The sequence below is a fragment of the Herpailurus yagouaroundi genome, unplaced genomic scaffold, assembly GCF_014898765.1.
Source record: "Herpailurus yagouaroundi ecotype Mexico unplaced genomic scaffold, PumYag 29, whole genome shotgun sequence".
In the NCBI taxonomy this organism is placed as follows: domain Eukaryota; kingdom Metazoa; phylum Chordata; class Mammalia; order Carnivora; family Felidae; genus Herpailurus; species Herpailurus yagouaroundi.
In genome coordinates, this window is record NW_024412377.1 from 111,449,899 (window position 1) to 111,578,075 (window position 128,177).

General features: G+C 39.6%; 2 protein-coding genes across 5 annotated transcripts in view; both read left to right on the forward strand.

Annotated features, from left to right (window-relative positions):
* The first annotated feature begins 1,931 nt into the window (after positions 1–1,931).
* On the forward strand, positions 1,932–77,850 carry ELOVL7 (ELOVL fatty acid elongase 7). Of its 3 annotated transcripts, none has more exons than XM_040452485.1 (8): positions 1,932–2,037; positions 48,602–48,699; positions 58,177–58,367; positions 62,389–62,469; positions 63,327–63,383; positions 65,900–66,005; positions 73,178–73,314; positions 75,139–77,847. In XM_040452485.1, the coding sequence occupies exons 2-8, from the start codon at positions 48,636–48,638 to the stop codon at positions 75,346–75,348; spliced, it is 846 nt and encodes a 281-aa protein (XP_040308419.1). In that variant the 5' UTR covers positions 1,932–2,037; positions 48,602–48,635; the 3' UTR covers positions 75,349–77,847. The 3 variants fall into 3 exon arrangements, with proteins under 3 accessions (XP_040308419.1, XP_040308412.1, XP_040308426.1); XM_040452478.1 differs by lacking the exon at positions 1,932–2,037 and adding an exon at positions 29,575–29,705 and having other exon boundaries at positions 75,139–77,850; XM_040452492.1 differs by lacking the exon at positions 1,932–2,037 and having other exon boundaries at positions 48,583–48,699; positions 75,139–77,850.
* A 31,052-nt stretch (positions 77,851–108,902) lies between these two features.
* DEPDC1B (DEP domain containing 1B) overlaps positions 108,903–128,177 on the forward strand; it is an 86,242-nt gene continuing 66,967 nt past the window's right edge. The window contains exons 1-3 of one of the 2 annotated variants that reach the window (XM_040452514.1): positions 108,912–109,016; positions 109,781–109,921; positions 117,244–117,509. In XM_040452514.1, coding sequence (XP_040308448.1) covers positions 117,277–117,509 — 233 coding nt within the window. In that variant the 5' untranslated portion in view covers positions 108,912–109,016; positions 109,781–109,921; positions 117,244–117,276. Of the gene's footprint in view, positions 109,017–109,780; positions 109,922–117,243; positions 117,510–128,177 lie in introns of both variants that reach the window. The other variant, XM_040452505.1, reaches the window with a different exon arrangement.

Consider the following 128,177-nt stretch of genomic DNA (forward strand, 5'->3'; position numbering starts at 1 on the left):
AAATAAAATAAAATAAAATAAAATAAAATAAAATAAAATAAAATAAATAAAATAAAATAAAATAAAATTTCAGTCAGGGGATGTCACTTCTTTACTCAAAAATGCTTCCCTTAACTCTTTGACCTCATTTATTACTAATGTCCTCACTTATCCCATTTCAACCACTCTGGCCTCCTTCCTATTCTGTGAACATGAATATCTCAGGCACCCTCATGCCTCAGGGCCTTTAGCCTTGCTGTTCCACTGACTAGAATGCTGTTACCAAGGTAAACACACAGGCTGGTCACCTCACCTCCTTAAAATTTGGACTCAAATGCCTCCTTCCATTGAAGCCTTCCCTAACTGCTTTATCTTCAAATCCCCTCGTCTTTCCCTCTTAATTTTTCTTCATCACAGTTATCATAACATGAACACTACATATTTTATTTATCATCTACAGTCTCCAATTAGAATGAATGTACATTCTACAAGAAGAGAGGATATTTTTCCGTGTGTTATCCTGTGTGTTGAATCTTCAGGGCGTGGAATGTAGCAGTACTCAATAAACATCTGTTAAATGAAAGAATCTGTTTGACATTCTACATATTTGAAGTTTCATAAATATATACAGATATTTAGAGAAAGACTATCTAGAAAGATAGACTCAAAGGGAAATACAATTAAGCAACTGTCTCCAATTCACAAAGGAATTTTACAAATCTACTAAACTATATTTATTCATGTTTTTATTATGAAAGCAGAGTTTTTCTACAAAGAGGGAGAAATCTTCAGTTCCCTTGACTTTAACATTCTCATTTTGCGTTCCTTTCAACGGTTACTATGTGGGTTCTCAACATTTTACATAAAACATTCAAAACCTCTTGTTCAATGCAAGATTAGGGTTAGTCATGGAAGGCAAACTTGCTATGTAAGGAAAATATGCTTCTGGCCCACTGAATGTTCTCCTTACCCAATATACCTGGTGGTCTGTATCCTTTGTCGATTCAATTCTTGAAACTTACAGCACAAACAGACCAGCTTGGCTCAGGACTGCAACCTGTCAGGCTATGTTTCAGGTTTCTAGAAGACAACTCAATTCCGGCTCATGGTTTTGCCTAACTTCTTCCCACTCCTATTTTGCCTCCCACCTCCCAGCTACCGATGCCCCGATCCCAAAACTCAACAAAGGTTAAGAAGATCGTAACTAGACACAAGGCCAGACAAGTTAAAAAATAATTGAGCGCGCATACACACGCCCTGCATTCTCCTCATCTCACTCCCCAAGCCCACAGCGGCGGATAAGGAGAAACCAGTTTGCTAGACTTTGTTCTTTGCAGTGACTAATCAGGAAAAAAGTTAATTTAGATTTTATATTTGCTCCCCACTGCTCTAAAACCCCCCTCAACTCCCCAATATTTGCAGCAATTTTTGCCAGTTTCTTACTAAGCAGGGATGGAGTTGACCCAAATTGGGCTTCTCGCCGTGGTGGCCTCCATTTTAAATAGGAGTTGACCCTCCCAATAGCTTTTTCAGGAGCGGGGATTCCTTCTTTTCTCCCTCTCTCCACTCCAGCCTGACCGGGACCAGGTTTCCTCTTTCACATTTTTCTACAACTCATTCCTGAGTCATGCATGACGACAACTTTCACACTATTTATGTGACGCCTCGAGATGACCTCAAGGGATGGCATCGGTGCTCAAAAAGAAACATAACAGTCCAAAGGCCAGAACCCGTACTCCAAAGTGGCCCGCGGGGCTCCGAGGGTCTGGGCGCTGAGGCGGGCGGAGGCGGGGCGCTCGTTCCCGGATGGCGGCTGGCTCCTCCTTCCCGCCCCTCGCGGGTACCTGGCGGCGGCGGGCGGGGGCGGTGCTGCGCGGCGTCACGCGGCGGGGTGGGAGAGCGGGCAGGTGACATCCCGGCGGCCTCCTCCCCTTTTCCAGCTCTGTCGGCGGCCGGAGCAGCAGGGGCCGCTGTGAGGAGCTCTGCGCTCGCGCCGCCGCCCGCCGCCGCCCTCTGCTCCCGCGCGCGCCTTGCCGCTTCGGCTCCGCTCTCCGTGGGGTGAGTGCCGGACTCCCAGCCCCTGCGCTGGGACCAAACTTTTCCGGGGTGCGGAGAAGAGATGGGGGAAGGGAGAGAGACCCCGCCGGTAGGAGTCCGGAGCAGCCGGATGGAGGAACCTGGGCGCAGCGCGCGGCGGCGGGATCCGGGTGCGGGAAACCCGGGAGCGTGGCCAGGCCCTCCCCGGGCTGTGTGCAGGCGCTTCGGAAGTTCTCGAACCGCGGCCTGTGGGCGCAGAGAGAGAAGGCCCTTCCCGCGGGAGGGCGGGGCCGCCGCGCTCACCTGCGCGCTCCATGGGAGCCCCCCGCCGCCCCGGCATCCCAGAGGGCCGGTGCTCCCGGGCCGCCCCAGGGCTCTGAGCCTCCCCGAGCGCTCCCTGCGGGCGGGGACCCTGGTACTCCGGGCGGGAGGGCAAAGGTGCTCGCCCCTGGGACCGGAGGGACCTCCTCGACCTTGGCCACCGAGGTCACTTTCCCAGCTCCGGGCTCTGACTTCCCTAGCCGCAGCCCCCCCATTACCGGAATTCCCGAGCCCCTTTCTTACTGGTTCCTTCCCGTCTGGGGCGCTTTTGTGTCCTTGAGGTCGGAATGAACTTGGGGGGGGGGGGTGCTGCTCTCGCAGCGGGGAGCTGCCTCTTTGGCTCTCTGAGCTGCACGGTGTCCCAGCGACTGCTGCTGGTTGAGGAGGGTGATGTCTACTGAGCCATAGAACAGGTCGTGCTGGAGATGGAGATGGGAAAGCCTGTTGTTTCATCTTCCAGGGTATCGTTGGTTGGGAAATTGCCCGCCCCCCCTCCCCCCCATCAGCCAGCGCTGATTCAAAGTTACCGGATGCCGAGCGAGCGCTCCTTCGAGCTCCTGGGGAGCCGGGACAGGAAGGGTCCGGTCTTACACCTGTCCACCTCCCTGTGTGGTAGGAGAAACAAGTCCCACTCCCACTCAAGAATAGTTTTGGCGAGCCAAACCTTTCCCCTCTTGCTGAGCTATCCCCCCAGAAAGCATTTTAACTTAACCCTATGCTCACAGGTTACTTTTTGTTTCACAGCTCGATTTTTTTGTTTAACCGCCGTGGAAGAATCATCCATACTTTGTGATTGCCTTTGCCTTCTTACTGCTGACTTGCTTATTAATTCCCTTACTTTGTAATTCCTGCTCCTACTGCTGGCCAGAAATTGTTGTCCCCGAGGTCGCTGAGGACTAGAAAAAAATCTTTTCCCCTCAACGGCAGACATTTATCGAGTGTTTTTGTGCCAGGCACTGTTTAAAACTTTCATTAACTCGTAATCCTCACCACAATCCTGTGAGGTAAAATTATTGTGTTATCTCACTTTATGGATGAGGGAATGAATATTTGGTATCTTGCTCAAGGACTCTCAAGTAGCAGGAGAGGATTCCAACTCCGGGGCTCAGGACCAGCACTGGGGTAACCATTGTGCATACTGCCTCGCCTAGAATTCCTTTCTTCCTCCTTATTTCCTGAAGTCCTGAGCTCCTTGAAGCATCACTGATCAGGTTCTCAGTCTCACATTCCCTCTTGCATGACTTTGGACTAGTTTAGTTTCTTTTTTATTTTATTTATCATTATTATCATTATTTTTTTAGAGATTTCACAGAGCCTTGTTACTTTAGTTATCGCCTCTAGTTAGCTGCCTTAAGATTCTGTGCTTTCCATGTATCTTACTCAGTTTTAGAGTAGCATCTGTCAGTTTATATTGTAATATTCCTTGTGGACTTGCCCTGTTTTGCCTCAAAGCATTTCTAGTTAACATCATTTATGTCACGGGCCCCATCATTATCCTAGTCACTCAGGTGCAAAATTCAGCAGTCCTGTCTCATATCACCTCTCTCCCAATCATGATGTATCTCGTCAACTTCTACAATGTCTCTTCCTTCTAGCTTTCATCGAACCTTACCCCCTCCCCAGCCCTTCTTCCCTAGTCTCCTCCTTCACGACCTCTGAACACTCATTCATCACTTATCATATGTCACTTTCTCCAGTTGGGTATCTTCTCTTATAAATGTTCCACATCCACAAAAAATATTGTAAGCAGCTTAGGACGTTAAATATTCAGGCCTTACAATTAGTAGTTACTTGCTAAATGTTTGCCACATATGATGCAATGTGAATTACGGTAGCACACAGGTGGACCAGGTTTTACAGGGTGTGAAGAAGCTTACATTGGTAGACATGGAGGAACTGGCAAGCATCCTGGAGTGGGAGAACAGCTTCTGGTGACTTAGTTGCTGCAGCTAGGAGGAACCCAGTTATCCTGAGTAAGCACTACAGTTAGAAGTGTGGAAGTAGGAGCATATCCGCAGAGAATGATGAATCCTATTCTTAGCAAAACAAGACCGGAACCAACCACAGTAAATTACAAAAAAAAAAAAAAAAGTCATCTTTATTGTAAAATATAACACATACCTAAAAATGCACAAAACATAAATGAGATTACCACAGTAGACATATTTAGTAGTAGAATAACTGTCTTATTCTGGTAGGAGATATGATGGTAGTGGGATGAGACTGCAGACATGCCTAATAGGAACCTGTTCCCAAAACTTCTGTATAAGGTAATGTGAGCCTGAACTAGTCCCAAGAGGAACTGTTTGGAAAGAGTTGGCTGTGCCTACATAGGTTTGAGGTGAGAACACAAAACCAAGAAGGTACCTAAATGGTAAGAAAAGGGAACCAATGAGAGTTTTGAGCCACTGAGCATAATTCTACCAAAATGGATATTTTGTGATTTTTGCCTTTGTTTCTCTCCATTTTTTCTATGCATGTTTTCCTACATCATAGTACATGTAGAATTTTAGTATTCTTTGATTTCAATGTAATACCTAGTAAGCATTTTTCATCTTATGCGATTTCCCAAATTCCTATTGTTTGTGTCATATTCTAGCAACTATAATGTGATTTCATAAATTAATCCTCTATTGTTAAACAGGTGCACTAAACAACACTTTTAAATCTAAGTTGTAGCAATACTTACTTTGGCAGATATGTCACTTTATAAACTGGAGTTTGTTTGTTTATGTCAGACATTGGAATGTATGTAAAAGAAAACCCATGTCCTCAGATAATTTGTAGTTGAATGGAAGAAATAGGACTTTCCCAAGTATGTTAACTGGTTATTCTTCTTGGTGTCCTATGTGTGCAAACATCAGTTTTAGGATATGTTAGAATGTTGTTTACCAAACAAGTAACTTTGGAGACTCTGTATATGTATTAGGGTATTAAATTGAGAACTAACCTTGAATTTCAGTACAACACGTCATAGAGCATGCAAAGAAGCATGCCATGAATACATTTTGAGAGCAGACTGTATCTCACATGTGTTTCTGAGATACTCATCCAATTTGGACCACTCACAAGTTATGAAAAAGTTGAAAACTAATGCAAATTTGGCACTTTATAAGACTGGTCTTCTAAAAAAAAGTTGAGATTTCTAATTATTCCTAATTTACTGAAATATATTAAAAGCGCACATGTTATTACATTGGGAAGTAAAACTATCCATTTAGTTAATGATAGAAGTAGCCACACCATCATAAATATTTCTAAACAGGCTATTATTCAGATGCACTAAGTTACTGTATAACGTATAACATAAGTCTGCCAGGTGAAAGGCAGATTTTCATCTCTCTTGAGAAGCAGCATCACAGCCCTCAAACAACAGCTACCTACCTTCTTTGTCCTCTCTAATACAAGGTAATAGAGATAAATCTGGCCCAAAGTAGGGAGTTTCAGAAGTTGTGTGTTCAGTAAACATTTAAATGAGTGTCAGTTTTGTGTCAGGCAAGGTGAGCAGCAGAATGCTAAAGCCAGGCCAGGTCTGTGTGAGATGCAGAGAGGCAAACAGTTCCAGTACAGTGTGAAAAACTGTGAGAAACACAGAGTGTTGGAGAAGTCACATGGAGGAAGGCAGACAAAATCATGCTCCTGAGCTAAAAGAAGGAAGAGTGTTAGGGCAGCAGAGAAATGAGATGAAGGCAGGAAATCACATTCAGGCTGAGAGAATGCAGATGCTGTGCTGACATTGGAAATACTATAAAACAACTGCAGAGGAGTGTATGAGGTGAGGTGAGGTTGCTAAGAGCCTTGTTGGACCTGAAGGATTTGGAGTTTATCCTAAAATCAGTGGGGAGCCATTGAAAATGTTCAAGGAAGTGAGGGACCTGTTCACATTTGAATTTTAAAAGCATCCCTCTGGCATTTGCAACTTCACCTTTCTGAAAGCTCCCCTCCTCCCCCTGTTGGAGGCTTTATCTCTCTTCTCTACCTGATTGCTATCTCGTAGCTCATTTCTCTTTGGAAAGGACAGCCACCAACATTGTTTCCGCTTGATATCTTGCTTATGTTCTGTTTGCATAACAATTTTGGAACAGAAAGTAAGCTTTCATCGGTGTCCTTGTGCTGCATGTTTATAAAATACCCAATCTTGCAGTTCAGTTTTAAATCTTTTATTGACAGTTACGAGATGAAACGTTTTGGCATCTTTTAGGTATCAGTAATAGTTGCATCAAAGCACTTTTCATGCATTTGCTCATGAATCCTCTGAAGCTGGCAAGATCTGCACCATAATTCTCATAGTATACATGAGTGCAGGAGAGTGAAGAAAGGTACTCAGTATACACTGTTGGAAGTATGCAGCCAGGATTTGAACCCAAGTAAAATTACAATGCTTAGCTTCTTCCCACTTTGCATATTGACTCTGTGGATTCCTATTTTAGAGGGTACATGAGACAGTAGAGTTCTGATATCATATGGTTACTTTGGTGAGGGCATAAGTGCAATCACAAAGAAAAACCTGATTTAGACTTTCTGGGTCAGTGGTAGAAGAGAAAACTAGAAAAAGAGGGTTGACTAGTAGCTCCTCATTTAAATACAGCCTGTCCTCCTTCCTGTCCCAGCTTTCTGGGTTTTGTCTTAATAACACCTTTGTGATTTTTTTGTTTATTATAATCAAATGACAGAACAGGGACAGTGAAGGCTGCTCATATTTATTATTATTATTATATTATTATTATTATTATATTATTATTATATTATTATTATTATTATTATTATTTTATTTTTAGAGAGAGTGTGTACATAAGCAGGGAAGAGGGGCAGAGAAAGAGAGACAATCTTAAGCAGGCTCCATGCTCAGCATTGAGGCTGATGTGGGGCTTGATCCCATGACACTGGGATCATGACCTGAGCCAAAAGCAAGAGTCCGACATTCAACCAACTGAACCACCCAGGAGCCCCTAAAGGGTGCTCATATTTAAGGATGACTTAACCCTAGGTCTGTCCAAGGGCTTCTCTGCCCAATCCCCTTCTTGCTTGTCTTTTTCTTGCCTTCTCTCGGCAGGTAGTGCTGTGTTGGATTCTGTGGGTTAAAAAGATTTGTATCTCAGAAACAAATAAACTAATGCTGATCTCACATTTTAATCCCTCTGATGTTTTTCATTCACTTATCTACAAGGCACATGCTTATGCCTTCAGTCTCTGAAATTCTAACAGGTGTGTCTTTAACTTGAAGCAAGGTGGGAGGCAGAAGTAACATTCCTAGGAAACCAGAGTCCAGATACTGATTATTCAGTAGCTTAGGGTGAGTTCCTGAGTAAATGTAGAGTGGAAGTTGAAAAATAAAGCTGCAGGAACTTTTAATCATTGTTTAAAGGGAGGGAAAAAAATGTCTAGTAGATATATTTAACATTAAGTATAGCTAATATTTCTTTAAAAATACTAGGTTGAACGTGGGCACTTGCCATTGCTCTAGGTAAAAGAGTTAGATGTTGGCAATTGCATATAGTTTATCCTAATACAAAGACAATCCTCTTAACATCTAACCATTTGAGCCAATCAGCCAAGCCTACACTCTTCATTTTCCCAGAAAGTAGGTTGAGTGCAGCGTGTTCATTTTTACAACTGCTGGGTTACTGTCTCAACAGTATTTATCATAAGCCTGTTGGTGGCAGTTACACGTGTTATTATGATTAGATCATTTAAATATCAGTAATAGTTGTGTAAATCTATGAAACATGAGTGCAAAAGAAGAGTATTGGTTTCTGTGAAAGGAATGTTGAATTGTTTAAAAAAAATTTTTTTTTTTAATGTTTATTTTAGAGAGAGACAGAGTGTGAGCAGAGGGAGGGGCAGAGAGAGGGAGACACAGAATCTGAAGCGGGCTCCAGGCTCGGAGGTGTCGGCACAGAGCCTGATGTGGAGCTTGAACTCACGAACTGTGAGATCATGACCTGAGCCGAAGTTGGAGGCTTAATGGACTGAGCCACCCAGGTGCCCGGGAATGTTGAATTCTTTAGAAAGAGTCCATAAAAGTGAGAGACTAAAAAGTGGGCAGAAAAACTATTAAAAAATTGGAGAGAAAATTATGAAAATTTGGAAGAAAATATCCTGACCTTGCTTTACAAGTTTGTTTTGCTGTTTTGTCTTTGTTTTTTAGTTCTCAATCTACTTAGGAAATTAAAACTAGAAATTGTAGAAAATAAATTCTGAGTGTAGTTAATATAATAAAAATATTGGGGAGGAATTCTTCAAGGAAAATTTGGAATTACTTTGGGAAATTGGGGAATTAATGCATATTTTTATGTGTTAAGGTAAAGTTAATATGGTGTGTATATAATTGTTTGATTCTTGAAACAACTTTTTTTTATTAACTAACCAGAACCAGTCAAAACTGCTGATGCTGTTAGTCAAACTGTAATAGTTTATGCTGTAGGATAGTGAGTAGTCAGAAGTTTTGCCTCTGTAGATGTTCTTTGGGCCTACTACATTACCAAAGTAAAACTTTGCCATTGGGAATGTAAAACGCAGGGCACATATAGATTTTTTTCTTTGCTTACCATATTATGAGAATGGCATATAACTCATACTATTTTGAGTTAGGCTTTTAGCAGCCCTATAGCATTTGTTTGTATTAGTAATGTGAACCAATATATAGAACCTAGAGTTGATTTCCACCTCCCTTAAGTGACTGCCATAAAAATTGAAAGCAAAAACTGAAAAAAAAGAAAAAAAACCATAGTATAGGATTAGCTAGTTTGTTAAACTTAATAAATTTCGTAGTGCTGCTAATCTGAAAGTTGGATTAGGTGAGGTGTAACTTATTCTAGATTCAAATACCAGTTATGGCAGTATAGTAATTAATTTCTTCTGAAGTATTACAAGTTAGTGAAAAAAGACCAAACTTAAATGCAAAAAAATAAAAGTATGGCATTTATTGACTATTTGGTATATGCCAGGCATTGTAAAACATTTTCTATATGCCTTATCTCATGTAATCTGCACAGCAGCCCTACCAGGAAGGTCATTTTGTTCTCATTTTCTAGACGAGGAGACTCATGCCATATCAGAGTTATGCAATGTGTCCAGAGTCATGTGGTTAGTAACAGAACTGGGAATCCAATCCCCTTTAGTCTGAACTCTAGCACTCATATGCCTCTGCTCTTACCACTTCATAAGGTAGTACTTTTCATCTGAATTTCTAATATAGGGGTTTTGTTGTTTTGTGGTTTTGGTAAGCCCTTTATTGAAGGGGTGATTCTAGACATGATCAACAGAGAGAGGGGGAGGAGGTAGCTAGGATAGGATGTGTTGGTCAAGATGCTGCTCCTGCCACTGTGGGCAGCTGGGCTTCCCTCAGTGCAGGATACACCTCAGAGTTGTCTTGGCACCTATGAGGAGGAGGTGGAACCTTTATTGGCACATGAGCATGGAGATAATTTCTTAATGACATGTTGAAGTGTTTTAACCTGGAAAGGACCTTAGAGATCATTTAGGCTTCCTCTTTGATAGACGAAGAAACTGGGGCCCATTGAAGCCAAGTTGTTTCGCCAAGGCCACTAGCTGATTTATCATCCTGGAAGTGGAAACACCTTCTCCTGATCAGAGTCCAGGTGCTTTTATAGCTTAGTAGTTATTTTTCTTTGTTAGCCCTAACTCTGATTGGCAATTGCATATAGTTTATCCTAATACAAAGACAGTCCTCATGACATCTAACCTTTTGAGCCAATCAGCTGAGTCGACACTCTTATTTCCCCAGAAAGCAGGCTGCCTTTACTACTGAATTTTGAAGTTCTTAAGTTGCCCCACTCCATCTTTGTCTGCAAGTAACAACACTGATTATTCCCTACACTTTACTGTAGAATATGAACAGGGCCAGTATTATGTTTCCCCTGTGTTACATGAGGGAGACCTGAAACTCAAACAATATAATGTTGTCCTCAGGCCTGTGTATGTTAAAACCTGACCCTGAACTATGACTGAAGATGTAAAAGAAGAAAAATACATTATCTTAGCAAAGATGACTAAACCTTCCTGGCCAAGCCCTGTTGTCTTATCTAACAATCCCTTCCTGTCCTCATTCTCTTTCCTTAGCCCAAGTCCACGCCCTTTAGGTGGCTGCCTGACAGTCTCAGGGAAGTAGGCATCTGTGGGGCTGGGTAGGGGTGGAATGAGTTGTGCCCATTGCTTTGCTGGGCACCCCCTGAAAAATATGCCGAGTCCCAACCTTTGGACTTTCATCAGCAGACAGAGGAAGGGCTGTTGTTAGTCATCTTCTTATTAACAGGCAAGCATGGACTACAGCAGCTGCTGTTCCTCCTCCTCCTGCCTCTTTGCTTTCATATGTCATGAAAAACTTTTCGCATGCATCATCTCAGTCCTTATTGCAACCCTATGTGATGTGGGCTTTTAACTGAATTTTAGAAACCAGAAATCTGAGGCTCTGAGAAATTCAAGTGATTTTTGCCAAGGTCACTTGGGTGGCAAGTGGTAAACCTGGATCTGTAATACAGATAATCTAACTATACATCCTGCCACTTGGCTGTATTTGGCTTTCGAGTCTATTTTCTCGTGTTTAGAAAAATAGCATGGAAGAGAGCAGGAAATAGGACACTTGCAAAGTTTGCATGAGATGATGTATAATTTACATTCCACTTTTTTCCAAAAAAGATTTGAAGTTTTCACAATAAGTACCTGAAGACCCAAGCCTACAAGGGGAAAATGTAGGTAATGTAGTTGTGATAAACAGAACACTAAATTTTAACTGTTAGCTGGGAGCTTATATTGAAAAAATAAGAAAATGTTTCCACGACTCTAATGGTTTAGTTTTTTTGAAACAATAAAACAAAAATGTTGTAAGGTAATATTTTTCCCAGAAATGAATTGTAGAAGGCATTTATCACATTGGTGTTATAAAGAGGATCTTGAATAACTCCATTTATAATACTTGCAATAACAGTTTTGCTAAAGATGCAAAGATATTTTTACATTAGTACTGGCTCTTGATAACTCATTTATTATGGATGTTAATGAAGGTAAACTGTTCGAAAGTATTTCTTCAAAGTCTTGAGGGCTGGACTAATAAGGTCTAGATTCTCATAGTGATAGACAATAGCAACTCACTCAAGGTAGAGCAGGGCATCTTAGCCTGCTGGTCCATGGATGGAATTCAGAAGGTCCATAACTCTCCCAAACATCAAACTTGTTTGTGCATATGTAATCTTCAGGAACATGGCCCATAGCACTGTAGTCTCACGGGATAAAAGGTACTGATTTAGGAAAGACATGAAGTAATACATGTAAAATGCTTGTTAAAATTTAACTGTGTGCATGGAAAAGTATTAGCCTTTAATGTTAATGTTGGAATTAAGCATATAATGTTGGCATGAACCAACTGTGTAGACTTTATCCGTGTTACAAGGATGCAATTAGTACAGACCGAAAAAAGATATCATCTCCTGCATGTATGGTAGTTTTCATTTCTCTTGTCCTAGTTCTCTAGGAAAAAAAGGCTTCTATTTATTTATGAATTGAATGTTACCTATTTGCTTGGGCTAGACGCTGGAGATGTAAAAATCTAGAAGTCATCTCCTTTCCTCATTTCTGTCTTTATCTTATGCCCACATCCAAATTAGCAGCAATTGTGTCAGCTATGTGCACAAAATGTATCCTCAATCTATCTACTTCAATAAACTCCTAATCCTACTGTCTCACTACAATCAATTTTTTACCAGGCAACCAAGTTAATTTTTAAAAACATAAGTCAGATCATGTCACTGCTTTGCTTAAAAGCCTCTGATGAGAGTTTTCAGTTTTGCAAGATGTGGAATTCTAGAGGTAGTTGGTGGCTGTGGTTGCAGAACAATAGGAATGTACTAAATACTGCTGAGCAATACGCCTAAAAAAGGCTAGGATGGTAAAGCTTCTGTTATGTGTATTTTACCATAATTTTAAAAAAGGAAAAGAAATAGTTTACTGCAACAACAACAAATAAGCCTCTGATGGTTTCCCTAGATGGACCTAGAATAAAACCCCTAATCTTTAATTTATGCCTCAAGACCTTATGTATCCACTTCCCCAAGGCATCCAGCATCTCTCTCCTCCTTGTGCTCTGCTTTCTGTTCCTCTGACTTAAACTAAGTTTGTTCCTGCCTCTAGGCCTTTGCCTTTGTTGTCCCCTCCAGGACCACTTTCCCTTCATATCTACTCAGGTGTTCTAGATCTTTCTAACTACCCTTGTACTGTTAACAGCCCTCTGTCCTCGGTGACCTTGTCATATCACTCTGTTTCGTTTCATTTTCTTCAGAACTTTTGTCACTATTTGTCTTATTTATGTTTGTGTCTGTCTTTGTTTACTTGTGTGTCTTCCCATACAAGTTAACTGCATGAGAATAGAGATCTTGGTGTATCTTTGGTGTGGAGAAGTGTGCTTGGCACATAGTAGGTGCTCAAATATTTATTGAGTAAAGAATGGAGACATGAGCCCTTCCTCCAGTGACCTTGTAGTTTCTGATACTGACTCTCAGTCTGAGTTACAGAACTGTGAGCAAGGTCTTTGAGAGCCTCTCAGCTAGGTCTCACATAGAGAATGGGCAACTAGTTCTGCACCAAATAAAGTGATGTGCGGATGGAAGAGGAGAGAATGATGTCGGGGGCAAAAAAGTCAAAACCACATAAACTGTTTTCTCTCATTCACGGATAAAGAGAAACTTTCCCTCTCTTCTATCTCCATCTTCACCTAAAAAACAAAAACAAAAACCAACACCAGCAAAAGAGGAGAAAACAAAACAAAAATACAGCTATGTATCAGTATCCAGGCAAGAACCCTACCCAAGCCAAGCTTAAAATGAAAATTGTGTACAATATTGTATATCACATTCCCAGAAATGCCCAGTTCCTCTGGACCGTTTGCTCTTAGAGTGTCCATTATGAGCACTCAGTTGTAGGAGTCAATAAGATGGTCTTGCCAAAAAATGAGTCCATAATCTTACCAGTCTACCATTCCAGAATTATCTTCTTTAGGATGCACTTCCCAAGTGGCCATAAAAATGTTGCCTTGCCATCGTACTGTCAAACTACAGGATATTTTATAGATAACTGGAGTTTCATGTTCATGTTTTTGATTCATATTTTTCATGGTAAACATAGACTATAGAGATTTATGATATAGACAGATTTTCAGTGCCCGATGTGAAAAATAATACTTTCATATAATCAGAAAAATCAGATTATTTTCTGACTATGTAAAAGTGTATGCAGATTTTAGAAGTTGGGAAATGAAACAAAAACTTGTAACAGAAAACCCATCACCTGTAATACCACCAAGCAGAAATTATTCTTGTGAACATTTTAATAAATTGCTTTGCGGCTTCTTAAAGGCCATTTTTAAAATGTGGTTGAAATTTTTCCTGAGGAAAAAAGTTGAGAACTGTTTAGATGAAGAACAAGAATCATCTAGCATACTTTTAATAAAAACCTTTACAAGCATTTGCAACATGGAAATTTTATTTCTTCCTTTAAAAAAAACCTCATTTATAAAAGGAAAGAACAATATAATGAACTGGATGTACACAACACCCAGGCTCATGGCTAATCTTACTTCATTTGTGAATATTTCAGTTTATCTTCAAAAGATAAGAACTTAACAATGACTACAGTACAATTATCACACCATTGTAATAAAATAAACAATTGTTATCCTCTTAAAGGTGCAAAACTTTTAAAGAAAAGGCAAAATCTTGAGTGTCTCTGAATAATTTATTCCTGTTTCAGTTATTGGGAAGGTGTGTCAGAGAGAATTCAGGGAACAGCAAGAAAATCGTCTTGACTAAGAGAGAGTAGTTGATCAGGAATCAGAGTATGAGGGGAGAGTAAAGGGTAAATGAAGTCCAGTTAAACAAGTCCATAAGTACGAATTACAGCTTGGTTCAACACGACATTATAAATTACTGGAGGGTTCTGAAAAGAGAAAAGACCTGGTCACAGTGCTTTGAGCTGGGCAGTTCAGGTCGCTGGCTTGTGACACTGTCAGATGTGAAATAGAAGAAGTTGGCCTGTCAAGCAGGACAGAGCCTAGATGGGCATGTGCCTGTATGAATGGAAAGGACTGAGAAGGGCAGAGGAATGAAGGAAAAGCGGAGAAGAAGGCCTGGATGAGCGAAAGATAGAGGACAAGGTTTGAAGCCTGGAAGCATGGGTGGATTGTGGTGCCAAAATTTGTCTTGGAGAAACTGGGTTGGGAAATGCTTTGTTTGAAATTCTGGACATTTCTTTATTTCTTTTCATTGGTAATCATTGCAGGTGAGATGAACAAACTACATGATCATTTACTTTGAGGCTTTTAACCAAGGTGGCCTCTTCTAGGTAATTACTTTATGAAGGGGCAGTTAGAATTTGTACTTGTGAAGTATTTCAAAGATCAGGTGGTTAAAACTCATAATGGTAGATAAAGCCGGAAGAACTAGAATTTCTCCCTTGCCTCTCTCCTCCCCCACCAGAAGGAGACTCCATGGAAATTATTTAAGTATCTTGTGTATAACTAATTAGAAAGAAAAGTCTTTCTTTGTTTACCTAGAAATATGTTTGTAAATATTCACCAAGACCACTATTATAGGAAAGGCATTGTTTTAATCTTGTATTATCTGTAATTTCTGTTTGCTGATGCTGAACTATTGTTCGAAAAGGCCTTAGAGAGGCCCACACCATGACAAGATTGAACTAAGCTATATTTTTCTATCCAGATAAATAGTGGGGGGAAATGTTCGTGTAAGTTGTTGCTTCCAGAATCTTTCATATCAAAATTATTTAACTTAAACATTAAGTAATGGTATTTAGCAACGCTATTCTTTACTACAAATATACTTTACATATATTTTGCATTAAATCAATATGTCTACTAGCCTAGAAATGTAACTTCATTTTCCTTGGGAAAATCTTTTATTTGATTAAAATAACCAAATTATAGATTTCATTTTCAATTGGAAATAATCTTTTGCAGACCCAAGATAAATACAAATCCTGTCCTAAATCTGTGTTAGTTTTTAATTTGTTAAACAAGACTGAGACCTTAATAATAATCATTTTCTTAGAATTGAATGAAGAAGGTCACGTAAATACAGGAACAGTATGCTAACCCAGAAGGCATTTATCAGGAAGTTTTGATCCTAAAATGTGATTGAAACCAGTAAGAAAGCAGAGCAATCATACCTGAGCAGAGAAAACAGTGTCCTGAAGTCCATTGAGTAAACTTCTGTTTGATCTTTAGAGAGAGCCTCTGGTGTTTAATCATATTCTTTTTTGCATTATTTTACATAGCCCAACATTATTGGTTGTTTTATTTCCCCTCCCATAGCAGATTAGGGACAGTAAATTAGAATAAGTAGGATCTTATAGCAATGGGAATGCTGGTGACAAGCTAAGTGTGATGGCTAACAAGGGAGGGGACAGGAAATCTATTAAAAGCAGATGCAGGTATTTGAAATGCCTGGAAGTTTGGAACTTTTTACTGTAGGCAAAGGTCATATCTTCAGCCCCAGTAGTCACAGAGGGTACTGTTGTGATACCCCTGCTCTCAGTAATATCCTTGAATTATCCAGGAAAGTTCAGTATATAAGATGATTGAAATCTTTCAAAAAATGTTTTACTTTTTTTTTTTTCCGTAAGTACTTTTTAAAGTGGTTGCATCTGGGGTTAGCCTTTCTGTTATATAAAATATATACTTCTGTGGAACACTCATTCCAGTGGGTAAGGTTGCATAAATGAATTGTACCCATAAATAGAAAGTGAGGATGAATTAATTTAATCTTACTATTAGTTACATTTCTTATCCACAATTTTCTTTGAGGGCCACTTATTTTTCTTCCTCTTATGGGCCTATCTGTATATTTTATGGATGTGTATTATTATATATTTTATAATACTTTCCCTGTGTTCAAATATATAATGGAAAAGACTAGTATGATTATTGTGTTCTCTAGGATTCATCAATCCACATGACCTAACCACCCACCTCTGGATACCATCTCCCTCCACTTTTGGGGCTCCTGTCATATTTCTCTTCCCACCCGGGCTGAATCTGTTATTGCAAATTCTGGTTTGTCTCAAAGGCAAGGTATTTGAGACCAGTTGATTCCCACTCTTCCTCTCTTCCTTGTAATTATTGCTTACTGCTTAAAAGAGAAACCCCTTTACTGGGTATTACAGCCTTTCTATTGTTTCCTACTGTCAACCACACTTTCATCTCTGTCTTTTATCTTTTAAACTGTGTTCCATCGTGTTCACAAATGCTTTTCTGTCCTCAGTCCCATCACCTTCCAAACATGACTGAATGTGGCTCTTTCCTCCCACCCCTTTCTGTACACTACTTATGAGAAGGTTCATCCATTCATCCACTGAACAATATTTGAGTGTCTGCCACATCTCAGGTACTGTTTTGGTGCTAGAGAGGCAGCAATGCACAAAATGGATAAAGATCCCTGCCTTTGAAGAACTTATATTCTAGGGTGTTATGGAGGGTGTGGGGAATGATACAGAAAGCAAATAAATATAAAATATTGGTGGAATGGGGCGCCTGGGTGGCGCAGTCGGTTAGGCGTCCGACTTCAGCCAGGTCACGATCTCGCGGTCCATGAGTTCGAGCCCTGTGTCGGGCTCTGGGCTGATGGCTCGGAGCCTGGAGCCTGTTTCTGATTCTGTGTCTCCCTCTCTCTCTGCCCCTCCCCCGTTCATGCTCTGTCTCTCTCTGTCCCAAAAATAAATAAACGTTGAAAAAAAAATTAAAAAAAAATATTGGTGGAATATATAAAAATAATGTTAAGTGCTGTGGAGAAAAATAAAGCAATAAAGATAGGGACATATGTGTTAGTGCGGTGCTGAAGGTGACATTTTAGCAGAGAGCTGAATGAAGTGAAGCCACAGCCATGGCAGATTATCTTCAGGAAGAGAATTCCAGGGACACCTGGGTGACTCAGGCGGTTTAGCGTCCAACTTTGGTTCAGGTCACCATCTCATGATTTGTGAGTTGGATCCCCACATCGGGCTCCCTGCTTTTAGCACACAGCCTGCTTTGGATCCTCTCTCCCTCTCTCTCTCTCTCTGTACCTCCCCTGCTTACGCTCTCTCTCTCTCAAAAATAAAAATAAACGTTAAAAAAACACAAGAGAGAGAGAGAGAATTCCAGGTGGTGGGGATAACGGTTTCAAATGCTTTGAGGCAAGAGCATTCTTGATGTGTGCAAGGAATGCTAAGGAGCCACACCCAATGTGGCTAAAGCTAAGAGAAGTGGGAAGGAGGAAAAGTTAGAGAGGTAGTCAGGGCCCAGATTATGGAGGGCCTTATAGCCCGTTGTAAGAATTTGGACTTTTACTGGCATGAAGTAGAAAGACATTGCCATGTTTTAGGCAGAGAAGTGATATGAGTTGGGTATTTTTTATTTTGTTTTTTTCTCCAGTGTGAAGAATACATTGACCGAGGACAAAGGTGAAATCAGGAAGATCAGTTAGGAGGCTATTGCAGTAAATCAGATAAGAATGACAGTGGTTTGGGCCACTACTGGAGTGAAAAGTGGTTGGATTCTAGAATATATTTAGAACATAGAATTGTCAGGATCTGCCGACGGGTTTGATGTAGAGGTGAGAGAAATGGAGGCTTTCTATCATGTTGAAAGGTACATGTCTAAGGTGGACTGGCTAGAATTCCCCTGTCTTCTCCTTGCCACGTTTGAATGAAACTGTTACTTTTACACTTCCATGATAAAATAAAACAAAACTCTCCTTTTCTGAATGTCTCCCTCTCAGGCTTTGTGCTCTCTGCCTTTGCTAAGGCTCTTTGTTCATAGTTTTCCTCTTCAGTTCTACAATGCATTGTGGACTTTGGCATCTGATTAGTCTACTTTTCTATCCCCACACCTACTCTTGCTCTGGGAAGCTGCAAAATCCTTTTTGATGCCAGTGTGTGAGTATGTCAAAGTTCCTTGTCTGACCCAACTGTGATAACCTCTTCAACACTGTTACCACCTGCTTTCATTACCATTCTCTGAGCCGTATCACATGAACACGTGGTGAGAAGAAATTACAATCCCGTCTTCCAACCGCATTGTCACTCTCTTCAGCTCTTTTTATTTTTTCAATATGAAATTTACTGTCAAGTTGGTTTCCATACAACACCCAGTGCTTAGCCCAACAGGTGCCCTCCTCAACACCCATCACCCACCCTCCCCTCCCTCTCACCCCCCATCAGCCCTCAATTTATTCTCAGTTTTTAGGAGTCTCTTATGGTTTGCCTCCCTCCCTTTTTTTCCTTCCCCTCCTCCATTGTCTTCTGTTAATTTCCTCTTCAGGTCTTTTACACCGCCCTCTCTTCACACTCAGAAGGACCTTAGTTTTTCCTCAGTTTGTCAGCAATATACTTGTTTCACTTTCATTTGTATCTGGCAAAGCACCAACTTCAAATTAAATCTCCAGTGGTCCTCCGCACATATACTCAGGTAGCTGAACAGTATTGCAGAAAATTGGGTGAAATGGTGACTCTGCCAATTCATGATTTCCAGTCTCAGCTTCACTCAGACCAACATTATTTAATCCTTCCACTCAGTGACTCTCAACCTTGACTGCATAACAGAATCCTTTGGGAACTTTAAAAAAAGCCAATGCCTTGGCTGCCAAGGCTTATGAAATTGGAAATTTTGGAGTGGAACTCAAACATCAGTATTTCTTTTTCTTTTTTTTTTTTTAATGTTTATTTATTTTTGAGAGACAGAGACAGACAGACCATGAGCAGGGGAGGGGCAGAGAGAGAGAGGGAGACACAGAATCCAAAGTAGACTCGAGGCTCTGAACTGTCAGCACAGAGTCCAATGTAGAACTGTGAGTTCATGACTGGAGGCGAAGTCAGATTATTAACTGACTGAGCCACCCAGGTGCCCTACCAATTATCAGTATTTCTTAATGTTCAGGTGATTCCATTGTGCAACTACGATTGAGAAGAGCTGCTTGAAATTTGCCCTTGAAGGATTTTCATTTTTCCATTCCTCTCAAAAGGTATTCTGATCTTCCCATACTCTCCAAAACTATTCCACCAAACCCTATTTTCTAAATTCTTGGCCTCACCTCCTACTTTGCTAGAAAAATTGAAGCTTTTGTTGCTGAATCTCTTTTAATTTTTTGGCCCCATTTAGTCGAGTTAACATTTAATTAGGTCCTAGTTTGTGCCAGGCATTATGCTAGACATTGAGTATAGAGTGGTGAACAGGACAAATACAGCCCATACCTTCCTGGAGTTTACAGTTTAGTGCTGCGTATAGATAAATTAGGCAGTTACAGTACATGGTAAATGCTATGGTGTGGCAATAAGGTATTATTGGAACTCATAGGTATGGCCCTAATCCAGACGCAGGCCCTGAGAAAGACTTTCTTCTGTCTTATTAAACTCCTCAACATCTTGCCCTCCTTTTTCTTTCCCCTTCTTGGAGAATGAGGTGGCACCCTGCTCCATTAGAGGAAGAGCACCATCTCATATCTGTCTCCATTCTCTCTATTTCTCCTCCAGGCCTTCATTGGTTGTTCTTCCTTGTTTCTCTCTGTTGTTTCTTCCTCTCACTCTAAACATTCTTAAGGTTTTACCAAAATGATACAGCTGGATTTTATATCTTCTTGTCTCTTTTTTTCTTTTTTTTTCAAACAGGCCTCTTGAGAGTGGCCTATCCAGTGTCTTCTGTTACTCACCAGCTTTTGTATTTTGGTTTCTCCCTCATCAGTCAGCTTTATCGTAAAGTCACAGGGGCTTTCAGTTTGACTTAAGTTGGTGGAGACCATTCAGCTCTGTCATACTGGACTTCTCTATGCATATGGCTATTTGTCACCATTTCTTCTTCAGAATTTTCTTCACATTTCTTTCTGTGATTCTGCATGTACTAATTTCTTGTGATGTCTTCTTCCTTGTAAGATTCCTTCCCTCAGCCTACCACTTATAAAGGATGGTATTCTCCTTTGGTTTGTCTTTACACCACTGTTTTTCTTCATTCATCCATTACTGTGGTTTTAATCACCGTCTAGATGTGAAAGCTTTCAGAATCTGTATCTTCCACCTTGAAATTTCTCCCAAATGCCTTTTGGGCATCTCTACCTGAATATTCCATAGGTTTGTCACATTGAAATTTACCAATCCTTTGCCCTTTAAACCTGTTCCTCTTTCTGTGCTCCTAATCTCATCTGGTGTTGCAACCATAGACGTTCGTCACTCAAACCAAACCAGAAACTTTAGTCATGTTACCTTGTCCCTTAATCCTGTGTAATCACTTAACCCTTCCTGTGTTGCCTCATAAATATTTCTTGACTTCATGTCTACGACACTGCACATCACCCAACTGTCTTTACCCTTGTTGAAGCCTTTAAGCATTTCTCATTGGGATGATTGTAATTAAATCCTAGTTGGTGTCCCTACACTTATGCTCACCCCCTTACATTCATCATTTATACAGCTAGGCCACTATACTGGTTTGAAACCCATCAGGGGCTCCCTCTGCCTATAGGTGAGGCTAGGACACTGCAGTAAGGGGTTGCTTTTGGGATAAGCTTTAGGGGATCAGGGTGGTAAGACATTGGCAGAACTGCCTGGTTGAATTCCCTTACATAATTAGGCTTCTGCATAATATTTCACTTTTGAAAGTTTTCTTTTGCCTATGCAACATCTTTTCTCACTATTCCTCATCAGCACTTCTTTCTCAGTGCATTTTCCCATTCTGGTACCTCAAAGTGCTCAATTCCTCCCCATATTAAAAGCAACTTAGGTATCATGTCTTTCAGGAGGTCTTCTTATCATTCATGTCTCTATTTATTCACTGATGTTTATCAGACATCTGCATTTTTAGGCAGCCAATAGCATATCAGAAGGTGAGAGATGAGAACATGCCTGAGTGCATTAGAGCAGTGCTTTTCATACTGTCTGTGGTGGTGGACAATTGGGTTTTTTGTTTTTTTCACTCTCTCATGAACCAATAAGTGGTCTTGTTGCATGTGATTAAAATGCAATCTGTACCACATGTGACTCACCGCACAAACTCAACAACACCCAAACTGGTCTATATCTTGTTTAACCAGTGTCACATACTTGCATGTCACAGCAATGTCCAATTGCCATAAAAATTTTTAAATGCTTATACTTGATTTCTGAACTTAACTTGATCCAGACAGGTAATACACCATTTGTTCATTAGCACCAGTCCACAGGCTACCTTTGAGTAGCATTGCTCTTGAGGGTTGCTGTAGATGTCATGGTGGAAGAGGGGACAGCTTACAACAGGGGTACAGAAGAGACTAGACACTTTCCCTGAATGGTTGAGCTGTAAGGGAGGAGAGATCCTATTAGAGGAGGGCAAAATCTTAAAAAATGAGATCTGCTTACCAGCTAGATGAACATGGCTTTTTAGCCATGAGGAAAAATTGGGGCATAGAGAGAGGGCAGCTGGAGCAGCCTGGTTCTGGTAAGTCTAGAGTAGTAGGCACATAGTGCAAAGAGGCTGCTATAAGGTAAGAGATGAGACTGGAGTCAGGGATTGATTTGGTTACTTCAGCAAATACTTTCGAAGGATCTTCATAGCAGATCCTTCCTAGGCCCTGGAATTAGAAGCCAAGGAGAGACTTTTTGCCGTAGTAGGGCTTAAAAAGGTTGCTAAGGATAACCAAGGAGTTAGACTGATACTTGCAACGCATCTCGAAGGATTTTTGAGCTGGCACACAGTATGATCAATTTAATCCTTAGAGGGTTGGCTCATGTGGATGGTGGGAAATGGATGGCTACTGAATCAGGAGAGTTAGTTAGGAGGTAAGTGATCCAGGTAAGATATAAGTATCAGGAAGGTGCAATCAGGGGTTGAAGGAGGTAGTTGGGGTGAGGAAAAGAGACAGGACTTTTATGGAAAATATTATTAGGGTGGTATATATCACAGATCTTGAGGGGTCAGTGGAGGTTAGGATGGCTTGCAATTTCTGACTTGTTATGAGGTTGTTAGTGTAATTCATTGGGGAAGGGCTTTTTGGATGGTGAAGGGATTACAGAAGTGGTAAGTAAACTGTCTGAGGCCAGTTAGAGGCCTGCTCTCTGTATTCCTGTAGTGTGTTGTGCTAACCTCTATCATTGTGTAGGTCAGTGGGTTTCTGTATTTGTGAGCTCTTTGAGAACCTGTACCCACTTTTCTATCCTAAACACGTGGCACAGGGCCTAACATGTAGAAGAGGCTCAACAAATCATTCTTAAACTGAAAAGAAAGGTAGTGTATTAGTATCCTATTGCTGCCATAACAAATCACACACTTAGTGGATTAAAATAACACAAATTAAAACTCATGTTGTTTATTTATTCTTTTGGTCAGATGTCCCGGTTGGCAAGGTTGATTGCTCTACTTTGTGTTTTATAAGGTGCTGGCCATCTGGACTTTATTCAGAAGGCTCTAGAATGAATCTATTTCCAGACTCATTCAGGTTGCTGCAGAATGCAGTTCTTTGTGGTTGTAGGACTGAGGTCCCTATGTCCTTGCTGGCCGTCAGCTAGAGGATGCCCTTAGGGGCATCTCTCCAGTCCTCGAACATGGGCCTCTACATCTCAGAGCCAGCAATAGTGCATTGAATTCTCATGTTTCGAATCTCTTTACCTTCCTCTTCTGCCATGTCTCTTGACTTTCTCTTCTTGCAGCCAGAGACAGTTCTCTAGTTGTAAGGGCTCCTGTAATTACATTGGGCCTACCTGGATAATCCAGGATAATCTTCCTACTTTAAGGTCTGTGACCTTAATTCTATCTGTAGAGTCCCTTTTGCAATGTAACACAGTCACACATTCCAAGGATTAAGCCATGAACGTTTCATGGGGTTGGGGGTGAGCATTGTTTTGCTGACCACATAAGTAATTATCCAGCAAATCATGTAGGGATCTTGATCATGGTTCTTAAATACTGATGCATTCTGACACCTCTTATTTTACAGGGAAGCACAAGGCGAGTAAGACTTGCTTAATGACAGAAGGAAATAGGAGCAGAGGTAGATCACAGCCTACAGCTTCTATTTTTTTATTCTAACCACTTTATCTATCTATCTATCTATCTATCTATCTATCTATCTATCTATCTATCTATCCCATCCATTCATCCTTTCATTCATTCATTTATTCATTCTTTCATTCGTAAACATTTGAGTATGTGCTTTATTTCAAGGGTCTATACTAATTTGGGACATGAGGAAGAAAGTGAGCTACCGATGACTTTGGCTTGTATTGATGATGTTACTGTCCCTATTTAGTGAATAATCTCTTTTTAGTATGATGTAGCTTCAGGCTTGTACCAAGGACTCAGCAAATGTGTATACTTATGATCATTACTGCTTAGTTTATTCCCTTCTATGTGTGGCCATAAAATTTAGGAAGCAATACATATATATTATTAGTATTTTAATTTTTAACTTTATTCAAATAAGTAACCAGTGTTATCAGTTTCTTACCGATTTTTCCAGAAATATTCTACGCATATAATAAAGAAATGTTTATCTTGTACTTGGCATTTATTATATATTCTAGTAACTATTTCATGACAGATAGGTTAAGGTACTTAATTCTTTTTTTATAACTGTATATTATTCCCTGGTATGAAACCAGCTTGTTACAAGTCTCACGTTGGTGGACATTTGGATAGTTTCTACTTCTTTTGCTATTAAAAAATTCTTGTAAAAAATCTTATACATGCACTTTTCACACAGATGCATACATGCAGAACTTATGCTTTGCAGCAGTTATTGTCTAATGACAGAGATTGTACCAGTTCCCATTCCCCCCATCAATGTATGCAAGTAACTACTGTTTCTGTACACCTTGGCTAAAAAATATGTCGTCGAACTTTATGGTCTTTACCAATCTTATCAGTAAAAAGTGATGTTTCTGTTTCTCTAGCTTAAATGTGCATTTGTCCCATGACTAAGGTTGGTCATCTTTTTTTGTATGTATTTTAAGGCTATTTCTATTTCATTTTCTATAAACTGTTCATATCTTTTATCCATTTCTCTATTGGATTGTTGGCTTTTTTATTAATTTATCGGCAGTGCATATATTAAGGAAATTAGCTTATAAGATGCATGTATTTCAGGATATGAAATAGGATATAAGGTGTACATATTTTTTCTTTGATTTTTCTTTTGATTTTGTATGCTTAGGGTTTTGACGTGCATAAACAGTTAATTGTAGGTGAGCATGTTTAATTAATCTTAACATCTTTGTCTTCTGTGCTTTGTGTCATCATGGTAAAGGCCTTCTTTATTTCAGTATTACAAAGTAATTAGCTCAGGTTTCTGCAAGTATTTTTTTTAGCTTTTTATTTTGAAATAATTATAGATGCACAGGAACCTATAACGTTAGTACAGAGAGATTCTGTGTATTCTCTTTATTCAGATCCCCCAACCAGCAGGTATTTTCATGGTTTTATTTTTTATATTTAAATTGTTAATGATTCTGAAATTTATTTTGGTATAGGATTATATATGATTATAAGATTAGATATGAATTCCACTTTCTTTTCCGCTTGGTTACCTGTTTGCTCTAACATTATTTATTGAATAATCTATATTGTGTCCAGTAATTTAAAATTAATATGTATCAACCATGTGCTAAATTCCTAAGTGTACTGGTTAGGTTTTGAAACATTAAAGTATTCACAACTTGCAGAGAAGCTGAAATGTCATTGTATATTTTCCTAAGAGCTACGTGTTGAGACACCTGGGGCCAGCCCTCTTTCAAAATCCTATTATGGTGTCTGGAATTGTGTTTGTGGTGTCGTGGGTTGTACTAGGGTACAGGTAAAAAAACCTTCAGGTTTGCATCTTAGTTTACTGTTCCCAGTCTGTAAAGGTAAAGCCTTTACCCAATGTAGTGCCTAAGGTTAACCATGCCATTGCTTAATACTTACAAAACCTTTAATTCTTTATTATTTTTAATTAAAAAAAAAAATATTTCTGAGATAGAGAAACACAGAATCTAAAGCAGGCTCCAGGCCCCAAGCTGTCAGCACTGAGCCCAACGCGGGGCTTGAACCCATGAACTGTGAGATCATGACTTGAGCCAAAGTCAGACGCTCAACCGACTGAGCTACCCAGGCACCCCATTACTTACAAAACCTTTTAGATGGACTATATTGTCCTCATTTAGTAAATAGGAAATGGAGATTCAGAAAGATTAAAAACCGCCCCAGACCTCAGGTCTTAGATAAGGTTGGCAGAGCTCAGACAGGTTCTCACCTTGCGATTGGTATTATTACACAGTATTCCAGGACATGCCTCAGATCTGCTCGAGATACCTCTTCACTCCATTGATCTGAGATAAAAACTACTGTAACTTCTGGGCTAGGACATAACTCTCCTATTCCATCTCTGCTTTAGCAAACCTGAAGGCTTTCCGCATTTTTAGGTCCTGTTTTTCAGTGCAAAGTTTAGGCAAAAACATGATTTTTCCAAGGTTTTTCTGACTTCAGTCTGAAGAATGCTAATGGAAAAATACAATACTCATTTGCCTATATAGTTTTCTGAATTTAAAGAGTAGATTTAGATAATTCTTAAATTCTTTCCCAGTTCTATGATTCTAGATACATGTTCTTTATCTTGCTAGTATTTTTCATAGTTTTATGTTCTCGTATAGTGGGGAGTAAACAAAGCATTTAAAGAATGACAAGTATTTTCTGTGGGTTATTTAGAGGGGAAACATGTTAGAATTCTTTAATCCAATTAGAAATCACGTTCTTTTAGGAGAAGTCATATAGGCTGGTTATTGTATTATATAAAAGTTCTCTTAATTTTAGTTCATTACATTAGCTTGCTGACATATATTTATTTTTTAAAAATATTTTAATGTTTATTTATTTTTGAGAGTGGGGGGAGGGGCCGAGAGAGAAGGGGACAGAGGATCTGAAGTGGGGTGTGCTCAGTCAGCAGCAAGCCTTATGCAGAGCTTGAACTCAAACTGTGAGATCAAGACCTGATTCAACGGAGATGAAGTCGGGCACTTAACCAACTGAGCCATCCAGGTGTCTGCCTCAGTAGGATATATTTAAAGGCCACCACTTAAATTCTGTATGTGCTTTGGGTCTAAGGCTACCACTTCACACAGGTCCTCTCATTTCCTTTTAGCTGCAGTGTTGTCTGTGTGGTGCTCTTCACGAGATCGGAGTTTTAGGAGAAGTAAAGCTTCCGGCTCTGAACTTTCCACTTACTGTTAAGAAATATTGCTATGGCAAAGTAAATTCTTCCAGATAATTTTGCCCACTTCTCTTTGAAGCTGTGTCTGGGGTCTCCATGAACAGCCCTCAAACTGGCCACCTTGGAGATCTAGATTCATAAGTCATTTGGTGTGTTTGGAGGGGAGAAATACATTCTTAGGGCCTAAGTGAGTTAATGGAAGGCCAGCCACACTCAGGAAACTGATTCATAAACTAGAATCCCCCCAGTCATTCATTTATAATTGGTTATATCTGTAGACAAAGCAAAGACTGAGCAAAGTTGCATGCAGGTAATTCTGCTTAGCAGATCCAGGTCTAGGTGAGAAAATTGGTTAAAATGAAAGCAAAAAGAGCTTGACTAATCCTGTTCTCCTCTCTAGAGATCGATCATTCTGTCTTTTAAAACCTTCATTTACAACACCTTTCTGTGCAGTGCTAGAAAATTCTGGTGACTAACTTTGTTTTTGAGATTTTATTTAAAAAAAAATTTTTTTTTAACGTTTATTTATTTTTGAGACAGAGAGAGACAGAGCATGAACGGGGGAGGGGCAGAGAGAGAGGGAGACACAGAATATGAAACAGGCTCCAGGCTCTGAGAAGTCAGCACAGAGCCCGACGTGGGGCTCGAACTCACGAACTGTGAGATCATGACCTGAGCCGAAGTCGGACGCTTAACCGACTGAGCCACCCAGGCGCCCCTGTTTTTGAGATTTTAAAGGGACTTCTTCCTCAGTTTGCATTCAGTTTCATATCACCTTCTGTAATTTTAACAGAACTATCACAGTCTACTAAAGTTTACTCACCACATAAATTTTAAATGGTTTCTTTTATATGAAGGGTAGCATCTAATTGTTAACAATAGACAGGCTGGCTTTGTTTCCTCATCTATCGGTGGACAGACCTCTTCATGCAAAGACTTTCAGCTCTGTGTTAACCTATCTGTGAGGGTGGGTGGTTGACACTTCTAGATTTTGTTACTGAATTTGGAAATTTGTCCCAGTGGGGGACTTAAACTTTTTTTCCTTGAGTTTACCTTTATCCTTTTTGACACTTTTCCATATGGTGGACTGGGGAGATTAGCAGTAAGGAGAACTACAAGCCTTCTCAGGTGTAAAAGTCTCAGCTTGATTAGATTGTGTTAACTTTCTCTTATTAGAAATCCCCAAGTTACATTTCTGCAGGATATATCAGCCTTGCTCCTACTTACCCTTTCAGTGATCAGCTCAGACATGACTTCCTCCAGGAAGACTTTCTTCATCTCTATCCATGATTCAAGCTCTAGACTGGAGTAAGTGCCCTCTCCTAAAAGCACTCTAGGCTCATTGCTCTTGTAAAGCATATGTTATATAACTGTGTACTTGTATATGAACTCCAAGAGGGCAAGAACTCTGTCTAGTCAACATTTTAAAAATAGCTTCATTGAGATATAATTCATGTACCGCACAATCCACGCATTCAAAGTATACAATTTAGTTGTTGTCTGGTCCACTCTTGAATCTCCAGCATAGGACCAACTTTGGGGTAAACAAATGTTGGTTGATTGGCTAAGTCTTTTTTGCCATCTTGCCTCTCTTACCACCCTCCACACTAGAAGGCTACATGCTCTAGTAGATGAACACAGGCTAGAGTCCTGTTGAATTTTGAACAGCTGCCCTGCAGCATAATAACTGTGTGCTAAGGAACAAGTTATTTAACTTCTCTGGGCTTCAGTTTACTTCTCTGTGACATAGAAGATAATGATATGTCTTTCATAGTGTTGCAATGAGGATTAACTAGATCATATGAATGAAACACCTAGAGTAATACTTGACACAGAGCCCTGGATGGTTGGGCACTCTTGTTATTCCCTTGGGTAACTTGGGTAGGAACTGGCTGTCCCTTGCCTCAGGAAATAGAGGCAGCATCTGATTTCAGATCTGCCTGGTTGTGCTGCCTGTGTTAAGTTAGATCAGCTCCTTTTGTTTCTTCAAGAAACCTCCCTCCACACAAGATCTGTTAATACCTCTTCACTTTTTGAGCAATAATCCAAGACTTCTGAGGTTTGATAAGAAAGCTGATTGTCATCTGTGGTTCTGTTTCTTACTCATGAATTCCTACTTTTTTTTTTTTAAGTTTATTTCTTTATTTTGAGAGAGCACAAGTGAGCAGGAGAGGGGCAGAGAGAGAGAAGGGGGTGGGGGAAAGAAAATCCCAAGCAGGCTCCATGCTGTGTTGTCAGTGCAGAACCCATTGTGCATTTTGATTCCATGAACTATGGAAACATGACCTGAAGCAAAATCAAGAGTTGGACACTTAACCTACTGAGCCACCCAGGTGCCGCCTCATGAATTCCTACTTAAGCTTTAACCACCTGTTTCACATATTTGCTTGCATCTATTAACTCATTATTAAAATGGTATTCTTTCCAGGAGTCCCACCTTAAAACTTAAATCAAGATAGCTTTTGGGAGTGCCTGGGTGGCCCAGTAGGTTGAGTGTCCAACTCTTGATTTCGGCTCAGGTCATCATCCCATGGTCATGGGATTGAGCTTCACGTCAGGCTGCTTAAGATTCTCTCTCTCACTCACTCACTCTCACCCCCCTCTTCTGCCCCTCTCCCCTAAGTGCACTCTCTGTCTAAAATAAAAATTAAAAAAAAAAAAAGATTTTTAATTGCAAAATCTGTGTCTCCCTCAATCTCTGCTCCAGGTTGGGCCGGGTTGATTTGGGCAAGGGAGAAAAGTCTTTCTGACCTTTGTCCGAGAGAAGGTCTGCTTTGCTTAGTGCAGCCTGTTGCTGCCTTGCTTTTGAACCTCTTGGCTAATTTATGAAAGCAGAGGAACTGCTTTCATCTGAGGCACACAGTGGCAAAGTTCCCATGGCAGGAAGTGTTCATACAAATCTCATCCATAGTGATTACAAGAGAAATCGTATTTTGTTTTACTTGTTGGTGCTTTCTTGTGATACCGTGATTGAGTCAGTGTTTTTATTTGAGAGCTAATGCTCTAAGACAAATGTGACACACTCGCTCTTAGGGATCCTTATTATTCAGCTGCAATCTGCCTGTCCAGTTGAGCTGCTGCTTCCCCTTCTTATAAATCCTCATGTGCTACAACTGGGTCTGTGAACAAGCACCGCTTGAAGTTTGCAAGTCCCCAGTTTATGTAAGTAGAAAAAGTGTGATAGGAAGAAAACCAAACAGTTGGTGACTTTGGGTGTGGGGAGGGGTGGGGAGGGACAGGTGGGAGATGAAAGAAAAAAATGGGGAAAAAAAAGAGGTTTTTAATATCAAAGAGTAGAAGAGAGTGGTGGGAAGTAAAGTTGAAAGGGGAGAATGGAGTCAGATAATGGAGCTAAGAACTTGGGCCTTAAGTGATTTATAATAGGGCATCCTGGGGGAGAAGAAGGTAAAAGTGATATGTTAGGGTGATTTTTTTTCTGGTAATAATATTAGCCATAAGCAGGAATTTAAAGGAAATAAGAGTGTAGGCAGGAGTTTTCCAGGCTTAGTTGCAGTAATATAGGTGTGCAGTGGGGTTCTAGTTGTTAGTAGTGAGAATGATGGAGAAAGTTTTCATCTAAGAAAACTCAGAGAATTTGTAACAGCTCACAGGTTAGAGGCAAAAAGGCAGAGTCAAAGATGATTGTAATGTTTTGGATCAGAAGAAAAGTCAAGCCACTAACATCGGTGTTGGGTAAAGAAGCCAGTTGGTGGAAGGAGTTGGGCAAGTTAAGTTCCTTTTGAGATTAGTTAGGTTTTGTGTGGCAGTGGAGTGTCCAAGTTACAGTGTTTATTGGCAGTTGGGAATGGTCGAGTCTGGCATAGGTACAAGACTGGGGTTCAGAGTATAGATCTGGGAGTTGTTACTATAATAGTAGGAGCAAGTAGATGCAAAGACAAAAAAAATTACTGGTACATATTGAGGGAGAAACCCCCAGTGCGGGAGTATGAAAAAGAAACCCAGCAGAATAAAACGATTAAGAGCTTACAGATGGAAAGAGATGAGGCCAGTTAGAAGAATGCTATGTTCTGAAAGCCAAAGTCAGGGCTTCACCAACAAGTCTTTTTTAAAGGGCTTCTCTATTCCTGTATTTTTTGATTCATCTCTATATTGACTTGATTTTGTCATCATAAAGTTTTTTCAAGAAAGCTGATGGATGTTATATACCCTGTGTTCTTCCATTCTTGAGGAGGTATTTATGCTGCCTTTGTACTTGAGCAAGATCTTAGTTAGGTATAATATTCCTGGGTTATACTTTGTTTCTTTAAAAATGTTGTGTTAATTCACTTACCATTGAATTTTGCTTTAGAAAAGTGTGATTCAGCCCAAGTTTCTTCTCTCTTATATGTAATTTACTTTTGGAGGGATTTTAAAATCTTTTAAATTTATATTCAGTAAATTAACTCTTTTTACATTCAGTAAATTCACTGTGTTTTGCTTCATAGTTCTACAAGTTTTGACTCATAGAATCATGTAACCACCATCAGAGTTAAGATACAGGTATTTCCATCACCCTAAAACATTTCTTTGTACGGTGCTTTGTAATCAACCCTTCTTCCGAACTCCATACCCTGGTAACCACTGATATGGTCTGTATTTATAGCGTTGCTTTATTCAGAATGTTGTAAGTGGAATCATATAGTATATAGTTTTTTGAGTCTGGCATACTTCACTTAGCATAAACATATTTGAGATTCGTCTATGTTGTAAATATCACTAGTCCCTTTGCTTTTTTTGCTGAATAGCATTTCATTGAAAGGATATACCACAGTTTGTTTATCCATGTATTAATTGAGGAACTTGGGTTGTTTACAGTTTGGGGTGATTATGAATAAAGTCACTATAGATATTTGTATATAGGTTTTCGTGTGAATATTTTCTAGATATATTTAATTTACCTTCTGTAAAGATTCTTCCTCCACATAAGATCATATTCAGATGTACTAGGTGTTTGCACTTCAGCATATGAATTTTGAGGGGATACAATTCAATGCATAACACTTGAGTATTTTCTCAAACCACAAATTTTGTCTGCTACATGCCAGACATTAGTCTAGGCACTGGGAATACAAAGATAATGAAGCTCAGTTTCTTCCTTTATGATTAATGGAAAGATAAGAATTAATAACAGGCATCTGCAATACTATGCAATAAGTACTGTCAAAGATGAGACAGATTATTATGAGAACATCTCCGTGAGACCTAACCCTGACTGATTAAATCAGGGATTACATCAGAGGAAATAATGGTTATGCTGGATCCTTCCCAATAGGATACACTAGTTGCCTAATTGTTCTTCCTACTTCCAAACCACACCCTCAGTTACCCAGCCCTGGACTCTACCACCCAGTTAATCTTTCCAAGCACCACTTTGTTTAGGACATTCCCTGGTTGAGAAACCTCTAATGATTCTCCATTGTCAACAGAACTAACTACTCAAGAATTCTTTATCCTGACTTTTGGTGCCTTCACAATCAATACCACCATTGGAATCTACCTTTCCTGTTTTGGTATTTATTTTGTTAACTTCCTTAATTCTATGCATTAACAAAAAAGACTAACAAACGTTTTTAAAACACACGAGGAGCTTTTCTATAATTTCATACAAAGGCAGGATTTGTTTTGTTTTCTACTATATCACTGGCACCTAAAATGGTGAATATTGGTTGATATGTATGCACCCAACATATGAGCACCAAAATATATACAGCAAATATTAACGGACCAAAAGGGAGAAAATGACAGCAATACAATAATAGTAGGGGATTTTAACATCCCACTTCATCAATGGATACATTAGACAGAAAATTATTAAGGAAATATCAGCTTTAAATGACACATTAGACCAGGTGGACTTAATAGATATATGCGGAGCATTCCATCCAAAAGCAGCAGAATTTACATTCTTCTCATGTATATATGGAATATTTCCAGGATATATCATATGGTAGGCCACAAAATAAGTCTCAGTAAATTCTAGAAGATTGAAATCATATCAAGCATCTTTTCTGACCACAATGGTATGAAACTTGAAGTCAGTTATTAGAAGAAAACAGGAAAACTACAAATACACAGAGATTAAACAACATGTTACTGAACAATTACTAAGTGATAGAAGAAATCAAAGAAATTAAAAAAAAAAAAACAAAACAAAACACCTAGAATGAAAACAAAAACACAACCTACCGAAATCTATGGGACACAGCCAAAGCACTTCTATGATGGAAGTCTATAGTGATACAGGCACACCTCAGGAAACCAGAAAATCTCAAACAACTTAACTTTATACTGAAAGGAAATAGAAAAAGAACAGATGAACTCCAGAGTTAGTAGAAGGAAGAAAATGATAAAGATCAGAGTGGAAATAAATGAAACAGAGACTAAAAAGGCAAAAAAGGTCAATGGAACTAAGAGTTGGTTCTTTGAAAAGATAAACAAAATTGGCAAACTTTTAACTAGATTCACCAAGAAGAGATTGTGCAAATTGGTCAGAAATGAAAAAGAAGTCACAACTCATACCATAGAAATACAAAGGACCATAAGAGACTATTATGAATGATATATACCAGCAAATCGGACAGCCTAGAAGAGATAAGTTCCTAGACATTTACAAGCTTCCAAGACTGAATCAGGGAGAAACAGAAAATCTTAATAGACTAATTGCTAGTAAGGATATTGAATCAATAACCAGAAACCTTGAAATAGACAAAAGTCCAGGACCAGCACCTTCGCTGGTGAATTCTACCAAACATTCAAAGAAGACTTAGTACCTATCCTTCTCTAACTCTTCCAGAAAATTGAAAAGGAGGGAAAGCTTCCAACCTTATTTCACAAAGCCAGCATTACCCTGATACCCAAGCCAGACAAGGATATTATAGGTTAATATCCCTTATAAACCTAGATGCAAAAATTGTCGGTAAAATATTAGCAAACTAAATTCAACAATACATTAAAATAATCATACACTATAATCAAGTGGAATTTATTACAAGGATGAAAAGATGGTTCAACATCCACAAGTCAATCAATGCAATACACCATATTAACAAAATGAAAAGTAAAAATTATATGATCATTTCCATAGATAGACAAAAAGCATTTGACAAAATTCAACATCCATTTATGATAAAAACTCTTTTAAAAAAATTTTTTTTAACTTTTTTTAAAATTTATTTTTGGGACAGAGAGAGACAAGGCATGAACGGGGGAGGGGCAGAGAGAGAGGGAGACACAGAATCGGAAGCAGGCTCAAGGCTTTGAGCCATCAGCCCCAGAGCCCGACGCAGGGCTCGAACTCACGGACCGTGAGATTGTGACCTGAGCTGAAGTCAGATGCTTAACCGACTGAGCCACCCAGGCACCCCTATGATAAAAATTCTTAATGAAGTGAGTATAGAGAGAACATACCTTAACATCTAAAAGCTATATATTAAAAACCCATAGCTAATATCATACTTAACAGTGAGTAGCTGAAGGCTTTTCCTTTAAGTAACAAGACGAGGATGCTTACTATACCCACTTTATTCAACATAGTATTGAAAGTCCTAGCCACATCAACTAGTCAAGAAAAATAAATAAAAAGTATCCAAATTGGAAAGGAAGAAGTAAAATTGCCACTCTTTGCAGATGACATGATACTTATGTATAGAAAACCCCAAAGACTCAACCAAAAATCTGTTATAACTAATAAATAAAATTCAGTAAAATTGCAGGATACAAAATTAACGTGCAAAAATCTGTTGCATTTCTATACACTGATAACAAAGTATCAGAAAGAGAAATCAAGAAAATGTTACAATTATAATCGCATAAAAAAAAAAGTCAGAATAAATTTGACCAAGGAGGTGAAAGACCTGTAAACTAAAAAGTGTAAGACATTGATGAAAGAAATTGAAGCAGATACAATTAAATGGAAAGATAGTATATGTTCATGGATTGGAAGAATTTACATTTCCAAACTGTCTTATGACCCAAAGCAATCTAGGGATTCAGTGCAATCACTATCAAAATTCCAATGACATTTTTCACAAAACTAGAGCAAATAATTATATTTATATGGAACCACAAAAGACCCTGAATAGCCAAAACAATGCAGAAAGAACAAAGCCAGAGGTACCACACTGCCTGATTACAAACTATTCTACAAAGCTATAGTATTCAAAACTGTATGGTATTGGCATAAAAACAGACACAAGGATCAACAAGACAGAATAGAGAGCCCAGAAATAAATCCACATATACATGGTCAAAGGAGCCAAGGATATATGGTGGGGAAAGGACTGTGTCTTCAATTAATGGTGTTGGGAAAACTGGAAAGCTGCATGCAAAAGAATGAAACTGGACCACTGTATTACACCATATACAAAAATCAATTCAAAATGGTTTCAAGTCTTGAATGTAAGACTTAAAACCAAAATCCTCCTAGAAGAAAACATATAGGCAAAAGCTCCTTGACATTAGTCTTAACAATGTTTGCTTTGGATCTGACTCCAAAGACAAGGGAAACAAAAGCAAAAGTAAACAAATAGGACTACATCAAACCAAAGAGCTTCTGCAGAGTAAAGGAAACTATCAACAAAATGAAAAGGCAACCCACTGAATGGGAGAAGGTATTTGCAAATGATATATCTGATTAGAGATAAATATACAAAATGTGTAAAGAACTCATAGAACTCAGTGAAAAAAAAAAAAGGAACAGTCCAATTAAAAAAATGGGCAGAGGATCTGAATAAACATTTTTCCAAAGAAGACAGATGACCAACAGATACAAGAAAAGATACTCAACATTACTGATCATCAAGAAAATGCGATATGAAACCACAGTGAGATATCACCTTACATCTATCAGAACGGTTATCATCAAAAAGACAAGAAATAACAAGTTTTGGCCTGGATGTGAAGAAAAGGAAACCCTTGAGTAAATTGGTTCAGCCACTGTTGAAAACAGTGTAGAGGTTCCTCAAAAAATTAAAAATAGAACCACAAAATGATCCAACAATTCTACTGGGTATTGATCTGAAGAAAACAAAAACACTAATTCAAAAAGATACATGTTGATTGCTGCATTATTTGTCACTCTGTTGGACATCAAAGACTAATATAATATCATATGTCAGTGATACCACAATAAGTAAAAATCATATTCAGTAAAAACAGCTGAGATACGGAAAAAGAAGATGGGTGTGTGTTTGTGTGTGTGTGTGTGTGTGAGTGTAGCTTGAGAGTATTTTTCTAAGTGAAGTAAGTCAGGCACAGAAAAACAAATACTGCATGATATCACTTATATGTGGAATCTAAAATACAAAACAAAACGCAGACTTAAAGGTACAGAAAAAGGATTGGGGGGCGCCTGGGTGGCGCAGTCGGTTAAGCGTCCAACTTCAGCCAGGTCACGATCTCGCGGTCCGTGAGTTTGAGCCCCGCGTCAGGCTCTGGGCGGATGGCTCAGAGCCTGGAGCCTGTTTCCGATTCTGTGTCTCCCTCTCTCTCTGCCCCTCCCCCGTTCATGCTCTGTCTCTCTCTGTCCCAAAAATAAATAAACGTTGAAAAAAAAATTAAAAAAAAAAAAAAAAGAAAAAGGATTGGTCACTGCCAGAGGGGAGGGGGATTGGGTGTATGAAATGGGTGAAGGCAATTAAGAGGTACAAACTTTGTTTATAAAATAAATCATAGGGATGTAATGTAGAGCATGGGGAATAGAGTCAATAGCATTGTATTAACTTTGTAAGGTGACTGATAGTAACTAGATTTATTGTGGAAACTATTACACAACATATACAAGTGTCAAGTCACTGTGTTGTACACCTGCAATGAATATAATATTGTATGTCAATTATACTTTAATAAATAAAAATCAATCATCTCCAGCAAAAGTAATAAAAGCAATAATACTGATTAAGTAAATAAATGAATGAATTTTCCCTTGGAGGGCTCTCTGCTTGCAATGCATGTCTGTCTTCTCTCCCAGGTGCACACGTTTTTGCTTATTGAAATCTTATTCTTAAAGCCCAGCTCGTGTATCCTCCCCTCCATTATACCTTTCTTCCTGGTCACATGTGCCAGAAGTGAACCTTCATTCCTAAAAGCTGTAGTACTCTCTGTGAACTATTTGTGTGACCCTGTGTTCTGCTTTGCATTTTGGATATCTGTGTAGGCATTTATTTTTCCTGTCAAATCGAAAGTCGTTTGAATTGAGGGACCATATTTTAAAAATAATATTGTATCCTGCTCAGCACTTCCTTGCAGAGCAACAAATGCTCAAAAAATACCTTGTGTTTGAAGAGAAAATGAACGGGAGGAGTATTACATTCATTGGAAGAAAAGTGGAGAAGGCATAAGTGAGGGGATCTTTGGTTTGGCCCCCTTGCCTTGCCATTTATTTATTTATTTATTTAGAGCATTTAAAAAAATTTTTTTAATGTTTATTTGAGAGAGAGAGACAGACAGACAGAATGTGAGCAGGGGAGGGGCAGAGAGAGAGGGAGACACAGAATCTGAAGCAGGCTTCAGGCCCTCAGCTGTCAGCACAGAGCCCAATGTGGGGCTTGAACCCATGAACTGTGAGATTATGACCTGAGCTGAAGTTGGATGCTTAACCAACTGAGCCATCCAGGCACCCTGAGCTTACAGCATTTTAAAATTCATCCAGCAGATATTTATTGAGCACCTATTTTACTCAGGGCATTGTTCTAGGATTTAGGTTACAAGTAGGAATTGAGCTGTCCTGGAGGTATACCTCACTTCTTCTGACAGAGAAGCAAGTCCTATTTGTCCTGGTGGTCACTTTCATCTGTACAATTTTTCAGATGCTTTTCTCAGACTTACCACATTTCCTGGAATCTTTCCATGAGTTGAGGAAGTCCAAGGGCAGGGTTCCTGTCTTCCTCGTCCTGCTCCCTACTGCATTGGACTGTGTTTTATACCTGCTAATGATTTAAGCAGGCCCTTATTTACCCTAAATGTTCTCTGAGTCTTCTCTAAACTTGCTTCATGTTTCCAGTGTTAAATGCTGAAGTGGGACCAAAGTCTTGGCAAGGATACTGATTGCTCTGCTAAGAGTAGCAGTAAGCATAATAAATAGCATGTTTAGCATTGCGCTGTGTTTACATGACTTGTTTCCTAGTAGAGCCTCTTGCTGGTTTCTAGGAGTCCTTCATTTCTAACAAGTTGTTGTATTAACATGTTGAAGTTGTTGAATGAACATCTCAACAAGTTTGTCTGCTTCTCTGCTCAAACTTATGAGTACTGATAATGTTGCAGAGCTCAAGCCAAACAGAAATGTAATCTTAATTAGTCTGGTGGGTCATGCATATATAGTGTTATATTTTCCAGAGCCCTCTGATATTAAGGAAAAGTGAAGAAGTGAAAGTCAATGAAAGAGTGGAATAGTAAGGAATGGAGTAGATGGCACAGATACTTGTTTTGAGGTCCTGCTTGACATGGAAATGACAATTCTTAAATCTGATTGAAGGACAGTCCTGAGTCTATCCTATAGAGGGAATGTTAATATGCACTCCCATGTCATGGGTACTGGAGGGGAGAAGTGCTCATTTTATTTAAATTTGTGTATACCAGCCAGAAAAATGTCAGTTTGTGGAAGTGGTGTAGCATTTCCAAGTGTGAGTTCAACCCTATGTTGTCTTGTGTTCATGAATTTATAATGTACCACCTATATCATCAAAGAGACTGTGGCACAACTTAATTCTAAATAGATATATTGAAAGTCTAGAAAGTCTCAGATGCTGCAAAACATGCTTAACTTACTAACCATGTCTTAATTAAACACACACACAAAAGTCAAGATTAGTTTATTCTGAGCACATATCACCAGGACACGCAGCACTTGGGTGGATGGTCTCACTGTCAAGAGCTTCAGTTCATATTGGAAATGTCACTACAGAGGAATCGCTTTCAGCCACAGTTTCAGCAGACATCGTTTCTCAAAGCTAACCCCCTTTCTTCTTTGTGGAGAAACCACTCTTCTCTCATTTCAGGCTCCTCCTTCCTCTCCGAAGCCATGTGCTTCCCCATGTCCCTGTGGGGTTGCGGTACCAGGTACCCTAAAGAAACCCCTGCAGTCCCAATCCTTTCTCAATGCATGGCTTAGATGTTGGCAGGTGGTGCAGTCCTGGGAAGGGACATTTAAAGAACTTCTGGGGAGCCCTGGGAAGGGTTTTGGAGCTCCTGAAAAAGAGACACATTGGAAGAGACCCTTTGGTCTCGATGAAGGTGTATGAGAACATAATTGGAATGACTGCCACCATCTTTTTCCACAAAAATGACAAAACAAATTAATCAACCCAGAAGACATTTCCCTACCTTTAGACCTCTTTTTCTGTAACTTACCCTCTTACTGTTTAAGCCACTTTGAGTTGAGCATTCTCTTGCAGACAGAAACTTTTTTCCTGATACTATAACATTTCTACTTGCAAGAAAGCTAGGTGGTTAGTTCCTGTATTTGATATTTTTGGTCACTTTTGTTTGCCTAAAAGACAAGGCTTATATTCTAATTTTCTGTAATTTACTAAAACCTAAGATGTGGCAATGATTTTCTCTTTGGCACATGTTTGGGAGCTTCAAGCTTATTTTGCTCTCAGAATATGAGGCTACTTTCTTTATATCTTGGGTGTATGTGCTGATTAAGAGATCTCCCACATTTCACATCTCTTATGGATGTTTTGCATCACTAGAGAAAACATTCCAGTATTGATTGCGTCTCCTGTTGCTGCCCTTCGTGACCCAGATATCTTATCATATCCTGGTCACGTTCATGAACTGAATCCTCTGTCACAAATTTTATGCTCTTGCCTTATGTTGCGGACGTTGTCGTGTCTGCCATTGGTTTATGCAGCATTAAGAAAGGTTCCCAAACCTGGCCCATCACCATAATCTCCCCATATATACTAACTGAATCCAGATCTCTCTCCAGGTAATTCTCATTATCAACCAGGTCTGGCAACCACCGATATAAGGGATAGAGAAAGGGAAAAAATTGTAATGACTTCATTCTATACCTAAAGTAAATGTTTCCAAACCTCAACTGACAAAGACAGCTATGTAAGAAGAAAATTTTATTACTTTGTATCTTAATTTTTATTTTTTAATACAGCTTTCTTTATTCTTTTGGGTGTCAGGAACCTATTTCAAGCAACTCTAAATATGACCACCGCTCTCTGTACCCCTCAGCAAGTTAGAACAAGCATATGTGATACCAAGTTACTTGGAAGGAGGAGCCCTTTAGTCCTCAGTGTCCTTTGTCTACATTGCCATCCCACGAGATACTGGGGTCCCATCGAGTCTCTGGCCACTTGTCCCTGCAGGTCTGTGTTGTTGCTAGCGCATGACAACTTCATTTTCTACAGCTCTTGTGCTGTTCTTCTGGGTCTGTCGAGGGTGCTCAGAAATGTTTATGCTGCTCCTGCTCCACTCCAGAGTAAGAGAAGCTCTCTGTGCCTTCCAAGGCCCCATCAACCACCTGTTCCCTCTCTACGTGGGCACCTGAGCCTGACCAGTCCTGCTCTCGGTTCCTGAAATCCTACCTGGCACCTTGCCAGGGTTCCTTGCCCTTCTCGTTGAGATCTGCACTAAATGCTTTCTCTCCAACTCTTCCTCAGTCAAGCCTGAAGCATGCTCTTCTGTGCTATGAGGCTTGGAAACCCCAGATGTTTCCTCTTCAATCTCTGTTTATGTCCTTTGGTTCTTCTGTATGGCTAAGTGCCTCCGCCTCAGTAACTCAAAAGCTAGGATAAAACTTTCTGTCCTTTTGCTTTCTGCTGTTCTGTTTCACTCCCAAGACAGTTTATACAACATAGTTATTCAATAGACATGGCAAAAAAGTGGGGGGAGTGATAAAGGAAATCCCAAAGAAAAACATAAGTGTGTGTGTGTGTGTGTGTGTGTGCGCGTGTGTGCATGCGTGTAACATTAAAATGAAATGCAAAATCCTGTATGGTAGGTGTGTCAAACGTATTTTTACTTCTACAGTGTGTGTGTTAATTAACAATATTTAAAATCTGTCATTTGAAATCATTTTTCACTGAGTCTATTTCACATTCTAAATTTACTTTTAATTGGAGTTCATAGTAGATGATAGAGAAAAAGGATTTGAACTAATATGCTGGAATGTACACATAGAAATGAGTGTTTCCTGTAAAACAGCCACCTCAGGCTACTATACATTTATTCCACTAATTTTTCTTTTGAAATTATCTTCATGTTACAAACCTATAAGTTGAAAATATTAGTAGTAAATTATGATTAAAGCTACTCCATTGCCCCCTTTCCTACTCCACTTATTAAGGTGGAATTCAACTTCATCCATTTACCTTCAGAACCGTTCTGAAGTTCTGATTGGCTATGAACTTGATTTTTCTGAAGTAGTAGACAAAGATTTTTCTCCCTTAAAGTCATTTACATGAAATTCTGAAAAACTCTGACATCAGTTTGTAAAGAAAGTTCAAAAATTGTTTTGAATGGCAGCGTCACTGAAATAAATGTATTGTTGCTAAAGTGGTAATTCTGAAGCAAACTACCATTATTTGGATGAATCATTGTTTTGTTGGTAGTTTGATTCTCAGGGTGCCTGGGTGGCTCAGTCAGTTAAGCATCTGACTTCCGCTCAGATCATGATCTTGCAGTTCATGAGTTTGAGCCCCACATAGGGCTCTGTGCTGACAGCTCAGAGACTGGAGCCTGCATTGGATTCTGTGTCTCCCTCTCTCTCTACCCCTCCCCCGCTGTGGGAGTTCTCTCTCTCTCTCTGTCTCTCTCTCTCTCTCTCTCTCAAAAGTAAGTAAACAACAAAATAAGTAAAGTAGTGGTTCTTAACTGGGGATTGGCAATTTGACAAGTCCTGGAAACATTTTGGTTGTCTCAACTGGGAAGGAGGTGTTCCTGGCATGGGAATGCCATGGTTGGTGCTAAATATCCTGCAGTGCCCAGGACAGCTTCCCACCGCTCAGAATTGTCTATCCCCAAATGTTAGTACAACCAAGGTTGAGAAACCCAGGTTTAAACAAACAAATTATTATTTTACAGTCATTTCTCACATTTTAATGTGCTTAAAAGTTTCTGATCCCCTTCCTCCAGCCTCAGTCTTACTAAACTGTTGGGATGGAGCAGACTCAGGCACCCTTCTGTCCAGCACTGAGACTCACAACCTCTTTAAGGAAGGCTTTCTTTCTGCTTACATACAGAGGATAGGGGTGGGGTGGGGGAACTGGATCCAGGGAGGAAACAGATGGGGAGGGGAATACACAGGAAACACAGATTAGTATCTAGGTGGAAGTTTCCCTAGCAGTCTTTGAATTCTTCAAGAGATTTTTGCTTCTTATCTCAGCATTTTTTCTTCCTAAGAAAACAGGAGCAGAGACTGCATGTGAACTCTGGTTTTCCAGAGTCATTACTCAGAGAGAGGCTGTGTGACACTTTCACCCGAAGACCGTTAGGCACCGCATGTGCTGAGATCCTGATGCCGCCTGGTTCTGATTCACTGCAGAACTTCCCCTGTCCCCTTCTAATGAGTCAGACTTGAGTGCCTTTTCCTTTTGCTTTCCAGGCTGGCTCTGCTCTCCTCCCTTGTAACACTGGCTGCCTGTGAAGGCATGTTTCCCTCACCAGTTCTCCAATGAGCAATTATGATTTCTATGGAATAACTTGATTTGCCCTGTCCCTCTCTCCTCCCTGCTTTGTACAGAGGTAAAGTTTCAGACCTCCTCAGTATGAGGCCAGATGTGGCTTTCCACAGGAAGGTCAGCTATTTTGTTGTTTACCCTACTGTCCGCATTTCCCTCATAGATCCCATCTGTATGCTGGTACCTTACTATATCTCCTTTTGTGTCTTCAAGCAGCATGTGTGGCTAGCCAGATCTCTTCTTGCAGGTTTGTCCCTGATGGTCTGATTTCGAAAGCAAAGATCATTGGGAAGGCCAGAACCTCCCAAACATCCAAGAGAAATGGAAAACCATAAGGCCTTGTTTATGGATCTTAGACACACCTTAGGAAAGCCATATGCTGACTCTGCCACTCCTTTCCCTCAGAGAAGGTGTCCCCTACATATTTTACAGGGTTTGGCTAAATCTCTACATGGGAGAGTTTACCTGGAAATGGTGGACCATGGTTGTAGATTTCTGGATTCCTGATAGGTACTTCCTATCACAGGCAGCTCTATGGTCCCATTCTCATCTGGGTGAATTCCACCAAGAAGTTCTCTCAGATGAGTTCCCCCTTATGATTGAGCCAAATGTATGAGGTGATCAGATACCTCAAGCATCCCCTCTTGGTTCTGGTGTTATATTCATGCTGCACTGACATAAGCAGCTTGTGGCTTTGGATAGTCTCCAGGTAAGCTGCTGGAGGGAAGGGTCTTCTGTTGGCAGCAGCCACATTTCTCACATTTGAACTTGACATCTTTTTTTTTTAACGTTTATTTTTGAGAGAGAGAGAGAGAGAGAGAGAGAGACAGACAGACAGACAGACAGAGCATGAGCCAAGAAGGGGCAGAGAGAGAGGGTGACACAGAATCTGAAGCAGGCTCCAGGCTCTGAGCTGTCAGCACAGAGCCCAATGCGGGGCTTGAACCCATGAACCGCGAGATCATGACCTGAGCTGAAGTCGGACGCCCCATCAACTGAGCCACCCAGGCACCCTGAACTTGACATCTTTAATGGAGGCCTTAAGAAGCTAGTCTGGGTAGTTTCAAGTCCCTTCTTTACCAAATACCCCAGTCACCATGTGATAGTGTCAAAAACAAGGAGTGGAATTCAGGGTCAGTGGTAGGCAGTGGTATTCCAGCACCAGTCCTCCATCAACAAGTTCCTGTTTCCTACCATATAATTTTGAGGCCTTTGGGGGTGGGCCTCTCCTATATACCTTGTCTCTTCCACCCTTACTGGTGGCGTGGTCACTTGTGTACCATTTATGAGCTTTAAGTCTCTGCTTCACCTACATGAGAACCTTAATTTTTGTGGCATCACTAGCTCTGAAATACTATGCCATTGAGCATTTTATTTTATTTTTATTTAAAAAATTTTTTTAATGTTTATTTTTGAGAGAGAGAGAGAGAGAGAGACCACGCGCAAGTGGGGGAGGGGCAGAGAGAGGGAGACACAGAAGCTGAAGGAGCTCCAGGCTCTGAGCTGTCAGCCCAGAGCCCGATGTGGAGCTCGAACCCATGAACTGAGAGATCATGACCTGAGCTGATGTTGGATGCTTAACTGAGCCACCCAGGTACCCCTGTTTTATTTTTATTTTAGAGAGTGAATGGGGGAGAAGGGAAGAGGGAGAGAGAATCTTAAGCAGGCTCTATGCTCAGCATAGAGCCCCATATAGGGCTGGGTCCCACAACCCTGGAATCATGACCTGAGCCGAAATCAAGAGTTGGATGCTCAACTGAATGAGCCACTCACGCGCCTCAACTGAGCATTTTAAATTGGTTATTAAGGTCTCAGTTATGCTGTCAGCTAGAAGATACCTCTGTACCTTCACCACCTAGAGTAAGTTTCTTCTCATCTCTATGTTGTTGTCCAACAATCAAGTGTCCATGCTAAATCATAGTATGGTTAGGGGTAGTGGGGAGAGATGCCTGAGTCTAGTCTAGGAGTAGCACTATATCTTTTGCAGGACAACCTAGGCTGCCCCAAATTCAGCTGTTAACAGTTTTCTAGACCAGTCCCTACAATGTAATATTGGCATCCAGTCTATCACTGTCCAGCTTAGAAGATTCTCAGCTGCTTCTTGTCACTTCCAGCAAGCGAAAAGATCAGGTTTTCTTTTCATGCCCCATCCTTACACAATTTTGCACATCCCTTATCTGCTGGTGGGCCCACTTGTTGGATGTCAAGTTACCTACAAGGGAAGGATCAGTGAGCGAGTCCACACTCCAGGAATTTGGGCTAATGGATCCCTTTCTTACCCCACCAGTCCCCTCCATCTACTACCTGTTTGGAGAAAACATCTGCTTCTGCTGCTCCTTCCCATCTACTGTGAGTTGCTTCTCTGAGTACCTTCCTATCTCCCTTCATCTCAGTCTTATGTCGTGTTCGGGATTAGAAAAACCAGCTCTGTTTACTGCCTGTGAATATTTCTGACCTGCCTCAGAGTCTAGTTTCTTGAGTTTTTGTGCTTCAGTGAGAGGAGAGGAGAATATCCTGTGTAGAATCAGTGAGGAAAAAACAAAGAGGAGGAAGGAATTACACAGAAAACAGAAATGTAACCTCACCATATGCCATATATAATTAGAATCTTTTACTCTGGTTTTGAGTAATTTAGACAGCATCATTTGGGCACTTAATCATGAGAATAATAGCTTGAGGTCTGTTTTATCGGTGGTTAAGGTGGACAGGCAGGTAGCTTTTAGCATGATCTGATACGCTCTTACCAAAACAGTTGGAAAACATCAAGGGAAGAAGCATTATAATTTGTGACATACCAGCTTTTAAAATGAAAGTAGTAGAGTTTTCTCTAGATTTATCGCATAAAATGACATTCAACTCTAATAGATAATGAGTTTGGCCAGATAAGGGACAACTTATCTCTGCAACTAATGATGTCTGACTTTGATTAAATGTTCATTCTTTATCAGATTCTGTGCTCTAAACTTAACAAAAAGGCATAATCTCATATGGTCCTCAAAACTAACTCTGAGTTAGTTTATCTTGGCAGGTTGTAGAATCACCATATTACAGATTAGGACATTGAGCTTTCAGTTTTCCCAGAATCACACAGCTATTAAGTGGTGGGATTCAAACCAAGCCTTTTGTGACCCTAGAGCCCCTGCTCCTGACCCCACATCATACCTTCATTATGGAAATGATCCATAGGAAAGCGAGAGTCCAGGCTGACTCCAGCAAGACTCTGGCATCACCACAGCCAATCTTGAGTCTGAATTCAGCTCAAGGAGACAGAATGTGTCAAAGCCAGGCTGAGATACTTCCGTGAACTTGGAGAGATCCTCTGGAGGGGATGAACCCTTGAGGAAGTAAGATAAAAATCTCTCTTTGGTGTATATGTGCATTTGTGTGTGGATGTTTAAGTAGTAATGTCCCAGCAAAGATATGGCTGATCCTATTCTTTTTTTTCCTTTAAAATATTTCAATTCCTTATTTTTGGATAAGTAATATATTAACATTAGTTTAAAACTACAGTATGAGATCTACCTACTATCCCTGCACCCCAGTTTGTACCATTCCCTTACCCATGGATATCTTTTTACAGTCTGTTTTGTGCTAAAATAAATAAATGCAAACTTGTATTCTCATTCCTTCCTTCCTTTTTAATGTAAAAGTTAGTCATTTAAAAAAATTTTTTTTCAACGTTTATTTATTTTTGCGACAGAGAGAGACAGAGCATGAACGGGGGAGGGGCAGAGAGAGAGGGAGACACAGAATCGGAAACAGGCTCCAGGCTCTGAGCCATCAGCCCAGAGCCTGACGCGGGGCTCAAACTCACAGACCGCGAGATCGTGACCTGGCTGAAGTCGGGCACTTAACCGACTGCGCCACCCAGGCGCCCCTAAAAGTTAGTCATTTAAAAATTATGTACCTTCCTTTGCTTTTTTTCACATAGACATTTATCTTGGATATCTTTCCATATCAGCACATGGAGCACTTCCTCATTCTTACTTACAATAGCATAATATTTCATGGTTTAGATGCATTATGATTTATTAACCAGTCCGCTTTTAATAGACACTTGGCTTGTTTCTAGTCTTTTGCTGTTACTAACTGATGCAATGAATAACCTTGAATATATGTCATTCTGTACATGTGCATGTGTATCTGTAGGATGAGTTTCTAGGAGTAGCATTGCTAGGATAAAAGATACACATTTATAGTTAGTGCCAAATTGCCATTACTAAGGGTTATGCTCATTTGCCCTCCGACCAGTACTGTATGAGTTTGCCACAGTCCTGTCAACACATTTTTGGATTTTGGCCAATCTGATTGATAAAAATGTTTGGACTTTGGTCCATCCACTATAATAATATATTGTAGATTTCTTATCTGATTAAAATTAAACAACTTTTCATATGTTTAAGAGCCATTTGTATTTCTTTTCCAATGAAATTTGCCCATGTTTTTCTTGACTTCTAGGTCTTTTTCTTATCAATTTCTTGGAACTCTTTATTAAGGAGAGTAGCATTTGTGTATGAACTGGACATATTTTTTTCCTGTTGGCCATTTTTTACTTTTTACTTTTTTCCTCTTGATTTTCATGTGGCTAAATTTGTTAGTCTTCTCTTATATTTTTTGGATTTTAAGTCAAAGTTAGAAACTCCTTTCCCACTCCAAGGTGAGAAAAGTGTTCTTTTTTTGCCATCTAGTACTTTCATGGTTCTGTTTTTCTTATTAAAATCTTTGATCTACTTGGAGTTTATCTTGGTTTATAGTATAATGTTTGGACTCCGTTTTTTTCTAGATGGCCATCTAGTTCTATCACACCATTTTGAAAAATGGTTTTATTTATTTTTGAGAGAGAGGGAGAGAGAGACAGAGAGCATGAGCAGTGGAGGGGCAGAGAGAGAGACACACACACGGAATCTGAAGCAGGCTTTAGGCTCGGAGCTGTCAGCACAGAGCCTGATGTGGGGCTTGAACTTGTGAACTGCGAGATTAGACCTGAACCGAAGTCAGACGCTTAACCCACTCATCCACCCAGGTGGTCTTATCACACCATTTTTTGAAGAACTGCTGGCAATTCAGTGCCCATTGGTTTGAGATGCTACCATTATCATATACCATATGTCTTAAAATATATTTATATATTTTGTATTTGTATTTGTAATATATTTGTATATATATTTATATATTTTGTGTATATATGTATATATATATTCTAAAATGGATTTATTTCAGAATGCTAGAAGAAAGTTTGAATTTTCCTGTTGCAGGCATAAAGGATTTCTTTTTTTATCATGATAAAATTCACATAATGTAAAATTTACCATTTTAACCATTTTTAAGTGTAAAGTTCAGTGGCATTAAGTACAGTTACATTGTTGTGCAACTGTCACCACCATCCATCTCCAGAGCTATTTCATTTTCCCACTTTATGACTTTGAATCAAATACACTGTTCATTTGATAACACACCATCCACTTGTAAGATGTATGCTAAGTATAGAGAAGTTAAAATGTGGGAAAGTGTACATCTGAGAATTTACAAAATACCGTTCTAAATTCTTAATGGTATTTGATGTATTCTTGGATGTTCTGCTCTGTTCCATTGGTTTGCTTCTTCATGTGCCAGTGTCACACTTTAATTATTAAAGATTTAGAATATCTTTTAATACATAATAGAGCTAGTTTCCCATCACTTATCCCTTTCTTTTTTCTTTTCTTTTCTTTTCTTTTCTTTTCTTCTCTTTCTTTTTCTTTCTTTCTTTCTTTCTTTCTTTCTTTCTTTCTTCCTTCCTTTCTTTCTTTCTTTCCCTTCCTTCCTTCCTTCCTTCCTTCCTTCCTTCCTTCCTTCCTTTCCAGAAGACTTTTTTTTCCAACTATTCTTATCTTTCTGTCAAGATAAAGGAGGCAGCTTTTCCTTGGTTGTTGTGGATCTTCTTTCCTTTCTCTTTCTACCTGTATTCCACTTAAATTGTAAAGACTTGCATATAGAAGACCTTATTATGCCTGAAGATCAGCTGTAAGTTTTGGATCAGAGTAGCTTCTCTGAAGGTTTGTATATCTTCTTGACTTTCTTCTACTATGTTTTTATTTCAGAATTGCCATGGTAGGTACAGTCCTTTTCTGATCTGTGTGGTTTCAATAAAAGGGAGATAAGCTTATGAAAGTTCTTAGAATCATTTACTCCTTTTATGTCTTTTACCTAGAATGTCAGCCTTTTTCAGCAAAGTAAGCATTGTTCTTATAATGGTGAAAAATCTTAAATGTTTGCCACTGTATCAGGGTTTAATGTGATTCACTAATGCATTTACCCTCAGTACAAGTTTGTTGTTTTGCCAAGTATTCCTATTAAATATTTATCATTTATAATATTGTTATATTAGAATTTGGCTTTATTTGCATTTATAGATCATAAACTCATTTCTCTTTTATTGTACTGAAGAACCCATTGTAAGAGCCAGTAAATCCTGTGGAAAATGGCCTTCAGTGATCTTACTTCGAGGACTGTGCGTCTTTATGATAATTGGATCAAAGATGCTGGTAAGTAACCAAATTTCCTACTTAAGGAACATCTTTCCTTTTCATATCAGATTCCTATATTTCATAGGATTTTAGTGAAACAGAATGAGAGACTACAACTTAATACTCCCTTGTAGACACTTCAGATATTGATTTTTATTACTAGTTAATGAAACGGAAGTGTCACTGTTCTCATTACAAATATGTACAAAAAGCTACACAGATGTTTATTTATAATAATGTTTATAATAATGAAAATAGCTTTAATATTCAGTGAAAGAAATTGGTTAATAAATGATGGTACATTCCAACTCAGTAATCATTAAAACTGATTTTTGGGGCACAGTGCTCTTAGCTTGATTCTGCCCTAATGCTCCTAAGGGGAATAGCACTTAATGCCATTAATGATAAATCTTGAATGGGAGGGCCTGCACCCTCAGGGATGTATCAGAAAGGGCAGGGAATTTTCATAGGGCAATCTCTGAGTAATAGTGAAGTGTCTGCCTTCTTGTTTTGCACATTTTAAAAAATAAAAATCAATGTTCCAGAAGAACGTTTAGTGCCAATTCAAGTTTAAATATGTTAAATGAAAAACAGGTTATAAAACATCAGTATATTTCTTTTGTGAGAACACTTGTTTCTGTGTGATGGGATTATGGGTAGTTTCTATTTACTTATCTATGTTTTATTTATTTATTTTTATTTTATTTATTTTGAGAGAGACAGAGTGGGAGAGGGACAGAGAGAGAGGGAAATAGAATCCCAAGCAGGCTCCCCGCGCTGCCAGTGCAGAGCCTGATGCAGTCCTTGAACTCAAAAACCTCAAGATTATGACCTGAGTTGAAACCGAAAGTCGGACGCTTAACCAACTGAGCCACCCAGATGCCCCTACTTATCTATGTTTTATACTGCACAAATGTGTGTTGCTTTTATAACCATCACAAAGCATTCAAAAAATATAACAAAGGCAAAACAACTTTTAAATAAACAAGCAATCGGAGTGTGGTAGAGCTGAGTTGGACCTAGGCATCTTCAAAGAACTAACTCCTCACATTAGAATGTAAGACACTGAAGCTCAGAGATGTGACCTTCCTGAGACTGTGGTTAGTTGTTAGCAGAAAAGACTAGAGCTTTTGTTTTCTGATTTTGATTGGTATTCTGGTATTTCACATTTGAATTATTTTACACGTATTCACCACCATCACTACTTTAGATTAGTTCTTCCTTATCCAGAAATGACATGTTCACCAAATGCAGGAAGAAAAAGTGTGACCTCTTGGCCTTTAGCGCAACTGGAATTATTTTCTTTTCTTTCTTTTTTTTTTTTTTTAGCGTTTATTTTTGAGACAGAGAGGGACAGAGCATAAACGGGGGAGGGTCAGAGAGAGGGAGACACAGAATCTGAAACAGGCTCTGGGCTCTGAGCTGTCAGCACAGGGCCCGACGCGGGGCTCGAACTCACAGGCTGTGAGATCATGACCGGAGCTGAAGTCGGACGCTCAGCCGACTGAGCCACCCAGGCGCCCCTGGAATTATTTTCTAATTCATGCGGATTTCAGCAAAGATCCACTGTCTCATGGTTGCCATCTTTCTCAGGAGACTGCTAAAGACCAATTTTATTTCACTAAAAAAGGTCTCAACAGATTTGCCCTTGAAGAACGCCAAGGGTTTTTTTAGTATCCTATAAATAGAGCAGCTTCAATCTGGCAGGGGGATGGAGAATGATTATTTCCATATTTCTTCCTTTTTTTTCTTTAGTTTTTCAGTGAATATAATGATTTTGAGAACACACAGATTTCTTGAGAGGTTATGCTTCTCTGAAAATTTACAGTAGTTCTCATACATTCAGTATTTAAGTTCTAATTTTTTGTTTCGTTCTAATGGCTTTCACTCTTTTTGTTTTATATTTTTAAAAATATTAATATTTTCATTGCTTTTCAAAGTAAAGGTGTACCTTGCTACCCAAAATCTCATGATTTGAACTTGGTAGCCAAATAGATTTGGGTATATTTTTTGAAATGGACCCATCTGGAACCACAAGTTTCTTGCTATCCAAGTCTTGCTATTCACTATACCAAATGCAAGAGCTCAAGAGATTCAGATAATCAATATCCTAACTCAAGAGCCAAATCAATTTAGATAATGACTAATACCTGTATACTGCTAGAAGTATAAAATGTTTTTAAATGAACTGCTTCTGAATTCCACTTCCACTTTTATCCATGGAATGACTTTTTTTTTTTTTAATGTTTATTTATTTTTGAGACAGAGAGAGACAGAGCATGAATGGGGGAGGGTCAGAGAGAGAGGGAGACACATAATCCAAAGCAGGCTCCAGGCTCTGAGCTGTCAGCCCAGAGCCCGATGCGGGGCTCGAACTCATGGACCGCGAGATCATGACCTGAGCCGAAGTTGGCTGACCTGAGCCGAAGCTCAACCGACTGCGCCACCCAGGTGCCCCGGAGTGACTCTATTTTATTAGGAATACTTACATTTAGGGGCGCCTGGGTGGTGCAGTCGGTTAAGCGTCTGACTTCAGCCAGGTCACGATCTCGCGGTCCATGAGTTCAAGCCCCGCGTCAGGCTCTGGGCTGATGGCTCGGAGCCTGGAGCCTGTTTCCGATTCTGTGTCTCCCTCTCTCTCTCTGCCCCTCCCCCGTTCATGCTCTGTCTCTCTCTGTCCCAAAAATAAATAAAAAACATTGAAAAAAAATTTTTTTAAAAAGGAATACTTACATTGAAAAGCCGAGTAATATGAGAATAAAGGATATGAGTAATATGTAATAATAAAGTAATATGAGAATAAAGAATGATAAAGGGCTGGAAGTGGTTAGGGAGAGAGGAGAGAGGATTTAGGGATGTATAATGAGAAGACCTAGATTTAAGTTCTACTTTAATGGACAGGCTATGTGGTCTTGAACAAATGATTGTCTGTGTTAAATAGATGTTTCTTTTTTAGCAAAACAGAGGTGAGAATGGTACCTACGAGCTACCAGACAATATACATGAAAGTGCTCTGTTACTTAGGAAGTATCTCAGCATAAATGGTGGTGGTGTTACAGATGACAGAAAGACTACTTTCCTCTGAAAATACTTTTAATGTAGCCTATGCTTTTTTAAAATATCTCTTCCTATTTTTTTAACTCAGGGACTAGAGGGTTAAAATGTTTTGTGTTAGTTTTACAACTTTGTGAGAACACTATCAGGTGTAACAGGAGAGGCTTTTGCTTCTGCTTAGTGTGATATTGATCTCGGAGAGCCATTAGAAATCACTCCTGGCCATCTCAGTCCAGTTTTACTTTGCTTGCCCTGGGAAGGTCTGAACCCATGATCAAGGGCCAAGAATTTCAAATGTATTCTTGGCATTGGCCCTATTCCTGAGTAGCATTCGGGAAACCTACTGTTATTCTTTGGTTTTCTGATTGCTAGGGAAGTGGTGATACTGCATAGTTATTTCATGTGGAAAATTCCACAGCTACAGATTTCAACATGACTTAATTAACACTAAGCTGTAAGAGGATTTATGGTGATTCTTAGATATGAAATGTCAAATTTTGAAATAATGTTCTAGTAGCATTTTGGACTGTAGAAAAATGGAAACTTTTTAATGTTTTAGAAGTAATTTTCCTTGTGTTGTGTTAGTAACAATGGCTTTTCAAACCTACTTATGATCTTTTTACAAGAAGACGGAGTATGAATAAGGTTGCTGCCATTCGGAACCTTTAGTATTTCACTACATGCTGGAGGCACATGTTTGCTTTTCCTTCCAACTTCTTCATCTTGTTAGTGCTTTGAATTTTAAAGGGAGTACTTGAGCTAGTACATGCTATTTAAGAAGAGAATACTCTCTTACAAGTAGTTGATGGAAAAGCTCATTAAAATTCTATGTATGTGGCACTTCTACTTTCCCTGTACTCTCTGTCTTTGAAAAAATATTGTTAGCCTAGCAATAAGTCAGAACTGCGGTAATCACTGGGGTATGGATTTCAGACAACCTGCCTTCCTATCCTCTTATTTCATCTTGGCTCTCTTTACTTATGACACTTAAATCCAGCCCTGATGCCAAATAGAAGGTACATGAAACACTCTTCCCCTCAGCCTCTTGTCTGTGGGGAAAACAGAGCTCACTTCACCCCTGAACCTTTTATAATTTGTGGGATCACAGAGTGAGTCTTTATCATAGACTTTAAATTTAGTCTGATCACAGCCTTTAAATGTCATCAAGCCATCCCCTCTACAACTCCTTAAACAAGTCACCATCTGTACGTGATTTATAGACATCTTGTCGTGGGGAGCCCCTACCTCACAGGGACGTGGGCTTCCTATCTAGAAAGGTATAACCATCATTGAGAAAGAAGGCAGGAAAAATGAACAGTTGTCAGTGTTACAATAACCAGAGTCATGAACATCATATTAAAGACTTTGACTTTTATTTGCTCAGTAGGGAGAGCTGATTGAAGTAGAGGAATAATCTGAACAGAGCTGTACTTTTAGAAAGTGAACTTGGCAGTTGTATGGAAGACAAGATGTAGGAAATTGGATCCAGGGCAGGGAAACCACATAAAAGACCACTACAGAGCACGTAGTAAGGGATGCTGAGGCCATAGGTGTAGGTTAAAGAAGCACTAAACCTTTGGTTCTTTTTGTTTGTTTATTTATTTTTGAGGGAGAGACAGACACAGAGTGTGAGCAGAGGAGGGGCAGAGAGAGAAGGAGACACAGAACCAGAAGCAGGCTCCAGGCTCTGAGCTGTCAGCACAGAGCCTGATGTGGGGTTCAAACTCACAAGCTATGAGATCATGACCTTAGCCGAAGTTGGACGCCCAACTGACTGAGCCACCCAGGTGCTCCTTGGTTCTTGGTTCTTAACTCTGGTTCTTAACTCTGACAGTTCATAATGGTCACCTCAGCAGCTTATGGATGCCTGGGACCCCATGCCCTAGGATTCTGATGCAGTTCGGTCAGGGTCATTTTTTTGACCATTTGATTCTTAAATCCTTCAGAGGTGATTCTGCTATGCTGACAGAATTGATATGTGTTGTAATAATAGCAATACATAATTACTGAGCCCTTATGTTGTGCTAGGCTCTTTACATATAGGCTGTTTACATACTCACTAAATCCCCTATGAGTTACATGCTGCTTTATGCCCAATTCACATATGAGGGAAGTAAGCACGGAAAAGTGAAGTCCGTGGCCCCAGATCACACGAGTCAGTAGGAAAGCCCAGGGTCAGAACCCAGGCCCGCTGACTCCAAAGCTCACTGAAAATAGGATTTTAAAACCCCCAAACTTGGTATATTGTCTTATGAAAATAGCATGAAATTAGCTAATTTTTGTTAAAAGATACAATGGTATTTTTAAATTTACAAAATGTGAAAGTTACACATAGGATTTTGATAGAAGGTATATGATTAAAATGTTAAATTACAGGAAAAAATTATTCATTTTAAAGTGTTTTTTTTTTTTTCCTGCTTCCTGAGCCAGCCCAGCATGCTTTTCCTGGCTTGTTTTCTTTCTACTGCTACCAAAGGAAAACAGAAAGATGATGTCATTTGATATTTTTCCCCCTGATGTGTCAATAAAAGAATAAAATAAAATTTATCTTTAGTTCAGGAATTCCTTTACCAACACACAAAAAACCCTAGTTTTCAGTCATGCCTACGATGTCTTTTAAGAACAGCAACATTTTAAATGGCTTAAAGAAAAAGGCAAAAAGTGAAAATCATCCATACTGTTACCATCCAAAGGCGATAATATTAATATCCTACCAGTGGTCTTCTTTGGTACTAGTTTTCAGTCTTTATTTCATTGGAGATAAAAACTAGACATATTCCTGTGGCTTACAATGCTCCTCTAAGCTTCGGATTATCCACTGACAGGAAAAATTCAACAAAGTTTGAGCAGTTCTGATTCTGTCCGTTAAGTCCCCATTTGTGTGACAACTTTTATTTATGGAGACTTCCCTGGTGAGTTACAGGCCTGTGGCTAGCATTCCTCATGGCCGTTTACACTGCACGTGGTACCCAGATGTTTGGGGAACTTGTTGAAGAGAAGGATGGTCACTAACAGAAGCAACAACACGCTAACACACTAACACAGCACATCAGCGATTTTAATTTTAATTTTAAGAACTTTAAGGTTTAATTTAAGATTTTAATTTTAAGAACTTTGTGTTTTTATGAATGTCTTTCAGCAAACTTTTGTTGAATTTCTATCTTGTGTAGGATACTTGACTGAAATTGTTCCTGCTGAGAGCATCAGTGACTTCCTTTTATTAAATCCAGTATCACTTTTCAGTCTACATTTTACTTTGTCTCTGCTTCATTTTATCCTTTTTTATTTTTTTTATTTTTTTTATTTTTTTTTCAACGTTTATTTATTTTTTTTGGGACAGAGAGAGACAGAGCATGAACGGGGGAGGGGCAGAGAGAGAGGGAGACACAGAATCGGAAACAGGCTCCAGGCTCCGAGCCATCAGCCCAGAGCCTGACGCGGGGCTCGGCTCGAACTCACGGACCGTGAGATCGTGACCTGGCTGAAGTCGGACGCTTAACCGACTGCGCCACCCAGGCGCCCCCATTTTATCCTTTGACTCCTTCCAAAGATTAACTCTTCCCTTGGCCTCCAGATAGCCTACTTCTCTGGTTCTCCTTCTGCCTCTCTGGCCACTCCTCATTCTTTTTTATAGTTTTCTCATGTACCATTCCTCCTGTGAAGATTGAGTCCTCAAGATTCTGACTTGAATCACTCAGGCTTCTTACTCTATGCTCTTTCCTCAGCCACTTGCATGGCTCTATGGTTCATCTTTTATGTGATGATGGCCCAGATCTCTCTCCTAATTCCAGATCCAAATATCCAGGTGCCTTTGGAGGTCTCCATAGAAATGTTCTAGGGGTGCCTGCGTGGCTCAGTTGGTTAAGTGCCTGACTATTGGTTTTGGCTCAGGTCATGATCTCACAGTTCATGAGTCCAAGCCCCATGTCAGGCTCTGTGCTGAAAGCTCAGAGCCTGGAGCCTGCTTCGGATTCTGTGTCTCCCCTTCTCTCTCTCTGCCCTTCCCCACCTCAAAAATAAATTAACATTAAAAAAAATTTTTTTTTAATAAATAGAAAAATATTTTCAGTGGTGCCTGTGTGGCTCAGTTGGTTAAGTGTCCAACTCTTGATTTCATCTTAAGTCGTGATCTCCTGGTTGGTGAGATCCAGCCCTACATCTGGCTGTGTGTGGACAGTGTGGTGCCTGCTTGGGATTCTCTCTTTCCCTCTGTATTTCTGCCCCATCCCTCCCTCTCTCTCTCACAAAATAAATAAATAAACTTTAGAAAATATTAAAAAAATAAAAATATTTTCAGACATCAAAATATAGCCATAATATTATAATTACATTGAAATAAAACATCATCATCATCAAGAATTCAACCAGTATTTATATTTTCCCAATTATCTCATAAGAGTATCCTTTTTAAATGTTTATTTATTTTTGGGAAAGAGAGACAGAGTATCAGCAGGGGAGGGGCAGAAAGACACACACACACACAGATTCTGAAGCAGGCTCCAGGCTCTGAGCTGTCAGCACAGAGCCCGATGTGGGGCTCGAACTCACAAGCCATGTTAGATCATGACCTGAGCTGAAGTCAGACGGTCAACGGACTGAGCCATCCAGGTGCCCCTTTTAAGGTATTTTTAACTGCTAGTTTGGTTACTTTTTATACTTGAGGCATTAAAATAATTATTCAAATTATTTATCCTGTAATAATAGCTCATATTAGAAATAATAATAACAAGATTGACTTTAATGTTTTTTTCCTTTTCTACTTGAACATTTTAAATATATTAAGAATGCTTAGATTATATCAATTTTTCTATCAGTCTATATATATATTGATCCTTTTTTTGTGGTAAATTGGTGTTAAGAAACTTGTGGGACAAGTCTGACATTTTTTCATTTTAAGATTTGTTGCTTCTTTCATCATACTTATAGAAATTTTGTTTATTCTTGCAATACAAGAACTGTACATACATCTGTATTTGTTTATTCATTAGTATTTAATTCCTGATACATGGTAAGTATTTTGACATAAAGATTAGTTTTGATTTTCATTTTTTCAGAAAAATATTTTATGATCTATTTGAATATTTTTCTGTTTTTCTCCTGTTCAGGAATACCTGTTATTTTTGCAAGTCCACTGTTGATTTGGCATATATATTTTTTTTCTCAAATGCTTTTAAAAAATTTCATTATTGAAGTATAATTGACATACACTGTTATATTAGTTTTAGATATACAGGATATTAATTCAGCAGTTCTTTACATTACTCTACAGTCACCATGATAAGAGTGGTTACCATCTGTCACCATGACAGCATTATTAACTATATTCCCTGTGCTGAACTTTTCATCTCCAAAGCACATTTTATCTTCAGTTGCAGTGTTTTAAAAAAATGTTTATTTATTTTGAGAGAGAGAGCACATGAGTGGAAGAAGGGCAAAGAGAGAGGGAGAGAGAGAATCCCAGGCAGGCTCCATGCTGTCAGCATAGAGCCCAGTGTGGGGCTCGATCTTAGAAACTGTGAGATTATGACCTGAGCCAAAGTCAGGAGTCTGATGCCTAACTGAGACACCCAGGTGCCCCTCAAGTTGCAATTTTTAACTGATCTAATTCTCCTGGTCTAGAATGAGCAGTGACCAGGTGAATTTCTCTTTACATGGTTATGAGGCCAATATAGTTCCCCCCCCCCAAATGTCAGGTTAGTTAGCCTATTTTGGACACCTAGACCCACACTTTAAGTAGATAACGCTAAGGTCCCTTTCAGTTCTCTGATTTTGTGATACGGAATATATGGAAATGTCCCAGTTTTCTTGGAGGAAAGAAGAAAGTCAAGAAACAGCCAACACAAACATATTTTTATATATAAAAGAATATCTGGGTGGAGAAACTCTAAAATGTTGCTAGTGGTTATAGATGGATGGTGGAACTTTGCTGCATGTCCTCTGTTCCCCAGATCTACTCTGTATCCTGTGCTGGACCGTGAGGAACACAGTAGACTATATCCACAGGCTTATTCTCCTACCATCTGGTTCTGGTTGGTTTCAACCAATGGAGAACCCCAGGAAACTAGAAAGAGAGAGAGAGGAGAGTGGTATTGAGATGTTAATTCCCCAGTCACTTCCATAGTTGCCTTATGCTGGCCCATTCCCTCCACTGAAGGTCACAGCTCCTCTCCTGGAGGGCTTGTCCATTTGACTCCTGGGTTCTGGTAACCACTACCTGCCTCCCTTTGCCCTTTGAGGCCTGTGGTGGTAACAGCCCTACTCTTTTCACTCTTCAGTAGGAGCCCTACTCCTAGCCCTTACTCTTAGGCCTCCAAAGACAGTAGTGATCATTGACCAAATAGTCTCCTGTCAACATTAGGATCTAGGTGCTTGTTTAAGAAATGCTGGTTGCTGTCAGTTACTTCTTGGCTCAATGAATGTGCACTTACATTTTGTTTTTAGATCCAAGAGTTGAAGACTGGCTCCTCATGTCCTCACCTCTGCCACAAACCATCATCCTGGGATTCTATGTCTATTTTGTCACTTCTCTAGGACCAAAGCTCATGGAGAATCGAAAACCCTTTGAACTCAAGAAAGCGATGATAACGTACAATTTTTCCATAGTGCTGTTTTCTATGTATATGTGTTATGAGGCAAGTGTCTTCAGTATTCCTAATGGGAGAATTTTGCCTGAGTCTTCCTGTTTTTCTGTCATTATATGTCTTGTTATAATTATAGTGATGACTCTTTGAGATTTAAGGAATTTTAGAAATTTAGCTCACTAGAGCAGGTATTTGCCAAAAAAAATTGTTATGTATAGACTGGGTATAGAGGATCTCAATATACTCTACCTCACAAGTAGTGAGAAAAATTAACATTAAGTTTGGGGACTTGCACATACTTAGTCTTAATAGATGATTGAATGAATCCATACGTGTTAGTTTTCAGGAAACTCATACATGGAGAAATTAAGTAACTTACTCAAAGTAGCATAGCTACTGTAGTATTAGTGGAGGACCAATATTTGAATCCAGGTCTGTCTGACATCAGGAGCTCATCCTGACTCTGTAATGAGTTACCATCACCATGGTAGGAAGCTCTGATGAGCTGTAAGATGGTAGACTGTTTAGGTTTGATTTAGATGGGCCTTGTAGGGACAGGGAATTTAGACTCCTACAAAGCAGTACCTGAGGGAGGCTGTCCCTTAATTGTTACTTTGTTAATAAGAGAGATGAGGATCTTCCAGGACCCAAGAGTAGACTCATGGTTTCTCTCTCACCCACTCTGCTATTAACAACCTTCACCCAGCCTCACTTACCTGCTTTTCTGTGATTTCCTTGCTTCTTTTCTAATACTGGCGGTCTCCCTCATCCTCTACTCCTTAGTTACTTCTTTGCAGCATAGCCTATGCTTCCACAGAACTGGAACTCTCTAGGGCCCACCATGACCCCTCTGGCCCCTCTTGACACCATGACCTCTGCACATGCATCCCTCCTACCTGATTCCTGCTGTGAATCCACCTGACTGAGTCACCTTAAATCTGCTGGAGCCTCATTACCGGCCTCCCTGCAGTCTGGACTTACCTTGCTACCTTCTATTTCTTCTACTTTATTACCAAAATTAACTACAAGCTACCTTTTTTTTTTTTTTTTAATTTTTGTTTTCAATGTTTATTTATTTTTGGGACAGAGACAGAGCATGAACGGGGGAGGGGCAGAGAGAGAGGGAGACACAGAATCGGAAACAGGCTCCAGGCTCTGAGCCATCAGCCCAGAGCCCGACGAGGGGCTCGAACTCACGGACCTCGAGATCGTGACCTGGCTGAAGTCGGACGCTTAACCGACTGCGCCACCCAGGCGCCCCTAACTACAAGCTACCTTACTGTCCCTTCCGGATCATGAATAACTGAAAGGGAAAGAGTAATAGAGGTGGTCTAACCAGGTTATGAGAGATAGGAAATAACCTGTAGAGCCTATAAGAGAGTGACCTAGTAGCCAGGAGACCAGGGACCAGTTAGTACCAGTTATGCTACTAACCAGCTGCCTCATTTTGAGCAAGTTACTTAACCTCTCCGGGCCTTAGTTCTCCTGTTTTATCGAGTCAGGATTAAACCAGATTGTTTCTCAGGTCCCTTTATGCTCTGTGTCTGTGCCATTCAATGTGATATCCCCAAATACATTTCTCAGGAAGTAATTAAATTATAGCCAGTAAGTTTGGTTCCCTGTTTTAGCAATTGCAATGTAAAAGAAGTTTTGAAAATATCTGAATTTGGCAGTTTCTATCTCCCATTAATCACTCATACTAGAGTTACTTATGTGCCAATTTTGGGGTTTATTACCTGCCAAATGAACATTATCACTCGTTCTTCTTAATTGCCTGAAATATAGACATATATGTCAGAAGTTTTGTAGACTGTTAAAATGTTCTTAATCTTAATATCAGGAAGGCGTTAGGCTTCACTCTGTCTTTAAACAAAGACTTTTGACAGCTGGTCAGGATGTCATCTCCAGAACACCGAACACATGGTTTACTGGGTGTAGCACAATTGCATTAGGTCTACAGAGGAAACACCTCCACTAGGGATGTTAGGGAAAATATGAACAAGGTGAAAGGGAAGTACACCAGACTAACGGATCCCACGTGTCTTATCGTGTAGTGATGGTTTTGAATGTGCTAATTACTTGGAACCAGTCAGACATTAATAGAGAGACACTGGTGAAGACCACCCAGGAGCCCATGTCACAGGGTTTCTCTTGCCCAGCTCAGTGTTTATTTGGGGTAGGATATGGTGGAGAGCCAGCATCCCCATTAAGTAAGTGGACTTTCAGTTTTACTTGCATCAGTTAGAAGACAGTCTGAATGGAAGAGAATATGACACTCACTGACAGATCAGGATTTTGTACAACAAAATTAGCTGTTTTTCCACCACATTCCATTGTTCCCTTGAGGAAAAACTTATTGACTTGTTTTTGTAAGTTACTTTTCTCACTCTTAAAATATGTCTTATACTTTTGTGAATCTTAAGATAATCTTTTTTTGGGGGCGCCTGGGTGGCGCAGTCGGTTAAGCGTCCGACTTCAGCCAGGTCACGATCTCGCGGTCTGTGAGTTCGAGCCCCGCGTCGGGCTCTGGGCTGATGGCTCAGAGCCTGGAGCCTGTTTCCGATTCTGTGTCTCCCTCTCTCTCTGCCCCTCCCCCGTTCATGCTCTGTCTCTCTCTGTCCCAAAAAATAAATAAATGTTGAAAAAAAAATTAAAAAAAAAAAAGATAATCTTTTTTTAAGATTTCATAATTGGCCAAGTTAAGAGTGAGATTAAATATCTTATGAATTAAGCTCGGAGTTGATATCAGAAAAGGATGGTCTGATTTTGAACACCACAATCTAAACAGTTGTTTAGCTCCTTTGTTCTTTTTGTTTTTTACCATTAAAATATCATTCTGCTAATGCCTCATAAACTTTCGCCTTTAAAAATTAATTTATGATAAAGTTTTCATTTTAGCTTTAATAGTAACTAAAAGTAGAAATTTAAAATGTGCATTAATGGCAGAAAATGATGTAACCATTATACTGAAAAAGAAGGCATTTATTATACTGAAGAAGAAGATGCTGGCACTTGAGAGAATAGGATGTCAGAGATGAGCTGATCGTATTGTGAGGATACTAAGTTAAGCCAACCATTTATATGTGCATTAATTTAAAATTAGAGCCCTTGGATGAGTACTGGGTGTTGTATGGAAACCAATTTGACAATAAATTTCATATATTAAAAAAAACATACTAGAAGATAAAATAAAATTAGAGCCCTTAGCTTTTCATTTTCAGATACTGTTTCATTTTTTAAAATTTTATTAAAGTTTTTATTTGAATCAGATAGTGTTTTAAAAGAACTTCCCACCATCATACTAAAAGAATGTCCATATAAATCTTTGAATTGAGGTTCAGATAACAACAATAGGCTTTTTCTTCCCACCACTAGTCTATGATTCCTTAGTGGGTGTGCTGGAATTAAGGCATGCCAAATTGCACTCTTACTGATAACATTTTCCTCTCTTACTTGTTATGTGAATCCAAAGATGAACTGATCTCTGAGTCTTGTGTTTCATCAATCTTGATTTTAAGACCCACAGAGTACCCCTTCACATTATACCCACTAGTGAAGGACAGGAAAATGCAGTTATGGCAACCCTCTTATGAGTACCGTGAGGAATCTTGGTTTGCCTATGTATTTTATTGACTAATTGAGAAGACTGGAAGTCACCAGAAAGGACTGTTTTCAGACCCACTTATTCCCTTCAGAGTACACAAATATACTAATGGGCATATATAGATGTACACACACGTACATATACTGACATATACCTACCAGTATTTGCTGTTGAGGCAAAACACTCCCAATGTTTTATTCTCCACCATATCAGAATAATCATCCTAAGAAATGAACACTTGAATATGAACACAGTTGATAGAAATAATAGATGACTGTACAATTTTGAAAATTCTTGTTGCTTTGACTATCAATTGAGTTGCTAGTTCTAACTGTTCTAGCCTGGCTTTCCCACTGACCTGAATGCTGGCTCAGCTGAGAATGTGGTGAGGAGGCACAATCAAAACTACCTTTATTATAGCTGTTGAGCAAATGCTTCCTTCTTTAATATGCATGTGCTCTCTTACAGTTTGTGATGTCTGGCTGGGGTACAGGTTATTCATTTCGATGTGAAATTGTTGACTACTCACAGTCACCTTTAGCACTGAGGGTAAGTTTCTCTTTGGAATATCTTGTAACTCAAATTAAATGTTAAAACTTCTGAGATTCTATTTTTTAACACTTAATGTGAACTCAGAAGAAGTAAATGACTCATCTATCAGATTATATGTATTGAGAGAAAACTAAAAGGTATCAGAAAGAATCAAATGAAATCAGGTGTGTAGTTTTCTGTTTAATGAAAATTGGTACTTTTATTTTTTAACTTCCTGGACTTAAAAACAAATTCATATCTGGTTCCTCAAAAAAAGTAAAAATATAATTCCCATATGATCTGGCAATTCCATTTCTGGGTGTATACCTAAAAGAATTGAACACAGGGACTCAGGTATCTGTACTCCCCTGTTCATAGCAGCATTATTAACATGTCCACGGACAGATGAATGGACAAAGAAAACCTGGCATATACATACAATGGGATATTATTCAGCCTTAGCAAAGATGGAAATTCTGACACATGCTATAACATGGATGAGCCTTGAGGGCATTATGCTAAGTGAAATAATCAAGGCACAAAAGGATAAATACCGTATGATTCTATTACATGTGGTGCCTAGAGTAGTCCAATTCAGAGACAGAAAGTAAAATGGTAGTTTTCTGGACCCATGGGTGGGAGGGGAGATCTTATTAACAGGTACAGAGTCTCAGTTTTGCAAGATGAAAAGAATTCTCTGGATGGATGGTGGTATTGGTTGAGCAACAAAGTGAATGTGCTAACTGCCACCAAGCTGAACACTTAAAAATGGTTAAGATGGTAAATTTGGTTATGTGTATTTTGCCAAATTAAAAAAATAAAATTTTCCTCTGTATAAAAATAAGATAAATTTGTATCTTTGTGTGTTTCTGCAGATGGTACGCACCTGTTGGCTTTATTACTTCTCCAAATTTATTGAGCTATTAGATACTGTGAGTATGTGGTCACCACATTTGGTAAATGTTTGATGTCTCAATGGAAGCAATAAACTGCTAGAGTTCAGTTGTTGTCTGATAACTTTGGTTATCTCTGTACTTCAGGCAGAACTCCTATTATTTCTTACCTTTTATTATCAGTAATTTTAGAGAATAGATAGGATAAGCTTTTTTTTTTTCTGGTCTTTTGCAAACTCCAAAAGGTTTTTTTATGTATCTACTGCCTGATTAGGATAAGCACGTAACTGTCATATACATTGCAAAACTGTGTATCTTTATGGAGATGGATGACAGGTGTTTTGGGAAGCAAGCTCAGGAATCAAAGAGCAGAAAACATTTTACCTTGGGTTCTGCCAGTGTAAAGCAAAGCACTCTGTCATCCATATTCCTTTAAGAGGATAAATGCTTCATATCTTAAACATAAATTAGGATATCATCCCTGGGGTATCAGTAATTTTGGTAATATCAAAACTATCTCCAGCTACCGTTCTGAAGTTCATGCTTACTAGGTGATCCCTCTTCCCACATAAGATCCTTTGAAGATCAGCTCTGAATTTGGATGACTGGGCTCTGGGAGAAGCAAGTGCCATGGAGTAGGGTACATGATGAGAGGAGAATGCTGTGTACTTCTGTTTTCAGAGTAGCTTAGGAAAGCTGGATATTTATCATATCTTTGGGATATGTGGGTCTTAGTTATCTGGAACCAGTTCTGTCTGTCTAAGACAGACAAGTGTGTTCTATCTTCAGAGTACATACAAATATGTTTCTTGTAGCAAATCTCAACATGCTTCACCTTCTCACCTGAACAATCACATAATGTTGGAATTGGAAAGGACTTTAGTGAGCATAGCATACAGTAGTTCTCAAACTTGGGCATGCATTAGAATTGCCTAGAGGGCTTGTTAAAAACACAGATGCCTGCACCCCACCCCTAGAGTTTCTGATTTGCTAGGTCCTATGTTGGCCTCAAGAATTGCATTTCTTTTAAGTACTCAGGTGATGTTATTGCTGTTGGCCTAGGGTCCACACTTTGAGACCTCTACTGTAGTTCAGTGGTTCTCAGCCTTCATGAGGCTGAGGCAAAAGGATTAACTGCATTAGAAAACAACAACAACAACAACAACAACAACAACAAAAACCTGGGTCCCACCTCCAGAGATTTGGTGCCGGATGGTCTATAGTTAGAAACCAGGCATGGTGTTTTTGAAAAGCTTCTTGGACATTGGCATATACAGCCAGGGTTGAGAACCACTAATCTGGTTCAGAGCCCTCAATCTGAAAGTAAATTGAAGCCAGGAAGGTAAGTAATTTACCCAGAGGAATGCTGCTACTGTCTGGGGTCAGGGTCCCAGATAGCTGGTTTGGGGCTTTTCCGTTGCACCATGCTGCCTTCTTCCATGTGCATAATAAGCAAATGCTTCTCGGCCTCATTTTTTCTGCTTTGCATGTTCTCAGATCCATGTTCCACAAAAAAACTGTTGGTGCCTCTGTGTTCTTCCCTGAACCACATTTTTCAAATACTACTATGGATACTTTTTTTGTGCTGCTCTGTTTAGTCTGTATTTAGAAGTCTGACTCAATATTGGTATTCTGAATTTTCAGTATTTTTTGAACATTTAATTCTGCTCTCGAATTTAAATCTCCCCCTGCTTTTGCCTGCCTTTTCTCCTCTTTGTAGAGTTTCTGCAAACCGCGGGTGCATTCAATCTGGATGGTGCCTTTGCTGCTCTTCTCATTTTTCCTAGGCTACTTTTTTTTTTCTCCATCCTGTTTCTATAAAAACCCTCAAGTTTTCCCCTTTTCATCTTTATCTACGAATAATATGCTAACTTTTGATTTGTTGCAAGTCCTCTTTCAGTTTGCTTAATCCCTTATCTAAATTAGTAGGATGTGTCTTAAGAATTGAGACTCGGGGCGCCTGGGTGGCGTAGTCGGTTGAGCGTCCGACTTCAGCCAGGTCACGATCTCGCGGTCCATGAGTTCGAGCCCCGCGTCAGGCTCTGGGCTGATGGCTCAGAGCCTGGAGCCTGTTTCCGGTTCTGTGTCCCCCTCTCTCTCTGCCCCTCCCCCGTTCATGCTCTGTCTCTCTCTGTCCCAAAAATAAATAAACGTTGAAAAAAAAAAATTAAAAAAAAAAAAAAAAGAATTGAGACTCTCTGCTTTCCCATGTACTTCAAAATCCACGTGGATGTTTTCCTGCCAATAATAATTCTTTCAATATTCTTTGGCCATGTTCTTCACTTTCCATTTTTGATTTTAAAATCTGCGTTCAATTTCTTTAACACCTTTTTATTGATTCTCCCATGACTAGGCATCATACCAAAGTTCCTTCATACTAATGAGCTTTTGAGCTACCCCTTGGAGAATCAGCTGCTTCTGTGAGCATTCTCTCAGGCAGCCCTTTCAGTGCAAGTGATGATGGGAAATAGTTTGTACTTTGCCAATATTTTTGTAACAGTAGATATATCATTGCATGATTTTATATGAACTTGATTTTTTTAAAATTATTTCAGATCTTTTTTGTTCTGCGTAAGAAAAATAGCCAAGTGACTTTCCTGCATGTCTTCCATCATACCATCATGCCATGGACCTGGTGGTTTGGAGTCAAATTTGCTGCAGGTAGCCAAGGGAGATTCGGGATCATGTGTAATGAGCGATTACATTTTTGTATATTGTAAACACAAATTCTGTCCTGAAATGTGATTTAGAAGAAACTCAAAACATCAAAGAATTAATTTGGTCAAACTTCTGACTTTCATTATTACCTGAAACATAAACTTTTAACCTAGATCCCTCCTCCACCCTCCCCTCTTTAGATACACATGACTTTTAGGTATAGTCTTCTACTCATATCCTTTAGTTGTTTTGTTTGGGTTTTACTCTTTCCCCAGATAGTTCTTTTAAATGTCATTAACTAAATAAAAACAAAACAAAAAAATGGTACAAGCTTTAATTTCATAGATATGTAGATAAATACTCCTAATTGTTTCCAGGAAGTTAGAATGTTGATCTCAAGTTCTAGTCTTTTTTGCATTCATATTTCATCCCCTACCAATTCTGTAAAGATGTGTCAAATTGTGGTTGTCTAAACTTTGTTAAACATCCCACCATATTAAAGGATATTATTTTAATATTTTTTTGAAGTTAAAAGTACTTTAAAACAAAAGCTTGGCAAACAGATTCTTGTTCGTTTGGTTTTCATTTTATGCTTCTGAACATCTAGAATCAGAAAAAACAGATTAAGTAATTTCACCCTCTCATAAAGTATTAAATAAATGATACCCCCAAGGATATACACGTATTAGCAAAAATTGGTTGGGAGATTTATTTACGTGAGTTTATTAAATTTAAGAAGTCTTCGAGTTAGATAATACTTTAAAATTTCTGCAAATAGCTCACCTCTATTATGCATTCTGACTTTGTATGACTAAAAAGAGAAACCACAATTGAGGAACTCTTTGAGTTTTAGAGTCTGTAGGCATAGGGAAAAATCTGCATATCTTGTAACAGGAGAGGGTATGAATAAGCTAGTGGCATGAAAGAGATACCAGAACCTAGAGAAGCCAGAAGCTATGGCCTTTGGGCATCAGATTTTCCAATATGTGAAGTATTTCCTTGCCCCAAACTGGCATTTATGTGTCACAGATTTTTAAAAAGTGAAAGTCACTGTTTTTCCTTATAATGTATGTAAAAATGTAACTCATTATAATAAGATAGTCTCTTCTGTGTCCATTTCATAAATCAAGGATAGCTATATTACTTAGTCTCCATTATTATACTTAACTTCATATGTTTTTGTTTTCTCTCACATGCATATCAGTTCTTTGAATAGGATTTTCATTGACATTTCATTTGTGTTGGCCAAAAATTAAAAAATACCATCCATTAATAAAATGGTTATGAATTCTTGTGTATATATAATTGCGAAATTCAAATGATATCAAGGGACATTTAGCTCATCTTCTCTTTTCAGCAGTTTGACTCCAAAATTATCAGAAATAGGTATTTATTTTATTTTAAAGTATGCTAGCAAAAGTTCTTTCACACCCTTATAATTTATTTATGCAGATTTCTTCTCTGAGACTAGAATGTTACATCACAACACTGAAAAATAAATATAAATTTAAAAAAGATTGGGAGGAAGTACCTCAAAATACAGTGATTTAGAAATAGTGCACAAAAAGTGGTTTCCCTCTCCACCTTTATCCTTCTCTGTTTTTTCTAAATTGAATATCTATTGGTTCTATAATGGAGAAAATGGACTTTATTTGAAGAACAGAGTTGAGCAGTTTTTTTCCTAGATTATCTAGAGTGATTTTTTTTGAATTTTTAAAAAAATTTATTTAAATCCAAGTTAGTTAACATATAGTGTAATACTGATTTCAGGAGTAGAACTGAGCGATTCATCACCTACATAGAACACCCAGGCTCATCCCAACAAGTGTCCTCCTTAATGTCCATCACCCATTTATCCTATCTCCCCACTCAGCACCCGTCCAGCAATCCTCAGTTTGTTCTCTGTATTTAAGAGTCTCTTATGGTTTGCCTCCCTCTCTCTTTTTATCTTATTTTTCCTTCCCTTCTCTTATGTTCATCTGTTTTGTTTCTTAAATTCCACATATGAGTGAAATCATATGATATTTATCTCTCTCTGACTAACTTATTTCGCTTTAGGATAATACATTCTAGTTCCATCTATGTTGTTAAAAGTGGCAAGATTTCATTCTTTTTGATTGCCAAATAATATTTTGGTGTTTGGTGTGTTTATATGTATATATATATATATATATATATATATATATATATATATATATACACACACACACACACACACACACCACATCTTTACCCATTCATTAGTTGGTGGATATTTGGGCTCTTTCCATAATTGGGCTGTTGTTGATAGTGCTGCTATAAACATTGGGGTGCATGTGCCCCTTCGAATTAGCATTTTTTTATCCTTTGGATAAATACCTCTAGTAGTACAATTGCTGGGTTATAGGGTAGTTTTAGATTTAATTTTTTGAGCAACCTCCATACTGTTTTTCAGAGTGGCTGCACCAGTTTGCATTCCCACCAGCAGTGTAAGTGTTCCCCTTTCTCCACATCCTTGCCAACATCTGTTGTTTCCTGAGTTGTTAATTTTAGCCATGCTGACAGGTGTCAGGTGGTATCTCATTGTGGTTTTGATTTGTATTTCCCTGATGATGAGTGATGTGGAACATCTTTGCACATGTCTGTTAGCCATCTGGATATCTTCTTTCAAAAAGTGTGTGTTCGTGTCTTTTGCACATTTCTTCACTGGATTATTTGAGTTTGATAAATTCTTTATAGATTTTGGATACTAACCCTTTATCTGATATGTCATTTGCAAATATCTTCTCCCATTCTGTCTGTTGCCTTTTACTTTTGTTGATTGTTTCCTTAGCTGTACAGAAGCTTTTTATCTTGATGAGGTCCCAATAGTTCATTTTTGCTTTTGTTTCCCTTGCCTCTGGAGACATGTCTAGTAAGAAGTTGCTGCAGCCAAGGTCAAAGAGGTTGTTTTCTCCTCTGGGATTTTGATGGTTTTGTGTCTTACATTTAGGTCTTTTATCCATTTTGAGTTTATTTTTGTGTATGGTGTAAGAAAAGTGTTTCAGATTCATTCTTCTGCATGTCGCCGTCCAGTTTTCCCACTACCATTTGCTGAAGAGACTGTCTTTTTTCCATTGGATATTCTTAACTGCATTGTCAAAGATTAGTCAGCCATACATTTGTAGGTCCATTTCTGGCTTCTCTGTTCTGTTCCTTTGATCTGTGTTTCTGTTTTTGTGCCATTACCTACCATCTTGATGATTACAGCTTTGTAATATAGCTTGAAGTCCAGAATTACGATGCCTCCAGCTTTAGTTTTCTTTTTTTTAGTATTACTTTGGCTATTTGGGACCTTTTCTTGTTCCATCCAAATTTTGGAATTGTTTGTTCTAGCTCTGTGAAGAATGTTGGGTTTTTTTTGATAGGGATGGCATTGACTATGTAGATTGCTTTGAGTAGTGTCGACATTTTAACAATATTTGTTCTTCCAATCCATGAGTGTGGAATGTTTTTCAGTTCTTTGTGTCTTCTACAATTTCTTTCATAAGCTTTCTGTAGTTTTCAACGTATAGATCTTTTACCTCTTTAGTTAAGTTTATTTCTAGTTATTTTATGGTTTTGGTGCTATTGTAATTGAGATCGATTCCTTGATTCCTCCTTCTGCTACATTATTTGTGTATAGAAATGTCATAGATTTCTGTACATTGGTCTTATATCCTGCTACTTTGCTGAATTCGTATATTAGTTCTAGCAGTTTTTTGGGTGAGCCCTTTTCTAAAGTGTATCTTTGAAGGGGAGCCTGGGTGGCTAAGTCTGTTAAGCGTCCGACTTCGGCTCAAGTCATGATCTCACATTTCACGAGTTCAAGCCCTGCATCGGGCTCTGTGCTGACAGCTCAGAGCCTAGAGCCTGCTTCGGATTCTGTGTCTCCCCCTCTCTCTGCCCCTCCCCTGCTTGTGCTTTCTCTCTGTCTCTCAAAAAAATGAATCAATGTTAAAAAAAAATAAATAACAAATCACAGATTTTTTTTAAAAAGTGTATCTTTGAGTCCATTGATAGGCTTCCATTTCTAAACAAGTATTGCTTTTGATAATGAAATTTTAAAAAAGAAATTCCTGTTTTTCAATGTTATCCTCTTTATGGACATTGAACACTTTGTAGTGGGTTCGTTGTCCACACCTTAATCCCCCTTCTGCTTTACAAAATGCAAATACTTTCTTCTCTCTTATACGTTCCCTAAGTTGGCATTTCCATTCAGTCGTGCATGTGGAATTTAGTAAACACTTGTACACCTATATCTACTTAGTGACAAGTACAGTGATAAGAGCTGAGATACTTCCAGAAATGTGGTTTGGCATTGACTTTCATTCCTAGAATGAAACTGTTCAGTTTAAACTGTTCTTTCAAAAACTTGAGCACAGCTGATCTCTATCTAGTATTTAATTTCCTGTTTGCCTGTTGTACACTTCTCTGGCATAACAGCAATCCAACTTTTCTTTGGAATATGATAAAACGTTTCTCTGGCAGGTTTTTATATTCATTATGCACATATTCCCTTCCAGAGATATGTAGAGCTGTGATAATTACCCAGGTGATTCCCTTATTTTTCTAATCCAAAGGAATAAAATGTGATGGCACTAATTGTAATTCATTCTGAGATGTTAGCTTTTCAAAACTATTGTTGTAAAGAAGAAAGCAAGCTTAGAAAATACTTTATTAGGAAAGCCTTCCAAGAAAATAAGTTAATTTTGATGGCTGATTTTGATGAGTAACCCTTACTAAACACTGTTAATTACGTTAGTGCTTTGTTAAATTCCTGTCCATGGGATCCTCATTTTAGGACATTTAAATGATGAAAGATTCTGAATGGAAAATAGTCGTCTAACAAAAAATGGGAGAGGTGTCTTAATGAGAATGGCTCTGATGTAGATTGTTAATCAAAGGTGAAATAGGTTTCCTGTGTGTTTGTATAATCAGGAGACACAAATGGAATTGAGAAGTATTTGGCATATGCCTGTTAAGCAGCTTGACTCCTAACCTATCAGAAATAGACAACTATTATATTTTTAAATCACCTCAGAAAAAGTGTTTTCACACCACTACAATTTATTTATTCAAGTTTATTTTGGGAAAAAAGACTAGCCTAAATGTAAATAATAAAAGGTGGGAGGTTGTTGATAAGCTGCATTAATTCAGTTTCTTCTGACTTGAAATTTATGATAATTAAAGAATTGGCTGAAATTTTATTTACTCTAGTAAAGGAAAGTTTATGAAGCATAGTATAGCAGAAATGAGGCATGGGGGAAGTATTTAAATTACTCAAAAATATTTATTTTATTAAAAAATGTTAAAGGAATACTTTAGCAGTGGTAGTATCCAGAAGTATCTAAAATTTCTGTGATTATGAGTGATTATTAAGTGATTAGTTTCTACTATGCAACAATTTTTGTTTTGCTTTAAAATTTCTGGAATACATCATGCTTATGAATTTGGTCCTTTTTCTAATGTAATTGTTCCACATTTGTGAGGTTTTGTTTTATTTCTGGAATTAAAGAATACTAGAATAGGGGCACATAAATGGCTCAGTTGATTAAGTGTCTGACTCTTGGTTTTGGCTCAGGTCATCATCTCACAGTTTGTTGGTTCAAGCCCCACGTGAGGCTCTGCACTATCAGTGCAGAACCTGCTTGGGATTCTCTATCTCTCTCTCTCTCTCTTTCTTTCCACCCCTCCCCCATTCATGCTGTCTCTGTTTCTCTCGAAAACAAACTACAAAAAAAAAAAAAAAGAGTAATGGAATAAAGAAAGTGGAATATTTTCGAGAAAAATTTAAATCTCAGATCAGCATCACTAAGCTGAATCAGGCTATACATAAAGAATGCAGCTTCTTCTAGATGGTCCGTCTTAGGAAAGATGCCAGGGAAGAGTGTTTTTTTCATTTTTTGCCCCTACTATCAGCTCATCACCTTGTTACCCCTTCCACTACTACAGGTCCAGCTAAAGACAATTGAAATGATCTTTGCTTCTGTTCTCCAAGGATTTTTTGCTTCAACTCTAACTTGAATAGGACCAGTAGGAGATATAGTGGTTAGAAGAAGAAAACCAAGATAAGAAGGCACAATTGATAATAATCAAATGGAAGCGGTAATCAAAGATGACTTAACAATTAATAAATGTTTATTTTGGAAAAACAATTATTTTTAAATAACTAAGGCAAACCTAGCTTAGCCTACTGATGAAAGCCAGTGGTTTTACTGCCAAAGTTTTGTAGCACAGGAGAATGGATTGTGATGAATTCATACAGTGTAATACTATAATACTGCACAGAAGTAAGAAAGCAAACTACTAATATACATAGCAACATGGATAAGTTCTTAAAAACATTATGTTGATTGAAAGAAAGTAGGCTTGGGGCACCTGGGTGGCTCGGTCGGTTAAACGTCCGACTTCGGCTCAGGTCATGATCTCATGGCTTGTGAGTTCGAGCCCCCGTGTCAGGCTCTGTGCTGACAGCTCGGAACTTGGAGTCTGCTTAGGATTCCATGTCTCCCTCTCTCTCTGCCCCTAACTCACTCGCATTCTGTCTCTGTCTCTCTCAAAAATAAATAAACATTAAAAAAAAGAAAGTAGTCTCAAAATCTGTTGTATAATTCTATTTATATGAAGTTTAATAAAAGGCAGAACTATAGTTTTAGCATAAAGGTTACTTTGGGAGGGGTATATTCTTGGAAGGGGGACATAGGAACGTATGTGATGTTGGAAATAGTCTATCTAGACTTTGGTGATGGTTATGTGGGGTGTATACCTATGTAGAAAAATCATCAAATTATACACTTAAGATTAATGTATTTGTGTACATATGCCAACCCTCACTAAAAAAATGAAGTTGATTACTATTATTTAGCATATGCCACGTTAAAAAAGTAACACAACTTAATTTGTTAAAGTATATCCAAATTATAAGACCATCTTAAGGTTAAGATATAACAATAGACATGCTAATTTATTTTTAAAGTTTTGCATCTTGTATTTTACTGAATGAATGTATTATCCAGTTGCCTCTAATTTAGTAGCTGTTTAACAAGATTTATGTTTTGGATGCATTTCTTTCTACTAAAATTAAAGAAATATTTATTCTAAAAATCTCAATTTAGACAAAATGAGTCTCATTTTAAGGAACAGTGCCCCCATTTTATAATAATTTTATTTTCCAGGTGGTTTGGGAACTTTCCATGCCTTTCTAAATACAGCTGTACATGTAGTTATGTATTCATACTATGGGCTATCTGCATTGGGACCAGCCTTCCAGAAGTATTTGTGGTGGAAAAAATATTTGACATCATTACAGCTTGTGAGTAATTAATTTTCTTTAAAATCAGATACAAAACTAAATTGCAGTCATTCCTCTTCCCTATGAACCAGGATAGTAACTAAATAAAGAACAAAAGTTACAAAACAATAGGGATATAGTGTGTCTGGCTCCTATATTGCATCCCGTCCTTATCCTTTTCCTGTAGTTTAAACTTTCGTCAAGAACTGTGTTGCAAATGAAGTGTATTTGGTAGCCGAGAAGCTCAGTTGAACCATAATGTGTATCTTTATGCCATCTTTATACTATTTCTGCTTTTATATTAAATAAATATAGTTATGAACAAGATAATCTCAAAGTTATTTGAACCACAGTAGGCATAATATTAAATTAGAAGTTAGAAATTCCATATTCTAGATCTAAATGACTTTGAGGGAGGGAATGTAACTTTGAGAGCATTAAAGATGTAGAGTGATGGTATAATAAATATACTGACAAAGTTGATGACACTCTAAATAACCAAGTATAAGGAAATAGTGAAATAAATTATTTTAATTCTTACTTTGGGATATTATGAAATCAAGAAAATTATTCACAATTGTTTTCTTTTTAAGAATTTTTTTCTGACTGTAAAGTAATATATGCTCATTGCAGAGAAATTAAAACATCTAAATAGCTTGTCTTTTCTATACTTATATATGTACACTTGTGTGATTTGCATTATACTGCATATACAACTTTATATTGGGCTTTTTGCACTTAACATTACTCTTAAATGTTGTAAAAAATGTTTAACAATGGGGCAAACTATTCATATAGAAAAAAGAATAGACATTTGTTTATTACTATTTCAAACATGTTGGTTATACACAAACACACCTACATCGAATGTTGAGGGTGTCACTTAAGCTTCCTAAGGTTTCATCTTCTTGTCTGAAAAATGAGAGGGATAGCTACTGCACAGGAATGTCATAAAAGTTCATTCAGATAAGGCAAGGAAAGTTGATGATGATAATAAAAGAAACTGTGTGAAAATCTTAACGATGGTTACAACTGGATAGTTTATAGGTAATTGTTATTTATTTGTATGGATAAATGTTTACTTTTCTAAAATTCCCTCAGAACTCATGTTGCCTTTTAATCAGGAGAAGAAAGCTATCCAAAAAATCTGAACATTAGCCTGGAAGTGTTCCTCTTTAGACTGTGTATAATGTTCTGGGACAAAGAGCCCTTGGGCGTCACTAGAACAGTGATCAGTAATGTTTCACTCCTTACAGATTTTCTCCTGCCATTGGCAGGATATATTTTTATCTATGACTGTGGATGACAGGTGGCAGATATAAGGACTCAGAGATGCTTTGGCTCCTACAAAATTGCTGGGGCTGTAATTAGAATGTTTGTAGTTCCCCAAAATTGAAATACTTTGTCTAACAGCAAGACAGAATATTTGAATTGAAATTATTTTAGAAATAGTAAGACCATAAGATAGTGGTTCCTTGTGCATTTCCTCAGTCGAGGACTCAAGTCAGAGACGTGCCAAGAAAACCTGCTCTGATGGTCCTTCCTCTGGGTACAAAAGGCCTCTTGCACCTCACAGCTCCAGGGCATTTACATGGGGCCCCGCTCGAGTTATAGAGTTTGGCAGGACTGCATAGTGGTTCCCAATTCCAGTCTGGATTCTGACACTGTCCTACCCACTCTCACATCCATGGAGGGCAGATAGATTTAAAGATAAAATTCCCTACCCAGCAGTACGCTAGATGTGGTTGGAGAGTGTTTAAATGTAAGCAGCCAAAGAATGCATTAGATAATTGCTCCATTGTGACTTCATATCTGAATAATATTTTTCATTCTTTCATCTCTTAGGCCCAGTTCATTATTGTCACTATCCACATAGGCCAGTTCTTTTTCATGGAGGATTGCAAGTACCAGTTTCCAGTCTTTCTGTACATCATTATGAGTTATGGGTGCATCTTTCTGCTGCTCTTTCTCCATTTTTGGTACCGTGCTTACACCAAAGGTCAGAGGCTGCCCAAAACTGTGAAAAATGGAGTCTGCAAAAACAAAGACCACTGAAATGCAAACACAACACGAATCTATGAATGAGACTGGTATCTTACTTCCCTTGACAATCAAGAGCTATTTCCATGTGAAGTGCATTTTGTATATTTTTCAAAACCAAGAGCTTGTATTTTTATGATAAGTTATTGGGGTTTCTGATATTTGAGAGCCCAAAGCTCCCAGATAACAGACCTCTGATAATTAGAGCCAAAAGCAGGTGGTTTTTCAGCAGCTTTTAAATCTAATCTAAAGGTTTTATTTAATACATTTTGTTATAGTGAAAGGAGGATATGAAACAGTATAGTACTTTTCAAAGAAGTCCGGTATAGATGAGAAATATCGTTAGATATTTTGAGCATGGACAGAGATCTATGCCATACAATAGATTCCTTCTGCCAGGTCTGAAAACCTCTAACTGTGGGCGCTGGCTTTGTTGCTTGTTGATTATATTCAGAAGAGTATATATACCCTGGAGTTAAACTCCCATTCTAAAGAGCTAACACTGGTGAACATGAAGTGAATTTTTGATAAGTCGTTATTTCATACCACTAACAATTTTTAATGGATCTCTTTTGAAGCTGCCACCAGTTTTGCTGATAGGACTTCCCACAGCACTTTTGTTGCATCAACTGTTCAAAAGCAACAGTAATTTTGGTTAGTACATTGATGCACTTGACACTAAGTTTACGTTAATATTTTGAAAACAAGGTGATGTGTTCTGTGGCTTGATGAACACTGTGCTATTACTGTTTTGCAGTTCACTTTATATATTTCTGGAAAGAGGTGAAATACTTCTGGAAAAGTATTCTGTAGTTCAATGGGAAAAATTGGTTTTCTGTTGTATTGTAATGTCACTTTCTCATGTTGTCCTGGTTTAAAGGATCATCTTGGTTAAATGTGTATTGGTTAGATGTGTGAACGTTCACATCATTGGCACACTGCAGGTACCCTTAATCATAAGTGATTTTAGACCACCTGTTATTCCCAGTTTCCAGAGATGGGTTGCAGTCATGAGTAAAGAAGCCCAAGGCAAATGGTGGCACAGAAGTTCTCCCGGGAATTTTTGGTTCTGGAGGCTTTCTTAATAAAGAGAGAAAGAGAACTTGTTTAATAGTTGTTATAGATACAGTGCATGGGAAAATGTTTCCCAGAAGTATGAATTCTTCAATAGCCTGGGTTTCTTTTTTTTTCAAACCTATAAACTCTATAATGAAGACCTGAAATTCATTTTGCCTACTTTTGTTTCTTCACGGATATTACTTCCTAAAATTCTCTTGTTCTTACTTTTTCTTTACCCAAAAAGTTTACTTTACCCAAACTACTGGTCGATAGAGTTTTGCCCCAGAAACAATGATATTTGCACATTTCTGAATTTCTCCCCATTTTTTTCTTTTTTGTTATATTTATAGTTGAATTTGAAGGACTGCCTATGCCTGTATGACTTTAAACAATTAGTAATTATGGGATGGGCCTCAGTTGTGTAACACAGTGCTAGCATTGTACAGCAAACCTGAGTTTTTCCTCACTGTAAGCTCCTGTAGTTCAGTTTGTCCCCCCAGGCCACTAATCTATACCATGGCCTCTTCTCTTAAACTTGCCAGGTTTACACTTGCCTTTAAATGACCTTTACTGATTTTACTTATAATTTGAGAAGATGAGAGCTGATAAATGGGGGAAATAACTTATTTTTCTTAAATAAAGAACAGAGGACAGAAAGCAGAGCTAAAGGAGCAGCTATAATTTATTTCTCTGAGGGCCTCAGGATTCCTTCAGTGTTTTCCTGTATGGACTCTTCATATCCAACCCGTGCTAAAAAGAGACCATGTAGTAGGTACTGTTACACATGCACACAATTCCCAAGGACCCAAGTAGGGAAAAGACCAAAAGGAAGCACAAATACAAGACGAAACAGGAGAGTTTGGTTTTCATAATACTTTCCATCCTGCAATGTACAACCTCTCCTAACCTGCCTATAGTCTTTAAAATGTTTGACTTGCCAGAGACCTAACAGCAACATGTGATGGAACTGGGTTCTAAATTATGAGAATAGAAGTGGAGAGCTGGGATGTTACATGAAGAGAAATCACAGCTAGCAGAAGTATCCTCCATGGAAACATCAGTAGGTCAAAATGAGTATCACTGGATATAGGATTTGCATGGACAATGTTTTATTAAAGCGCTCTGTAGGTCACATAGAGTTTCTTTTGGGGTTTCACCCACTTTTCAAGACTTCATTGCCTTTGGGTTTACTTACCTAACAAATAAAGAGGCCAGTTACAAAATCTGGCTTATGACATGAAGCTCTATGAATCCTTGAAAACCTATGTCTGTATTATAAATCAATACAAATACATAATTTTAAATATCTATTTACAGCCTAAATGGAGTTGAATTCTTAATTAAGTGGACTACATTGTACTTAAATTATAAAACTATGAGTTTAAATTTTCTCAGTTATCTCTCATTTCTGTTAAATTGTTAAAGACTATGGAAAATTCTGTGGATCTTGTCAAAGTTTGTGCATGTGTGTGTGTCTTTTATTTTGGAATTTAAACGCATATGTTTGCATGGGAAGATGGTTTTATTCCTGAATATTCATTTAACCAAAGCATTTTACACATTGGTTGCCCACTTGCTATATTCAGAGCCTCTGCTAGATATGAGAGTGATACAAAGATGCCTCTGACATAGTTGGAGCCTCCTGAAACTTATAGACTGATGGAGGAAATTATGTAACCAGGCAGCTAGGTGCCATGTGAATGAAAGTTGCTCACTTAGAAAGCAGGGGAGGCTACATGAAGGAATTAGAACTTGGGTTGTGTGTTTAAGGTGTACAGATTGCAAAATGGGTGGTGGGTTAGTGGGCAAGGTATTATAAGTAAAAAGAAGTAACAAGTCAACCTGACACAAACAAAGAAAAACAGCAAGAACAAAGCATGGCCCCGGGTAAGGAAAGTGTAGGGAATGGCTAAAAGACCAAAGCAGAGGAGGATTTTTTGCAGGTGAAACAGAGAGATGAGTCCAGGAAGGGAAACGAGGTCAGAGCTTGGGGCCCACGTGGCTGTGACATCTGGGCTTGATTCTCCAGGAAAATGAGAGCATTCAGCGTTTTTTGAGGGAGGTGAGGTTTAATCAGAGTGGTACCTTAAGAGTCATCTGGTGGGGCAGGGTGGAGTGGCAGCTTTAGATGCTAAGGAGAGAGAGAAATTGGTTGATTAAGGGTGAGGGGAGGATAGCCAGCATGTGTGACCAGAAAGAAAGGCAGATGTGAGAGAGCTTCTGAAGGGAGAGTTTCATCTAGGCTGACCATGGATGGGATGGGTAGCAGGGTCCAAGGAAGCTGTGTGGTGGTGTGGAAAGCGGTCTGAAACTGAAGCCATAGGGCATGGATGTTAGGTGCCAAGTGACCTTGGAGAAGCCAGTTAACCTCTCTCAGCTTCTGTTTCTTCATCTGTAAAACGATGTAAGTACAAGTTCTCCTTGCTGGATTATTGTGTGGCTTAAATGAAACAATGTATTTAAAAGCCCTTTGTAGTAATTGATAAAAATAAGACCATAAGCACAGAGAATACTAACTCAGCAGGCTTAAATGGGGAGGAAAGCAAAGTGAGTCCCTAGCTCAAAAGAGCACAGAGGTCACATTTCTCTCTACTTCAGGTGGAGTAAGGTATGTGATGATTGGGGAGGGGATGAGATAAAGGGATTGAGGTAAAATTCTTTTTTTTTTTAATTTTCAAAAAATGTTTATTTTTAAGAGAGAGAGAGAGTTGGGCAGGGGAAGAGAGAGAGGGGGACAGAGGATCTGAAGCAAGCCTGACAATGGGCTCAAACTCATGAACCATGAGATCATGACCTCAGCTGAACTCAGATGCTCAGCTGACTTCACCCAGGAGCCCCTTTTTTTTCTTTTAAGGAAGCAGAATAATCATGTTTCTTTATTCTAGGGATGACGTGAAGAGTGAAAATGCATAAACTGTGGGGAATGGATGTGCTTAGGGATAGATACAGATTTCAAATACTTCCCAGCCTCCAGGAGAGCCCTGCTGGAGACCATACACTTGTAGTGGTCCCAATTTGCATAATTGTGTTAGCCCATAATCATGTAGGCATGGAGAAGACTTGGATTGACCAAGATAGGGATTGCAAGAAAGATGCAGCAGGACAAGGGAGGACGTTGGGAACGCCAGCAAGAATGGATACAGTGATGTATTATGAGAGCAGATTGAGGCTGTCAAGGGACAGTGGTGCTTACCAAACTCCTTATATGTATCATGCAATAAGAACCTCACAATATTCCTATAAGTTAGATACAATGAGGTAGCTACACATACGGAAATTGATGCTTATACCATTTACATAAATTGCCCAAGATCAGGAAATTATTGGGTGGTAGAGCTGGGTGTCAAACCAACTCTCTTTGATTTCAAAACTCTTAACCATCGTGCTGTATGGCCAAGAAAGGCTGATGGAATAAGGGAGTGAACGGATTTGTAAGTTTAACTAGGAATGACGAAAACCTAAAAATAACAGTTCCTTAAACAAGAGAGATGTGCTTTCTCATATAAGGTTCCAGAGATAGGCAGTTAAAGTTGGATTAGTTGTATTATAATATCTGAGACCCAGGAGATTTTTGTCTTGCAGTTCTGCCATATGGGCTTCCTTTCCCATAGTCCCCTCATCCAAAATGGATGTTGGAACCATCCATTAATATACATATAACCAGCCATTAATATACATTTCAGCCAGCATGAAGGAGGAAGAGGATAAGAAAAGGAATGTTCTCTCCATCTAAGACCTATAACGAAAGTGATACATCACTGGCCAGAATTGCCACATGGGTCACATGTAACAGAAGGAAATCTGGGAAATATACTCTTTATCTTAGGCGACTCTATCTAAAGTTAGAGATTCTATGTCTCTGGAAGAAGGAGGTGAATGGGCATAGTGGGGGCTGTAGTCTGTGGTCAGCATTTCAAACTGTGGAGTAGTACTGTATAGCTCTGAAAGTGAGTGGCTGATACAGAATGGGTATGATGGTTATTGGAACTGAACAGGCTGATGAAGTGTTAGACATGGTGGTGGATGGTTTGACTACATGAATGTTGAAAGGCCTCAGAATGATGAAGAGTCTTGGAATGAAAAACTAGCCAGATGATAAAGTGCTCTGAATGTGAGTATATGGCCAAGAAGACAGTAGATGACAATAATGAGAAAAGCAAATGAGCAGTAGCCTCAAAAGCCTCAAGATCTGGGCTTGTGTGTGAATGGGGTTCTTTTTAAAAATTAATTTTAGGGGTACCTGTGTGGCTCAGCTGGTTAAGCGTCCAACGTCAGCTCAGGTCATCATCTTGTGGTCTGTGGGTTTGAGCCCTGCATCTGGCTCTGTGCTGACAGCTCGGAGCCTGGAGCCTGCTTCGGATTCTATGTCTCCCTCTCTCTTGGCCCCTACCCTACTTATCCTCTGTGTCTCTCTCTCTCAAAAATAAATAAACATTAAAAAAGTTAATTTTTCAAAAAACAAGAGTCCAGAGCCAGAATGCTTTCCAGGGGAATTCTACCAAACATTTAAGGAAGAGGTAACACGTATTCTCTTGAAGCTGTTCCAAAAAATAGAAATGGAAGGAAAACTTCCAAACTCTTCCTATGAAGCCAGCATTACCTTGATTCCAAAACCAGACAGAGACTCCACTAAAATGAGAACTATAGACCAATTTCCCTGATGAACATGGATGCAAAAATCCTCAACAAGATATTAGCCAACCAGATCCAACAATACATTAAAAAAATTATTCACCACAACCAAGCAGGATTTATATCTGGGATCCAGGGCTGTTCAATATCTGCAAATCAACGTGATTCATCACATCAATAAAAGAAAGGACAAGAACCATATGATCCTCTCAATAGATGCAGAGAAAGCATTTGACAAAATACAACATCCTTTGTTGATAAAGCCCTCAAGAAAGTAGGGATAGAAGGAGCATACCTCGAGATCATAAAAGCCACATATGAACGACCCAACGCTAATATCATCCTCAGTGGGGAAAAACTGAGAGCTTTCCCCCTAAGGTCAGGAACAAGACAGGGATGTCCACTCTCGCCACTGTTATTCAACATAGTATTGGAAGTCTTAGCCTCTGCAATCAGACAACACAAAGAAATCAAAGGCATCCAAATCGGCCAGGAGGAGGTCAAACTTTCACTCTTCGCAGATGACATGATACTCTATATGGAAAACCCAAAAGATTCCACCAAAAAACTGCTAGAATTGATTCATGAATTTGGCAAAGTTGCAGGATATAAAATCAATGCACAGAAATCGGTTGTGTTCCTTTACATCAACAATGAAGCAACAGAAAGAGAAATCAAGGAATCAATCCCATTTACAGTTGCACAAAAAACCATAGAATACATAGGAATAAATCTAACCAAAGAGGTGAAAAACCCATGCACTGAAAACTATAGAAAGTTTATGAAAGAAATTGAAGAAGACACACAAAAAAAATGGAAAAAGATTCCATGCTCCTGGTTAGGAAGAACAAATATTGTTAAAATGTCAATACTACTCAAAGCAATCTACATATTCAATGCAATCCCTATCAGACTAACACCAGCATTCTTCACACAGCTAGAACAAATAATCCTAAAATTTGTATGGGACCAGAAAAGACCCTGAATAGCCAAAGCAATCTTGAAACAGAAATCCAAAGCAGGAGGCATCACAATCCCAGACTTCAAGCTATCCTACAAAGCTGGAATCATCAAGACTATATGGTACAAGAACAGACACTCAGATCAATAGAACAGAATAGAGAACCCAGAAATGGACCCACAAACATATGGCCAACTAATCTTTGACAAAGCAGGAAAGAATATCCAATGGAAAAAAGTCCCTTCAGCAAGTGGTGCTGGGAAAACTAGATAGCGACATGCAGAAGAATGAACCAGGACCACTTTGTTACAGCATACACAAAAATAAACTCAAAATGGATGAAAGACCTCAATGTAAGACAGGAAGCCATCAAAATCCTTGAGGAGAAAGCAGGCAAAAGCCTCTTTGATCTTGTCTGCAGCAACTTCTTACTCAACACGTCTCCAGAGGCAAGGGAAACAAAAGCAAAAGTGAATTACTGGGACCTCATCAAAATAAAAAGCATCTGCACAGCAAAGGAAACAATCAGCAAAACTAAAAGGCTACCGACAGAATGGGAGAAGATATTTGCAAATGACATTTCAGATAAAGGGTTAGTATCCAAAATCTAAAGAACTTATCAAACTCAACACCCAAAAAACAAATAATCCAATAAAGAAATGGGCAAAAGACATGAATAGACACTTCTCCAAGGTAGACATCCAGATGGCCAACCGACACATGAAAAAATGCTCAACATCACTCATCATCAGGGAAATGCAAATCAAAACCACAATGAGATACCATCTGACACCTGTCAAAATGGCTAACATTGACAACTCAGGCAACAACAGATGTTGGTGAGGATGCAGAGAAAGAGGATCTCTTTTGCATTGTTGGTGGGAATGCAAGCTGGTGCAGCCACTCTGGAAAACAGTATGGAGGTTCCTCAAAAAACTAAAAATAGAACTACCGTATGACCCAGCAATTGCACTACTAGGCATTTATCCACAGGATACAGGTGTGCTGTTTTGAAGGTGCAAACATACACCCCCATGTTTATAGCAGCACTATCAACAATAGCCAAAGTATGGAAAGAGCCTAAATGTCCATCGATGGATGAATGGATAAAGAAGTGGTATATCTATACAAAGGAGTATTACTTGGCAATCAAAAAGAATGGAATCTTGCCATTTGCAACTACGTGGATGGAACTGGAGGGTATTATGCTAAGTGAAATTAGCCAGTCAGAGAAAGACAAAAATCATATGACTTCACTCATATGAGGACTTTAAGAGACAAAACGAATTAACATAAGGGAAGGGAAACAAAAGTAATATAAAAACAGGGAGGGGGACAAGACAGAAGAGACTCATAAATATGGAGAACAAACTGAGGGTTGCTGGAGGGATTGGGGGAGGGGCTAAATGGGTAAGGGGCACTAAGGAATCTACTCCTGAAATCATTGTTGCACTATATGCTAATTTGGATGTAAATTTTAAAAAAATAAACAATGAAACAAATTTTTAAAAAGTTAATTTTAGAATAGTTCAGATTTACAGAAAAACTGAAGTTAGTGCAGAGAATTCCCATATATGCGCACCCAGTTTCCCCTCTTATTAACATCTTACATATGTATAGTACATTTATTACATTTGATGGGCCAATATTGATAATGTATTATTGTCTAAAGTCCATACTTCATTCAGATTTCCTTAGTTTCTACCTAATATCCTTTTTCTTTCCCAGGATTCCATTTAGGATACCACTACGTTTAGTTGTCTCCTTACGCTCATTTTGGCTGTCATGGTTTCTCAGATGTTCCTTATTTTTGATGATCTTGAAAGTTTGGGGGAATACTGGGCAGGTATTTTGTAGAAAGTCCCTCAGTTGGAATGTATCTGATGTTTTTCTCAAGATGAGATAGGGGTTATTAGTTTTTAGGAGGAAGACAAGAGAGGTAAAGAAGTATCATTCTTATCACATCATGTCATGGGTACTTACTATCAATATGACTTTTCACTATTGATACTAACCTTGGTTACCTGGTTGAGGTAATGTTACTCTTTTTTTCTCCTTTTATATTGTATTCTTTGGAAGGGAGTCACTGTGCAGTCACACTTCAGGATCACACTTCAGTGCAAAGTATCTACACAAATTATTTGGAATTCTTCCGCCTAGTTGCCTTATGCAATGATTTATTCACATTAGCGTGGATTTGTGAATATCTATTTTCTACTTTGGGATGTAATCTAATACTGCATTACTTATTGAATTGCTCAAATTCTTCCAGGTTTGGCCATTGAGCGTTCTTCTGGATGGCTCTGTGTCATTTTGACATATTCCCACTTCCTTACCTTCTGGCACTGCTAGATGCCCCAAGCTCATCTTGCGTATTTCCTGCCCTAGTTCTACAGTCAGCCAATTCTCCCAGGGGTCTTGGTTACTTTCCCTGGGGAATGGTATTAGAAACCAAGAGCTGGCGCTAAGTGCGCTTGTTGCTACTGGAGTGTCATTGCTTCTAGGCCCTCTCAGATTACAGCAAGGAATTACATGTGTGTATACTAACTAGTGCATACACACATCCCTGTAAATATTTCTATATGTAATAATCTGTATTTATATTAAGGAAAACATGAGTTCATATTGATATCCCCAATTCTAATCCATTACCACATGGGTCATTCTAGCCTTTACCCCCCTTGCTTCTCTGTAACTCCAACAGTAAAAAAAAAAAAAAAAACCTAGCTCTCACATCAGCCATCTATTTACTTAATAGTTCAATTCTAATATATGCATATATATGTGTGTATATATATATATATATATATATGTGCACATACAGTGATTTCAGAATTGTTAACTCATGCCACACTTTATCAACTAGAGTTCCTTTTGTTTTCCATTTACAGATCCCACTCATTTCCAAAATTACTTAGGTTAGCACTCTTCCCTGTCACCCTCTTCAATGAGGTTGTTTCATATATTTATAATACAGTTAGATTCTTTTGTTACCATTCAACATTCCTTCCTGGGACTCACTCACTTTGTAAATGATTTTTTAGATGTTTATTTATTTATTTTGAGAGAGAGAGAGAGCAGGGGAGAGGCAGAGGGAGAGGGAGAGAGATAATTCCAAGCTGTCAGTGCAGAACCTGATGCAGGGCTCGAACTCAGGAATGTTGAGATCATGACCTGAGCCGAAATCAGGAGTCAGATGCTTAACCAACTGAGTCACCCAGGTGCCCCCTAAATGATTTTTGCAATTTTTGCATCTTTTGAGTTTGACTCTGTGCTCTAAAGCTCTTGGAGATTTGACAAATGCGTGGTGTCATATAGTCAATATTACAGTATCATACAGAATAGTTTCACAGCCCTAAAAAAATCCTCTCTGCTTCACTAATTCAGCCTTTTCCCACCATAAGTCCCTATCCACTGACCTGTTTACCATCTCTATAGTTGTGCCTTTTCCAGAGTGTCATATAATTAAGGTTTTTTTTTTTCTTTTTTAAGATGAGTTTAAGATTCACCTATGTTTTTCTTGTGTCTTGATACCCCATTCCTTTTTACTGGTCAATAATATTCCCTTGTCTGGAGAAACCTCAGTTATTTCTTTCTTTCTTTCTTTCTTTCTTTCTTTCTTTCTTTCTTTCTTTCTTTCTTCCCTTCTTTCTTTTTTTCTTTCTATCTTTCTGTCTTTCTGTCTAGAGGGTAAGTGGAAGAGGGGTGAAGGGAGAGAGAGAACCTCAGGCAGGCTCCATGCTCAGTACAGAGCCCGATGAGGGCTCTATCCCATGGCCCTGGGATCCTGACCTGAGCTGAAATCAAGAGTCGGGTGCTTAAGTCACTGCGCCACCCAGACATCCCTGAACCACTGTTGTTTATCCACTCACCTATTGAAGGACATCTTGGTTGTTTCCATTTGGGGAGATTATTATTAAAGAAGCTGTAAACATTCATGTGCTGGTTTTTGTTTTCAAAATCAGGAGGATAAATATGCAGGAGCACAGTTGCTGGATTGTACAGTAAGACTATGTTTAGCCTTGCAAATAAAACTGCCAACACGTCTTCTCAGGTGACGGGACCATTTTGCAGTCCCACCAGCAACAAATGAGAGTTTCTGTTGCTCTACATGTTTACTAGAATTTTGTATTTTCAGGCTTTAGGGTTGTAGGGATTCTCATAGGTGTGTTCTCATTGTTTTATCTCATTGTTTTATTGGGGTTTTTGTTTGTTTGTCTTTAAGTTTTTATGTAAATGCCAATATAGTTAACATACGGTATTATACGGTTCAGGTGTACAATACAGTGATTCAAGAGTCCCCTACAACACCTGGTGCTCATCACAACAGTGCCCTCCTTAATCCCCATCACTTACTTCACCCATCCTCCCAAGCCAAAATCAATTTCATTGCATTTTTCCTGTGACAAATGATGTTTAGTGCAATCGAGTTCTTTTTACTCCTCACATGGGATGCCCTTTATTCTCTGCTGTTTACCAATTTCTGTACATTCTCCAGTCTCTGCTCAAGTGCTTTTTCCTCCATGAAATCTTTACAGACCTTGTTAGTCCTCCTACAACACCTTCCTCTTTTGATTGCTATTGCACTGTACTACAGTTAACTAATACCCTAATAATATCTACCTTACTCAAACTCACTTATAGATTCCCAGTCTTTTCCTGTGATTATGAAATCCAAAAGTCCTGAAACCCGAGGTTTGTAAGTTTGTGGCACACTTATTTGGTGGGCAAACCTGACTTGGGCGCCGAGAGACCATTGATCTTTTTATTCATCCACATAAAGTAACTATTAATATATTTCACTGCAGAAATAGGAATGTGTTTGTTTTTTTTTAATTTTTTTTTTTACATTTTACTTATTTTTGAGAGAGAGAGAAAGACAGAGCACAAGTGGGGGAGAGGCAGAAAGAGAGGGAGACACAGAATCCGAAGCAGGCTCCAGGCTCTGAGCTGTCAGCACACAGCCTGACGCGGGGCTCAAACTCAAACCATGAGATCATGACCTAAGCTGAAGTCGGATGCTGAACTGACTGAGCCACCCAGGTGCCCCAATAGGAATGTGTTTGACTATGGGGTGCTGGCCAAACCCTGCTGTGATGTTAAATAATATGTGGTATATGTACAGCATAATTCTCTCAGAAACATCCTAGACTGCATTTAGTAATCCTCAGGGAATGGAGGTATTTTAATTTTCTAGGGACCCGTAGGGAATGGATCTGAAGAGGCAGAGGGATATCTTTGGCTCCTGAGAGCTCCCCTCATACAGAGCTCCTGAGAGGGGAACTTCACCTTCCTTCTGATGGTATTTCTGGAGAAGTGGTACTCCAAGAGAAATGGCTGCATGGGGCATTTGGTCAAACAGGGCCAGGAAGAGCCTGGACCCTAAGGTCCTAATGTAGAAAGGAGCTGTTGAAGCCATGAGGAGAGGGAGGAGGGTCCACAGACATCACAAGGGCCATCTCTAAAAGTCAGATGACAAAAGGCACATGTCCACCCCCACCTTCCCACTTCACAGCCCACCCTCCTGTACCTGGAGAAAACTGGAAAGAACTGAGGGTATAGTTTCATTGGTTGAAATACATAAGACCAAACCAGTAAGGAAAAGTTCAGTGTTAGAAATTTGGACTATAATAAAAACAGTTTTATTTTTTGGAGTCATGAGTTTGTGGACTAAAAATCATCTCTGACATATAGATGTAAAATTACATCTAGTCCTCACAGAGACGATTTTATTTTTGGTCTTCTTTTTATTTTATTGAAATCAATTGCTCCAGGTCTCACTTCTTGGAGGTCTTTGAATCCTCATTGAAGCCTGAGGCTACTGATGGAAAACTCACCGCAGTTTCTTCTGGTTTCTGTTAGTTCATCGCCCTGTGGTGTTCTGTGGATGGATTGCTTACATTATGGTACTTATCCGTGGGTTTTTCTCCACATGTGTACTGTGTGTCTCTCCAGCTTTCTTCTTTACACCATTTTGCAGGTGAATGGAGATAAATTCTTTCCACCATTCTCCTACTCACAGTAAGAGTAGTCACAGTTGCCAGGGGGGAAGCTTTAAGACTGATTTTAGGAGTATGAATCAGTTTCATGCCTACAGGCAAGGTAGCCTGGCATGGCAATTCCTCATTTAAAACACATTCCTATTGTCATTATTTACTTCTTTCACTGGAGAGCACTTTTCCGTAAAACCTCAATGTATTTTGTCCCAGTGAAATCAAACCAAGAGTTACTTTAAGGGAGTTACTTTAGCATTTAATTAGAGTTACTTGAGCATTTAATTTCTTGTCCCTGGCTACAGGAGGGAAGGGAGTGTCTGTTGCTGCTGGATGGTAGTGGTGATGGTGATGGTGGTAGTGATGCGACGTGTGATTGTTTTTCATTTCTAGTGGCCTCCTTCCCCACCTGAGTAACTAACTGCCTCTTGCTTCCTTCTTGGCTACTACTGACTATGAAGACTCTTCTTGGTGTCCTCGGGTGGAACGCATGCCTCTCCAAACTGAACGTAACTACTGCCTTCAGAATCTTTTGCTGAGCCAACCAGGCAGCCCTTTGTTGTCATTTCTTAATAGGCTCTGATGCTTTAGGGTTGTGAGACCTGTACTACCATTAACTTTATCGTGTTTAATTCACTATTGTGTGCTTGTATCATTTTTTCCTTCCTTTTCTTTTCTCAGCTTTATGGAGGTATAATTGACAACTAGGAATTGTACGTTATTTAAGGTGTACAGCTTGATGTTTGTATACATTATGAAACGATCACCACCGTCAAGCCCATTAACATTTTATCTCACATAATAACTATTCTCTTACTTTTTTGTGGTAACAACACTTAAGACCTACTTTCTTAGTAAATATCAAGTATAACATACAGTGCGGTTTAACTGTAGTCATCGCACTGTGCATTAAATCTCTAGAACTTATTCATCTTGCATAATTGAAACTTTGTACCCTTTGACCAATACATCCCCATTCCCCACCACCCCAGCCCCATCCCCTGGCAACCACCATTCTACTTTCTGCTTCTATGGGTTTGACTACTTCAGATCCCACATTTAAGTGAGATGTTGCGGTATTTGTCTTTAAGTGTCTGGCTTATTTCACTTTGTATGATGTCCTCCAGGTTCATTCATGTTGTCACTAATGACAGGATTTCCTTCTTCTTCTTCTTTTTTTTTTTTTTTTATGGTTATTTGGTTTTGAGAGACAGAGTGCAAGTGAGGGAGGGGCAGAGAGAGAAGGAGACACAGAATCTGAAGCAGGCTCCAGACTCTGAGCTGTCAGCACAGAGCCCAATGCAGGGCTCGAACTCACAGACTGTGAGATCATGACCTGAGCTGAAGTCGGATGCTTAACTGACTGAGCCACCCAGGTGCCCCGGATTTCCTTCTTTTTTAAGGCTCAATAACATTCCATTGTATATACACATACCACATTTTCTTTATCCATTTGCCCGTCCATGTACTCTTACGTTGTTTCTGTATCTTGGCTATTGTGAATAATGCAGCACTGAACACGAGGGTGCAGATAACTTGTCAAGATAATGATTTCACTTCCTTTGAATATATACTCAGAAGTGGGATTGCTACATCATAAGGTAGTTCTTTATAAATTTTTTGAGGAAACTCCATACTGTTTTCCATAATGACGGTAACAATTTATATTCCCATTGCATTGTGCAAGATGTGGATTTTCTCCACACCTTTGCCAACACAAATTATCTTTCATCTTTTTGATAACAGCCATTCTAACAAAAGTGCAGTGATATTGTTGGCCAGGACATAACTAGGGAAGTTACTGAAATCAGAGGGCTAAAAGCTATCAGCAGAGGGAGGAGAGAAAGAGACAAAAGCAGAGAAGGAATGTATTTTCAGTTCCAGCTAAGCAGATGCCGAGCTAGGTCTTTTGCCTGATAACCCTTGTGAGGTGTTTTGCCTGATAGTCCCTTCTTACGAGAGCCAGTTTGAGCCAGATTGGAGCTGAGAACCTGCACGGAAGCCCCTCTGAGTTACCTTCAGCTCGTGAAATACTTTTAGCTCATTATAATACTCAGAGCTCCTCCTATGTGCAGGGCTTTCCACCATTTTCTGAACATACAATGTATGCACTAGAATATTGACATGGTAGGCATGCACAATTGAAACTTAGTTCCCCAGTAATAGAATAAGTTCCTTAATATATATGGAAGCTCCCTGCCACCACCCCCAATACACTGAATAAAAGTTTCCTGGACAAACCCCACAGGGAGACAGCACTTTGAGAGCTATACACGCCCCACCCCCCACACCCAGGTCTTTTTACTTGTAACAAAGTAATAAAAAAGTTATTTGCTCTCAACGCCTCCTTGGGTTGTGGCCAATTTGATGCACCCCAAGTGGCAAACTTGAATTCATTTACAGTATCTCATTATGGGTTTGGCTGGAATAATTTTTATTTTCTCATTTGGGGATGAAAAAAACCCCTCATTTTTGTTAGTAAAAACAGTATCTTCCCATTTTAAGAATTTATACCCCAAGAAGCAAAGATTATCAAATTGCTAGAAATAATTTTTACTATAAAACATTCTGCTCGAGGTGCCCGGGTTGCTCAGTTGGTTGAATGTCTTAACTCTTGACTTCAGTTCAGGTCATGATCTCATTGTTCCTGAGTTCAGACCCCGTGTTAGGCTCTGGGGCTCTGGGATCTGAACGGGCAGTGCAGAGATTGCTTGGGATTCTCTCTCCCTCTCTCTCTCTGCCCCTCTCCCACTCATGTGCTTTCTGTCTCTCTCTCAATAAATAAATAAATAAACAAATAAACAAATAAATAAAATCATTCTAGTCTTTGCTTTATTTTTTTTAATGTTTATTTATTTTTGAAAGGGAGAGAGACAGAGTGCAAATGGATGAGGTGCAGGGAGAGAGGGAGACACAGAAACTGAAGCAGGCTCCAAATTCTGAGCTGTCAGCACAGAGCCTGACGCGGGGCTCCAACCCATGGACCGCGAGACCATGACCTGAGCCGAAGTCGGATGCCCAACCGGCTGAGCCACCCAGGCACCCCTACCATTCTGGTCTTTAAACCATTAGTGCATTTAATCCAATCATATTATCAAGTTTTAATTTCTAAATTAATCTTTGGAAGGAATCTGATTCCTTTTTTTTAACGTCATATAGTAATTTCTACCTAATGTGGTTTTGTTCCCTTTCACAGGGTGAAATAAAGAAAAAACAACATCTTTTTCTCCAACAACAACAAAAAAGGGAAACTTAGATATTATGTTATTAAATAAATTATATACGTTTAAGTACTTCTAGTTGCTTTGCCCTAAACGTTTAATAAAAAATCATGTCTCCAATACAGTGAGATTGTAAAACTGACGAATAAAACCTGCTAGTCTAAAATTTTTCAGTAATGTCAGATTACAGAATGTTCTTAAATTAACTTTTTCAAATGCATTCTCGTAGGGGATATGTTTTTATGGCTGTACATACGCAGTTGGCAAACATACATAAGACAGTCTTATAATCAAAAGCAATAGAGGCTAATATGGAAAAAGACATGGAGTGTGCAGATAAATAACTCTTTACTGTGATACATGAAATGAGAGAATGGGACGGAGCATTACCATGGCTTATAAATGAGTGGGTGTGATTCTTCAGCTTTGTAAGAACTACATTTCAAATTCTTCCCCTCTAAGCAGGTGGTGATTGATAATGTATTGATCCTTCACAGTTTCTCCTTTCCTTAGGTTTAAAATAAAAGGAGAAAAAAAGTTGTTAAATGAGGCAGAAATGTATGGTTTGTGTGTTTAGAGGTAGTAGACGAAAGAAGGGTCTGTGTATCTGCCTAATTCGGGAAGCCTTTAAGGAGAAGAACACCAAGACAGGCCCATAATGATTTTCTTGTTAAGATGTCATACTTTTTTACCACGTTTACAGTGTGAAACTCCCAACACCCATTGACTGATTGTAACCTTGCACACAATGTGGAAAATTAGCAATTTTGTTCTAGTTTAAATACAGAGTGAGAAGAAACATAATTATTTCCATTGTTTTGGGGTTTTTTCTCCTAATCCTTCTTTTTTTATTATTTTTAAATGTTTATTTATTTAGTGTTTATTTTTGAGAGAGCACATGCATGTGAGCAGGGGCGGGGCAGAGAGAGAGAAAGAGAGAGAGAGAAAATCTGAAGTGGGCTCTGTGCTGACAGCAGAGAGCCCAATGCAGGGCTCAAACTCACAAACCGATCATGACCTGAGCCGAAGTAGGACTCTACCCACTGAGCCACCCAGATGCCCCCATGATTCTTTCATCTTAACAGTAAGACAGCAAAACAGAAACCTTTCATCCTATGACCCGGGCCAAAGTTGGATGCTTAACTGACTAAGCCACCCAGTTGCCCCTCCTAATTATTCTTTTAAATTATATTATTTTTTCCCACCTCAATTTAAAAGGCAACATAGGCTAAGGTTGGAAAATGTGGAAAACACAAAAAGTGAAAAATCTACCATATTCTATTCATCGAAATAAATCCACGATTAATATTTTGTTAGAAGTTTCAGGTAACTATTGGCAAGTAATGCTACATATCGATCAACTTCAAAGTCTCAGTAATTTGTAACAACAAATATCTATTTTTTCCCACTCATGGGTCTGTGCATTGGTTGGACTGATTGTGGCTGGACTCAGTTGGATTTTGCTTCAAGCAACCGATGTGGGTTAGGTCCCCTTCATGGGATTTATTTTGGGGGCCCAAATAAGACTGAAGAGCTTGAAGGGCACTACAATTTTCTAGTGAGATGATATGGTGGGATGCATGTTGGGCTGGGGAACAGTGGGTGGGGCTGTAGATGAAACAACATTGGCCTTAAGTTGATCGTTACTGAAACTGAGTTTATTATACTATTCTTTATACTCTTGTATATTTTTAAACTTTTACATAATAAAGAGCTAATTTATATCCAGGGTACTGCCTTTACTATTAGCAGTTTCTTTAAACCAATCTTTAATGTCTACACACTGTAACAATAGTAGTATAGCAGTTATTGTTGTTATCTGGTAGCAAATACTGTATGTTAGGTATTTAGTCTATAATCCTGTCATGGTCATGAGCTGCTCTTAAGATCAAAGGGCCTATCAAAGGCCCAGCAACTGTTATTGAAGCTCCTGACTTGTTATATTTGTATGATTCATTGTATTTTACAGTAATAGATACGGACAAATCTGTGGAAAGCATTTTAATAGTGGACCCACCAGGATCACCACACGGGCCACTCTGCCTGCCACGTCTCCCTGGAATAATCATACCCAAAGCAATTACATGGTTTGTTTACTCATACCCCATCTGCCACCTGTGTATTTACTATAGAATCCCAAAGTTTATTGGCACTATAACTAGCCATGCCACTCTCCTGTTAAACTTCAAGAGAACCCCTGTTAGTGGGCACTGGGCAAAAGAAGGGCCCTCTGCCTCTGACCCAACCCTCCTCCATCTACTACTGCGTCCAAGAAGAGAACAAGTCCTCAGTGAGGGGTTTCATCACACTCTCTTCCAGTCTGAGCTCTAAGGAACTCACAGCCAGTAGGGCCATATCTTCTTTCTCACACATGCACAGTCCTACAGGGCATCTTCTTTGTCATCAAACATTATGGTAATGTCCCACAGACATAGGGCATTTCCACGGATAGGAAACTCAGCCTTAAGATCTAGAATGATCTGCTTCCAAATCCTATCAGGACTTCACCCATAATAATAACTCTACCAGTGGCAGGGAGTCTGGGTGGTTCAGTCAGTTAAGCAACCGACTTCAGGTCATGATCTCATGGTTCATGGGCTCGAGCCCTATGTTGAGCTCTGTGCTGACGGTGTGTTGCCTGGAGCCTGCTTCGGATTCTGTGTCTCCCTTTTTCTCTGCCCCCTCTCTGTCTCAAAAATAAATAAACATTAAAAAATTAAAAAAAAAAAAAAGAATAACTCTACCAGTGGAATGAAGAGTTCCTAGAAAGTTTGACTGGTTGCTGGATATTCTAAGTTCTTTGCTTTTTAAGCACCTATAACCCCAACAAGTCTCCTACCAGACACAGGTGAATCAAGTCTTCATCAGTAGTTAAAGTTATTTAACGATTTGCAGTGCAAATAACTTAACTATTTGTTTAGGTTATCTATTGTTGCACAACAAACTGCCCCAAACTTGTGGCATTGAAAGACAACTAACCATTTGTTATGCTCTCAGATCAGGACAGGACACAACATGCATTGCTTATGTCTACTGTGGTATCAGGGCCTCAGTAATGAAGACTTAAAAGGCTGGAATGTCTTGAACGGCTGAAGGTTGAAATCATCTGGAGGCTTTTTCTACATCTGGCATCTAGGCTGAGATGATTCCAAAGCTGGGCTCAGCTGGGACCATCATTCATGCACCAATATTTGACCTCCCACCAGCTTGGCTTTTCACAGAATGGCGGCTGGGGTTCAAGGGGGAGTACCCAGTGAAGGAATTTACATAGAATGAGCAGTCTAAGAAAACTGGGGCAAAGCTGTGAGACCCTTTAGGACCTAATTTCAGAAATCACTCAGTATCACTTCTGTTAGTTGAAACTGTCACAAGCCTACCAGATTCACAAGAGGAGATTTAGAGCTCACCTCTTAATGGGAGGAATTTCAAAGTGCTTTGGGGCAAGTTTTAAAACCGAGACACAGAGGCACCTGGGTGGCTCAGTCAGTTACGTATCCCACTCCTTATTTCGGGTCAGGTCACAATCTCATGGTTTTGTGGGCTCTGCATGTGGTACTGCACAAAGCCTGCTGAGAGATTCTGGCTCCCTCTCTCTCTGCCCTTCCCCTGCTCATTCTCTCTCTCTCTCTCAAAATAAATAAATAAACTTAAAAAAATAACATTTAAAACCACCACATCGGTGTTCAGTGGATTCCAGCTCCAGTGGGAACTGCTGTGCCTTCAGAACTCCCCAGGTAAGGTGCTTTGCTACCGGCATGATAATAAATACGTATGCAACTTATAACTCCCACCTGGCATTGCAGTCTTGACTAGAGCACTTTAGGAGTCTTGCCTTTTTTCCATAAAGGCCCCAGCATTCTTTTCTCTGAAACAAAATGTGTAGTTCATCCATCTCACTTGTGTTTTCAGAGCTTTTTAAGTGCTCAGTTTGAAATGCTAGAGCATTTCAAATGTATCATTGGTTTCAGCATTATGGATGGAAATGTTTCCTCTGGCTGTCCAGCCTCCATTTTCTCACATTAAACGGATACGTCAGTTTGGGTTCTGGTCCTTGCAGAGCAGGACAGAAGCATTTTTGACACCCCTTCTGCTGTAGTAGCCACACAAGGTCCCTTCACTCTTTGTCCTCACAGAGGAAGTGACCAGAGAGCTAGACAGGGTTCCATCCTGTCTCCCCAGCCCCTGCTATCAATCCTTGGACATATTCATTGACTACCTCTGCTTCATCCCTGGCAACCTTCTTGTGCCCATCCTTTACCCACTTTTCTATTAATGTCTTTGTTTTTTTTAAGGAAAGTCTCCTTTACATTAGCATAGCAGCGCTTGGCTTCCATTTGAAATGAAACGTTTTTAAAGTTTTTTTTTTAACTTTCTTCTTGCATTTATTTTTCTTTTTTTATCTCCAATTTTCACAATAAACATATGCACTTTTAAAATTTTAAAAAGTAAGCACACACCCATTAGGATGACTACTATTAAAAAAAATAACAGAAAATAACAGGGGTTGGTGAAGACAGAGAAATTGAAGCTTGTGTGGCTGCTATGGAGAAAACGATGGTAGTTCCTCAAAAAAATTAAAAATGCAAGTACCGTATGATCCAGCAATTCCACCTTTAGGTATGTAATCAAAGGGACTCAGAGATATTTGTACACCCAGCATTTGCTACATTAGCCAAAAGGTGGAAGCAACCAAAGTGTGCATTGACCAATGGATGGGTAAACAAAAGGTGGTCTATGGGCACAGTGGAAAATTACTCATCCTTAAAAAGGAAGGAAATTGTGACACATGCTATGACATGGATGAACTTGGAGGCCATTACAGTAGGTAACATAACCCAGTCACAAAACGACAAATACTGTGTTGTTCCACATATATGATGTACTCAGAGTAGTCACATTCGTAGAGACTGGGGGTAGAAGGGTGGTTACCAGGGGCTGCGGGAAGGGGTAGTTGTTACTAATGGGTATGGAGTTGCACAATATAGTTGCACAACATTGTGAGTGTGCTTGACCTCTACCGAACTGTACGATCAGAATGGTGAAGACAGTGTCTTTTATGTTGCCTCCTTCCCATTTGCATTTACTATGTCTGTCAGATGTGGTGTCAGAGTTATGCTAGTGTTTTGAAAGGAGTTGGAAAGCTTTTAAAAAACCTTTATGACACTTTGAAATAGCTTATGAGTTGGATGTGGTTTTAAGGAATCATTCAGGTTATTCTCTGGCTCCCTTCCTCCCAGCTATGTCTGCTAACATTCATCTCTCACACATTCCCCGCCCCCACCTTACTATAGACTTCATTCCTTCCTGCTCTGCTTTCACCATTACCCCTGCTCTCTATTTCAAATCATTTCCACCGCTGGGACAGACCAGGTTTTTTTCATGATGCCACATCTTATGGTGGGAAAAGGGCAGATCCTATAGAGTAAGGGCTGGGTGTGGGAAGTCCTGTGCTCAGCCCTCCATTAACCTCTCATCCATCCTTTCCTCCTCCTCAAAAGACCCAAACAAGGGAGCCTGGGTGGCTCTGTCATTTAAGCATCCAACTCTTGATTTTGGCTCAGCTCGTGATCTCACAGTAGTGAGATGGAACCCCATATCCAGCTCCTTGCTGAGTGTGGAGCCTGCTTGAGATTCTCTCTCTCTCTCTCTCTCTCTCTCTCTCTCTGCCCCTGCCCTGCTCTTGTGCCCACTCACATGTTCTCTCTCTCTCTTAATAAAAAAAAAAAAAAAAGCCAAACAAATTTCTACTTCCTATCCCATCTCTTTCCCTTCCTCCAGAGACTTCCACCCTACTTGTGACGTATGTTCGGGTTTTGGGTTCTTGTACCTTTCTGTTCCTAAGCTCTTGCTGAGAGATCAACTCTGATCTCCCCTTTGTGTTTTCCCTACTGTATAAAAGAAAAGCGAGGAGCAGAGAGAGTGGGGGCTGGGAGGGAGATCTTAGGGAGGAGCCCATTAACTAGATTCCCCATTGTCTTTAGAAACTTTTAGAGAGCCGAACATGGGTGTGTGCTAGCTTCAGTGACAGGAAGTGACAGTGATGTTTCACAGCCACCACTCTGTAACACGTTACTTGGCAGCTCTCTTTGCACTCCTGCAAAGAGCCTGCCATCTGGAGGCGAACATGCATCCTTTCCCCAGCCAATCTCTTCTGTATTAGCCATTATTCCATTTGAAAGTGTAGATCTAGGGGCGCCTGGGTGGCGCAGTCGGTTAAGCGTCCGACTTCAGCCAGGTCACGATCTCGCGGTCCGTGAGTTCGAGCCCCGCGTCGGGCTCTGGGCTGATGGCTCAGAGCCTGGAGCCTGTTTCCAATTCTGTGTCTCCCTCTCTCTCTGCCCCTCCCCCGTTCATGCTCTGTCTCTCTCTGTCCCAAAAATAAATAAACGTTGAAAAAAAAATTAAAAAAAAAAAAAAGAAAGAAAGTGTAGATCTAATTATGCCTCTCTCCTGCTTAAGTCCTTTAATGGCGTCCCTTTATTTGGAATATGGTAAAGACTAAACCCTGTAACTTGCCCTGAGCTTCCTATGGAGTTAGCATCTGCCCAGTCTTCCAGCAACCCGGCTAGCCTCTTACCCTAGCTCTTGGCTGAATAAAGATCTCACACCCTTCTGTTTTCTCAAGTTCCTCCCTTAACCTGGGTCTGGAACCTACTTGACTGACAACCCCCCTTACCTTCTGCTACCACCATCACTACCCCCAACATTACACAAATCCCCTACCCTTGGACTGAATAACTGCTCTCCATTTTTCAGTTCATATGTTTAATGAAGCTTTCCCAACTACTCAGAGTATATCAGATTCCCTGTTGTACGCTTAGAACTCTAGAATCATGTGCCTATATTTAGAGTGCTTACGGTATTTTAAAATATTTGTAGGGTCATCTGATGCATATTTGCCCTGCTCCCTAGACTGTGTGCTCCATGAAGCCCACAAATGTGTTTGTTTTGCTTCACATTTTATCATGGGTGCTTAGCATAACACTGTGAACAATAAGCATTAAAAAAATATTTTGAATCAACATAGAAATGTGAAGATAAGGTGTGAGTCTGTTCTTTATCACATTGGGTCATGTGTTGACATGTAGGGGGATTAATTCACAACACCACAAATTCTCCTGCAAACATGGAAATAGATGCAGGAATCAAGCAGATAAAGATAAAAACATTACTGTTACTACTGAACAGAAATGGTATGATAAATGCCATCTCTATTTAAAAGGGATGTCAGCTTCTTGGAGAGATTGTTGATTTCATGTCTAGAGAAGGAAATGTACAAAGTGAGCCTGAAGTGTCTTGCAGTAAAAATAAAGGCCCTTCCTAAAGGCTAATGGAGACATGTTGAAAGAACACAAGAGCTGGTTTCAAAAAGACAAATAACAATAATGAATCATAATTTGTCAAATAAGCAAAAATCCATTGGTCCATAATGATACTCAAAAAATCAAGAGGGGCGCCTGGGTGGCTCAGTCGGTTAAGCGTCCGGCTTCAGCTCAGGTCGTGATCTCATGGTCAGTGAGTTTGAGCCCACATCCAGCACTGTGCTGACAGCTCAGAGCCTGGAGCCTGCTTCAGATTCTGTGTCTCCCTCTCTCTCTGCCCCTCCCCCATTTGCACTCTGTCTCTTTCTCTCTCAAAAATAAATAAACATTAAAAACTACTCCATTAAAAAAAACAATTAAAAGGGGCGCCTGGGTGGTTCAGTCGGTTAGGCGTCCGGCTTTGGCTCAGGTCATGATCTCGCTGACCGTGAGTTCAAGCCCCACGTCGGGCTCTGTGCTGACAGCTCAGAGCCTGGAGCCTGTTTCAGATTCTGTGTCTTCCTCTCTCTCTGACCCTCCTCCGTTCATGCTCTGTCTGTCCCTGTCTCAAAAATAAATAAACGTTAAAAAAATTAAAAAAAAAAACAATTAATGAATGTATGTGGCGAGTTATGTAGGTTGACGTTTTCCCAAATTAAAGCTGGGAAGGTAAATGTTCGAGGAAGATGGCTTCAAACCTGTTGACTAAGTGGGATTGCTGAAACTTCCTTATACCTAAATTAGATAGCCTTAACTTGTCATTGTCACTTGTGCACAACCATAGGCTTCTCCCAGCTCCTGTTCCCTGTGCCCCTTGCCATAGGGACTATCATTTAAAAAATTGATGTCTCTGAGTAGTAGAACAGATTTGGCACACTTTGTAGGCAGGCGGATCCCAAATCAAACCCAGCAGAGCCTGAGCCATGCTTGCTGTCTCACCTCCTGAACTCACTGCTCAGAGAAACTCCAAGGCCAGAAATATGGCTCTAGAGCAATGGTTCTCAAACTAGATTGTGCTTTATAAGCCCTTGACAGTCTGATGCCTGGGCCATTCCCAGAACAATTACAGCACAATCTGTGGAGGAGGAACCCAGGCATCAGTTTTTGAAGATCCCCAAGTGATTCCAATGTACAGACAAGCTTGAGAACCACTACCCTAAAGAAGTCTCTCTGTGTGGAAATCACATTAAGGCAAGGCTGGCAACACCAGTCAGAGAAGAAAAGCTATCTACCAGGGGCCCTCAAGTTGTAATAGGATGCAGGCTCAGAAAGGGAAAAAAGGCTCCTGGGAGCTTACACAATCTAGAACCCTTGTGCCCATAACCATCCAGTCCCTACATTGCTGGAATCTCTATCCTTGGCCACAGGATTGCACAACTTTTGCAGCTATTTTGTAGACCTCATGGGATTTTCTGCATAGACAATCACATTGTCTACAAATAAAAACAGTTTTGCTAATTCTTTCTAATCTGGATGCTTTTTATTTTTTTCTTGCCTCATTACACTAGTTAGAATCTCCAGTACAATGTTGAATGAAACTGATGAGAGCAGACATCCTTGTTGTGCTGCTGATCTTAGGGACAAAGTGTTCACTCTTTCACCAGTAAGTATGATGTTAGCTGTAGGATGTTCATGGGTTCTTATCGCATTGAGAAACCTCCCTTTTATTCTCTGGTTTGTTGAGGTATATGTGCGTGTGTTTAAATCAGTAATGGATGTTGGATATGGTCAAATGCTTTTTGTATTTTTTCTTTTCCCTTATCTTAAAAAAAGAACTTTTAAGAACAGAAATTGCAAACATAACAACAGTAGACAGAATAGTCATAGGGAGCCCTCATGTACCCGTCATCCAGCTTGTTAGAAATGTAAAGTTCTCAGACTGCCAAAAAATCCTACAGGACAGAAACTCTGGGAGGAGGGTCCAGTAATCTGTGGCTCACCAAGTCCTCCAGGTGATTCTGAGGCGTGCTAAAGTTCTATGTCCACTGCCGGGAAGAGTAAGGAGGCTTGGAAAAGATAACTACATGGCGATGATCACACCTAACGTTCTAAACTGCAATTCCTGATTATCTTCAAGTATTTGCTCAGTGGTTCCAACTCCCAGTTGTCTCTTTTAAAATTTTTTAGTTGTTATTATTTTTCCACTTGGTTGAATTATAATTCAAATAATGTCCACACACTGCAATTACTTCATGTGTCTCTTAAATCTCTTGGGGTTGTCCCTCCACCCTCTGTTCTCCCCCTTCCTTTCAGTGGCAAACACCTGCTCATTACAGCCTCTCCCACATTCCAGATTTTGTTGGTTGCCGCCTTCCATATTCTTCCATCCTCTGCATTGCCTGAAAATTGACAGTGGAGTCATAACAGTGAGGTGTGGCCAGGTTCAAGTTCTACTTGTAGCAGGGGTAGGGGGCAAGAATCCTTAGTAGATGGAATTGTGGTCCTTTTCCCTTTAAAAGCTCCTGGCCCAAACTGGGCGCTAGCTATCTATACTGCAGTTCTGTGATAATACTCCATGCTCTGCCTCAAGCCCATGTCCTTGTACCTCCTCTGTTCCCATCTCCTTGAGTTCTTTGTTTTTCCTGGCCCAGTTTGGAGACCTGACTTGACATTGCTTATGGCCTTTATTGAACATTCCTTTAGGATGCTACTTCTGGTAATGTCAGCTTTGAGCGTAGAACACATGGAAGGCACTCTCTCCTAGAGTGCTGCCCAGGCTCTCAGGACACCTCTTGGAGGGTCAACAGAACCTTACCAGCAGCTGTCAGCTGGCCTGTGGGAGGGGGTCAGATTACAACATTTCTGTGGTCATTCCTCTCTTGTCCCTTCTCCCCAGAGCCGTTACTTTCAGGAGACCTGGAGTCAGGTCTGGCATCAGTATTTTCATTAGTTTTCAGTGTTCTGGTGTGTGGACAGCCTGGGGGGGGCCACTTCTTAGTGAACTCTGCATAGATACTCTTCCGCCTACTCCCTCCTTGGAGCTGGAATCAAATCACTGTCCTGTTGTTAATTCTAGGAGTACCCCAATCAGAGATTTTTTAGAGAGAGCTATATAAGAAAATGCATTCAAACAGGTTTGAATGACTACAACGTTTCTGTTTAATTTTAAATGAACGGAGAAGTCTAAAAATGGTATATGTATGAACGCTTGGGTGGCTCAGTAGGTTAGGCATCTGACTTCGGCGCAGGTCATGGTGTCACGGTTGTGAGTTCAAGTCCTGCATTGGACTCTGCGCTGATAGCTCAGAGCCTAGAGCCTGCTTCGGCCCCCCACTCATGCTCTGTGTCTCTCTCTCTGTCTCTCTGTCTGTCTTTCTCTCTCTCTCTCAAAAATAAATAAGGATGAAAAACTTTTAAAAAAAGAATATATCTAGTCAAGCTGGAAACCACTGTGTTTTATCCACTAAATAAAATCCTTTCATCCCTTCTCCCTCCACATTCATAGTTGGTTTTTGGATTGCCATATAGATGGACTAAATTCCTAGTAATTTGTGAGTTGACTCCTGTTCCCTCTTTGGTCTGGGATAAACTCCTTCTTGTTTCTTTTTTTTTCTTACACAGCAAAAGACCTGTGACAGTTATCCTTGGGGGTGGAGACCGGAGGTGGTGTGAGAATGTCTGCTCAGGCCATGTTCTGTTTCTGGATTGGAGTGCTTGTTACCAGGGTGTGTCCACTTCGTGGAAATTCCTCAAACTCTCTACAGATAATGTGCGTGTTTTTTGTCTATATATGTTACAATCCAGTGAAAAGTTGAGAGAAAGAAGGAAGAGAAGAAAGGAAGGAAAGAAGGAAGAAAGGGATCTGTGTCAGGAATGAACAAAAGAAAACTATGAAATAGAAAATAATCATCATTAGTCAGGACAAATGTTTAAAATCATTTAAAAAAATTTTTTTTTCAACGTTTATTTATTTTTGGGACAGAGAGAGACAGAGCATGAACGGGGGAGGGGCAGAGAGAGAGGGAGACACAGAATCGGAAACAGGCTCCAGGCTCCCAGCCATCTGCCCAGAGCCTGACGCGGGGCTCGAACTCACGGACCGCAAGATCGTGACCTGGCTGAAGTCGGACGCTTAACCGACTGCGCCACCCAGGCGCCCCTAAAATCATTTTTTAAAAAATACATCCAAACAAGTTTCAGTTCCTTGTCCCTGAAAGAAAATAAGAGTGGCAATGTTGTAGGCAAACACAATAACCATTGTTGCCTTTGTAAGCCCTTCCAGATAGCTCAACAAGTACAGACACCTTGCCCCAACCCCCACTCACAGACCTTCCTTGTTTGACGACAGCTTTTGCCACACAATCTCATTTGCATCCCTGCTCCGGCTTAGCAATGCTCACCCTGTCCCACATACTCTCTGGGCTCCTGTGTGTGTTTGTGGTCCACAGGCTCTGGCTACCAGGATTATCTGTTGCTGCTGCCAGAAGAGGAAATACCCCATTACATATCTTACCTTGCAGGATGCAACCCCTGCTACTACTTACAAGTGTCTGGCAGTGAGACCCGAAAGTAGTGTCTTCTGAAAGTTCTGCACATTATCCTTCTCTGTCTACTCTACTTTTATTTTTCCTTGGAAAATTGGGTTCTTTTTTTGGCTATATTAACTACATTTGCTATTTCAGGGACCACTTGTGATGAATCTTTTTATTTTTTATTTATTTTATTTATTTTTTCTAAGTAGGCTCCATGCCCAGCATGGAGCCCAACACGGGGCTTGAACTCACCACCCTGAGATCAAGACCTGAGCTGAGATCAAGAGTCAGATGCTGAACCCACTAAATCACCCAGGCTCCTCTGTGATGAAGCTTTTAAAAATGCAGACGATGCCATCCTAGATTTTAGGTTTTTCTTAAAAGTGAGCTTAGGTGCTATGGTCAAGGCAATGATCTACTGAAGCTGGAGTTTATCATTGGTCTCTTTGAGAGCTAGTCAAAAGTTCGGTAACATGTATTGATTTGCAATTCTGGTGAGGCTAAAACTGGAATCTGGTGCCTTTGGCGGTAAAATGGAAGAGAAGGTCTTTGATAGATGTCCAGAGCGTAAGCTTGTAGACAGGGAACCAAGAATGGGGACAAGCTCCAGGGAAGCCTGGGGAAATGATGTAAGTGAAGTGACAAGAGTGAGCAGAAAAGCCTAGATTCAGGGGTGAAGCAGCAGGTTTGAGGGCCAAAGAAACAGGTCAGACCGAGTAGTAAGCCCAAAGGTCTGAATGGGACAGTGGAGAAGTCCTTTCTTCTCTCCATATTCTTCCTTCCTCTAAGTCCTCATTTACCTGTAGGGTTCCAACTTACCCAACTCTGTCTCTCCTGCCCTTTTCATTTAATATTTTCAACCATGAGTCATCTCTATTTGGATGTTTCACTGTCAGTCAAATGCTGCATGTCCAAACCCCAACTTCTTTGGCCTTTGACATTTATGGCTTGGGTGAATTCTCAAATACCAGTAGATATGTTCCCCATACCATGCATAAACATGAAGAGTCGAGAATGTCAAGGTCATATTGAGGGAGGGAATACCTACTCCTACCTAGGTGGTTATGTAGGCTCACTTACAATCTGGATGACATACTCTTGCACACCAACCTCCAAGGGGAGTTTTAAGGTTTTGCCTTATCAGAAATAAAAATCTGTACATGTCATGGATCTCTGGAGTCACTGGTAAAGAGTCAAACCATAAATACCTATGGAATATAGATACCTGTAGGTACTTCTGTGGGTAGAATCCATAAAACTGAATTTTAAACAAGCTACTTTGGTGGTTCTTAAGAATAGTAAAGTCCCTTCTCTTTGTTCTTTCTTGCTTATGCAGACAAACCCTGTTTCATTGTGACCAACAGTACAGTCTTTCTGCCAGTCTTCCAGGTGTCATTTAGAGTCATATGTGGCCTTTTCTTCTCCCTCATCCTTATAGCTAACCGTTCACTAAGCACTGACATTTCCACTATCCCCGCTATTGCTGTGTAGTAGCTAGAACAAACATTTATTGAGAGCTTGTGTGTACAAGATGTATCAGTTACCTATTGTCAAATAAGAGAGTACTATACATTTAGCAATGAAACACACTCGTTTCTTAGCCTATGTTCAGTAGGTCAGAAGTCTGGAGTGAGGTGGCTGTGCTCTCTATGCAGCGTATTAGGTGTCAGAAGCCTGAAGTCGAGACATCAGCCAGGCTTGGTTCCCTTGTGGAGGCTCTGGGAGGACATCTGCTTCCATGTTCATTCAGGGTGACAGAATTCTGTTCTACTTCCAATCTCTGACTTCTGCAACCAGCTTAGAGAAAACTCTCCTCTTAAAAGGCTCGTGTCATTAAGTCAGGCTCATCTAGATAATCTCCATGTTCCGAGGTCAACTGATTTGATATCATAGGCAAATTCCCTTTACAGCAGCACCTGGGTTAGTGCTGACAAAATGGGAGAAGTAGGCACATTGGGCCTGGGAATGTTCGAGACCATTTTGGAATCTGCCTACCATACAAGGGAAGTAGAATTCTCAGAAATCTGCATGTATTTCCTTAAGTAAGTCTTTCAATAGCCCTATGAAGCAGATACCACTGTTATTTCCAGTTTTTGGATTAGAAACTGACACACAGGAGTCTTGCCCAAGGCTACACAACTGTTTTCATAACACTCCACTGCTCTTGGATTTTCATGTCTATGTTCATTTGACTACCTTCTAAATGGCTTTCCTGTTTCCACAATCTTCCTCCTTGAAATTACGCAAGCCAGACCAATGTTAGTTAAAAAAATTTTTGCCACCAAGTGGCTTTCCTAGATATAAAGAATCATACTTAGTTATAGCAACAAAGAGGCATGGTTAATGTGCAAGAAACTGAACTTATACTCAAATATGAGAATCCATTCAGCTATATCCTTGGCAAAGGTTTTATTATGCTAACTTAGCACAGAATTATGTAATTGTGAAGGGGCAGGAGGTGTGTGTGTGTGTGTGTGTGTGTGTGTGAGAGAGAGAGAGAGAGAGAGAGAGAGAGAGAGAGAGAGAGAGAGAGAGAGATTATAACACAAGGCATCAGGTATGGATTGTGTCTAAGAAAAAAACAGAATAGTAGGTTCAGTAGCAAATTTTATAGGTTATATTGAAAATATAAAAGTTAGCTATTATATTGCAGAGTACATGCAATATAATTAAGACATCAACTTAGAGACAGAATGAATTGATCTTTAAGAGACAAATAACTTACAAAGTTTCGTTTTAGCTTGTTCATCCATTTATTCCTTCAGCAACTGTTTGTTGAATGGCACTATGTGCCAAGCACTGTATCAACCACATTTATTCATTGTTTTCTATTGGAGTGTTGCAAGCTTCCTAACTGGTTTTCCTGCTTCCACTCCACACCTACCCCCATTCCAGTCCATTACTCACACAGTGGGGAGAGTGATGCTTTAAAAAACCCACTGAGATATTGACACACTTTTAAAACTTTGTAATACATTTTCAACCAATTCAGAGTAAAATCCAAGTCCTGTGGCCCATAATGTGACCTCTCCTCTCTGTGTCCAAACTTATGTCCTCCCCTCTCCCTTTCACTCATTCCACTCCAGTGACACAGGCTTCCTTCCCATGTTCCCTGGGTGGACAAGCATGTGTCCACCTCATGCTTTCACACGGGCTATTATTCCATCATCTTAGAAGGTCTGCCCCCAGACAGCTAGTCTTTTGACTCAGATTGTTTACTCAGCTGTCACTTCGTCAGAGAGAACTTCCCTGACCACTGGAGCCAAAATAGCCTCCTTATCCCCTCACCCTCTCCTCTTTCTTCTTCTACTTTCCTTCCCAGCACTCAGTTATCCCTTGATATAGTATATACATTTTTAGGTATATGGTTGGCTTGCTGTCTCCTCCCACCCTAGGATGTCAGCCTCTGGACTTTGTTTTTTCTTGTGAAGTATTCCAGTGACTGGAAGAGTGTCTGGCACATAGTGGGAATTCATACATATTGAATAAGCGAATGAATGAATGTAAATCTCTATTTTTGTGGTATTTATTTTTTAAATGCTGAAATAAAAATATTATTTAACAGTTTCAATGAAATAGTATGGTTTTACATTTTCCATATATTTTTATCCTTTCTTTGCCACCCATATCCCCAAAGAATATGATGCCCTTATTAGTGAATAGTATTGATACAATTTCTGGGGGAACATTTCCCAGTAGAGTGATGACAGTACAGACTAATAAGTATGGAAATCAAGTCACAGATTTTGCAACTTTTAAGAACCTCAGCAAATGGACTGTCTCGATAGCTTAAATGCCAAGGAACATGACTGAATGGGGTTACAGCATAATCCAAATGGCTCAAGTCTAATATAAGCAGTGAGTGACTTGGGTTTCAGCAGAGGAGTTCTTTCAAAACGACCCATCCAACCTGCCGGGAAACCTTTCAGGCAGCAGGAGGAATGAATGCGGCAATCAGGAACCCTCTGGGCAGTGAGGGACTTGCTCCCAACCACTCCCTACTCAGTGATTGAGAAACACAATTTCCAAACCCACATTAAATACACTTGGTGCCTATGTTGATTTTTGCTCCACAGCCTGGAATTTCCTAACGCCAGTGATAAGTTAGCTGGTGATGGTGAAATTGCCAATACTCACTGCACCTTATAAAGATGTTCTGAGGCTGAGTCAAAGTTTCTACAGGATCTTGATGGTGTCACACTTAAACGTGCCAGAGAAGAGTATGTAAGCAGTTTCCCAATTGTTTTTATGTGATGCTGAAAGACTGGTAGATTATCAGCAGCCCAATTTAAACTCCAGTCACAAAGACTGTGGCCTCTGATATGTAGATCATTTTGAAATATGTTTTTCCAGTAAAAGTAATTATCTTGTGTATGGCTCATGATGGACTCTTGGGAAAATGCTCAGGAGGCAGGGCATGACATTTTGTATCAGATCGCAGTTTACAACCCCAGTGGCTGGTGACAAGTCCCGGATGGATAAGGTTCTGAAGTTACATTTCTTCTTTCTCTTGTGCCTCATTGGAATCCTTTCTGATAAGGATTCACTCAGTGGAGGCAAAAATGACCTTTATATTATCTGTACTGTTTTTTCTGAATATAAAAGTAATACATACATGTCATCTCTGAATTTTTCTGGGCTTTCTTAAATGCAGCTAACTATATATCTAAAGGAGCAAATGGAGGAGGGGTGTCATGAAAGTGGGGGTTTGATCTTATCCCGGGTACTCACTGAGGTGACCAGATATGAACATTTTTTTTTCATATTTGAACTTTAAACTCCAGTTGTAGGTATAGAGTGGTGACCTCATTTTTCCTTTCACAATAGCAAATCAGACCAGCACTTCCAAGGGGGAAAAATCTGAGCAGAAAAACAGCCCTCTGGCAAAAGACAGAAATTCTTAGGCTGATATAAAATATAGAATTCAAATTCAAGGGATAGACTATCAAAAGAAAAAATAGATGAATTGGCACTCTTCCTGCTCTTTTTTTCATTAAAAAAAAGTTTATTTATTTTGCCAGAAAGAGAGAGCGAGAGCAGGAATGGGGTAAGCACAGAGAGAGGCAGAGAGAATTCCAAACAGGCTTAGCTGTCAGCGCAGAGCAGGACATGGCGCTCTATTCCATGACCCCGGGATTCTGACTGGAGCCCAAATCAAGAGTTCAGATCAAGAGTCCCACGCTTACCTGACTGAGCCATCCCCGCGCCTCCCCCCCCCCCCCCCCTTTTTTCTCATTTTATTTATTTTAGAGAGAGAGAGCCAGCGGGGGAGAGGGGCAGAGGGAGAGAGAAAGAAAATCTTAAGCAGGCTCCACGCTCAGCACAAGCCTGATGCGGGGCTCAATTCCACCATCCTGGGATCAGTACCTGAGCTGAAAGCAAGAGTTGGATCCTTAACCTATTGAGCCACGCAGTCATCCCTGTTTCCAGCTCTTTGCTGCTTCTAGGGGCTGTCGACACTCTTTGGGGCCAAGTGACCTTATCCAGTGTTTCAGTGTCCCTCCACTTGTAGATGCCGTCCACTCGCTTCATTTCACTGCCCACTTCTCCCAATCCTACTAGTAGCACCTGCAGGTTCACTGTACATATGGAATGCTGACTAGGATTTGTTCACAGTCCACGATTTCCATCACCGAATTATACCCTCTTTATTGACCCTCTACCAAAGAAAGCGTATGTATGCCGTTGTCTGAGGTCGGCCAGGTTCGGCCCAGTGCTAAACAGAGACACCCCGCACGGTCAGTGCACATCCTGGCGTGCGCCGGGTGGGATAAGGGAGGACAGCCGACTCGGTCCCCAGTCTGTCTGAGCTCACAGGAGACGCCAACGCAGCCACCAGTCGCCTGGGGCCCCGCCCCCGCCCCTCAGTTCCCGTCACGTGTCTCCGTGTCGCCCAATCAGCGTCTGTAGCGCTTAGGCTCGCGATTCAAACTGCTGCGCCGCCAGCCTGCAGGGATCCGCGCAGGGGCGGCCGGCGCCGCCACTGCTTACCAGCTATGGAGCACCGCATCGTGGGGCCCGGCCCGTACCGGGCCACCAAGCTGGTGAGTGACCATGCCGGGGCTGGGCGCAGCCGCCGGCCGCGTACTGGTCAATCCTCCCCTCTACAGGGCTGGCGGGGCCCGGGTTTGGAGGCGGGACATATTTCGGCCGGTGCGGACGGGCCCCACCGGAAAACCGGCCGTTTCCCGGACGGTGCGCTAGGAAGGGCTTACCGGGTCTGGAGCTCAGCACGTCGTTGGGGTGCGTGCAGCTTCGTCCCCAGACGTCGGCCTGGTTCTCGGCAGTAAGTGACGCCTTCCGATATAAAGCATCCGAAACACTAGGGTGACCCTTCCCCCCACCCCCTTTGTCCTCTGGAATCGAACGCCTGCTGCCGGGAGAGGAAGGACCCACCTAGTCCGTAACCTCACGGCCACCCACCCTTTCTAACACTCACCCTTTGCCGCAATCCAGGCAGGGCGTGTTTCCGTCTTGAGTATCTCGTGTGGTGACACTTGCGGTTCTTTCTCACGGTGCCCCCGGGCTGGTGGTGGGTCTTAGCCGCTTTTCTGGCTCCCAGCGTTTCTGGTTCTGGCAGCATCGACCTAAATAAATCAACGGTTGACCCGAATGGATGTGAAAGGGACTTTGCAGCCCCTGATGGTCCCGGGTGCTGTCTTTTCTTCTGGGAGAAGAACTTTGGTGTTCAGGGCTCTTAGGTGTAGTTGATTTCTTTGTGACCTGGAGCAAGTAATTTTAGTGCTTTGCGTTTCAGAGGATTACTGTAATGGAGTAAGTGGTGACAATTTGTCAATGTCACTGGCAGGTTTTTAGAAGCTTTGTATGAAAGCCTGCTGATAATTTGGCAGGAAGGACATCGCTCCTTGGTCTGTTACCACTTCTGGCCGCGTCTAACTTGGGAATTCGTTTCATTGTTCTCTGCCACCTAACGGATATCCAGGAAAAGGTAGGAACAGCACGGGAGGAATTATTGCACTCATCGTTGCAAACAATCTGTTTGTTACAGGCATTCATAATGATTCATTCATTAAAAAAAAAATCAGCAAATATAAATTTAGAATTTCCATTGGGCTAGCCTCTTAAAGGTGTGGATGGTGCTGACAGAGAACAAATAAGGGTTTGAAAAAATCGTGTTTTCACATCTGCTTCCACTTCACAATTGCTTCTACCATTTGAAACCATCTGGGGTCGGGGCTATTAGTAGGTCCATCTTTAGGAATGAGATATAGATTGCGCTTCATCAGGAACTTTGAAAAAGTTTACTGTCCTTTGTGGAGGGAAAAGACACATTCCCTCTCTCCCCAGTTTATTCACAGTAGTTAGCAAGGGAAACAGAGAGGCTCAGGATCTTGGAGTAACTAGTTTTCATCCTTCCTGCTTTAGACTAAAACAAGTTACATCAGAATTGGAACTGTTTTTAATCTCATTCACTGAATTGTATGAATCACTACTTTTCTTGGATGCAGAGTACCTATGTAACAAGACACCACTTCATTCTGAGTCACATTAAAATATTATCAAAGGAATTTATAAAGGAATGTGTTCTTTGTCCTCCAGAGGCTGTCATCCCCCAAGGAGTGATATACAGGTCAAGTTTAGCCAAGCCTGATCAAGTTAAGCAGAAAATTATGCGAATCATTAATGAAAGCACCTCAATTTTACCAGAATTTCCCAGGTAGTCAGTTCATTTGTCAACTTTATTCTGTTTGAGATCCTTGATCCTAAACTAAGATTTTGAAAGCCCAAAAAACATTAGCAAAATTTTTTTAAAAAGTGAGACTTTCTGATTTATCAGTAATCTCAGTCATCGTTACAGGTGCTTTCTCCCTCATTATAAAATGTATGTTTCCCCAAGCATAATTCACTTGTGTCTTACACCTCTTACCAGGTAAATCGTGAAGTTTCTGAACAGTCCTCTCTTTACTTATTTATCCCAGCTCTCCTTTCCATCTCCCTCTCCCCACTTATCATTTTCCCCTTCTCCCAGCATCACCCTCAACCCAATCTTCAGGAAAAGCTTGGGAAAATCTGTAGGCATTCCAAGAGCAGACCATTACTTCCTCCTTTCATGCCTTGCTGTACCATGTACAGCTTCATTTTCTAAAGCATCAAAGTCTTATCTGAAAATAACGTTTTATGGATTCGGTGAATTTTTTATGCCAAAAATCAGATGACAGATGCTAAGTCATTACATGATGAATGTGGAAGTTGATTAACAACTTACTCATCTTCTTTGAAATAGCTTTCACTTTTGTAACCCACATACAAATACAGTTTACCCTTAAACAGTATGGGGGTTAGGAGTGCCCACCCATGTGCATTTGAAAATTGGGGGTGTTTGCTGGCTCAGTCAGAAGCATCTGACTTTGGCTTAGGTCATGATCTCATGGTTCCTGAGTTTGAACCTTACATTGGACTCTGCTGTCAGCACAGAACCCATTTCAGATTCTCTGCTCCCTCTCTCCCCTGCACCCCCAAAATAAAATAAACATTTAAAAAAAAGAAAATCTGGGGGCGCCTGGGTGGCGCAGTCGGTTAAGCGTCTGACTTCAACCAGGTCACGATCTCACGGTCCGTGAGTTCGAGCCCCGCGTCGGGCTCTGGGCTGATGGCTCAGAGCCTGGAGCCTGTTTCCGATTCTGTGTCTCCCTCTCTCTCTGCCCCTCGCCCGTTCATGCTCTGTCTCTCTCTGTCCCAAAAATAAAATAAAACGTTGAAAAAAAAAATTAAAAAAAAAAAAAAGAAAATCTGTGTATAACTTTTGACTCTCCTAAAACTTAAGTACTAACAGCTTACTATTCACCAGAAGTCTTACCAATAACATAAATAGTCAATAAACACATACAATAAAACCTTGGTTTGTGAGCATAATTTGTTCCGGAAACCTGCTTGTAATCCAAAGCACTTTATATCAAAGCGAATTGCCCCATAAGAAATAATGGAAATTCAGATGATTTATTCCACAACCCAAAAATATTCATATGAAAATGATGACAATCCTGTAATATAATACAAAATAATAAAGAAAATACAAAATATAAAGAAAAATAAACAAATGAACATGGACTTACCTTTGAAAACCTTCGTGGCTGGTGTGAGGGGGACGAGAGAGGAGGGTTATGGTGTAGGATGACTTTCACTGTCATTAATGGAATCACTGCTATCTATTGGCTCAATGGAATTTTTTTCTGCATAGGGGCCATTGTATACACTCACATCGATGTTGACTACAGTCCAGTATTAATAAGCTCTTGTCATATACTGTATTTAATGAGACTGGCAATAAGGCAGCAGAGGATAGGGTCTGTATCTGCAGGCAGCCTGACCTAGAATGAAGCAAAGCATTCCTAAGCTTACTCTTGTATGAAAAGCAAAGGACCGTCCATAGGTGCTTTGAAGTGACAAAAAATACACTGGTGCCAGTTGTGGGCACCTTGCAGCGTTCTAAAAAATCATTGATTTCTGCTAATCACCGTGGCCTGAGACTGAGTGTCTGAGCATGGGAGATGATCACCCACAATCCCACAGAGAGAGAGAGAGAGAGAGAAGAACCATTGGGTCAGTTGTGATCATATGATGTTTGGCGTCATGTGCAACTTATATTGCAAGACGCCTCTTGTTTAAATTTATTAGAAATGTTTGCTCATCTTGTGGAACACTTGCAGAGCAAGTTACTTGTAATCCGAGTTTTACTGTATTGTGTATGTTTATGTATTATATACTGCATTCTTAGAATGAGCTAGAGAAAAAAGTTACTAAGAAAGTCATAAGGAAGAGAAGATATGTTTACAGTACTGTACTGTATTTATAGACCAAAATGTGTATAAGTGGACCCACGTATTTCAAACCCGTTGTTTAAGGGGCAACCATAGTTGATCATTTTAATAGAAATAATGAGGAGAAAGAAAATAGCTTTTTTTTTAAAAAAAAATTTTTTTTCAACGTTTTTTTTTTAATTTATTTGTGGGACAGAGAGAGACAGAGCATGAACGGGGGAGGGGCAGAGAGAGAGGGAGACACAGAATCGGAAACAGGCTCCAGGCTCCGAGCCATCAGCCCAGAGCCTGACGCGGGGCTCGAACCCACGGACCGCGAGATCGTGACCTGGCTGAAGTCGGATGCTTAACCGACTGCGCCACCCAGGCGCCCCGAAAATAGCTTTTTAAAAACTCCTCTATTATCTATGGATTCTTTCTTTGAACTTAATTCTGAGTTATTTATAGCATTTGAAGCAACTGTTAAACTTTAAAACACAGCTGTCATTGAATCTGAGAACTAGAATGGATGTGAATGATTGTCTAGTCCAGTCCCGCCATTCTGTTGAGACCTAAAGGGGTGAACTGATTCGATTAGGCCTGTCTTGTTAGTACGCGGCAAGTACTAGATCTAGAGTTTGGTTGTCTCTGCTCCCAGGTGCTATATCATTGTAGCACCATTATCACAATATTTTTGGTACTAAGAAGGAAGGAAATAGAATAAATATCCTGGAGAAAAGAACAGGAAGCACATTTCAACACTCAATGCTGTATTTTGTAGTTTGGCTCATGATGTGAAGCAAAAACAATTGTTTGATTCCTTATTTCAGATCCCTAGTTTAAGGGATAAATAAGTAAAACAAAAAAAGTCTTTTAATCACAAAGAAATCTGTTCTATCCCCTTTGCTATAAAGATTATCTCTTCAAATGTAATATGTTGTAGAACAAAATCATTCTGAAGCTCTGCCTTGTTCTTTGTTGATGTAGGTTATTTTCCTTCTAAGTGTGACTGAGAATTGTAACTTGTTTTAGGCAGAACTTAATTCTTTGTTTTACAGAGTAACGAAATAGCAACATTATTAGTTTTGGAAATAAGTGGGAACAGAAATCATGGTTCTCACTAGGTTTTAGAATACTAAAGCGTTTCATGGATTAAGTAAATATAATCCATAATGATAAATGTCATTAAAAAGCAACATAAATTAAAAGTTCTTTTTATAATTTGTTTGATAAATATGTCTTATTAGCAAATTTCTAGTGCATAATGAAAACCAGCTGTCCACAGAGTCAGTAAAAATGTTATCATAATGAATTGTTTTTTTCTCTGTGGAAAATGCGTTGAATGAAAAGCTCATACAGAATAGTAAAAGTATGTTCATAAAAGTTTTTTTGGAAAAAAAAAAGACTGTAGGTGACCTTGACCTACCAGAAATTTAAACTTAGTATTAATTGATTGTAATCACAATTAATTAATTGTAATTAATTAATTGTAATTTCCTGTGGTATAGTATAGCACAGGAAAACACAAGTAGCACACTGGGGTAAAAAAGAGTTCAGATCTTGATTCAGAACAGAATCAAGAAAGATACTATGTAAGGTAATTTACTATTTCAATTCATTGAAAAAAGGGTATTCTTCCTCCTCCCATAAAAAATTCCAGTTGTAGATTCAAACAGTAAAAAAAAAAAAAAAATCACTCTAAAATATTAGAAGACTTTGATGAATACTTTTAATACATCAGGATGGGAAAATGTCCAACTTCCTTCCCCTAAAGGGGAAAACCCTGAAGCTATAAAGAAAAAGAAGATATATTTGTTTCATTAAAATATCATCATCAACAATAAAACCTTCATGTAGCTAGAGACTACCTAAACAAATTGATAAGCCAGGAGAAAACATTCCTAATATATTTTAAAAAAGATTAATATTCCATAGTTTTTAATTCAATACACCTTTATTAAATACATGTACACTGCCTTCAGTTGTGGGGATATGGAACTGTGCAAAATAGACTAACTTTCCTGACTTCTTTGCGCTTTGACCTAAATGCTAGATGTAAACATTTAAAAAAAATTAAGAGACTACCCAATAGAAAAATGTCAAGTCTCAGATGAGTAAATGAAAATTACTAAAGATGAAGAGAGCAACATGCAAACAAAATTTAAGCGATACCATTTCTTGAACGCAGATTGGCAGAAACAGTAACATCTAGATGATAGTAACATCTAGTGATGGACAAAGGTAAGGTAGGATGCGCATATGCTGCTGGTATCACTCTAAATTGTTACATCTGATTTAAATATGCTGATCCTCTCTAGAAATCCATTCTAACAAAAATAAACAAAAACATTGGTCCTTTAGGTTTTTAAAATAAGAATATTTTGAAACAACAAATACTCATTATTTGAGTACTCATTGAAACAACAACTCATTGAAACAACAACTTATTTATAAGAATGAGTAACAACTCATTGAAACCACAATACTCATTGAAACAACAACTTATTCATAAGAATGGGCTGGATCTACAGGTATTCATATGGAAAGACATCCATGCTATGTTCAGTGCAAAAACAAGTTGGGTAATGTGTGTAATAGGATTGATCGTATTTCTTTAAAAAGGAAGCAAACAACAGCTGTAATAATAAATAACACACATATATAAAAAAGGAAAAATCTATATATATGTGCATATGTTTGATAGGTATGTGGGATTGGAGAGAGACTGGGCAGGCTCTATTGTATACACTTCTGCACTTAATTTGTTACAGTGTATATTATTACTTACCTAATTAGAATAGAGGAACTGCTTACCATCTTGAGTCAATTAATAGGCATGTTTACTTCTGTTTTGAAATATTGGATCCCAGGAACCCATGTCTCCCATTACATTTATTAAGTAATGTATAAAGTACGATGTATTAAGTTTAACTGATAATGATTATGATAATTCAGTCAACCTAAAATAAATGCAAATCTTTTTTATTAACTCTTCCCACTCCCAATATGCTTGATCAGGACTAACGTGAAGGCTAGGTGTCAGCAGAGAATAAACAACAACAATGGTTAAAAATATGTGGATATTGTTTAAAAGTATGTTTATATTTATAGCTATAGGTGCTATAATGAAATGACCACTTAATGAGGAAACCACAGAACAGATTTCAGATTATATTCTGAGACTAACTGCCTGAGGGAGATGTGCCATTTTGCACATCTTCCTTGGGTCTTGGTTTTGCCCCAATTTCTTTCTAGCCCTAGAATAGTTTGAGCCCCAAATTTGTTGTAAGAGATTACCCTGGGGGTGCCTGGGTGGCTCATTCCAACTCTTGATTTCAGCTCAGGTCATGATTCCAGAGTTATGGGATCAGGCCCTTGTCGGGCTCCGCCCTGAGCGAGGAGTCTGCTTAAGATTCTTAAGATACTCTCTGGCTCCCTCTACCCCTCTCCCCCACTCATGCTCTCTCTCTGTCTTTCTAAAAAAACAAACAAACAAACAAAAAACCGAACTATAATTATTAGAAAAAGATTTTCTGATTTCAATGGGAAAGGAGGTAAAAAGTAAAAATTCACTTTGTGCAGTGATACAGAAAGAGAAGAGTGGGAGAAGGGACAGTGGTTAGGAGAGTAAGACCGTGAGGTTTTAATACTTTTAGGAGTACTGGCAGGAAGCCTAGAGTCCTAAAAAGAAATTGGTATAGGGGCGCCTGGGTGGCGCAGGCAGTTAAGTGTCCGACTTCAGCCAGGTCACGATCTCGCGGTCCGTGAGTTCGAGCCCCGCGTCAGGCTCTGCGCTGATGGCTCAGAGCCTGGAGCCTGTTTCCGATTCTGTGTCTCCCTCTCTCTCTGCCCCTCCCCCGTTCATGCTCTGTCTGTCTCTGTCCCAAAAATAAATAAATGTTAAAAAAAAATTAAAAAAAAAAAGAAATTGGTATAATTATGTAGGAAGGATACCTTATGTGAACATTTCATTTAATTTAGGGAAAGCGGATGAAGGGGTGGATGTCTAGATTTTTTTTTAAGAGGGAAATATTTTGCAGGAGTTTTAAACATGTTTTGACATCAGGACTATATCTTGTACATCTACCTTTTCTTCTCTCCATTTGATGCTTTTCATGTAATAAATGATACATATTGCTTAATGATGTAAAATCATATTAGAGCTCCAAGAAGTGAATTAGGCATATTGGGCTCTGGTTTATCAATTTTTTTGATCATATGTTTGTCATTAATGTAAAAATCCATTAAATTCACATAATGGGACAACTTTCTGGTCTTATCTCCAGTAAATACCTATTGAATGAATAAAATACAGTTTTTCAAAATATAAAACACCGTTTTAAAAGTTATTTTTCTTTCAAGTGTGAAGGTCGTAAATAAAAAAAAAGTCGAGGCTGTCATTAAGACGGTTTTCTAAGTGGAAAAACTGCCTTCATCATCTTAAATATTTGGGATGTAATAACTTGAACAAAACCAGTTGATTGCTACATGCTTTTCTCCCTTTTTTCCCCAGTGGAATGAAACAGTTGAGCTTTTTCGCGCTAGGATGCCCTTACGGAAACATCGCTGTCGTTTTAAAAGTTACGAACGCTGCTTCACGGCGGCTGAAGCCGTGGATTGGCTGCATGAGCTGTTGAGGTGCAGTCAGAACTTTGGCCCCGAGGTGACACGTAAGCAAACAGTCCAGCTGCTGAAAAAATTCCTTAAGAATCATGTTATTGAAGACATCAAGGGAAAATGGGGTCAGGAAGATTTTGAAGACAATCGTCACTTGTACAGGTAACGGTGACAAGTAAACCTTAAGGGGGAGGACGGGCGGCTCTGGTCAGTCTCTTGAAACTGCCTCATGTGAAAGAATCTCTCTTGTCCACTGGAGTGATGCTCGTCCTTGTGATTTGTTGAGTGAAGACCTGAATGTGTTGTCACAATAAAGCCTATTGCCGTGTTCTTAGGTCTGTAGAGTGCCCCCTGGCCGTGTTTTGTTGTAGTGAGTTTTCAGAAAGGACATCTTTTCTTGCCTTTTGCACATCTGGGAGGGTGATCACAGTGGCTCAGTGCTTCTAGAGAATAGGAAAGGGTGAAATAGCTCTGGACCGGGCCTCTCTGGCAGTGAGAATGTATTTATTCAGGGGGTTAGCAGCAGAGTGGGTCTGATCTTTAGGCAGATCTCAGAGCCTGTATGAAGCGTTGTACTAGAATTCCCTGATGTATGTCTGCTTTCCGCCAAATGTTTTTGCTCATGTTTTAGTGCTATTTTGTGATTGGTCACTTACCACCTGATCGCCCAAGGGAAAAATGCATGTCTCTCACTCAGACTTTCCTTCTCACTACATGCTAGGTTGTTTTACTGCTGGAGGCAGAGGGGACCTACCTAAGTAAGCTTTAGGGACTGGGAGAGTATTAGAGGAATGAAGCTGCACATGTCCTGAAAAGAGTAAGTATTGAGTTACTGACAGGCCTACCAAAGGGGTGAGAACCTGAAAGGGATTAAAAGAAGAAATGGACAATATGGATCCTTAACATTTGTTTTCTTTTACTCCAAAAGAAAATTGGGCATGCTCTTACAACACATTTAGTAAGGGAGTTTGGGGTCCCTGGGACCCATGACTTTGAGCAGAGAAAACCTGTTTATTTCCTCCCTGAACCATTTGTTTGGCTCTTTTGTGGACTACCTGCTGAGGAAGCTCACAGAGCAGTGTGAGGGTTGCCACCAGCCCCAAGGCTAAGACCAGACACTGCTGCACATTTAGCATTAACTTCTTTATGGAGTTTCATTGGCAATCTCCAGCTTCTAGATAGCAAGACTGTCATGGGACATTTAGTTGTCTCTCCATTTGGCAGTTATTTCTGGCTTGCTCATCCAACTTTTAATTAGGATCTTGGGTGATTTGAGCTTATTCTGAGACCGTAGTGCTTGGTAGCATCAGGCAGTGGAAACTCCAGCCCTGGTTCTGCATGCCATACTTCCCTGGGGATTTGTAAGTGATTATTTCTCTTGGGAAACTGTAATTGCTTGTACCCCGTCACAACTTAGAACACTTCTGAAAGATTCTCTGGATGAGTAACTTGCAATCTGTTCTCTTGTGACCACCTTACGTTGGGTAACATCCCTTGCATCTCAGGAGGCTTTCAGGGTCCTCTGAAGAGTGAAATGGGAGAATGCTCTAGGAGCCGGCCACCCCGCCCTGGCAGAGCAAGCTTCACGTCAGGATGAAGATTTAATCAGGTGTCCCGCTTTAAAACATCGAGTGCACAGCCAGAGTACATTTGTCCTTTAAATAGCGATTTTCTCTTCACTTTTTCTAATACTTGTGAATCATAAAGGGAGCACTATTTTCTTCTGTTGTTTACCACCTGAAAACTCATAGCTTTCCATTTGCCCCAGTGGAAGTATTCTGAGTTAACCACTGGTGTTTGCCAATTTCTCAGATTACTGTCAGATGAAATCTGTTCAGATAAGTAAAGCATTTGTTAAGGAGCATGTGCCCTGAATTGAGAGTGAGCTAATGAGAGAGGTGGCAGCTGTTGCCCGCGTGCAGCTTCCAGACCGGAGCTCGGATCCTCGCAGCTGTGTGCCAGGGCTCCAGAGAAGAGTGGGACGGGGGCTGCCCTGCCTGCTCTGCTTGCACCTGCTTTCCTGGCAGAGTACGTCTTGCTGCTGGATTATAATGGAAGCAGATGAGGGAGATGAGGATCTAGAGGCAGGTTAGATTTGAAAGTAGATGGAGAGTCAGTAAGGTGGAGAAATTCCAGAACATGCTTCTAAATATCAAACCTTCCTAGGTAGTATCAAGGAGGCTGGAACAGATAGCCGAGGAGTCTTGCTGGCAAGGAAGGAGCTAAGGTACTCACACACTGATGATGTGCTGACTTGTCACGTTATTGTTATTTAATTCAGCATCTGTCGATGTAGCGTATTATCCTGATTTTAAAGATTAGGAAGTTATTAAGGCCAAAGTTACTAACTTGTGCAGAGTCACTCAGCTGGTAGTAAGAGTCAGGATTTGAATTGAGGTGTCTGTGTCTGAAGCCTGTGTTCTTACGATAGGCTATATTGCCTCCATTTCCACAACGTGAGATTGACTTAGGTTATTAGATGTGATTGGATGAGTAAACACACAGTAATAAACAAGATGCATTTGGTGTACTCAACATGCGTTTATGTATTTACAGAATTCCAGTAATGTTTTAAGTACCAGGTAATACAGTTAATGATCCTCTGTCTTCAGGAAATTGTCAAAGGATGACTGGGTGGCTCCGTTGGTTTAGTGTCTGACGGTTAGTTATGATCTCACGGTTCATGAGTTTGAGCCCAAGATTGGGTTCTCTGCTGTCAGCGGGGAGCCTGCTTTGGATCCTCTCACTCCCTCTCTCTCTGCCCTTTCTCTGCTCATGTGCTCTCTGTCCCTGAAAAATAAGCATTAAAAGAAAGAAAAGAAGTTGTCAAATAAAGGAAGTGAGGTAAACATCATCAACCTAAGCACTTACAAATATAGCAGGAGGTGGGTGGTTTCTTGGGTTTGTGAATTACAGAAAGCTACATGAAATACCAAAGGCTCTTACAGCATTTTTTTGAAGACAGAAAACACACACACACACATACACACACACACACACACACACACACACGCATGCACACACAGTATATGTGGGAGAATTTTGTAACAGAAAGTTAAGCTTTTATTTTGGAATGTACCAAATTTTATTTCTAGTTCTTAAAGACTATGTGTCATATTTCTTCTGTGACTACAGTTACATTTGTTAACCATGATTTTTTTTCCCCCCAGAATCAAAGATGTAAGTATAGAAAATAGAAGGAAGTAGTGGATTTTAGCGTGCAAGAAAGGAAAGCAAGATTCCAATATCTGAATGTCCATCATTGTCAGAGATGTTGCAGAGAACTGCCCAGAGCTAGTTACCGAACCACATCCTTCTTGTTAATAATGCCGTTGTCTGGAAAGAATTCTGAATTTGCTGCTACTAAAGACCATTTTAGATTTCACTAAAGGGTCTATGTAGTTGAGCCAGATGCTTTCATCTGTGTCTGACAAAGTTTCCTGGTCCTATACCTCTAATGAGGAGAGGCATTGATATACATTTGTATGAAAAATTTCAGTTTATGAAGCAATTTCCCTTCCATGATTTCCTTTGATCTTCATGGCAACCCTGGGAGGTGGACAGGGTGGATAGTTCATCCAAAGAGAACGAAGGATGTTTTTCTTTGAAATATCTAAACCAAACACCAGGAGTGTTCTAGTTAAGGAAAGTTCATGCTGATCATCAAATGTGTCCGTTTATTTATGTGAACAGGCAGTTATATAGGAGTATTTAAGACTAGTGTAATGGGTCATATAAAAATTGAAGTCGATATTATGATAATTGCTTGTTTTGAATGATTTAATGAGAAAAGTGTTTGTCCTACTGTAGATTTTTAGGAGGATGAGGTTCCTGGTCTGGTGAGATACCTGGCCCTTGACCTGTTCTCATTACTGATGCTAGCTCTGGTGGATCGTGTAAGTGGGAAGGTGTTTGGGGTTCACAGGAATTTGCTTGGCTCAGCTTTAGTGGTTGAGATCTGATGTGTAGGGAGCCACTTCCTCTGTTTTTCCACCTTTCCCTGTCCCCTTTATCTCTTCTTTTCCTTTGTTTCTACCTCTTTACGTGTGTCTTTCTCATGTTCCTACTTCTTTCTCTTTGTTTCCTATATTCTTTCTGTTCCCTTTCCTTCATATTTGCTTTTTTTCCTGTCCTATTTCCAAAATACTGATTTTAATTTGAAACTAGAATTTGTTAGGTAGATATTGCCAGCTCTCTTGAATAATGTTACTTCCACATTCTTAATTTACAAAAGCAAGACTCATGCTGCCCAGTTTTAAGACTTATTACATAAAGCTACAGTAATGGAGACTGGTGCTGGTGAAGGAATGGATGCTTAGATTGCTGGCACAGAATTGGTGGTCCAGAATCACACACAAACTTGGCCACTTGGTTTTTGACAGAAGCGTAAAAGCAGTTTAAAGGAAAAAAGAGTAGTCTTTTCAGCAAATGGTGTTAGAACAATTAGATATATATCCTCTATATTAAAAAAATGAACCTCAAATGTAAACTGTGTACTTTATGCAAAAGTTAATTAAAAGTGAATCATAGATTTAAATGTAAAACTAGGAAAAATTTAGAGAAACCAGAGAAGCTCTTTATGCCTTGGGGTTAGGTAAAGAGTTCTTAGACATGACACCAAAAGCATGATTCATAAAAGAAAAAAAAATGATAATTTGGACTTCATCAAAATTAAAAACCTTTGCTCTGTGAAAGACACTATTAAGAGGCTGAGGAGACAAGGTACAGATGGGGAGAGACTTTGCAAGCCATATATATGACAATGGACTGGTATCAAGAATATATAAAGAACTTAAAAAACTCAACAGTAGGAAGACAAACAACCCAATTAAAAAATGAACAGAACACTTAAATGGACATTTCACCAAAGATAACTCAAGAGCTACTGATGCCTAAAATGATTTTTATGATTAGTATTAGGGAGATGCAAATTAAACCTGGATAAGATACTACTACATATTTATGGGAATGGTTAAAATAAAAATACTGACAATATCAAGCGCTAGAGAGGATGCAGAGCAATTGGAAATCTGCTCTACTGGTGGTAGGAAGCTTGGATTGGTTATCACCGTGGAGAGAAGTTTGGCATTTTCTTTTAGAGTTGAACCTCTATGTACTGTATAACTCGGTATTCCCGTGCTTGGGCATTTACCCTAGAAAAATGAAAACTTATTTTCACACAAAAACTTGTACATGAATATTGATAGCAGCTCTATAGTAATTGCCAGGAGCTGAAAACAAACCAGATGTTCTTCAGTGGGTGAGTGGATAAACATTTTACATCTATAAAATGGAATGCCACTGTGTGTGTTGGGGGGAGATGTGACTGTAAAATCAGAGGAGTGAGTTCTTGGGAAAAATGGAACTGTTCTGTTTCCTGATTGTGGTGGTTGTACAAATGTATACATGTATTAAAATTGATAGAATTGTGGACCAAAAAAACCACATCAATTTTACTGTATGCTAATAACATTTTTTTTAATGCTGGAGATTTGAAGATCTCCTTTTGTACCTCTGGAGAAAGAAATTTGAATTGTTTAGGTCCGTGGCTCTTTAGTCACATCCTGTGGCCCTGGGAAAATGTTTTCATTATCTGTTTGAGGGGAACACTTTTACGGACCTCACCTTCAAGTTAATGGACTGTGGCTCCCTCTAGTGGGCATCCTGTATTCTCATAGTAAGCTCAAAATGTGTGTGTGATTTTGTTTTTCTTTTGTTTTTATTCTTTTCATCAAATCCTGGGTCGTTGTCCTGTCATAATTGGAGGGGCCAACATGGGGGAGAAGTAGGGGGTCCATACTTCCTGTGTCTCTCAAACAAAGAAGTGCAGAAGCCAAAGGACTTTGAACATCAGAGCCTGGGAGGAAAAAAGACTGAATCTACCAGGAAGAAAATGGGAAAGCTGGAAAAAAGGGCTACTGCAAGAAACAAATCAAAGCACACCTGGTGGAGGGTCCAAAATATCACTATGAGTACGGTAATAAAATAACCAAAGTCACAATAACAGAAAGCAAGTAACAGTCTGAGAAAAAACACCTCCTGAAGGGCCAGGCCCTGGACAGTGTATGACCCTCCTTTAATATAGCAGTGCTCACAGGTGCAGAGCACACAACAAGTTTTTAAAATGCATAAGGGACAGAAAACTAGCCAAAGTGACGAAACGGAAGAATACTCCTCAAAAGAAATTCCAGGAAGTAGCCACAGCTAATGAATTGATCAAAACCGATTTAAGCAATATAACTGAACAAGAATTTAGAATAATAGTCATAAAATTAATTGCTGGGCTTGAAAAAAGCATAGAGTACAGCAGAGAATCTATTGCTACAGAGATCAAGGGACTAAAAAATAATCATAATGAATTAAAAAATGCTGTAAATGAGGTGCAAGATAAAATGGAGGTGGCCACAGTGCGGATTGAAAAGGCAGAGGTGAGAATAGGTGAATTAGAAGATAAAATTATGGGAAAAGAGGAAGCTGAGAAAAAGAGATTAAAAAAAAAATCCAGGTGTACGAGGGGGAGAATTAGAGAACTAACTGATGCAATCAAATGGAACAATATCCGTATAATAAGAATTCCAGAAGATGAAGAGAGAGAAAGGGGCTGAAGGTGTACTTGAACAAATCATAGCTGAGAACTTCCCTGATCTGGGGAAGGAAAAAGGCATTGAAATCCAAGAGGCACAGAAAACTCCCTTCAGACGTAACTTGAATCGATCTTCTGCATGACATATCATAGTGAAAGTGGCAAAATACAAGGATAAAGAGAATTCTGAAAGCAGTCAGGGATAAATGGGCCTTAACATACAAAGGTAGACACATAAGGGTAGTAGCAGACCTATGTACTGAAACTTGGCAGGCCAGAAAGGAATGGCAGGAAATCTTCAATGTGATGAACAGAAAAAATATGCAGCCAAGAATCCTTTACCCAGCAAGTCTGTCATTCAGAGTAGAAGGAGAGATAAAGGTTTTCCCAAACAAACAAAAACTGAAGGAATTCATCACCCCTAAACCAGCCCTACAAGAGGTCCTAAGGGGGACTCAGTGAGTGAATGTTGCAAGGACCACAAAGTAGCAGAGACATCACTACAAGCATGAAACCTACAGACATCACAATGACTCTAAACCTGTATCTTTCAATAATAACACTGAATGTAAATGGACTAAATGCTCCAACTTTTGGGTATCAGAATGGATAAAAAAAAAAAAAACAAGACCCATCTATTTGCTGTCTACAAGAGGCTAATTTTAGACCTGAGGATACCTTCAGATTGAAAGTGAGGGGATGGAGAACTATCTATCATGGTACTGGAAGTCAAAAGAAAGCTGGAGTAGCCATAGTTATACCAGACAAACTAGACTTTAAATTAAAGGCTGTAACAAGAGATGAGGAAGGGCATTATATAATAATTACAGGGTCTACCCATCAGGAAGAGCTAACAATTATAAATGTCTATGCACTGAATTCGGAAGCCCCCAAATATATAAAACAATCACAAACATAAGCAACCTTATTGATAAGAATGTGATCATTGCAGGGGACTTTAATACCCCACTTACAACAATGGGTAGATCATCTAGACCCAGGATCAATAAAGAAACAAGGGCCCTGAATGATACACTGGATCAGATGGACTTGACATATATTTAGAACTCTGCATCCCAACGCAACAGAATATACTTTCTTCTCGAGTGCACATGGAACATGGAAAAATATTCATGGTCATGGATTGGAAGTATAAATATTGTTAAAATGTCAATACTACCCAATCTACACATTCAGTGCAATCCCAATCAAAATTGCACCAGCATTCTTCTTGAAGCTAGAACAAGCAATCCTACAATTTGTATGGAACCACAAAAGACCCCGAGTAGCCCAAGTAATATTGAAGAAGATGACCAAAGTGGGAGGCATCACAATCCCAGACTTTAGCCTCTACTACAAAGCTATAATCATCAAGACAGTATGGTATTGGCACATAAACAGACACATAGACCAGTGGAATAGAATAGAGACTCCAGAATTGGACCCACAAATGTATGGCCAACTAGTCTTTGACAAAGCAGGAAAGAATATCCAATGGAAAAAAGACAGTCTCTTCAACAAATGGTGCTGGGAGAACTGGACAGCAACATGCAGAAAGTTGAAACTAGACCACTTTCTTACACCACTCACAAAAACAAACTCAACATGGATGAAGGACCTGATTGTGAGATAGGAAACCATCAAAACCCTAGAGGCAAAAGCAGGAAAAAACCTCTCTGACCTCAGCTGCAGCAATTTCTTACTCGACACATCTCTAAAGGCAAGGAAATTAAAAGCAAAAATGAACTATTGGGACCTCATGAAGATAAAAAGCTTCTGCACTGCAAAGGAAACAGTCAAGAAAACTAAAAGGCAACCAATGGAATGGGAAAAGGTATTTGCAAATGACGTATTGGATAAAAGGCTAGTATCCAAAATCTATAAAGAACTCACCAAACTCCAAAAAACATCCGAAAAACAAATAATCCAGTGAAGAAATGGGCAGAAAACATGAATAGACACTTCTCTAAAGAAGACATCCAGATGGCCAACAGGCACATGAAAAGATGCTCAACGTCAGTCCTCATCAGGGAAATACAAATCTAAACCACACTGAGATACCATCTCACGCTGGTCAGAGTGGCTAAAATGAACAAATCAGGAGACTATAGATGCTGGCAAGGATGTGGAGAAATGGGAACCCTCTTGCACTGTTGGTGGGGATGCAAACTGGTGCAGCTGCTCTGGAAAACAGTGTGGAAGTTCCTCAAAAAATTAAAAATAGAACTACCCTATGACCCAGCAATAGCACTGCTAGGAATTTACCCAAGGGACACAGGAGTGCTGATGCATAGGGGCACTTGTACCCCAATGTTGATAGCAGCACTTTCAACAATAGCCAAATTATGGAAAGAGCCTAAATGTCCATCAACTGATGAATGGATAAAGAAGTTGTGGTCTATATATACAATGGAATACTACTTGGCAATGAGAAAGAAGGAAATCTGGCCATTTGTAGCAACATGGGTGGAACTGGAGAGTATTATGCTAAGTGAAATAAGTCAGGCAGAGAAACACAGATACCATATGTTTTCACTCTTATGTGTATCCTGAGAAACTTAAGACCATGGGGGAGGGGAAGGGGAAAAAAGAAAGTTATAGAGGGGGAAGGAGACAAATCATAAGAGACTCTTAAATACTGAGAACAAACCGAGGGTTGATGGGGGGTGGGTGAGAGGGGAAAGTGGGTGATGGGCATTGAGGAGGGCACCTGTTGGGGATGAGCACTGGGTGTTTATGGAAACCAATTTGACAATAAATTTTATATATATAAATAAAAAGAACGAACAGAAAAATAAATAAAATGATGTGATAACCTAGGTCTTTAAGGACTTTTAAAATTCTAAATGTTTATGATTCCAAATATTCAGTAGTTTTCCCACGTGTTTGTCATTCTAATGCAATATAACATGATTCATTTCCTCCCTAACTTGGCATTCGCTGGAGAGATAGAGTATACATATCTGAAAAAGATAAGTAGCAGAAACAGGGTGTTATTTAATTAATTAACCAAAATGAACCAGAACAAGTAATAAATTAGAGGTGTTACACTGATAGCCCTTGGATTGACACATCTGTTTTGTCTCACTGGCATAGTGTTTTTAGTGATTAAAATGTTTTCATCTGTTTTTTTTTTCCCCAATTTTGGGTATTTTCGGAAGATAATACTTTAATGTAGTTCAAAATTTACAAAGTATAATAGAGTATTTGCAATGAAAAAATCTCCATTCCACCTCTCTCCTCCAGCTACCCAGTTCCTTTCCCCAGAGGCTCCTAGTAATTCTGAGCTTTGACACAGTGTCTTAAGAAATTGTGAACCTGAAAGTCTTTAGTTGGGGCAAACCCACTGCACTTGGTATTCTTGCCACCATTCCCTTCCATTATACTGCACTGTATCATGGTGATGTTGTCTGCCTGGCCACTGCAGGATTTGTGTTTGTGACCCACTTGCTGTGGGAGTGTTTTGAGATCTCATGGAGCAGGAGGTGGAGGACTTCAACCTGGGTCCCAAGAATGTGGTGGGATCTGGTTAATGAGAAGAGAGAGGGTATTTCAGGTGACAAGGATAGCAAGACTGAGGCTATTGTTCAGAAATGTCTAAGTGGGCTTTCCTAGGAGAGGAGAGAGGAGAGTGGCCTGACTGGAGAAATTTAAGGTCAGGAAGTCATAGGGATAAATTTGGTGCAGTTACTTAAATATGTGGTTGTGGAGCAGACCTTAACTTTTAAAATTTATTTTTAATCAAAGTATAGTTGACATATAGTATTATGTTAGTTTCAGGTGTATGACGTAGTGATGAACAGTTATATACATTACAAAGTGCTTACCACGATTAGTATAGTTATTCTCCGTCACCATACAGAGTTATTACAATATTATTGATTATATTTCTTCTGTACTTTTTATTCATGACTTATTTACTTTATAACAAGAATTTTGTACCTTTTAATCTCTTTTGCCTGTTTTACCAATTTCTCTCCCCGCTCCCCTCCAGCAAACACCAGTTTGTTCTTTGTCTTTATGAGTCTGTTTTTGTTGTTGTTATTGTTCATTTGTTTTGTTTTTAGATTCCATGTGTAAGTGAAATCATATGGTATTTGTCTTTCTCGGTCTGATTTATTTCACTTAACATAATACTCCTTGGGTCCACCTTTGTTGTTGTGAATGACAAGATTTCATTCTTTTTTATAGCTGGAAATCCCTTCCTTCCTTCCTTCCTTCCTTCCTTCCTTCCTTCCTTCCTTCCT

What these genes read in the sequence shown, in the direction of transcription:
- ELOVL7 (XM_040452485.1), top strand. Translation starts at nt 48,636, where the DNA reads ATGGCCTTCAGTGATCTTACTTCGAGGACTGTGCGTCTTTATGATAAT. An exon ending in CTATGTATATGTGTTATGAG is followed by an intron (nt 58,368 to 62,388) that starts GCAAGTGTCTTC and finishes GCTCTCTTACAG; the next exon opens with TTTGTGATGTCTGGCTGGGG. An exon ending in TGGAGTCAAATTTGCTGCAG is followed by an intron (nt 66,006 to 73,177) that starts GTAGCCAAGGGA and finishes TTTATTTTCCAG; the next exon opens with GTGGTTTGGGAACTTTCCAT.